Source organism: Toxotes jaculatrix, chromosome 11 (genome assembly GCF_017976425.1).
Source record: "Toxotes jaculatrix isolate fToxJac2 chromosome 11, fToxJac2.pri, whole genome shotgun sequence".
Lineage (NCBI taxonomy): Eukaryota > Metazoa > Chordata > Actinopteri > Toxotidae > Toxotes > Toxotes jaculatrix.
The window spans coordinates 13,216,431-13,358,587 of NC_054404.1; the positions used below are offsets into that span (position 1 = coordinate 13,216,431).

The following is a 142,157-nucleotide window of genomic DNA, read 5'->3' on the forward strand; positions in this document are numbered from 1 at the left end:
TGAACCAGGATTTTAGTGTATGGATTTGGCCTCCGAGATACAGTGTTTGTAGTGGAGAAGATGGTTGGAATACATATCTTTGTGAACAGTGAGACCAGTTTTCCTGTAGAGTCTTTCAAGTTGACGTCCTTTTGCTTTTAACTGTCTAAGAGTGGGAGTGAACCAAGGTGCAGTAAGGGTCAAGGAAACAGATCTGGTTTTGAGTGGAGCAAGACTATTCAGAAGGTTATGGAGGTTGTTGTTATAATGTGAGAGTAGTTCATCAGGGGTAGAAAAACTGTCAGCACTGGGGAGGCTATTGATACAAGAGGATAAATTGTCCAGGTTGATGTCCTTAATTTTCCGGAAGGTTATGATGCGTGGAGGGTTGGATTTGGAGAGCGAGAGACTGACATTGAAAGACAACAGCATATGGTCAGAGAAGGGAAGGGAGTCTGCTTTGAAGTCAGCAGGTGTAACACCTGAGCAGCAGATTAAATCCAGAATGTGTCCTTTAATATGCGTGTGCAGGTTAGTATATTGCTGTATTCCAAAACTGTCCAAACAGGATGTGAAGTCCTTGGTGAGAGTATTATTGGCATTGTCCATGTGAATGTTAAAATCTCCCAGAAATATTATATCTGGTGAGAGTGTGGAAAGGTGAGTCAGGAAAGCAGCAAAGTCAGTGATAAAATCCTTGTTAAGCTTCGGTGGGTGGTAAAGAGTGGTAACAACAGTGGGAATAGGCCCAGAGAGCTGACATACTGTGGCCTCAAATGAGTGATAGACAGGAGTATTCACAGGCGCTATCCTCCACTTCTCGCGGTAAATTATTGCGAGACCTCCCCCTCGGCCAGCATCACGAGGTTGAGAGATGTAAACAAACCCCGGAGGGGTAGCGTCATTAAGTGAAGTGAAGTCGTTAAACGACTTGACTCATTTAATCAACTGATCTCAGTCTTCAGACAGTTGATTGGTCAAACTGTGTGCTTTTCATTGGTTGGAACAAAAATCTGCAGCCACACCGGCCCTTTGTGGAACAGTTTGCCCACCCCTGCTCTAGAGGGAGTTTTTCCTTGCCACAGTTGCCAAAAATCATAAACGGCTTGCTCTCTGGGGAAACTTAGTGCACTGGAAATGGAGAGAGAGAGAGCGGAATGACACACAGCAAAGGGCCCGCTGCAAAGAGAACTATCGCCTCAGCTCATCTGGTGCCTGCTCTACATAAACCCAGCCTTTCATTTACATCATCATCATTCGCCCATGGTTTGAAAAAAAAAATCTGAAAAAGACTAAATAAAAAAAAAAAAAAAAAAAAAAGACTTTGTTTTTTGTATTTCATTTAGTCGCTGTGTTAGTATGAGTGTAGTTGGATATGTTATATATGAGATGTTATTGTACCTGCAGAGTCTGCAGTGTGACGGGTGAAAATGCAAGCTTAAATCTGTAAACTGTATTGGTTAAAAATGAAATTGATAAAAGTAAAAGTAGAATAATTCTTGGTATTGTTATCTTGAGTTTAAACATTACTATATCAAACAGTATGTATTCCAAATGTCTATAATAATGTTTTTTTTAAATAACTATGTTTATATTTGTTTAATTTCAAATGCGAGCGATCAAACATTCATTCAGTCTAGGTAAAGCTACTCTTTATATTGACTGAACTAATGTTTTAAAATCTCCAGCATAAGTTCCTTTGCACTGAGCCAGCACATAGACTGTGATTTTAAGTGTGAACAGTGGCGGTTCTACATTGAGTTACTCCCTGGGCGACACCCCCTCCAAGCAAGCCCCCCCCCCCCAAAAAGAAAAGACATTTAACACAAACAGCCATGTCTTAACAATATTTATATTATAACAATTTCCAGCTTCAACCTTTCTGGCCTTCCTTGATGCAAAGTCATCAATAAAGTTCGGTGGCGGTTTTTGGCACGGGCGAACCAGACAGCCGCCCGGGGCGGGGCATCACATGGGGCCCTTCGGTCGCGGTGTCCTATTGTACTACTGTATAAGGATAAACACTGCGACTGCCCGGTTCGCCCGTGCCAAAAAACGCCACTGAGTGTGAACATAAGCATTTTGCATATTTGGTATATTTCCACTTAATATGTCCAAAATAAACTCTTCCAGCAGTGTTTCCAGATTAGGTGTTTGTATAACACAGAGACAGTCACTAATGGTGCAAGCAGAAAAGAAGCTGAGCAGACAACGATAATGTGTGAGAAATACAAAAATGTATATTAACATGTGCAACAACCACGTCAAGTAGATGTGAAAACACAAATTCAAAATATAAATATAGAAGACAGAATAAAGATATAAATACCAAAATTATAGAGGATCATAAGGACTGCCTTGTCACATGAAACTCTCTTTTAGAAATTCAAGCACTATCACTTTGGACACTGACTCTAATTTTGTCATTTGCTTAAGCTTTGCAAAGGCATGAAAGGATGTCTCCGTGCATAAATGTTCAAGTTTTCTGCTATTTTTGTGTTATGCACAGTGAGGTAGCACACCAAGGCCAAGGTTTGCCCTTCATTGGGTGGGCGGTGTTTTAGAACCCAGTATGTGTGTGTGAGAGAGGCAGTAATGAAAAAGGTGTAAAAATACCATACCGCTCCAAGATAAACCCTGTCTCCCACGGTCTGACATTTACAGAGGCCTGGAGCGTGGGAGTATGTGAGGGGGTTGCCCTGCATCGTGTACCCTGTGTGTGTGTGTGTGTGAGAGGTTTCCCTCCACCTAAGAGAAAAGCTCCATTGATGTAAGATGGTGCTCCTGTCCCTGTATCAAGTGCAGACCAGGGTCAGAAGGAAACTCTGGGATTTTCCACAGGTATCCAGTTGTATGTGTGTGTGTGTGTGCGTGTGTGTGTGTTTGCATGTTTCCCATGTTTGCATAAAACAGTATGACGTTTTAAAGTGTGTGATTCATGCGTAATTGAGCGGGGAAATCTGTTTTCATGCAGAAGGTCTCCAGGAAGAGGACAGGTGCCCCTCTGGAGGCCCAGGGCTGTAGAAGGAGGTTTTAGAGTAACAATGGATCATAGTGAGCTGTTGCATACGTATGTACAATCTGAAACCCCTTAACATACAGCTTTTTAAGGGTTTATTGAAAAACATATATAATTGCAGCTGGAATCTCAACCAAACCAGTGTAAAAAAAATCAGATCAGATAACACTAAAGAAGTGAATAGTTTACAAATTTTGATTTTCATATCTGCTGGTGGTACTCTTCTATGGCTCATATCTGAGGGAAGGGACAAGCAACTTATATGCTTGACAAAAGCCTCAGGGGATTAAAAAAAAAAAACTTAATTATATAAAGAGAAATATGAGCTTTCTTCAAAATTACTCCCTCATTTACTCATTCACTTGTGTTGTAGAAAGTACTTTAGATGCCATGGACTTTTGCGTCCAGTTTTTTTAAGGCACTTCTCAGTGTATAGTTAAATTTTTGCTCTCAGCATTTGTGTACTAATTACAATGGTGGGTAATATTGTGCATTATGTGGTAATTATGAAGTGAATTTAGACATAGCCATGTGAAATCCAAAGTTTAATTTCCTTGTTTAAATATTTGCAACATCATTTAAGCAGATAAGGACCAAACGATTACTAAAATAGGAAATTTGCATGTGGCTTGAGTTCATAGAAAATACAGAAAAAAAAATCAAAGCTGTTCTTTCTTCTAAACTGCCATGTTTGACATTTTCATGTCCAACACAAACAGCCTTTAACCATCAGCTTTTTCTCTAGCCTTGTCATCCTTTCCAGCAGGCCCCCGCCAGAGACCTGTCAGGTCAATAAAATATGACCTTTGGCAGTGTACATCTGATAAAGTTCCTCACTTTATGTGGTGACAGCCTGTACTGGAGTAATTTACCGGGCTTCAATAAAGGAGCACTCAGCTCCTTTGCCTCCTCTGGCTCAGTGGTTTGTGACAGGCGGGCAAGTGGAGGAGCAGCCCAGTCACTGACCCGCCATGGTTGATGTTCATCACAATGACACTGACCTACTTAACTGCCATCGCCTCTTGGATGTCAAAGAAATCACAGCCTGACATTTGGAGAAAAGCCTGGTCAATATTAGTCAGGCATGACAAACAATAACCTGCACTCTGCCTGATAACAGCAACTACTGGCTAAATAAAAGAGAAAAGAGAAGAATGACTCTTAAGTGAGTAAAGCCCATTTCTTATCCTGCATCTCATTGGTATTGTCTTTCAGAAGGCTAATGTGCTTACTAGATGTGCTCAGAGCATATACAGGCGTGCAAGTAGAGGCCATCAAAGCTAATGTCTCAACTTGAATTAGACACAGATTGATGGTGGTGAGGCAAAGAAGGCTCCTTTGCCTCGTACTTAGTAAGAGGCAAATGTGGGAGGCAGTGACCCGGAGCAAAGGTCTCATCAGCGCCTGTCCCCGTCTGAGGCCCCTCTGCCTGTCAAAGTCACATTTTAATCGCAAACATAATTTGAATTTACACTAATGAATACAAATGACTCCCAGGACTCCACAAGCTGAGAGTAATAAATTATTATCGCTGCTAACAATCGCATTTCTGAAGCCCTTTTTCAATTAGCTGCCCCTGTGGAGATGATCATGGAGGGCCCGCTCAAATGAAGATAAACGACACCCCTCGCAACGCCATGCGTCTGCTTCTCTGATTTAATAGCTTTCTAATTCAGGAACATCTTCGACGTGACGAGGTGTGAGCCTTTTGTTTTTTTCTATCTCCAAGCTGAGCTTGATGAGAAAGTCACTAAATTGAAAGCAGGTGTTAATCAGCCCTGCTCTGATGTGGCACATGATTTAGGAGGGAGTTTGACAAAGAGAAGATCGTCCTTGCCACTCAGTGACACAGACCATTCAGTTCACAAAGAGGGCTTTTTGCTGCACTTAGCAGTTATTTTCTGTGGTATTATCCATTCTGCACCATTTAATCAAATACACCAAGACTTTTGACACATTCTTAAATTTCACAAATTGAACTAAAAGCTAACTTTTAGAGAAGAAGAATTCAGGTAGGTTTATATTTCCACCGTGTATCTATATCTTGCTAATTTTGAATTTCTTTATTTATTTTTGGTTACCAAAGTAGCCTCTAAAATAACAGTAAAATGTAATTTAGTTTTAATTTCTTGGAGCACGTATATACTGTTGCTCCCTCCTGTAAAGACCATCAGCAAACCCAAAGTTTATGCCCACTGACGGGTGCTCATTTACTCTGGTTCCTTGGAGAGGTCACGCAAAAATTACAGCAAATTGTGGTTGTGGAAAAGGCCTTTTCCTGTGTTCTACTGATGGACTAAGAGCTTGCGGCTCCAGAGCACACGAACCAAACACCTAAAAAACAATATTGCCCAACTTCTATGACAGTAATATTTTGAATGTTCACCTTAACATGGTATTTTTGTGCTTTTATGTAGTGTGTGACAGGGCAAGGTACCTTAGGTATCAATGCCACCAAAACTAGGTCTTTGGGTATTGATACTAACAGTAAATAAGATCAATACCAAAAATAATAAATCTCAGGATAGGCTGTGTTCTGAGCACATGAACATTTTTCTTAGTGCATGCACACAACAGTTCCCTTGTAAACCTTTGGTTATTTTCCATTTGGACTCCCCCCTCGGCAAATAAAGTGAGCTTGAACTTGAGGTGTTTGTTTATTTAACATTTCTTGTGTTTCCCTTTCAGTTGATTATTTGATAAAAGATCCAACAAACCTTTAGAAAATTCTCAGTCGGATTTACCTACTGGAAAGAAGATGGACATGTGAATTTCTAAAACATAACCAATATAGACTGAGCTATAATGTGTAGAAATGTGATGTGTATTTTGTTTTGTGTTCTATGTTTTACAGTTTTCAGATTTAGCCAAACACAACAGAACAGATCAGGAAATGGCACAAATTTACTGGATAACTAACAGTCGCAGAAAATTAAATCTGTTTCTCAAAGCACCGCTGGATGTAATTCCAGACCCTGCTTGTAGCTCACCACAGAAAACCCAGCTCGCCCTTTACATAACCAACTTAAGATAATTACATGTGAATATACAAGAGGAGACCATAATCATAATCGGCTTCCTTTGACAAGTCTGAGGTTTTTGAAAGTCTGGAAAAGCCACAAAAGTGACTTTCTGCACAGAGAGCGGATGAATGGCTCTCTGTGTCTCTGTCAGTGAGCTGTCATCATTGAGGAGCCTTTGGGGTCGACTTACAAAGGGCACGATCAACAACAACTCAGAAAAAACACATTCATGCTCATTTATTTTGCTGCTTGAAACTCAATCAAATACAACATTTTGGAATACCCAGACAGCTCAGTTCATTTCTTAGAAGACAAGTGCCCATGGTGTAATTCAATTGGTATCTGTAGCAAAGGGACACTTTAAGAGGCGTTTTAGGCTCTTTAACTGTGTTGATGACATTTCGGTATTTGCTGACTACCACGCGATGTAGTACACAGGTGGTTCAGCATGGCTTTTTCCACCATCATTCTCACCGCTCTCATAGCGTCATTTTTGGCTGCAGTGGGCAGCTGTTTTAAGCATAAAAAAAGCTCTAAAATACCAAGTGTCCATTTCCAGCCAAGCACCAAAACAGCAGACGATATGAGCAGAGTGCAGGGTGGCCATGATATGAGCAGAGCGTGTGTGTCACAGTGAAAGCAAAGCAGCACCACGACCGAGTGCAGGGCGGCCGTGATATGAGCAGAGCCTGTGTGTCACAGTGAAAGCAGCATGAGTGCCGCATGGCCACTCTGCACTCGGTCGTGGTGCTGCTTTTACTGTGACACACACACCAAGTATTGCCCACTGTTTTGTATGTTCATGTCAAATTAACATCACCAAGAAATAAAATAAATTATTTACACTTGGATATGAGAATATTCTAAAAAAAAAAAAAAACGTTTAGGTCTCTATGTATTTCACATTTCTTTTTTGTAAGATTTAACTTTGCGAGGCCTTTGCTCTGCGAAACCCTCATCTGGCCCACTTTATCTTCCAGCTTCCATGAATGCTCTGTGGTCTCTAATTGTTCTCTTTTATCAGCTCAAGTTTAATCTCGCTGGTTGATCAGCAAACACGAGCTGGAAGAATTCATCTGTGTTTTCCTGAGAATCCAAATGGTCTATGACGGGGCCTATTTTGCAAGCATCCTTCAGGGTAATAATTCTCAGCCCTCTTGAGCATAGCTGCAGTGGTAGGGTCATGCTTAACCTCTTCAACCCTAAAAGACCTTTCAGGGCGATCATTACAACAAATGTGTGGTGTGCACCCAAATCTTAATTAAACCCACAGAACTTTAATCTTAAATTCTAGTCAAGATCGCAAAGTCTGTATGATGCCAGGTTGAAATACAGGAAAATGTGCATTAAGTGATGCATAAAACCATCCAACATTTTCCATTTAATCTAATGTTTCAGCCATAAAATGTTTGGATTGGATTACTTCACTCTGCGTATGTTCAATGAGCCACTGAAACATGCAGATAAATATAGTCTTTATGTTAATGTCAAAATGTCGTAATGTGTGAGGAAAAACAATTTTGAGTAACTTTTAATCTATTCAAGATGGAAATTAAACAAAACACTGAGGTTTAAATGGAGACTTGGATGGACCTGCGTCAGTCACGCATTAAATACAGAAGTTCGACAAGACTTGCCTGTTAGTTGCCTGTTAGAAATTCAAGGTGAAATTTGACAGGAGGTGAAGGGGATGCAGTGAAGGAGGTGCTGGTGTGTGTGTGTGTGTGTGTTGAGGGAGTTTGTGGAGCACATAATTTGTGTGCTATTTTTAATCAGTATACAGAGAAATAGAAAACAGGCCTGTGTCTGTGCTACACTGCGGGCCCAGCAGAGAGCAAGAGGATTTACTGAGAGCACATGAGCTCATTTCTACACGTTCCTCTGGCCTTTAAATCACGTTCCTCTAATGCAGTCATTATCAGGTGACTCTGGGGCTCAGCAGATCTTCAGTGATTGCTTTCCTTACTTTTCAATATCACCTTTGAGTCAGTGAGCCAGTCAGTAATTCTTTCCCTGTCTTGTGGTCTGAAATTGAAGGACAAATTTTAAATTAAAATGATACAACTGTAAACTGGAATGGGCCTTGAATCACCAAGTTGCTGTCGTTCCTGTTGTAACTTACGGCAATAACAAGGTCTGAGTTGGGGAGCAAGAAGAAAGAGGAGGGTGGTTGAGTGGAGGTTTGTGTGTGTGTGTGTGATTAGGGCGGTTGCAGAGATAGTGCACAAGGGTGGTGGGAGTAGACAGAGTGAGGGAGTAAATCTGCTTCGTGGCTTCCCCCGGCATCAGGTTTATATGTGTGCGGAGCGTGCAGTGTGTTTCCAGGGGTTTCCATGCTGTCACAAAGACCCCTGTGAGACCAGCTTATTTACCCTGCAGTAAAACCCGAGAGGGAGTATACCCTGCAGTAAAAGTGGAGAGGGGGCTCAGTGGAATTAGATTTAGGGCCACCTCCGGCTCCCTGTTCTGTGTGTGCCGTCAGGGAAAACCTACTCTGCTGCTCTTGTTCCGTTGTTCAAGTTGATTTATGTTGTGATTCGAGTTGGGGGGGCGTAAAACGTGTTGTATAACACACAAACAACTTTCAGAATACTTTTTAATTAAAGAGAGAGGTATTACATTGTTCTCAGTTATTGGTTACATAGTGGCTGGTACAGTGACAAGATATTAATTTAGCATAAATAAGCGATTGTGCAATTAAGGGTTATTACATTTCACAATGCTATTGCATTTGCAAGCACTTGCTTGACTGTACAAGGTGCATTTTCACAGATGAATGCAAAATGTGCTTTTGTTTGTTCTTTCAAGAATAATAATTTTCCAAGATCCGAGGGAGAAAATGTAGCGACAGCATCTCAAAGAGAACACGAACTTGCACCTAGCAGAGGGCTACCTATCGCTGGGAACCAACCGACCAGCACTGAGTGAAAAGATGTTGCATACACAGCACAGAGGCTGATGGCTCTGCATAGCCATCCACATGGCAAAGATACAGTACTGCATATGTCTTACCAACATGCTCCAAACACTTTGGAAGATGTTATCGGGTAAGAGGTTGACATTCTGATCTCCCCTCCTCGTGGGGAGTATTGCTTTATTACATTCCACATCATGTTCAAGTCATTCAGCAGTCAAACCCCAGGCTCAGACATCTGTATTTAAAGTCTACATGCAATAAGAGAGCTGGTGTGTATGTATGTGTGTGTGTCATAGCAGCTAAAAGAACAAAGCTTACAAGCAGTTACATCCAAAGGTTGAGGTTGAAACCAGCAGCTATAAATCATCTTTGATCTGTGACTTGGAGATGCAGCTCTGTTGCTTTGTACATCATATACATCTAAAGTGGCAAAATGGGAAGTTTGTAAACCTTGGAATATTTTTTGCATTTTTGGCTGAGTTTGTATTAAAATAGCTATGGAATACAGATAAAGGATGTTGTCACATAACAAATTACACCAAAAAGCCCAGAAACTAATTATTTAAACGACATTTAAATCAGTTTCACACATTTTACAAAAAAATCGGAATACTTCGTGTTAACGCTTCATCCAAATTTTAGAAAAGAGGGAATTGAAAATTTATGAATTCATCCAAAAATTTGTTATGCTGAATCATTCTTTATCTGTATTAGGATGTGCAAGTTGTGATTATGTGTAGTAAGTCTTTTATTGTGATGCTGTTTTGTATAAAATGGGCCCAAAAACAAAACAAAACAAAAAAAGAAAAAGAAACAGGATTGACAGGCGGTGTGCAAACTTCACATTGTTTCAAAGCTGCACTTTAACTAAGTAAAAAGTGAGATGTAATCCTCTTCGGGTTTGGATCAACCAAACCATCCACCTCAAACCACAAACAGACTGAAAGCTGCACATTCAATCTAAAACACCAGCTGGTGCTCTCAAATCAGTGTCTTGCTCTCCGTCCCCCGAGCGCTTGTGACAAGTGGCTTGGGGTCAATATGGAGTAAGCAGTGTGAGTCATTCCAAGGCACTTAATTCTTTTCATTTCCTTAGATGATGAACTGAAAAATCAATAATGTTCTTTTGCTATTGCCCTTTTCTCCAGGGTAGAAATGCACTTAATGAAATGATAACACAATGCTTAATCAAATGCTACTCATCAATGTTTCAAACCAGAACTAACTTTGGTATGATGATCTTACATTTGTGCACTGATGACAATAGTGACTTTACTGCCAGATAAAAGATGTGGATATTACCAGGTTTTAAATTCCATGCAGAGTGACTGTTAAAAATAAAAGCAATATGCAAATTGAAGGGCATGGAGAAAAAAAAAAGGGATACATTCAAATAGTGACACAAAAATTAAGAAAGATGCTAAAGACAGAAGGCAAATCACTAAGCCTGAAAAGGCAAAAGAACTTCAGTGATCTAAATTAAAATGACATAACCACAGCACCGAGAGCACATATAAGGACAAAAAAAAAAAAAAATAAATTAAAGTTGAAGTCACTGTAACTAGCCAAGAGGCCTCAACACAAAGTATCAAAACGGAGAAGTACAGGTTTCATACTATAGCTAACTAAACTAACTACAGCCAAAAATAAAAACGTATCATCAAGTCTATGCTGTGATAGACTGCACATGGTTATACACACAGAGCCTGTGCTTCACAGGCAGGTGAAGTGAAAGTGGAAACATTCAAACTACTTTGTGGTCTCTGGGACTTTCCGGTTGCCATTGGTTGCCGTGAAGCTGTAAAATGCCCTGTAAAACCTCCAACCAGACTTTGTAGCAGAAGAGGTATTGTTCCTGAAACGAGACGGACAAAGGCAACGTCAAGCTTTTGGGGACTGTCTTTTTTTAAAGCTTGAACTTTGACCTTTGGCACTGACCTTGGTTTGAATCATCCCGTGCCGCTGAAGTCTCATCTCTTTTACAATGTCGCTCACATTAATCTGAAGACAGAGACAGAAGGTGGTTAGGCACAGCTACAACGTGTGTGAACTAGTCTGAGCTGAGTGAGGCTGTACTTTAGCACACCAACGCTTTGATTTAAATACTAACATCTCCATACCAACAATGACAATGCTAGTAAACCTAACAAACTGGCTTCTACTCACAGGTAAATCATTCTCAGTGAGACTGAGAATAATGTCAGTGCAGATAAGAACTCCTGTGCGCCCAATGCCAGCGCTGCAGTGAACGGTGACTGGCCCCTTGTGGTGCACCGCCCTCAGGTAGCGGATAAAGCGAACCAGCTGCTCAGAGCAGTGCGGCACACCGTGGTCAGGCCAGTGTGTGAACTTCAGGTGACGGACAAAATGTGTCTCACCAGTCTGGAATAACAATGAATTTCATTTCTGCATAAAAATCATTACATTTAAAGTTTAGAATAAACCATAATATTGCAGCAATATCAATTAACAGACAGGCAGGTACTCTTCTCTCACCTCAGTCTCTACCATGCGGATGACCTTAATTTGGAAGTACTCCAGGTACTGTTGGTTCTCCAGGTGAAGCTGGTACCTGCCAGTGTCCAGAGGCACGCTCAGCTTCTCTGGCCAGTACTTGTGACATTTGATCCTTCCCCGTTCCACTTCCTGGGTCATCATGGCGATGACGTCAGATTTGTTTTCCCAGATCATCTGCCAGAAGGCCGACACTGTGGAAGGCAGAGGGCCCTGGCAGGAGATGTAAAAGAACTCTTCATGGCCAACTTGCATGCGGATGTAGCTGGCGTTGATGTAGTCCTGGTTCTCTCCAATGGCAACGCGTGTTTTGTCATCTGTGTTTTTGAGTGTGAGAGTGCATCACTGCGTTAATTCATAATTGAAATAAACAAATTTCACCTACAGCTGCATCCTCCCACAAATTGAACGACGGACATTCCTAACGTTTTCTCAACGCTTGATAAATCCATTGATTTCTTGATCATAAACAACAAACACTGCCACCTTGTTGTTCTGCCTAAAGCACACACTCACAGAGTACAGTAAATAAAACCAAGTAAACAACTCTGAGGTCTGGAGTTAGGCTCAACAAACCAGCCCTGTGAAGGGGTTTGTTGGTGATGAGAGGGGTGATAGACTGAAGGCAGTTAGGAATGGTTTTTTTTTTTCTTTTTGGGCTACTCCCCCACCTCCTGCTTGTGAGGTCAAAAAAGCCACAGACTGGAAATCTGGGCCTTCTAAATAAAATAGTTAAAGGCTACAAGCAATGGTTTGGATCGGTACACACCAGGCCCTTTTTTCTGGACCATTTGCACAAGAGGCTGCAGGCAACAAGGCATATGGTGAGGTGCAGTGGTATTCCACTGGGGGTCACTATCCTTTTCATCACACTCATTCATCTCAACTCTGACTCCTTTCACCCCAATATCACTCTGGGGGCTGGAGACATAAAGGCTTCTGTTTCTGTGCATATGTGTGTGCTTTTGAGCTTAGTTTACATTAAGAACATCCCTCGTACTAAATGTTTCATAGAGTAACTTTCAGGAATTGTTTTCATATTCTTCAATATCATCAGTGTTAACCACAATTCAAGCATTGCACCCTATCATTTAACACATGCCTATCTTTTGTGGAGTTCATCCTCTCTCTTTGTATCTACCCCCTGAGATTCATAATGATAACAGCTTGTGAAATTATTTGCTCCTGCTTCATTTATTAAAAGTGTAAATCCTAGATAATTACAAGGTTTGTAACAGACGACAACTACTTCATCATCACATACTTGGCTGACTCCAAGCAAATTTTAAGAGCGGCACCAGTGAAATACTGATACTAATGTGGGAAGTGATTTGCTGCGCAGAAATTACTTAAGTGTTGTAAACAAATATCTCCACTCCCTTCAGTAAAGCCTGTACAGTTAAACTGAGCAGCTAAGAAAAGTACCAACAAACAGGCTCTCCTATAAACGTCTAGTTTGTGGGTACCCAGCTTTTACAAGCTTTAGGCCACCAATAAAAAACTCCAACAGGGGAACACAGAATGAAGCACAGGGGTTTGAACAAATGGAGAAAGTAATAGTATAGGTTCTGCCCGAAGAAAGAAAAAGTTAACAGGAAATCCTCTCTCAGACTTACAGGGAAGGATGTCTCTGTAGCGGTTCTTATCTCTGTTCTCAGGGGCTTTTCCCACCACACAGTTGTCAGAGGGTTTCAGATGCTCCAGAGCCTGAAATTATAATAACCTCATGTGTACAGGTCTTATATCAGGATCGATGTGGGAAACAGTTACATGGCACATTTATCATGTGTAATTTTACCCTTTGTTAAGACAATTTTATGACTATGAATTACACCAATCAGAAATTGTGTACATTAACTCTCTTGTCCATACACACCATGAACTCTTTGACCAGTTCCTGCTGGTCCAGTTGATGCTGCAGAATTTGGATGAGAGCTTTGACCCTGGAGCCTGAATACTGGCTGTTCTTAGCGGGGCTAATGAGAGCTAAACTGGCCAGTTCCTCCTCTGATACTATGGGTGGGCCTGAGGAAACAAAAGAAGAAAAGAGGAAGGTGATGGTTGTTTGTGGGTTGTTCAGCACAGATACAATTTTCACTCTGACATCAGCACAAGAGTCGTCAATTAGACACCTGTTTGGGGTGAGGTCATTTCCTGATTGGTGGCGTCAAATACATCATCATCTTCCTCTTCGCTGCTCCAGCCGTCTGACTGGGTTTTCCGGATGTCTTTGCAGGACTGGTCCAAAAGTTTGGTCACAATTTGTTTCCTGGGGGAGTCAGGGGGCAGGGGTGAGACCAGACCATTTTTATTCTTCGGTAGGAGGGGATGAAATCATGCAAGGCTGAGCTTCCTTTCCCTGCGACTTTTCCACCTAAAATACAGTATAGACAAGAGGCTAAAATATCTTTTTACTTCTGCCATAATTTTTTGTTTTGAGGCTACAGAGAATTGCACTATTACACTTCCTAACTGTTACACTATTTTTTCCTCTCATCAGGGTTCACAGTCCATAGGCAACAGCGTTTATACCAGGTTGATGTTTTATTTATTGCTCTCTGCTGCCTCCTTGTGGTTAAGTGTGGAGCTCTAGCAAACCAAAACAGAAGGAGAAGCACGAGGACAAGGTGGGGGAGAGAGGAGAGAAAAGTGGAGTACAAGAGAAGAGTAGTTTGGGATGTTACTACCTGTCAGAAGCTCCATGCAACATGTCAGTGACATTGAGGGATGGGCAGCAAGCTTGATGAGAAGGGGTGCTGTTACAGCTCTCCTGTTCCACAGACAAGCAGCCAGAGGAGGCAACAGACAGAGGGAGCAAGGTGTTAGTAGTAGAGGTTAGTAAAGAGGCACAGAGGGGTATGATTGAATTTAAACAAAGTAGTACATCATAATTACGGCACTATTTGTGTACTCGGGTGTGTGTGTGTGCTTGTTATTGTGCAGGCCACCTGTGTAATTGCAGTCTCATCTGTTACAACGGTCAGTCGGTGTGGTGTAGGTGGGGGTGAAGTTAGGACAACAACTGTTTCTTTAACCACTGGGTCTGAAGTCGCCTCTGAAACAGCAATTGTAGCACAAAATGTATGTTATGATATACATATATCCGGCCTTTAAATTCTGCAAAGTCATGACAATAGGAAAGACAGGAGATCGTACCTGGAGGGTGCTCAACTGGCCTATTCAGCATGATGTCAGGGGAGGTGCAGGTATCAGGAGCTGGCTGCTCAGCTAAAACAGCTTCAGGCTGAGCTGACATGTTGGGCGGTGTGGGTGATTCAGAGTAGGTCAGGGGCAGGATGTCTCTGCAGATGGTGAGCTGTACAGTGCCCTCAGCTTTACGCAGGATATCCACCACTTTACTGTGGCTCAGGCCGGACACAATCACACCGTTCACCTGGAACATACACCGTGAGGATCAGGGTTTTCCCCACACCACGACAGGGGTAATAAAACAGTCAAGAGTTATGATGGGTTGTTACCTCTAATAAAATATCTCCCACTCTCAGTCGACCGTCCTGCTCGGCTACTCCACCAGAGCAAATTTCCTTCACTCTGAGCATGCTACCATTGGTTCCTCCGACCAAAGCAAAGCCAAGGCCTCCTCCTTCTGGTTTTGTGAACTCCACCTGCATGATGCAACTCTGAAGGGACAGGGAACCAGAGGAGAAAAGGAGAAAGAAAATAAGCGGAAGGGGAAGAGTGACTGTCAGCATCTGTCAGTTTTAATCCAGAGTATTTACAAGACCACCTTGTGATCTTGAGGAAAAAATACCATTATGTTGTTGAAAAACAAATCAGGTGTAAAGAAGGTGCCTGAGAGACACACACTCGTGCAGACAGTGACCCCCCCCCCCTCCCCTAGCAGAGGATGCATTTGCAGATTGACACACAGTAGACTCATGTTACAGTGTGTTTCAATAGACACTTCAAAAGATGTGCAGTTAAAGAAAAAGAATAGATAGAGCTGGCAAGGGGTGACAAAAATGAGAGGGTGCACCAGAAGGAACGAGCTTCTGAACAAAGATAAATAATGTGTTCAAAAACGTACGTCTTGTTCTTGGGTGAGAGAGAGACATCGGAATTTCCCAGCAGTCCTACACACAGCTTCAGCTGAAAAAAACAGAAGAGTTTTCAGTGAATCAGCAGCCAGCGCAGACAAAACAACTCCAGTTATTGCACCCAATATTGTGTTTTCAAATCGATCGAGCTAGTAAAGGCGACGTAAAAGCTAAATCTGGGGAGACGCCTAGAATTTGGCCCTAAGCTAAAAATCCATTTTCAGCCAATGAAGTTTCCGAAACAGACACACAGGGGAAAAAAACAACACACACCAACCTCCCACCTCTTCGGCCATTTTGAAAGAGAAGTGTTGATGGGTCCGTCTCTTCTATGACAGGTGAACAAGGTTGGTCTTTTCAAAGTGACCCTCTCTACTGTCCCTTACCTCTGCATGCACTGTCACCAGGCAACTGAGCTACCTGCCCTATAGACCACTAACTGTATGGCACTGTGTGTGTGTGTGTGCGTGTGTGTATGACGCCTACGGCCTTGCAGTCCAATACTCCAGTGGAGGGCCAGAGGCTTGCTAATTATTAATCCTGCTGTGAGAGCCCAGGATCTGTCTGTCAGCATTCAGATCACACACACACACACAGATGCACAGAGAACTGTCTTTCAGCACGGAGCTCCGGCTTCACGCAGACAATAGGACAACAAGCAAAAGGCAGAAAGGGAACCAGTTATGGTGCTGATAGAACATGCTGATGGACAGAGTTCGGAGGAGACAGACAGAGGAATAAATGAGGGAAAGAAAGAAAAAAAAAACTTACCCTCTTCAGTAGGAGAGTTTTTCTCCGGAGAGACAGGCTCTTCAAAACGAGCAAAGGACTTCTTGTCCTTTTTCCAGTCAAACAGACCTACAAAAGAAAAAAATAGTTTAGAGATGTATAGGTTGTATAAGGGAAGGCTTCTTTGCATTACAGGGGCTACAACTAAAAAATGCACAGACAAGTAATTACCTGTCTTCCAAGAATTCTAACACTTTCTGGTAATGATTGAACTTCAGTCGATTGTTTAGTTGAGCACAAACATATCTGGTTTCTAGGCGATCCATCAGTGCATACAACAACCATTTTATGTGTCCTTGGGCTAACTCAAGCAGGTGAAACCATCCATAAATCCTTCAGAAGCCCTTACCGTTCCACTTAGCCTTGGGGGTCACTGGGTGGTCTTCTCTGTGACAGACACAAACAGTAGAGTCATTCAAAGAAACAAACACATAAACAACTATTTCTGTTTCTGTCTCTTTAACCATTGAGGGCACATACCTGATGATTTTAAGTTTAACTTTACGAGGGGCGATCTCACAGGCTTTGACTGCATCCTCTAGGGTCATACCCAGGGTGCACCTGCCACAGATGTAGAGGATCTTGTCATTGGGTTGGACACTCCCCTCCTCGCTGGCTGGGGAGCCTGGCACCACCTCCAGACAGTAGATGCCTTGCCATTTGCTTCCAATGCCTCCTGTCAGCTTTATACCTGGGGAGTGAACACACATAGACACAATCCAATACAGGTGGTTGACACAACAGCTTGATGTACAGTGTCCTCAAAATGTGAGGAAACATGTCAAGTGTCCCACCGAGCTGTCCTGAAGGTGTCTTGTACAGAACAACATCAGGTAGGCTGTCGCAGGCCGGCGGGGCTACCAGGTTGCTAACTGCTCTCCCTAGGGTCATACTCAGTCGTCTCGGAGATGACCTGAGAATCGTCATGGCAACATCATCTGCCACACTAGTAACATCATGCCCATTTACCTGGAGACAAATGAGAGAAAAGGAATTGCTCGCAGTCAACTAACCAAGCACGTAACAAAATGATGTTTTTAAATGTGCACAAATGTGCAGATGTTTGCATGTGTATGTTCACACGTACAATGATGAGCCTGTCTCCTGCCCTGAGTCGTCCATCTGCCTTGGCTGGGTTGTCTAGTATTTCCTGTATGTAGTAGCAGTTGTCCAGCTTGCTTCGAGTGATAGTGAAGCCAAAGCTCCCACTCCTGGACTTCGTCAGGACCACTGTCAGTTCAAACTCTTTTACCAGTCCCTGACAGGCAAGAAACAATGACGATTTAACAGACACAAAAATTCTTCAAATGACTATTACATTATTTTTATCATGTAATATTTAAAGTAAAACCAGGACAAGGGAGTTTTTTTTTTTTTTCTGTTAATTTTAGTGACCCCTGTGAACAATAGCCATAGTACCATGGTTTGATATCTGTCTGCCTCTATCCATATTACTGTTAGTTTCAAGTGAGACCAGAAGCTAAAAGCAAAAACATTCACCAAACTTCATGCCAATGTCTTAAAAAATTATATAACCTAACCTGCTAACAAACTGACACCAGTGAAAACATATCTTTCTTAGCAAACTAAAGGGAGCTAATAACTGGAAACGTCACAAACTTGCCTTTCTTCGACTCTCTTCCTCCTCCTCGTCAACCTCGTCGTCATCATCATCATCTTTGAATTCCCTTTCTTTCTTCTCTGGTTCTTCCCTCAGATGTGTGTGGCTCTGGACAGGAGGGGTTAGCACTGTGTTTGGCAGCGTCGGGGCAGACGTACTGACACAGGGAGGCACAGAAGAGATGATCTGGGCTGTAATGGGGGTCGGTGGTGGAGCAGGAGGCTGGGGTGGAGGTACCACAGGCCGGCTGTTCTTGGAAAAGCCTTTGTAGTGACTTGGAAGAAGCCCCTGCTGGATCGGGTGATGCTTGGCTTTCGGCGGCTGTGTTGTGAGTGGCTGAGATGGGTGGGCCAGGGAGCAAGAGGTCGGGGTGTCAGGCGGGAGGCTGTGGGGTGAGATGGTGGTAGTGGGGACGTGAGGGCTGAGGTTCGGATTCTGAGAGCCGAAACTAGAGGAGCTTTTGGAGGTTTGAGAGCCGAGGGATGTGAGGTTGGTTGTCGGGGTGTGAGCGGCCAGACCGGAGGGAAAGCTATGAGGATGCTCCAGGGTGGAGCTGATGGTCAGGTACTCTTCATCTGCCATGATAGTCAGTCCGTTTCCCATGAGGCAGTAGGTCACACTTCCATCTGCCTCTTCTCTGACTCCACTGCAGATACACAAACAGCACATACTATTTATAGTGTACTTCTAGTAATGCTTTCAAAATTTCCATCCTTTTTTTTAAATACACAATTTAAATGCTAACTTTATTCATCATCATCATTTTATAAATGCTTTTTCAAATGTATAAATTTCTCATTTGATTACAGTTAAACACTTGAAAGGTCCTAAATTACTTTGATGTCATACTGCACATTTCTAATTATAACTGGACATGGGAGACTTGGATACACCTACTGAGTAGTTTGAGAACTTTTCACACACATTTTGATACTGTTTTGCTGCCAAAGCAGTTTTCAGGTCAAATCCATTGCTGCTTCTCTGTGAAACATGTCAATACAAACTCCTTCATTTGGCATTCCAGGTTATAACAGAGGAATCATTGCTGAAATCATGTGTGTCTACATCTGATGCACTACCTGGCGTATACAGAGTTTGAAGCAGTCTTTGGACAGACATCCAAAAGCATCACAGTTGAACTTGATGTTGTTGCAGCCTCCTCTTTCCCATCCTTTTTCCTCTCCTTTGCTTCTCCTTCCTGTTGTTCCCCTGGATTCCCCGCGGTTGGTCGTGACTCTGGCAGAGCTGGTGAAGAGCCAGAGGCAGGTGAAGCAGGCGAGGCTGGTGATGCTGGTGAAGCGGGTGATGCTGGTGAGACTGGTGAGGGAGGTGACGTAGGTGATGTGGGTGAGGGGGGTGAGCGAGGAAGAGATGGAGGAGTCTGGTTGGCCTGCATTTCACCATCCAGACTCTCCTGGCTCTCCAGGAGTGCTGGAGCTGCAGGAGGTTCTGGGTTTTTCTCTGCTGGATTGGCCAGATCTTCCTCCTGAGTGGGGACTTGCTTCTGAGTCGATAAATTGACATCATATTGAAACTTAAGGAGCTGGCTGTAGTCGTCTCCTAGTCGGATGTCCAGAGACCGAGAACGAACTTCACGGATGGGTGCAGGACTCTACAGAGGTAAGAGGGTCTATCTGGATCAGTGGGTCTAACTTAGGTGTTTTTTTCTCTGTATGTGCATTTACAAAAGGTGTTTGTACTTGTGTGCATGTGAGCTCACCAGTGTGTTGTCATCTGTGTCATACAGTACTCCAGGACCTGGTCGGCAGATTAGCAGATGAACCTCAGACGGCGCTCCACGTAGCAGGAACAAAACCCTCTGGAACAACAACAAAGAAAGTGTGTGTGTGGTGAAGTTTGGGTACAGAGGGCCTGAGCTTGAAACAGACTCAAAATGTACAATTGTTGTATGTTTAAATGCTCCTGTGTGAACGACACCGTAACTCCTTGGCAGTACACAAAAGATCAAATGACACATCAGAAGCTATGACACAACCAGTTTGCTATTTCCAGCACTACGAGATTAAAGGATTAGTGAACCAATGACATGGCTTAAGAAACAACCAGGCCAAACTGCTGCTCAAACACAGACAGCCCATTCACAATTACTTATCTACAGATGAAATCACGTAGAGCTGTTGTCAGCACCTTGTAAATCAGTCTATTTCTTTTTAAATTTTTTTGACCAGTTTGTTTAACCAGTTTTTCAACCACAACAAAACTATTTATGAATGTGAAGATTCACATAAATATGTTAGCATTAATAATCATTTTAAATATCCCAAACCCTACCTGGTAAGAGAGGTCCTTGACAGGCTCTTTGTTGACGGACAGAATGATATCTCCCTCTCGCAGGAGGCCGCTTTCTAGTGCTGGCTGACCCGGGAACAGACGTTTAATGCGCACCACGCTGCCTCGGTCTGGCCCCGAGTGCAACTGTGAGATGTAAAAGCTGAAGCCAAGGCCGGACAAGCTCTTCTTTAGCACCACTTCATGTGTGTTTTCTAGGAAAGAGGAGAGATGGAGGGGAATCTTAGGACATCAATGTGTGTTCTGTAATCATTAATCTGTAATGTGAGTTCTGAAGTTCTGATTTGGTACATTGTGATTAAAAAAAAAATGTTTATCATTCATATCATCCAAGACATATCTTCTTATGAGAAGTATTAAATTTCTCCTTTTTCACATTTTGCCTTGCATTTCTTTTGCTCTGTTTCCAGTACAGATCTGAAGACTTTGCAGAGACAAGGAACTATCCCTTTAACTAAGCTCAGGAAGTGAACAGGCAGCTTCAAGGTTTCAGCACATGCTGTCTCGAGGGACTGAGGCAGTGTCAGCCCTGGATGACTCTGACAGCAACCACAATGTAGCTGTCAGATGACTCACAGTCACCTCTGGGCTATGTATTCCTTTTTTTTTGTGAGTGTATTTGCCCCATCCTCTCCCCTCTCACCATCAGTCACAAAGCTGTAGTCCTTGGATTGACCAGTCAAGGTCGTTTCTATGGAGACCTCAGTCCTGGGGGGCTGTGTGTGCGACGGACTGTGGACCAAGGGGGGGCAGGGTGAGTCTGGTCTAGGCTCCAAGATTACAGTGGGCTCCCTTTCCAGCAGCAGGTTCACCACCTATGGGGAACAGACGCATATACACACAAAACCCCTTCATGTGTTCAATAGCTTACACTTCAAGATGTTCTACCATAGTAGGTACAGAGAATAAAGCACAGTATCACCAGCTACTGAAATTTTTAAGCACTTATCAATAATCAGCTTTGAATGCAGAGAACTGCAAAAGCTTTTCTACATTGCTGTAGATAAGGTCCAAGGGTCTCCTGGGTCCAACAAGTCTTTGAATAAAATTGTGTGTTCCAAAAACAGCTGTATATGAGGGTTGTGTGATCTCACAGCCCTTTATGTTTCAGCTAATCCTTATCATATGCAATCACAAAGTAAAACGGCTTCAGTTACGGAAAGATTGAAAAAAATCTGCATTCACTGAGCATGGAAAATAGGACCTGAACCCTAGACTGTGGCAAAATGTGAGATTACTCTCTGTTTGATACCGAGCGTGAAAATATTGTATGTTGTTTAAACCTGTTTTTTTCTGGAGATGACAGACACAGTGTATTAATAATAATGCAATCAGCAAAAGATGTGCTTGTGTGTAATTGTGTTATACTGCATGTGCATGTTTGCCATGTGTTTGTGTGTGTGTGTGTGTGTGTGTGTGTGTGTGTGTGTGTGTGTGTGTGTGTGTGTGTGTGTGTGTGTACCTCCCCAGTCTTCTTCAGGCACTCGACAGCTTGTTGGTGAGTCACGCCCCTCAGGTTGGACCCATCAACCTCCAGCAGTCTGTCACCTGTCATACGCACAAACACAAATCTCATCATCATTAGCAACATCAGTACATAAACGGTTTGTGTGCATGTGTGCATGTGTGCGTGTGTGTGTGCATGTGTGTGTGTGTGTGTGTGTGTGCGTGTGTGTGTGTGTGTGTGTGTGTGTGTGTGTGTGTGTGTGTGTGTGTGTGTGGTTGATGGGCATGTCAACAAATTTAAGTCATTCCTGCTCACTGAAGCATGAACTGACACAGACACAACACAATGCTCCAGTATCATAATAAAAACCTTAAGAACAGATTGGCTACTCCAGGTTCAAGGAAGTCCAAAAATCGCCCCTAAATTAACAAAAAAGGTGAAGTATGTGAGGAATGTGCCATATATTTCACAATGTTTTCATCATATCCTTTGATGATGATGCAAAGGGGACCGGAGAACTGTCATTCAAGATAAAACAACACTGTGACACAACACAGCCAAAATCTCACAGATGAGAAACTGCAAATGAATGACAACGGGTTTTGCTTGTGCCCCCCACCTTCCACAAACTTAATTAGAAGTTGTACACAGAAACTTCTGTGTTTTTGGCAGCCTCCTGATCACAGACTGAACTGATAAAGAAAAAGATTACCGATCTGAATGCGGCCGTCTTGCTCTGCAGCACCTCCTGGCACCAGGCTCTTGATGTAGATTCCTCCATATCGCACATTAGTGTTTATTCCTCCCTTTTGGCAAGAAAGATTACGAAGAATTGATTAGTCATTGTCACAGGCCTCAAATGACCCTAACAACTCACACTGACTCAGCATATAGGGATCCAAGTTACTCTGCATGTTACCTATCAGGCTTTTCCATTTAATAAATCTGTTTGGTTGAGATGATGTAACATGAGGCAGCAATATCACTATGTTCTTGGCACAATTTATTAGCCAGTGTGGCATGAAGCCAGCACTTTAAACTCTAAACACAGCAGTAGTCTTTTAACTTCCCTGTTCCTGCTGATTTAGTCATAGTGAATTAATCAAAACTAACCTAAACTCCTACAGAGAGGGATAGCTGGAAAATATGAGGTAAATGTATAATCAAAAGGGGAACGATTCACTCACAGCAACACTGATGCCAAGACTACCACTGCTTTTCTTCAGCTCCACTATAAACCGCTCACTAGTTTTCAAACTTAAGATAGAGGGGGACCTGGAACACACATCCTGAAAAAGAACAAGAAAGAGGTAAACTGAAAAAAAAAAAAGATTTAGATTTAGAACAGGACACTTCTGACGCAGGTGAATGACAGCAACTCGCTTAATCCATTTAGCTAATAGTACTAGTTAAACTCTCTTCAACCTCATGTTGACAACTTTGCATCCATGGAAACAAAGCCACTTATCTCTAACCTGCTTCTGCCTCTGCTTCTAACCTGGGTGTCATGTATTCTCACAACAGGAATGTGAAGCCTCCTGTTCTGCTTTGGGGTTGCCATATTGGACAGAGTGATGGCCTCCTCTAGTTCCTCCATGGCAGGGCGGTACTCTGTGCCACTCAGGGTGGTCTGTGATCCAAAGCTCTTCTCCAACGCCAAACCCAGAGTACTTTGACTCAAGGAGCTCTTACTGTCCTTCAGAGAGTCTGATAAGACAACAACCCGGTGAGGTTAAGGACATCAGTACACACTGATTTAGGAATATTTGCATGACTGAACTGCTCAGACTGTGCATGCAGAGATGAAAGTGTTGAGCAGATCTTACATTTAGGCTGGGAAACAATGAGCTCCACCTCTTCAGGGCTGCTCTGTAAGATGGCAGCAGCATCACTGAACGTCACTCCCTCCAAACTAGTCTTGTTTAGGGAAATGAGACGTCCACCTGTAAAAAAACAACAAATCTTTACAAAATCCTTGTTACAGCTTGTCATGTGCAGCTAAGTTTGTTTCTGTCTCTTGCAATGTTACGTTGAATGTTAAGCTGTAAGCCAGTTCTCGTTTGTTGGTGCAGCTCCTCACCGGGTTTGATTCGTCCATCTCTGTCCGCAGGCCCATCAGGCACAATGGAAGCAATGAAGATCCCAAGGTCAAGTTTACCTGTATTGTCCTCTCCCACTATCACAAAGCCTGAAACAGGACCAGAGAGGAGGACAAAAGTCTCCTGTTAAAGAATCAGATACATGGCGCTCTGCTCATTAAATTTACATCAAGTTCACAACTAATCCCGCCTTAATAAACTCACCAAAGCCCAGTTTGGGATCTTTCTTCAGGGTCACACAGACTATCTCTCTCTCTGGCGGGGTCCTGGTTGGTGTATCAACTGCAAAGCACATGTTTTACATATGGTAAATGGGCCTCTGTAAATTAGTTTATATATTTTCTGTTGTTTTCAGGGTCACAAACACGCTCAGACTTTAATTCAGAATTTCCAAATCACCCAATCTGTATGTCTTTGGACAGTGGAATGAGTACATAATCAGTACATAAACAAGACTGAAACTCATGGGGAAAACATGCAAACTCCACACAGAAAGGCCCCTGCTGGAGAGATTGTGGTCAAAACAAAGACTATATTTTCATGCCACCCTAATTTGAACATACAGATGAGCCACAAATAGAAGAGCAAGCCTCAATTAACATAACAAATGCAGAAGGGACCTTAAATGGTTTAATTAATATGAAAATCACTTCTATGTCATTAAAGCTGCTCAGGATGCTTGGGGTAACCCAACACCTTACTGTTTGCAAAAAAAAAAAAGCTGAGTTTAAATAGTTGACGTACTCACCTCTTATGGATGAAGATGCATCAGAGTCCTGCTTCTGTAGTGAGACACTGGACATCATTCTGGGAATTGGCTCTTGAGTGCTACAACACATGCACAGTAGCATTTAGCTAGATCTTTCCAATTTTTCTGTGATAAGATTATGAATGTTATCATCATCGAGGGCTACCTCCAGCACTGTCGATCTTTAATGTCCCTGAGGTCTCCTGCTTCAGGGAGCTCCTTGTTCAGCTCTCTGCTTATCTCCCTCCTCATCTCTCTCTGCTGGCGAAGTCGAGCCTCCAGCTTGGCAGTCAGGTCGTCGCAGGACTTGGAGAGGGAGTCTGGTTGACCAGGTGTCAGACCCACATGGTTCAACATGCCCTCTGAGCAAGACATCCGCTTCAGGTTCAAGTTACGACCCCGGTACACAGACATGTACTTATCTATGTTTTCATCTGGAGAAACAGAAGAGAATCAGGTGTTTTTAATCCTTTGTCATTCTTGGCTATAAACTAATCAATCATTAAAACTTTCCCACCTGGTATCATCGTGTGGTTAAGTTGTCGTGACGTCATCTCGCTATGAAACTTGTGCTGTGCTGAGCAGAGGTTCAGGAGGTACTGTGCTATTTTGGAGCTTTCTGTTACAAAACTGTGCTTTCTCCCACTGGGTCCGCCACACTCTATAATCAGTTTACGCCGCTGAAAGACAGACACAAGTCATCGCACAATCAGTTGGAGCTTAAGAACAAAATAAACTGTCTGAAGTAATACCTTGTATAAAAAAATCTGACTTATTTTTCTACCCCAGTGGATATGGAATCTGTTTCCCTCCAGAGGAAGCGCCTGGTGACAGTCCGAAGGTGATTCTTCATCTCGTACACGATGATTCCTTTGACGCAAACTCCCAACACCAACTCTCCCACCACCGGCCTTTTCTCTCTCCCCACACGGTGGAACATAACCCCGTACTCAGGTAACTGCTGGGCAATCTGAGGGGCGCATATTTTTATGATTGTGTGTGCGTTATTGTGTGAGAGGACATATGTGTTCAGTTTTAAATTGTAGCCATTTACTTTAACACTCTTACTGTAAACTTAAGACTTACAGGAAGTATCAACAAATTAAAAGAAAATAATATTTAAATAGATAGAATATTTAAATAATAGTAGTAATAAAAAGTGCTCACAGCCTTATTCATTGAGTGAGCGTGTGAGTGGATTTATTAGTAATCTGGCTACCTTAAGGTACTCTGTTTCTGCCTCTTCAGGCAGCATCTGGGCGTGACTTGCATGTAGTCTTGGCAACTCTTCCTTGACATTGGGCAGCGCCAGCTTCTCTAGCATCCTCCTGGACACATAATGCTCTGGCTGGTAATAATTCTTGCCATACAACTAAAATGACACACAAAAGAACCAAATTTGCTGCTGTGACACACTCTGAAAGATGATGCTGGTATTTAAAGACATGAGGTGAATGTTTTTGGTTTTGTCCTTGGTACCTCTGGCATGTAATCACCAAACTCAGCCTGCAGAGCAAGAGCAGCTAGGAACAAGCCTGTCTCCTCATTACAGTAAAGCCTGTCCTCCAAGATATCCTTACGCAGCTGTAAGTAGTACTGATGACGAGTCAGTCTGTGCCTAGGAAACAAGAAAAAAAAGCAGCAACACTTTTGGAACTATGAATTTCTAGAAATGAATTTACAACATAATTAAAATACCAGTGCTGCACTTACAAAACGAAGGAGATGTCATCAACAAAAAATTTGACTCGAAGAAACACCAAAAAGGAGGATATCTGCCCTTTTTTCCAACTGTCAGGTGCAACTTTGGAGATTTTTGTTTCATGGTCCAAAAAGAAATATTCATCATCTACAGAATGAAAAAGAAAAACCTCTTTAACTTTTGACTTCTGAAGTGAAACAACAAAACAGGCATAAAGAAATAAACTGAACCTTACTTCAGAGTTTCTTGTCTTTGGTTTATAACTGAAATATTATCACCAGTTCACCACTCAGGCCAATTGTGAGGGTACAATATCACAAGTATGATTATGGATATTATCAAATAAATGTTTAATTTGATTGCATTAAATATAGGTTAGGTTCTATGCAATTGGTCCTCTTACCATCTAGGAAGGCAAGACCAAAGTAGAAGTGTTCCACCAAGTTTGCGTGAGCCACCACCATGTCAAACACGTCTCTTGCTCTGGACTTAATGTCACAGCGAACCACAATGTACTGTCCGTTAGGCAGCACCACAGTCACTTCTCTTTGAGATGAACACGAACGGCCCTTTCTGGACTGTGGTGTACACACACACATACACTCACAAACTTGGACATAAAAAAACAAAACAAAACTACAAACACTCACATACATGCACATACATATACAAATACTGTACATGCAATTGTGCAAACAGAACATAGTTTAGCATGCAAGAAAAGACAAGTTAAAACAGTGTGAAAAAAACAGCAGTTTACATTCAAATTGATTTGAATTAGATGGAAACAGAGGAGGTGGACAGAAATGATATATTTACCACAATAGATCCTGGAAGCTCGAGAACAATTTGTTGTTCGTCTGGCATTCTGATAAACTCAGGACCCAAAGCCTGACAAAATAAACATTTTCAATATAAACTCTTTAAGCAGCAACACATGCAATAGGCTTTTTTTTTGGTTAAAGTTTTTTGCCTTATTATTAGCATTTATAACACTGAATAAACACTCTTTTAAAAATCCCTAATCTTACCTTAGCTTTCCTCTGGCTGAGGCTGAGAGAGGACTCGCTGAAGGTGATGGAGGGACTGTGAGATCTGCCTGATGTTTTGGGAGAGATGTCGTGGTGGGGGCTCCTAACAAGCCAACTGCAGTTGCTGTCCCGGTGACGAACCCCACGAGGGAGTCTGAGGGGGAGAGAGAGGGGAGGCAGAGGACGGATTGTGTAATGGTTGTGCTGACAATTTTGTAAAAGTCAAACTCTGAGACAATGTCATGTCCCCTCAAAGTCAGTACAGACAATGAAGGAGGGGAAAATGAAAAATGGATGGATTTATTTATGTTGACATGCTCACACTTAGAGCTCTAACAGCTGAAGAATCCTCTTCTGACTACAGTATTGGTGGTAAAAGTGTGAATGGATGTGTGTATATAGTACATACCTGTCTAAAGAAGACTTGTACAGTGGTGTGGGAGAGCTCCTTGGTCTTTGTCTCCAAGGTCTCTGAGGTAAACTCCCTAGAAAACACAAATAAAAGCAGTTGCATTGTCAAAATAAGCCTCTTACTGCTGGAAGGCACACATTAAAGGAAAGCAACTGATTTTTCATTTAATAGGGATCACGTCCACAGACCATCGTGAAGGATTTTGTTAAGTGGATACAAGCACAAGAGTAAATCTTTTGGCACTACTGTCAAACATTTCACGGTCTCTTTTCAGTGTTGGTTTCCTCTGCATCACATGCATACCTGACTTTGAGTCAGAGTCCGTTGAGTATCTTCTCCCTTCAGCACTCCCCTCGCTGAAGTCTGAAAAAGGCCCTCTCTTTCCTGTCAGCCAGGTAAGAGATGAAAGATGACAGCAATGTTTGATTCCTGTCTGCGTCTGAGATCCCCAGAGACACTGAGATGTTTGGACAGAACTGAGGCTGGCAGAGGATTTAGCCTGGAGCATCCACACTCTCTGATTATTGGCTCTCGCAAGAACCTAATCCTGGGCTTGCTTTAGGTTAAGATTTTAATCCTGTTGACCTGCACACTATCTTGAGTCAAAAGAACAATGACTGCGACTATCTTCTGCAAATATGTAAACAATTTCTGAAAGGTCTGATTTGTTTATGATGCCAAAATGAACAGAAGCAATAAAGCAAAATAGGATGTTCAGGTTTTTAATTTTCATGTTGCCAAATATTACAGAATCAGAAATGAGGCAGCAGAAATTATACTGACAGTTGCGTCCCTGTTTATAGTAATTCTGAGTTTTGCGATCTTGCTTACTTGGGCTGGACTCACCATGAAGTCTCTCTCTGATCATCTGGCTTCTGCCACTCAAAGGGACGTTACTGTCTGGCAAAGAGCCATGGTCCATCTGGAAGAAAAGAAACCATTGCTATTTACATTTTTTTTTCTGTTATGACGCAGATTATTATGCAGTATACCTTTAAATTCTGACACATACACAGCGGCCTGCAGGGAAGCTGAAACGCTTGCAGACAGGAACATACTGTAGGTAGATAACTAGACTCACTGATTCATGAAAAACCTCCTCCACCAGCTGTCTGACGACTTTGGCGGGCGGTGGCAGGATGGAGGCTTTATGCTGAGACTCGCAGGCTTCCAGGATGGAGCTGAGATTTACCCTGCGGTGGGCCAGGTCCTCACACATGCTGAGGAGGAGGCTGTTTAGATGGTCACTCAACTGGACTGGCTGCGATGAATGAAAGTGGAAAATAATCATAGTAACTGAGGTGTGAGACTGTGATGGTACTGAATAAAATATGACAGCTTTGTTAAAGGGATTCCCACCTGATTTTGAGGTAGGTGAAAATCAACTGACCAGTAGAGAGTCATACCCAGTGAATACACCAGCATCTGTGTAACAAAATGAACTGATCAAGGACAAGACATATTGCTACTCTGTGTGTGGCAGATTAGTTAAAGGTGTGATGCAGATATTTGATTACTTTCCTGTTTGGACAATTATTCAAATTATTTTTAGGAGTTGCTTTTAGGAGTCTTCTCTACCCATTGTTTATAGACTGGGGGCTCTAAATTGCAGAATTCAGAGCAGAGGTTCCTCTGCTCAGCCACCAGATGGCGTGATTGCATCTCAGTTGTCCTTCAACTCCTGACATCCTGAGATTTTACACTCCAAGGAAAAAGACAAATCAGGATATGACAGCAGTGACTCGTAATCAGTTCAAGTCACTGCAGAGTTTACTGCTAAAACAAAACCAATATGGCATGATATTCTTTAGTGTTTGACAAGTCTGCCATCAACTTTCATGTGATGTATTAGGACAGAAATGAGGATGTATGCACACTGACCCTCTCTATGGCAGGTTTGGTTGAGCTGGCACGGCCCTGCAGCATTTCTGGAGCAGTGAAGGTGGATACCTCATCTGATAGGCCACAGTTCTTAAATGCTAAGGTACCAGTGGCTGACAGCAGCAAGGAGGTGGGGCTTATGATATAACACATATTGTTGTGACCTGAAAAAAAAAAAGAAAAGTAGGAAGGCCATAATATATAATGATGGTACTGATACAGTTCTACTTTAAAGTGACAGTGGATGACACAGAAACACTGCAAGAAATATTCAAATATTTATATTATGTTTACATTACAGTAGCATAATGGTATGTTCATAACATTAAGACATGATGTATGTAAACCTACAGTAAGACGGGTTATCCAAAGTGCTTTACCCTTATAGGAGACATCCACTAAAGACTCTGCAGTGCCCAGCAGCAGGGACCAGACCTCCTCCTCCAGCAGAGGTCCCCCTCGTGCCTCCAGTACTTCAGCTAATGTGACAAATGTGCTGCTCATCCTGCACTCATTCCTGCACGCAGAGAATGCATACATACATACATACATACATACATACATAAATACACACATTTATACACACATTTATACACACATGTTGCAAACCCAATCACTTTATAGAGTCCTTGTCCAAAGTAACATCCTGAAGAGAGCCTTCATTTTTTTCTGACTTTTGCTCTGTAATCAAACATCTACAGGAGCTGAATGACTGTCTTTGTGTCTTTCATTACTGTTGTTACAGCCTGTCGACAATATTTTGTCCTCAGGGACAGTTATGGGAGATAGTTCTGAGAATCGTCACAGAAAAAGATAGTTCTTTGCACTGGATTCTGATTAGATTATCTTAGTCAATTAGTCTCATTGCCTCTCGCTCTCTCTGCCCCACCCGTTTTGTAATAGGCTTTCTCCTGACCTGAGGGCGGTTCTGAGGGAGCTGTGCTTTTGGCACCGAAACAACTGTGTCATGATCCCATGTTTGTTGTCACATACTGTGTCGACATTACCACAAATATATATACAGCAAAAAATGCAAAGAGGAAAAACTGATGATGATATTGGAAAAGCAAAGATGAGCTTTATCTCTTTGAATATCATTAATAGTTTTGCTATGATTCAACTCTAAAACATATATATATATATATATATATATATATATATATATATATATATATATATATATAGTTTTTCCCAAAATATGAACAACAAATCTTAATCTTAAAATTAACTCACTGAGTTAATCTTAAATCATTAGACAGTCAATCAGGTTATATTGGACTATCAAAGCATGTTAGATAAGGTAGATACATACATTAAAACTAAATCAGTCACTCAGTAAAATGTCTCTCTGGTTGAGATCATTTCATTCTGTGAAAGCACATTCCCCCAGTGTTGTAAACCTGGGCAGATAATTATTTTATTTAAATGAACGCCCAATGAGACCTGAAAACAAATTGATTATAGTAAAAAGTAGCATTGAGACAGCTGTTTATGGAAGTTGGGTCTCAGAGGGCAGAAGTAACTGTAACACATTTATGTTTTTAAAATCTGAGAAAAACTTTACAGCATGTCCAGTCATAGATAAAAGTTTAATGTCATGGCAATAATGCTGTGAGTAGAAACTGATATGCTGTTTTCTTTTACTTTGAGTTGTTGAACTTACTTTTCTCAAACAATTCCAAAAGATAGAATTAGTTTTTTCCTGTAGGATGTTAAATGCTGTTAAACCCAACCATCATGATTTTTAGATCTGTTTTTTCCCCCGCTCCTCTAAATGTTTTCAGAACAGTAATAGGTTGCACACAGCCGACCACATATAATGAACGAAGCAACACACTCAAACCAATTACTTAGGGCCTGATTAAATCCTTCACTTAAACTGAATTTATCCTCAGCTCGTGACACCCAGATTGTCACATGAGCCCACGGAAAGCCTTGAGATTAAAAGTGTGGTGAACAAACAAAATCACCTTTGAAGCACTGAGGTTATGAGGTCTCCTAAAACCACACAAGGTTATTTAAAGCAGTGACTAAATCACTGGATTCATGAGTAAAATCACCCTACTGCATTGTGCTGGTTTGTTGTTATGATGCAGAAAGGAGTAAAGAAGAATGTAGAAATCCTGCCAGGTGCTCACACCCAAGCCACTCATGAGCAAAACTTTAGCAGCTGTAGTCCCTCACAGTGGTCTGTCTGCAGGTGTAAAGCTACTGGAGTAATGTTGTGAAGCCATGTGGTGCTGAGGGGGACCAACATGGAAACCCGGTTATTGGTTTCTTGTTACACTGACACCAGACTGTCATGTGCTGCTGAATTTCTCAAGGGAACAAATGTAAAGGACCTTTGTTGAGCATTTAAAAACATGGCTTTCACCTCTATATTTGGATGTGCTGATTGGCTAGACCAAATCTGACCTCTGGTGCTTTCAACATCAAACCTTTGCTTTCTACTACAGCATCTGTATTCCCTAAATCTCAACCTTCAAAACTTTATGGTTAAGATGGAATTAAAGACCATTAAAAAAAGAAATTCAAAGATCGCTCACGCAGTTGCAGGATGTCTTTTGCTATCTAGGACCAACTATTTTTAGTATCTACTAATCTGATGTCCATTGAACACACCAGTTGCCTCTGAACAGTATTTTTTTCTACTTGGCTCACCAGGTGTAAAAACATTGTTGATTCTCCTATTTCTTATGTTTGGTCTAAACTGCAAAACATGCGATGACTTTAATCCCTAGTCAACAACCAGTCTTTGTATACTGTTATAGACAAACTACCTTACTGATCCATTAAGCAGACAATCACATGACGCAGACAGACAAAGGAGAAGCAGTGCTGTATTATTGGGAATTTGGGACAACATGCTTCTTCAGGATCTAGGTCTCTGTCTTACAACCTTCTTTCTCACTACAAGGTGACAAGTCCCACATCCATGTACTGTGAAATGCAAAGTATGATAGTATGGACGTTACAAACTACTATAGTCAGAGTCCAGTTTGTGTAGCTACAGCATACTACAGCAGCCTCTAACAAACAGCACGTTTCAGGAAGATGATTTTTGTCCTCACAGGCCTGAATGTGAAGGATACAAATCTCATTACAATCCTGTGAATGTTTAGCTTGGGTTAGTGGTTAAAATGACTTAGTTTTCATTTGAAATCTACAGTTAATTGACATACCAAATTCATCTAAATAGGAAGACATTCACCTCAATTAATCAAACTGTCAAACAGGACTATGGGAGGAAGAATGATAAAGAATAGAAATATTACCTGGAACCATATGTAACCTATGTCAGCGGTCTAATCCTTTGTATTATCCTTTGCGCTCCCACCACAGATCCAAAATAATCCTTGTGATCATGGCATTGCTGTTTTGACGTCCTCTCACTGAAGGCTGCTCGGCTCTGGCAGGTAATTCATCAATGACATGAACTATACATGGTGCCCCATTCATTTGCTCTATTGCTACCAGCACCACGCTGAAGATCTGAAACTTTTTACTGTGATTGGCGCTATTCTTAGATTCTTAACACTTAATTGGATTACCCTCGGGGTTTGACAGCGACAGGTCAGAGCCACCAATAGCGGGTGGCGTGAGATCAGCTACACCGATTTAACTAATCCGTCTGACGCCCAAAGGTGCGGTGGATCCTCAGCGGTAGGTGCGCTACAGAGAAGCCTGGGAAGGGCGAACGACCTCGGCCAAACGAGTGGACTGTAGCCTGCTGCAGTAGGGCTGCTCCCCCACAATGATCATAACACTGCGGGCTCTCTTCGAACAAGGGGTAAGAAACCGTAGTAGCCTTGTCTTGCTGCGGGTGTCGATGCTGGGACGTTTATCCATGCCGCTTCCCAGGTCTACTGCGCGCAGCTTGTCTCTGCAGGCCCCGGGGTATCTGCGCAGGGATAAGAATAAATAACAACCATCCAGGGCTGTCGGGTGGGTGCAGGGAGAATTTAAACTACTCGGCGCTAAGTTAACGTAATTTTACCTAATGTCCTTATTCACAGTCACATGTCCTCGCAGAGCATGGCTCCGTGGATACCTTCGCTGTTGTAGCGTATAGGAACTGATGGGTGAACTCTAGATGGTACCCTAACTACTATGCTATGGATTTCTGCAGAGCCTATGCATGTCGTAGTCCACAAATGATTACACAGTTTAATCTGGGCTGGAGATATAAAGCTCCATGGGGCTAACAGAAGATGCCAGATATAGCCCCGATGACACTGATCATGCAATAATAGTCTAATCGTTCATTTAGAGCTATGTATCATCACTGCAGCATCACTGTTTACCCTGGAAACCGACAGAACTGTGCAGGCTTTCAATATGCCCAAAGGACCCTGTCTGAAAACTACATCCCTAACTAACTTAGAAAGAACATAGAAGTGTTAATGTTAAAGCTTGTCAAATGTCAGTCATTTTTCTTTTAACTATAAACTGTAACTCAAGAATTTTGGGGCTTTTGTCTGTTTACCAATAATGTAAGAAACACCTTCAGAAAACACTGATCATTTACATCTAGTTGTCTGTTTTGATCTGATTAAATTTGATAAAACCTATAAATCTATAAACAGACCTGTCAGTTAATAGTAATAGCAGGGTTACACTTCCAAGACTGCCTTTGTTTTTACTGTAAACAGACAGAAACTATATATTTTTTAAACTAACTGGGCTGATTTAAAATAAACAGACCTGATCAAGAAAGAGGGAAAAAAGACCAAGGACAAATTAAAAATTCTTGTACACACGAGTGTCAGATTTGTGCATTAATTCTTGACTATTGTGCTTGAAGCTGTGCATGTGCTTCACTATATGCCCTTTCTGTGGACATTCAGCTGTCCTTCCATTTCCCCCTGTGAAGGATTTTGCAGCAAGGACAGTTTGCGAGGGGGGAAGCAGGCATCAGTTTCCAGTGCATTTTGTTTTAGTTACAGAAAAGACATGAAAGACTTTTTGACCTGAGTGCTCACTGATCCATAAACCATACAGCCTGGCAACCCCCTGTCAGCCATCCTCTTTGTGCCACCAGAAAATACATTTTAGGAAATTATAAAACAAGAAAACACGCAGCCTCATCTTTTATCCTTCATCACATCATTACTGGAAATACTTATTACACTTAACACAACTTGTGTAATGCGTTATTGGAGAGAATGTGGCCAGTGTATCTGTCTGTGTGAGCTCTGGTTATATTTTCAGTGAGGCCAGTGTCAGCCATCTAAATTTAGTGGGGCCAAAAAAAGCAAATAATATATAATAATAATATCGAATTTATCATGTTTTGAAAAGAAGTGTGAACCCAAAACAAATCTGTTTCCTCAGATAGATAGAAAGATAGATAGATAGATAGATAGATAGATAGATAGATAGATAGATAGATAGATAGATAGAGACAGATAGGCGGAAGGAAGGATGGATGGAGGAGGTGGTGGGTGTGTCTCAGTGGATGAGTGACGTGCTGCTGGGACGCATGCCCCGTGCGCACTGCGCGTCCTGGCCTGTCAGTAGCAGCCAGATGGAAACGTAGGCAAGTGAATTTGGTGAGGTCATGTATTTTTTAAGCCGCACAACGGAATAAATCATCCTCCATCGGCGGCAGAAACAAATAGTCCGCGGCTCCCGGAACATTTCACCGCTGATCGGACCGCGGGGGGATCGATAGTTTGATTTGACGACAGAGGTAAGATGAGGATTCGCACCTCTGCTCCTCAGACGTGCTTATTGTTTGGCCGTGGGGGGAGGGTCGTATGTGGCTGTGTGCATGCTCCTTTACCGACGCGGCTGTTGTTTTAAGGGTGATACATTGTTGTTTCCCATGTTACTTACCTCTCAAATACACTCCCTAAGATTATCGTTTCAGTGTAGCACGTCCGTTCACGGCGTTCGCATGTTGGTTCAAACAGCAGCTAGTGTCACCACCGACTGCGCACTGTGTTTCACGAACAGGCCCTGTCATATCACGATATTGCCTGTCATTATCACCTTCAATAATGTCTTCTTGTGCAGTGTCCGGCGTATTCAGGCTGTAGAATGCATGGCTCTTCTCTGATGCAGCAGTCTACACAGTCGTTTACCTGCCGGCTACCGTTGCCGTCGACAAGACGAGAACCAGGGGTCGTGTGGCCAAGGTTAACACACTGACATCGAATGGAAATAGATAGCGGATCGATAGTGGTCCTCTGCTCAGTCTCTGCTGTTAATCTGTGATGTAGCAAGGCAATTTTCTTCTGTTTCTCTGCGTCTTTCTCCGCCCTGCGGGCTGTTTGCATGTGTTGCACTGGAACAAAAACGCCTTCCCAGCGTTGGTTTGGGTACACAGCGGGATAAATGAGGATAATGTGTGCCAGAAGTGATCTTGTTCGTGAGGTAGATTATGGTAAAAAATGGCTGAGATTTTCTTCTGTTTCCTGATCTGCTGATGAGAGATGCATGTAAATAACGAGGACATGAAATGGTATTTTGCCTATAGGCATGACATGATTCTGCCTTTTAGGCTGTTTCTGTTGTGTGTTACTAGTTATAATTTGGGTTTGTTTTATATTATGTGATTTTATAGAGAAGAACTCTATGATGTACTGTTTCATATTGTGTTAATATGTGGTAAAACAGTGACTCAGTTTTCCAAAACTGTCTATTTTTGGTTTTATAGAGTATAATATATGTTAACTACCATTGCCGGGATCTGAATTGTCCTTTGAGTATGTGCTTTGGAAGCCGTTCATTAAATTGTTAGGCTGAGGCAGCTTGTTCAGAGAAAACAAAGGTTAAGTCATTAGAAGGCAGCGCACTCTAGGAATGACCCTGCTGCATTTCCTGCTTTTGCAGAATACACAAAGCACCCAGAAGTATTGCAGCTCCCTGCCTTCGAATCCATTCACAAGATCCAGACGTCTTAGGTGCTGCATAAAACTACTGATGTGGCTGCTGCATTCCTTGTAAATACCGCAGCAGACACATAACCGCAATCTAATAGTGTATAATTGATTCAGAGGAATTTGTTGATGATGCATGTAGCTGGAAGCATCAATACCAGTTATTCCACAATGGGGACATTAATATTAACGCTGTGTGTGACTAAACAGGAATTTAAGGGATCAAAAGATATCGAGTGAGTTAAACTTTCAGCTTGTGATTGCCTCCATGCACTGACCTGACCTTTATTATCCTCACGGACAGCCATTATTTAAAAAAATAATCACCTTACAACAGAGCAACAGACAACTCTACTTACCACCGACAGTACTGCGCACTAACTGCAACGTCATTCGAGCCATCATAACTCAGACGAGCATAATTGTCTTCCTGTCGAAAATATAAAAAGAAGTGGCATGTCTATTTTCATGTTGTGAGGGAGGTGGATGTTATGTACGTGTTTGTGACGTTGGAGGAACAGAAGGAGAGCTGACTCATTTTATTCTGGCAATTATATCCCTCATATGGACAGTGTGTCGGGAGAGTGGAAGAACGGGGAGGGTGATTACGTTTCTTACATAAGGAGAGAATAAAAGGAAAGGAAGCCCATGTTAGTTTTCTCCTTTTTTTCCCTTAGATTTTAGGTGGTTTGGTTTTTAGTGCAATCAGGAACATCATGCTCACAAATTGGCATCTCTGTGTTGTGTCTTATCTGGGCTCACAGCCCCTCGGTGCAACATGACCCAGTTAACATGTGCCTGTGGAAGACCTGCTTGTAGAACTGGACTGGAGTCCTGGGCTAGGGTCCAGACTCAAAGGAATTATCACTGGGCTTGGTTTTCCAGTGTGACAGAGTCACTCTGAGAGTCATGTTTCATATGATGGAGTAGACCTCCCCGTGGCCTGCTGTTCTGCCACCCCTGCTGATGATATCAAATCTTCCATCCTGGTGTGTTTGCTGAGTTGCTGAGATAAGGAACTGCAGCGCTCGCCTCAAGTGTGAAATTCAGCAGTGTCTTTTCTCCTTTACTCCTAATCTGCTGTCTCGGGAGCAGGGATTTTCATTTGACTTTCTAATTTTCGCTCGGTCTGCTCAGCAGCTCTTTTGGTATCTGTGCTGTAGTCCCCGGCGCTACAAAATATTTAAACTGCGTGTGTCTGTCTTTGTGTACGCAGAGGACATTTTTGGATGCACAGAAAGCAGTAATTGAAGATTTCGCCATGAACAAAAACAAGAGAGAAAAGGAATTCTACAGCCTAGATGTTGGAGATTCGACGTTCACAGTACTGAAGCGATACCAGAATCTAAGGCCCATCGGCTCAGGAGCCCAGGGAATCGTCTGGTGAGTTTTTCATCCACATCCATATTCAGTCAGCAGCTGCTTGGTGAAATATGTGTCACTATTTCCAAACCGTCACCAGAACATTCACGAAAACCAAAGAACATTTTATTTAATATTTTCTTTCAAAATTACAGAGTAAATCCATGTACTTTTTGTACTTTTTACTTTTTTTATGACAAAAAGCAGAGATGTTTAGACTATTGAAGGGACATATCCTGTGATGTCTGTTGCCTGTTATGCTACATTTATGACCATATTTTAAAATTGTTTGCTTACTTTGTTCTTCAGCTCTGCTTATGACCAAATCCTTGAAAGAAATGTTGCCATCAAGAAGCTGAGTCGGCCGTTTCAAAATCAGACCCATGCCAAGAGGGCGTACAGAGAGCTAGTCCTAATGAAATGTGTCAATCACAAAAATGTAAGTTCACTAGCAGGAGACATGACATTTTCAGTTTACAGAATATTAATGGTATGTGATTGCTTAAATGTGATGATGATGCTTTAATGTAAATGACATGACGACATAATTCTGATTAATGTAATTTTATACCCACAGATCATTGGCCTATTAAATGTTTTTACACCACAAAAATCATTAGAAGAATTCCAAGATGTGTAAGTAACTAGATGTGTAGCTCTACCTGTGTCTTTGTATGTACCACTCATAAAACTGAATCACTCCCCATTGCGTCTTTGCTTAAATGCTCTTCTACCACTCACACGAACCGTTTCTGCTCTGTCAGATACTTGGTGATGGAGCTGATGGATGCCAACCTTTGCCAGGTCATTCAGATGGAGCTGGACCACGAGAGACTGTCTTATCTGCTCTATCAGATGTTGTGTGGTATCAAACACCTCCACGCTGCTGGCATCATTCACAGGGTGAGCATCAGCTGGCCAGGACTTCACAGACTAAAGCCAGCCCAGTGTTCTGAAGGGGAACTGTTAAACCTGCTGTGATACTTGACACTGACGCGCAAGGGCAAACGATTAACTGGGACACTATTAGATGATGAAAATAATCTTTTAATTACCAACAAAACCCTTTAAAAATAAATTGGAAATATTTCTGCTATAAACATTGGTGGAGAAACATTAACATTTTTGACTTTATAACCTAAATTCAAAGCGATCATTCTTAATGAGGTGTTCTTGAACAAAACACTGAATTTCAAGCAGTTTTTCTGAAGTCGATTTGAGCCAGTACAGACTTCTGACCTCTTTATAGAATGGGGCAGGTGAATCTATAATTTCCCCAAGTGGATCAATAGTAAGCAGGTGTGAAATGAATGCATGCAATTTTACTATTGCGCTTCACTGTGCAGAGACAAACTAACCCATTAGCAATCAAAACTCTTTAATAAATCATTGGTACTGCAGAGAAACATGACATAGACAGAAGTCATATTTAGAAAAGTAGCTGCAACAGGAGCTGGAACCTGCTGCCCATCAGCTGGATGTTAGTCCTGATGGGTAGCGTAGCACTCTATTATTGTATAACTTGTACCGACACTAGCAGAAAGCTCAATAAAAATCCTTGTTTGAACAATGCATCTGGTCAAGATGTTGTAATGTGAGGACCATTTTTCTGTGCTTTCCTCTGTAGGACCTGAAGCCCAGTAACATAGTCGTCAAGTCAGATTGTACGTTGAAGATTTTGGACTTCGGCTTGGCTCGGACGGCTGCCACAGGCCTCCTGATGACACCGTATGTGGTTACACGCTACTACAGAGCACCCGAGGTTATCCTGGGCATGGGCTATCAAGCTAACGGTTAGTGATTATCTGTGCACTCTACCTGTCAATCTACAGTGCCAACTCTTTTCGGTTTTCAGTTTGTAAAAATGACTTGCAGTTACACTATTAAGGTTAAAAGTCTTTTCTTTAAAGATTTTGTGTCCGATCTGTTATAACCTGTATACAGGCAGATGAAGATAAATCTTGCTGTTAACACTGTCAGCTGCTTCTGTACATAACAGGTGTAATTGTTGTAAGAAAATGGTCACTAACTAGCTTCCTACGTGTAAACTAACCTGTTGTTATGCATTCCTCTCACCTCTTATTGGCTTTGTTTGCCATGTTCCACTTCACTAGTGGACATATGGTCTGTGGGCTGCATACTGGCAGAAATGGTTCGCCATAAAATCCTCTTCCCAGGAAGGGACTGTATCCTTGGGTTTTTTAAAATCCATCTTCTTACTGTGAATCTGAACTGTCTTTGCAAAGTGTTTGTGCTTTCCCTGGTCAGTTTTCTGGCTTGAACATCATATTTTGTGCCAGGCTGGGGGGGAATTGTTATCATAGTCCAGTGTAACATGCCTTATTCAAAGTTTTCTGGCAGTCAAGGGCTGTAAAATTTCATCAACGTGTCACTTTTCATTTTTATCTGCTCAACACTGCATTGCTCCCTCTCATATATCTGGCTGATGCTGCATGGTCTCCATTTTCATTTCCACACATCGTCATACCACTGCCATTCTGTTTGCCTTCTCCTCAGTTTTTTTTTTTTTTTTTTTTTGCTCTCATCATTTTCTTTGCATGTCCACCTCCCTGTCATCTAAACGTCCACCTCCAGTGGACGTATGGTCAGTGGGCTGCATAGTGGCCGAGATGATCAGGGGAAGTGTGTTGTTCCCCGGCACTGATCGTATCCTTCCCCATCATCGATTGATCATCGTGTCATCGCTTCATTCTGTGTGAAGAGATCCAACACCATCCTGAGAGTTTCCCCTCTGTCACTTTGCTATCCATTTTCAAGTTTTCCACCCGACAAACATGACCTCCATAATTGCTCTGCTGCACCCACCTACTGTGAGACCTTAAAGTAAAATCAGACAATAAGGGGCAGTAGTTGTTAAAGAGTATGTACAAAAGTTGTGTATTAGGTGTGTAGGACAGGAGTGAGTGGTTGCAAAGCTAGAGATAATGTGATCTAGGTACGTGTGTGTGTGTGTAGACGGATGATGAAGTAGATCTGCTGGTGTGTGGACCTCAAAGAAAGTTAAATGTCACTGCCCTAATGGTGTGTTATAGTACGTGTGTGTGTGTGGCCTGTTTCCTTAACATTTACATTTCAGACATCGACCAGTGGAACAAAGTAATCGAGCAGCTAGGTACTCCATCTCAGGATTTCCTAATGAAGCTGAATCAGTCAGTAAGAACGTACGTAGAAAACAGGCCACGTTATGCTGGTTACAGCTTTGAGAAACTCTTTCCAGATGTGCTCTTCCCTGCCGACTCTGATCACAACAAACTGAAGGGTAATCACTTTTTTTTGGTTTGTTTTTATATCATAAACTAAACCATCAAGAACACGTTCATCAAACTGCATTTGTAGTCCTGTGATTAATAGCACAGTCTTTCATCTGATTGTTTCTTCTTCCCTCAGCAAGCCAAGCCAGAGATCTCTTATCCAAGATGTTAGTGATTGATGCCTCAAAGCGCATCTCTGTAGATGAGGCCCTGCAGCACCCCTATATTAATGTTTGGTACGACCCAGCAGAAGTGGAGGCAGTAAGTGGATCGCCAGCCGTGTGATCCTTAAATGGGTCACATGAGATTTTAATTACATCACTGGAAGTGGAAAGTTGGCGTCACTCTTGAACCACCGATGTGCCATTTAAGCCATTTTCTCTTTCTTAGCCCCCTCCGAAGATCCCAGACAAACAGTTGGATGAGAGGGAGCATACCGTGGAAGAGTGGAAAGGTTAGACAGCATACTAAGATTCTTAACACTGCACGTAACATTTCACTTTTAACTGTCAGTTTCAGTGTATTATTTACCCTCTGGCTCCGGAGACTAACCACACTGCTAGGATGTGTTGCACAAGGGGTTTCATTCACTGATTCAATACATTTATTATGAAGTTTACTTGTTTGTCCACATTGTTTTATCACTTCAAAACATGACGAGTTATTGGTTAAAAATTTAATGGATATAGCTGAATTTTGTTTTAAAGTGAACTACCAAACCAGCTCAGTCGTTTAGCAAAAATATTTAACATTTTATTATACAACTACTAGTCACTATTAGAGCTAAGGCATCCGATTTTGTGCAAATCAAATGGATTCACAGTGACATAGAAATAATCAGCTGGTCAGATTCTATGATAGGCAGTGGTGATGTGATTGTTTCCTTTATTACTCAGGTTTCTTGAAAAGAAGTTTTTTGAAAATGAGCTCTCAATCTCAGTGGGACTTACCTGATTAGATAAAGGTCTGATGATGCAAAGCACAAAAATAAACCATATGTGAAGAAATCCAGTGGGGCAGCAAGTGAATGTGTGGAAATGCAATCTTTTTTTTTTTTTTTTTTTACAGATGTTGTTGCTCGAGATATAGATATAGATACATCTCCCCTGTAGTTTCCAGAGGGTGTCTTTGCGTGACTTGAAATCCCCTTTTTAAAACCTCTCAGTTAATGTTTTCAACTGTGGGCAACCTGAGTCTGTGGAGCAGTGGAAGACTTAAGATTGTGAGTAAATATCACTTTCAGTCGTGCAGCACGATGAGCTCATGCTAAACCCTGCCAGGTGATTATGACCCCTCACTCATTTTTAGAAGGGTCACACCAGCACAGTCCGTCAGGATTAGAAACATGATGCTGTTTGGACTGTACAGTATGCAATACACCCTGACTGTACAGAAAAAGTGTATCACATACTGTGCTTACATGCATCAGTCATTTCTCTCTCTCTGTCACCTGCCCCACTTTCCCCTGTTTTGTTTTGTTTTTGTTTTGTTTTTTTCATTTGTAGAGCTAATTTATAAGGAAGTGAGTGAATGGGAGGAGTGGACAAAAAATGGAGTGATAAGAGGGCAGCCACCTCCTTTAGGTGAGTAATCATTATAACTTTGGGAGATAAGAGAAGGTGGAAAGAATGAATTACAGTGAATCAATACTGTATTTGTTTGCTAGAGGCACATGATGTGACCTTACCAGAGGCTGACACTCACTCAGTCTGTATGATTGAATAATCCAAAAATACTATTACTTTTTATTTTATTATATATTATTTTACTGAAGTTTAGTGTATATTTCCTATGTGCACACAACCCAGGAAGAACAAATTTGGTGATTTGCAGGTTTAACCAGGACATATAAGTTCAATTTGGGATGAATTTGGTTTAAAGGTTTCTTATAAGTTACATCTGCAGCCATTGTTTCAACAGCATTTCAGTATTTCACTGTCAAGTACAACAGTGTTTTAGTTCCATGATCAGAGATTTTGTGAATGAAGATGAAATATTTCAATGAAAATAAAGTTGTAATATTTCAAGAATAAAGTTGAAGTTCTTTTAAACAAAGTCAGAAGGACACAGAGGTGACTGTAGACACAGACCAGCATTAGTGTACCGGTCATAGGGTAGTGACAAAAACAGAAATGCACACAAACACAAAGTGTTTTGCAAGGAAAAATAGTGACTGTACGGTGCGTAAGTGTGTTGTCAGAGTAAGTAAAATACAGTCCCGCAGTTCAATCAAAACATACATTTAGTTTTTGACTCCACAAAATATAAAACTGACATATCATATTTCGTGTATTTTGATCTTTCAAACGGATTTAGCCCAGTTTTAACCTGTACATCTTTTTAACCTGCAAATGACCAAATCAGTGCTTACTGGAAATTTAAACCTTGAGGCAACTGTTCACATGTGCGTTTGTGACTCATCAGATAATGGCAGAATCCGGTGTATTTCAATGAAACCTATGCGTTGACGTGTTTTTTTCGCAGCACAGGTGCAGCAGTGATTGACAGCCCCCCTCAGCCCACGTCCTCCTCCTCTTCGGCCAACGATGTCTCGTCCATGTCCACGGAGCCCACTGATCCGAGCAGTGACCCCACCATGACCTCTGAAACAGACAGCAGCTTGGACAGCCATACCTCTCTGGGTGCACTGGCCTGCTGCAGATAACGGACACATACGATACACATACACAAACACACACCTACACACAAAGCAAACACTTTCCTTCGTTGGTGTGTGTGATGGGAAAGGGTTTAGGCCAATGGAACGACTCATGTTAGTTTGTAGAGCTGCGCTTTTAATGTACAGTTTGTTTTTATTTCCCCTCCCTCTAAACTGCTGTAAATGATTGTGGTTTGAAATTGTATCATTATTACTGTATTTTTGCTGCGAAGAATCAAGAGTATGTTTTGATGTGAACCTGTGATGTATGTTATGAAAGAGAGGGATTTGAGTGTACTTCACTCTTTGCTGTTTTTTTTTTTAGGTACTGCTACACAGTAGACTATCATACTGTTAGCACTGCAATATTATGTTAAGTATATTTTTGAATTGTTCGTTTGGCATTTTTGTATTATTTTTGAGACATTTGAATGAAACTACACCAATTCTCTCTTTACAGGTAGACTAGAGCACATTTCATCTTGGATCCTGATGCAAATGGATGGATTTTATTTTGACACTGTTCCTCATCTTTCTTGTAGAAAGCATCCCGAGTTACCTTGTTTCTTATCACCTCTGATTGTGTGTATCTTGACAAGCAGTCAAATGGCCTGTTGCCCTGACACTGAATTTCTCTTTCTTTTTTTTTTTTTTACTATAGCATACTGTAAACCGACTGCATTTTAACTTGTGTATTTACATAGGTGTAATTTGTAGGTGAAGGTCTGTTCGATGAGGAAGAACAGGGTGAATGTAAGTGAATAGAAATGTGGCATTGTAAGGAGCCAATGATTACTGTTAGCGCTGTAAGAAGTTAATTTAGGCCACTCCACTGGCTAGAATGAGTGAGTTGTATTTGGTGACTGTCACCAGAGACCAGGTCTAAATTAGTCACTTTACCATTTTGGCAGGTTCTTTCAGACATTATTCACAGCTGTCTGATGTTTGAGATGTTTCGTTTAAGTGCCCTTACTCAGTTCAGTGATTTTCAGTCCTCTCCGTGGCAGATGCTCCTCTCTTCTGCGCTGCGTCTTTCTGAGTTCTACCTCACACGTGCACAGACACACACTCAAACACACGTTGTATATCATGGCACACCATTCGAAAGAAATGCGAAAAAAAAAGATCAAGTTTTTTTTTCTGCATTTGTGTTATTTATTTATTTATTTATTTCAAGCTAGGAGGTGGCTATTGTATGTAATGTACATTTCATTCAGAAGTACTATTTATATGTATTTTGTTTCTTTTTTTTGTTTTCTGTGCAATATAATTCATAGATTAGTATACTTAGTAACTGATCTGTACATTTTAATGTAGATGTATGTATGTTTCTGAGAGTCAGGAAACAGGCATTTGCTACCTGCCATGGTAACCTTTGGATATAATTGATGGCTCAAATTCCCAACCTGTCCCTTTGCCCGTTTCATGGTTGGGCACTCTAGGCAGTAACCTCTAGCATCAGCTCCCAGAATGCACTTTGGGGATTGTGACGCATGTCCTGACCCTTTCTGGGCCACATTTCAAATGACTGTAGTGGCTTCCTCTTTTTGTGTTTTTTTTCCCCCTCCCCTCCATCTTCTCAAAAATAAAAAAGTTAGAATAGACTACGCATGAGTTTTCTCTGAGCAAATCTGGTTTTAGTGCAGGTACATTTAGAGGAAACAAAGGAAAGCCATTCAGCGCTACTGGGATGATGCTGCAGTCTTTGATGGTTTTGCCATATACTGACAGCAAAGAATAAACCTGTTGTGGTGTGTTATGGTAAGGCCAGATGTGTGAAATTTAGCCTTTGGATCTGATATTGCCTCACTAACAGACCAATTATATACATCAGAAATGGAAACTGTCTACGGTACCTTCAACTCCAGCAAATAAAAGAGTTGAATTTTAATGTCTCACATTATCCTTTCTTTTCTTTCAAGAATATCCTAAGTCCTAAGGGGAAATTAACAGAATGTTTATAGGAAGACTGTACCTCATATTATTAGTAGAGACTTTTTTGTCTCCTACAGAGGAATTTAGTCAATAAATAATCAGCTACATGACCTGTGGAGTATAATAGTAAGGAAGTTAGTGGAATGGTAAAATGAGAGGTGCTTGGTCCAGAGGAGTTCTCGTTTGGCACCGGCACTGGTCAGTGTAGGCACAAGACGGCCATACTAAAGAGGATACAATGGCAAGTAGTACTGCACTAGAGGTATTTGGTCTTCAAAGCTTTGGGGCTGGCTGGTCTTCCCAGTAATCAAGCTCCTCCTCCTCTGATGGACCAGATGAAGGCTGGTTGGTCTGGTCTAGTTGGTCCGTGTTGCTCCTGTGGTCAGATCTCCAAGTGTTTTGAAGAACTCCTCCATCTCCTGCTGGAGGAGATTGTTTCGGTTTTCTGCGTCTTGATGTGCCCTCTCCGAGTTCCTGAGTCGGATCTCCAGCATGTGAAACTTCTTCTTCTCCTGGTCCAGCTCCTCCTCAAGGCGGTTCACCTGGGACTGGTAGTTAGAACAGGACTCCTCCAACCTCAAAGAAAAGAAGAAGACATTATAAAATACACTGATGTAAATTAGTTATTTGACAGGAAATGACAAGTGACTCATTCTTACTTGCGAATGCGGGCTTCATAGCTCGTCCTCTGTTTCTTTAGCTCCTGCTTGAGCTGGGCAAGATCATCCTCAGTGCAACTTGCACTGGGATCCAGAGTATTTGTAATGTCCTTCACCTCTGTGGGCCCCTCCTGACCCTGTCCTGCTTTGAGTGCCTTATCACTTCCCTCTGGTTCAGCCAATGAGATCTCAAAGGACGCCCAGATTGAGGAGGTGTCAGCAGGCAGACTTAGACTGGAGGGGGCGACATTGTCGTAAGCGGACAGTCTGTGGGATTGGTGGAGAGCTCTGTGAGACAGGGACGCTCGTGAGGAGTCCTCTTCAGAGTCTCTCTGTGAGTCCTTAAGTGAAAGAGCAGTCTCCTTCAGAGACAGAGTAGAGTCTTTCAGTCTTTCACCAGACGAAGTGGTGCGTCTGTGAGCTCGGAGAGACGACAGGCCATTCATCAGCCAGTTGCTCCCACCAGCTGCTGACACATCCCCCGCTGACCCCCCAATTTTCCCCCTCTGCCCCCCAGAAGCTGCACTGCCCTTGAAGGAGCTCCTCCAGGAGGGAAGGGCTTTAGACTGTTTACTGGGGCTAACAGCTACTTCGCTTTCACTTTTCCCTTCAGTTTTGATGTCTGCTTTTCCGTCCACTTTTTCCTCTGTCTTACTTTTGCCCTTTCCTTCAATTTGGCCATCGCCACCCTTCTCCAGAGTTGTAATGGGGCTTGGTCCAGACAGCTTACTGTCTGAAGAAGGAGTGGAAGATTGGGGATCCTCTTTGGGGTTTTTGGAGTCTGTGCCTGAGGTGGGTGGGGGCTCACCATCTTCTTGTGAGAACCATTCCACTTTGCACCGTTGGAGAGAATTCAGCTGTTGCTGTGGGGGGATCTTGGTCTCTGCCTCTGGCTCCTCACTTTGGTAAAGGCGGGAGTGTTCACTGATCAGCACAGTCATCAGGTGCTGCACCTGTGAACTTCCTGTTTATAATGACAAACATACATACACATGCAGTAAATATGCATGCTAGAACTGTTTCAGGGCTTTGTACATATTTATTGGAAAACAAGTTTTTGTCCCAAATTTTGCTGCAGATTAACACATGTTGACATTATCACCAACCCTCCATCATGGTAACTGGATCCTCCACTCTGGGCCGAAGGATATTGGGTCCAAACACAGTGGCCAAATTCTGAACACTCATCTTATTCTCATTGGAGTGAGACTGAACCTCATCCAGAAACCTGAGCAGGCAGAGAGCAGCATGTGAGCATGACATACTGTGTTTCTACATAAAATCTGCATTTCTGAAAAAAACGTTTAAAACTCCTTATTTTCTATTCAGTAAAATTCAAAGTCATGAAAAGGGGGGACTGAGTCATGATCCTGGCCAGTGTGTGGGCTCAGCTGACGGTGTTTATGTAGCTGCAGAAGGCAGAGAAGATGTGCAATTATGCACATTCAGAGTCAATCAATGTGATGTCACATTGCTGACGATGAGGATGGGGCGTAGCAAATGCTATTTCTCTTGTATGACAGGGTGACAAAGCCTCAATCATCATCAGCAGCAACAATGAGACCCATCACAGTCACATAAGTGAGCTTAACAACTATTTATACATACAGGAAGGAACAAGACAGTGGTTACATACCTGCAGATGTATTTAAGGAGATTGTAGTTGACCTGAGGAAGGGATTTCACCTGTTTGCCTAGCTCTATGATACCCTTGAAGAAGAAAAAAACGTGTTAACCATCAAGGTAAAAGCTTTAAAATATATCTGAAATGCAATTTCATTACCATTTCTTTATCCTTGGTTAGTAGCTGAGCACAAGAGAGAAACTGGGTGTATTTGGAGAATGGGATTATAGGCTCTGGCAGCTCCCGTATGTACAGCTTTAGCAGCGACGCCACTGTGTGGACATCTGTGGTACTGTAAGAGACAGAGAGTGCACCTAAAGAATAATACCCAGCACTGATTATAGCTTGGCATGCTGCTACAGACAAAATTCCCCCTCACACTGGCTCACCTGTCAAACACCGGCTTCTCGCCACGGTCAAACGCGTCCTGAAGCTCTCGAACGTGATTGGTCTGTCCAGGGGCCCTGAAAAGACCCTCCTCCTGGAGCCCGTGTTCACGTATAAAACACACGCACTGTTCAACCAGCACAGGGACCAGTCTCTGGGGGCCACACTGGGCCTCGTACAACATTGTCTCCTCCAGGTGCTGCCCAAACACACCTGCAGACACACAACAAAGAAAACGAACCCCAATCAGGCATTAACAGTACAAAATGTTTCTTTATGTGTTCCAAAAACACTATACAAAAAATAAACAGTGCTGTGTGTAGATGTTTGTGCGTGGGAGGCTGTGTGTGTGTGCATTTCTGTAAGAATCACACCTCCTCCAAGCGGAGCCCATATAACTCTTCGTATGGCTCTGACCCATTCCTCCATGTCACTCTGAGAGTTGGCCATCAGCAGGAATGATTCATGGCTTATACCTGTTCGATCCTTTTCTCCAGCCCCCCCTGAAAACAGAGCCATATGTTATTGCTTTCTGGATCAATAGAGACTAAGTGACTAACACATCTCAAAACCAGTGTGATATATACAATATAAGATTCACACATAGAATAAATACCACTTTTGCACGAGGACCAGTCGCTGATCACAAGTTACTTTGCTGATCATATAAACGGTATCACCTGTAAACAAGTGGGTTCTACCAGACAGAAATATCAGTCTGTTCAAGAACCTTATTAGCTCAAGCGCCCCTGTAAAGTACAAAGACACAGACATGCAACTCTGCCTCTCCTTCCTCTGGGTACACGCAGCTTGATACCACCCGGTTTGACATTTTAGTTTGACATTTTAGTTTATTTTAGTTTAGCTTTGATTACACTTTGAATCCACTCCCTTATGTGACTTTGCTTTTGAAGAGGTGCAAGCACTTCTCAGTTTCTGAAAGCATCCTTTGCTATTCATAAATCTTTTTTTTATTATTTTTACTGACAGAAACCTTTTAAAGGCAGTCGAAAAGACAAAAGCTTTTGCAAGTGGATTAGGTAGGGGTTGCATGTGCCTTGCTGTGTAGGATATATATCAATATCTGCATTCATTACTAAGTCCTGCAATGTGGTGCATAGTGTGTTTTGTGTGAGAGAAATGACCCAGAAAGTGTAGTGTTCCCTGTGGACACCAGTAAGTGCGTCGTGCCTCTCGCTTAGTCTCTTTCCTTTTTCTGTCCAGGAGCTTTTCCTCTGAGTCTGTTTTCACACAGTCATTTCAACTAACTTTCTCTACGACACTGGACAACATTTTACATGTTAAAAGAACACATTGGTGTATTTACATGTTTTACCCAACTTACTACAAATTGCATACAGTTGCATGACAGCCAAACATTTTCCAAATCAGTCAAATCTGCTGATATTGATCTAATTCTGAACACAGGTAATGTGTGAATGGGTGCGTGTGTATGTGTACGTTTCATTTATCGCAACAAAGTTGTCTGCAGCAGAATAGAGACAACCGATGCGCCAGCTTTGTCATAACCAGACACTGAAAATGTCATAGCTGTTCCTGTGTGAAGCAGAACCTGATGTAATACTGTCTGTTTACTCAAAGTCTGCCAATTTACTCGCTCTTGCAAAAGTGAAATTATACAGTAAGATCTTGTCAATCCTGGCAGCACAGAAAGCCATGAGGGACATATAAACAGTACCTTTCACCAATTCAATCTGCTTTCAAAAATATTCCAATACAGACGTGTAACATTATTTCTGTAATACAGCTTCCTCTTTGATAATCAAAGCTGAGAAAAATTTGCTTAAGGTTTTCATTAATGGGAACCTTACCCTCAGGATGAACTGTCAGGATGCCAGTCAACCTGCTGCAGTAATGCCCCATGTTGAACCTGTACTGCCAGGAGAAAATACGGGCTACAGCTGTGCAGTGGCAGCCCTTATGAAGAACGTATGCTGGCACAACTTCTGTGAAGTGCTGCCATTACAGCCAGTAACAGCCATTAACTACACAAACCGTCACATATCCTTTCTTTCATTAAAAGCATCCCCTCTGATCGTCTGTGCTGTACATTGTGTTATCATGCCAACCCCGCAATGTCAAGAGCAGAAATGCAGAAATGAAGTCATTGTTGAATCCTCAGACACACGGCTGTGGTAATCATATCCTTTTTGCTGTGGCTTGTGACTCATTTGTCACTGTTGATACACTTCTATTTTTTGCATTTATCACAATACGGTCTACAAAGAGGACATGAGCTTTGGTTATTTACAGCAAGCCTGGCATATACTACTTGTGGTACATGCACCGATGTTGCAATATTTGGGATTTCATTACTGTCTGAGCACCAAAAGCTTCTGAATGTCAGGCAATGCTAGTTGTAGCGCTCCTAGCCTCAGTCCAGCTTTGATCTTGATGTCTTTTTCTACAAAAAAACCTTTAAGATTTGGTATTGGTGGGAAATTATATTAGATGTGAGCCCAGTATTTTACACTCAGCATCACTTGAATAAGAACTTACTTAGAACTTACTCGTTGACTTCCTTGCATGGCTTACATGGAGCTGTCACCACGCCAACTCACCTGGAACAATTTCAAAAAGGTGGCGACCAGGCTCGTCCTGATTGGCAGGCAGCTCGTTGACCTGACTGCCCTGAAGAGGAATGCAACCCTGTAGGAGAAAGGATTGGAAGGCGTGAGAAAGACAGATAGAAAGACAGACTGACAGACAGAAAGGCAAGAGGAAAATACCCCTATCAACTGTATCCAAGGGACAAACAAAAAATCACTTAGTGTTTTCTGGACTTGGACGTGTAGTGCATGCTAAACATTATAGAGTTCTTAGCACTCTGGGCTCTGGGCATCTGTCCAGCAGAGGGAGGTAATGATGATGGACGGAGGGATGACTCAGGCAAACATCTCTTCATCTTTTTATCCCTCTGCTGCTTCCTGATGTACTTGCATTCCTGATCCAGCATAGAGAGGGTCAAAGGTCACCTTCTAAGTGCTTACAGCAGAACCACAGGGCAGCTAGTTACCACATTATCAGCGTGTGTGTCAGGGCAATAACAACTCACCAAGACTTTAATGGAGATTGTGGGGATGGATGATTTTTGTGGGGAAGATTAATGAATATTTATCCAGCTACAATGTAGCAACAAAAAATAAAGATAAGTTTGTGTTTGTAACTTTAAAAATCACGGTCACATAATACATTTTGTTGCCCTTTTCTCCAGAATGGGTCATTGATTTAAAAGAATCAATAAGCTATTGTCAAAGTTGGAGAACACAAATTGGATCAACTGGTCCTGCTTCAGCCACTTGCTACTAACTGTGCCTGAGTAGCCACAGGCTGAAATTAGTTGAGTTGATTTTGTTGATCAAAGTCTCAACAGTTACTGTAAACTGACTGAGGCAGTCACTTCCTTGCCTTCAGACCAAACCTGATCTGAGTGCCGTTGTTTTCCTGTGGAAAAAGGACACACTGACTTGTTCGAGTGTAATGTGTCATTTTTCTGTCAGTAGTCAATATTTTTATTTATTGTATTTGCTGTGTTTAAAGGTTCTTGTTTTAGCCCATTTTTCTTTGTTTCAGTTCCATTGCTGAAGCATTACACTGATCAGGTAAATTCATGGAGCTTGAATATTTATCAGGGTTTGAACCATAATGAATCCAAACCTGTGGCAGTGCAAACTCCTGAGGGCAACAGGTGACACCAGGTAACATACAGTATGTAAATGTGTTATTTTGTGAGCATCACCTGTGCCTTGGTTTCATCCTGGTCCTTGTAGAAATACAGCGCTTCAGTCCTCAGGACAAACCAGCGCAGCTGCCAGTTTTTCATGATACTACGCTGTCTCTTCAGCCAGCCTGTCTTCAGTGCTTTTTCCTGATCCAGAGGCGAGCAGGGCCTGGACACCCGAGACAGCTCTCCAAGCACCATACTCTTGGACCGTGCTGCGTGGACATGCACATAGAGATAAAATGAGCAAAAAGTCGCCTTCAAGAGTGAGACAGAGAGAGATAAAGAATTAGAGAGTTACGTAGAGACAGAGGATGCATGTTATTTTGAGATTTTCTTTCTTTTTTCGTTTTGCTATTATTCTAAAAAATCACCCAGAGACAATCCACCATCATTATTCACAGATATCTCCCTTGGGTGTGGCTAAGCCCACAGGCTTCACCATGCATCCAGATTTCCTATTAAGTCAATTTACCAAGACATAGCCTTCATTTTGTTGCAAAGACATCCTGCTTAACGATGAAATCCACCTATCTATTCCAGTGCATTTTATAATGTTTCAGATATTAATAAGGGAATGTACTATTTCCAATTTCATTACTGTACCGAGAAGAATTTTGCTTTGGATCAAGTTGCGCTTTATCTGCTACAGACCAATTACAAGCATGGATTATATATTAGCATCTGCATGCCAAAGGTATAAAGCAAAAACAGAAACAGTAGAGTGATCCCTAGGGAGTCAGGGAGAGAGAGAAAGAGAAAGAGGGAGTGAGATAAACAGAAGGCAGAGGGAGAAGAGAGAGAAATCAATGGCGTCTTTTTTCCTGTTAATTGCATCTCGCTTTCTGCTGAGGACAGCAGGGAAGGTATCTGTAAGGGGCCTGGACTGAAATCTCTGTTTCTCTCTGCTGTTATCTCTCTCTCTCTTTCTCTCTCTCTCTCTCTCTCTCTCTCTCTCTCTCTCTCTCTCTCTCTCTCTCTCTCTCTTTCACTTATCATTTCTCTGTCTGGACTCCTCAATTTATTTCTCCCCTTTCTGGATGCCCTTTATTTGCAGAGTCATGATTGCTGGGAAGAGAGAAGCCTAAAAACCATGTGAAGCAGTCATTAACAAATCTGTATGCTGACAGCAGAAGCAGACAGAGCAGGGTCTATAAATACAGCAGACATGGCCACGTTGTGCACATCTTTAAAAAAAGAGGCAAGAACTCTCAGAGAGGAACTTCATCTCATATCTCTTGACAGCAAAGAATCAAGACAAGACAAGAATCAAATTACTGTTTTCTTTTCAGGAAGTAATGTTACTCATACGCTAAGTACTTTTATGTTACTAATGAGCTGTTTTATGATCTCATTAGTGATAATCTATGGTATTTAAATCCTTTACTTAAGTTAAAGTAGCAATACCACAGTGTAAAACAGTGGATACCTCAAATTTGTACTTAAGCACAGTACTTGAGCAAATATATTTCTTTATATTCCACCATTGGTGTTTAAGGACTCATTATGTATGAAAATGGCCCAAGTGTTAAATTATATTAAAATGACATTGATTATTATTGATGCAGCATTGATGTAACATTGTGCATTTTGGTGTTATTTTTGATGGAATTTGTATTTGTATTTTTTTTTTTGGGGGGGGGGGGGGGGGGGGGGGGGCAATTTTTCCATTAAAATGCGTCACATTTTAAGCCCATTATAATTTTTGTATATTTTTTATATCAAGTAACTTTGAAATGTAGAGACATAGAATGTCTGAAGTAACATGAAATGAAAATATTTTTTATTTATAGTACAAGTCCCTGTACCTATGTACAGTACTTGAGGAAATATATTGAGGTAACTTCTATTACTTTTGGATGTTTATTAACCTAAATGAGACCATAATAACATTTTGTAATGATTATAGTTATAATGGTGTGGCATCAGAACTTCTGACATTGTCCTATGAATGAAATCTTGAGGAAATGATAACAGCCCATTATTATTATTATTACTATTGATTCAAATGTCCCCATGTTTCCACCGGCCCATGTTGAGAATTATTCCAACAAACAGATAATGGAGAGAAGCCTCAACCACATCTGATTGCACAGAGTTTTACCAATAACATCTTCCTGTAAGACTCCACACTCCACTTAACTGCTTAAGATTCTGGTCTGATATCTAAGCTTCTGAGTGCAGATCCAGCTCTGTGATGCTGCCTGAATTTGCCCTGAATGATGTTGCATAAAAGGGTCAAAGGAGACCAGAGCTGGGAATCTAATCAAAGGAGAATACCATTACAGCAAATGAGAGATGGCAAGTGCACAAAACGTGGCAAGCAAACTGAAGTGGCTACTGCACTCTCCGACCGTGTCCATGAGGCACTTCTCCTTCCCATCATGTTTTATGGTCCTATTTTTACGGCTGGTCTAGAATAAGACAGCCAGGGGAGAAATGAAGCCCAACCTAAACACATGCACACAAAAGTAAGGGTTCTTGAAGCTACTACGAGGCAATAGTTCACTCTGTTGTGGCTATTTTCTCGCAAGAATGTGAAATAAATTAGAGGAGAACAGAAATCTTTTATTTCCACTCAGGGTGGCAATTCCTCTGAAACATCACGTGGATACCCTCCTATAAAACCCAACATAGGTTAATTTCCTTGAGATAATTTGGCACTGTCACAAGTGCCCCAGCCACCTGAACCAGTGTGCGTCGGTTGTCTATAGCAACCACCTGCTATGAAGAGCACAGCAGGCACTTACGCTCTGCATCATGATAATCTTAGTGCCAGGAGTTTTTGCGGTGGTGGTTTACAGCTTCCATATTCATCTTCACACAGTCATGTGAGAGGCATGCATATGCGGTGTCCTGACTTCAGTGGTCACAAGTGGATTTTACCCTGCGTTAGAGGAACTATGTTTGACAGTCAGCTGTTGTGATTTAGTAGCAGGGAGCCGTGCATTCCCCCCTCTCATCTCGCATCACCTGCTCAAAAAAATCACAACCCAATGGTTGGTGTAAACCCTGAACAAACAAAGATATGGTCATATGTTCAGGTGTGAACATGTCAGGACACAGAGCCTTTTTCTAGGAGGAACTGTTCCTCCAGCAGCCATGTTTTCAAGAGACAAGAGGGATTACATCACCCCATAGTAGTGCCTGTTATTTCTCAATGAGCACAGCAGATAAAACCTCAATGCTTCAGATCAAGCAAGAAAACTCAGCTGATGGCAATAGTCAGTGGGATGCAGAATGACACTAGCATGCAGACTCTGCCCAAGTCTGGCATTGTTACACCTTTTGAGGCCATTATCAATGAACGACTGACAACAATATTTGATGTTATCATTATTGCAAAGACAGCAGATGCCAGATGGAGCTCTGCAGAGACAACGAGAAAGGCAGGGAAAGACAAGGACTGCAGAGAAGACAGTAAGAAGTAAAGGAGCAAAGACATTGAGAGAAAAGAGATGGAGCGTAAAGCAGGGATGGAGAATGGGGAGGAGGGACTGTGCTTACCCCGGCGTGCCTGTTTTATCTTGGGGCTCAGCATGGTTACCGTTGCTGTGCTGCTCCCTCTCACAGAGACATGACTGCATCCCTCTGTTCACACACTATTCCTCAACCACACACACTCAGCGCCTCACGCTGCTGCCTCGCCCTGTTACTCCTCATCCTCCTCGAGCATCTCTCTCCACTGCCTCAATGTCTCGCACTTGGACACTGTCTCCATCTGATTTCACACACACGCACACATACACACTTGCATGCACTTAACCACACACTCTCCTCTTCTTCCTCTCCTTCCTTTCGTCTCACTTCCCCTCTCTGTCCCACTGGCCAGGCGTGCTGTTGTTCTCACATACCTAGAGCCCTGCCCTCTCTCTCTCTCTCTCTCTCTCTCTCTCTCTCTCTCTCTCTCCCTCTCTCTCCTTTGCTATCTGTCTCTCTGCCTTCTGCTGCACACTTGTATCAGTTTCTCACCGTCTATAAATATGTCTGGCTGTATGTCCTCTGTCTTGTCACCCATTTCTTTACAATGGCTCCCCCATCACTCCATAGTCTTCACAATCCCTCCAGTTGTTTGCTCATGGAGATTTGATTATGGTCTTGAAGTGCAACCTGAAGTACAACCTCAAATCAATACATTTGATACAATTCTCACCATTAACTGTCTGATGCAGAGCAAGTGGACATGTCATTGTATTGTCTGTACCTATAAACAATTGCAGATGTATGGCAGGGTTGATAATTTTGGGTGGACATGTGTTTAAAACTGACAAAACTCGACTTGATTGTGACTCATTCGGGATAAGATTTATAGTCTGAGGGGAAATGCCACACCACTCAGTCACTCAGCAATCTGTACGGTGAAAGCCACAGCACTCAAGGGTGTGATGTTCTTGTTCCTATTCTGTCTGGAAGTGATCCGATAAAGCCGATAAATGCTGCAGTTGAAGAGGCTGGATGAGACTCAAATTCAGTACAGAGTCACTGCTAGAAGGGTGAGCTGACTGAGGCTTCTCTCAGGAAAAAATAACCTACTCAGCTCACACATAACAATCAATCAATGACAGATGGTTCACACTACACTGCCTGTATCATAAAGGCTTTATAAGGCGGTAGCAGCACATTAGTAAAACAGCTTTGGCAAGTTAATTCTTTACATGTTCATGAAAACAGCTCATACCCTGACAGACTCAGAAGAGCACATACAGAGAGATATGATAAAGAAATGGTGTGGAGCAACAAATCACATAAACAAGATAAATGTCTGAAAATCAGAGCTTTACTTTTATACACGAGCTCAGATGTAGCTCAGCCAGCTGAATTGTAAGCAACAAGATAGATCATTGCTGTGCTTGATACAATGATCACCTATGCAAAACAAACTGAAAACAGAGCTTTACCTGATAGCTCCTTTGGTTTGTCACTGGTCAGAGAAGTCCTGGAGGATTTCATGGCAGTGAACCCGTCCACACAGTGTATCCTTCTCCACTGGGTCCATTTCTAGAGCAACAACAACAACAACAACAACACACACACACACACACACACACACACACACACACACACACACACACACACACACACACACACACACACACAAACACAAACACTCAGGGTTTAAACAATGGCAACACTGAAATCTCAGTCATCTATTCAATGGATAATCGCTAAGATACAAATCCAATGACATTCACATACCCAGAGAGAAGAGGCTACTATACTTGTCATCAACACACCCATGACGTGTGCCTGAAGAATGCTGATCTGAACAGATTCTGACAGAAGGCAGGAAATAAAGACAGTCATGAGAGTATTACTTGCCATGTCATCTCAGATGGGCAGACCGGACGACTCTCAGCCTGGAGCCAGACTTTCTGTGCTGCACATGAAAGCATCACATAGTCCCAAGCAGTTGCTGTGACTGGTACTTCTTTACAGAGAACTGAAACACAGCGGTATGAGGCCTGACTGCTGTGCGATGTTCTCTTTATCTGAATGTTAGTTTGTCTGTCCCTCAGGAAGTAAGCTGCCTTGATAGAGAAGTGAAAACTGCTGACCACTGTGTAAAAAATATTATGAGTTTCTCCTTTGAATGTTATTACTGTACATTTTCTCTGCTCTCACCAGAGTAAAATTCAGTGCTCTGGCTATTAGTGATTGGCTTATGTAAGTTGAGAGACAACGTCATTGCTTTGAATCTGAAAAGATCTAAAAAGCCTGTTTCACTCAACCACATAGTGATACTATGATACAAGAGAGAAAGTTTATTTATTTATTTATTTTATAAAAGACAGATTTCAGAACATATTTTTCCTACAGCATAAAAATCACATCATGGCACAAATGAGGTATCATCTTGGAAACCAAAAATAGACTAAATCACACAGATAAAATGATTCAGTACATAGAAAATTTACTGGGTTATTGACAAGTGGCAGTCAGTTGAATACAATAACACTGATTCAGGGATGGAGACTTACAGTAAAAGCACTCACTTTCACAGGCTTACATGCACTCATCTTAACCACTCCATATGCATAACGGGCGGAACAGAAGACACTAAATTGTATCACATGACATATTCGCTCACATTGTCCAGACACACCAGCCTCTGAGGGGTGTGGGGAACATCATCTATAATCTAGAAATATGGTCCTGAGGGACACATAGGAAATGAGTGTGTATAATTGAAGGCAAGAAAAGAGCATGTCCCATTAGCGGGAGCAGAGGAAGTGTCGTGGCACAAATGACTGGGAGCAGGTCAGCAAGGTAATGACATTATGTTAGGAACAAAGTCTTTCACTGCACCTGCTATTACCATTATCACTAGCTTATCACAGAACTTGCTAATGCTTTGAGTACATAGATTTTCACGACCTTGATCTACAGTATGCTTTAAATTTTTATTCAAAGCAACAATAATGATGTTAAAAAAGTATGATGATGTGGAATAGGAAACACTGTTGTGAATGTGAGCTTACCAGAGAATTTCCCTGTTAAAACACAGTTTTGGAAATATCCACTACTTCACAGAGAACAATGTTAACCAACAAGTTAATCAAAAACACTGTTATCTTAAAAGTGTTCAGTTAGGTCTCTAAAAACTAGGTAAATGACTAAACTCTTAGTGGTCCTGCTTGCTACAAATCTGCTGATGAATCTACTGTATAATCTACTGCATATTAAAATAGAATATGAAGATATGATTAGAATTTACATTCAAGTACAACATGTTCTGTGGCATTAGAGAGTTACTGAATCCAAAGAGGACATTATCACAAAGTTAAGTGCACAAGAAAGACTCTGTAAACTGAGAATGTATATTTGTAAGTGAGCAATGACAAAACAGCTGCTTACAGGAAAAACCTCTAATTTTAAATGTCTATGGCAGTTTTGCCCTCTCTTGTTTGTCCGCTGCCCACCCGTCTTCGACCCTCCAGCAGATACGACAGCACTATAACCCAGCGCTGTCCTAGTGACCTCTGTCGTAGTGAGCTTTCACGCTGCCTGAAGTAGGTCGTCGTTCCCGTGGCGATGGCATCGAATTGCTCGGCCAGTAGCCACACCTCCCACAAAAGTGTCAGTGCATTCATAACCATCATGACCACAACCCAAAACTCCTCCCCTAACAATGAGAGCCACGACGACAAGCTGTGATTGCCTGCGGGCATCTTGTTGTACAGGTAACTTGTTGCTGTGGCAACAAGAAGAAGGTGGCCAATCACCATGGAGAGGATGAAGAAGAGGAAGAGGCGGTGGTTACCCCGGCCGACGCACCGGTTGAGGAAAAGGCAGTGATGGTCATAGTCTTTAATGCACACCTCACACAGCTTGCAGTGTTTAGTGTAGTCAGGCTGAAACAACTATGAGACAAGAAAAGACAATGGGAAGGACACATGAATGCAAACCATAGTCAGTGCTCTCTGAACCATGACCAGTGTGAATGTCTTACCTCACAGTATGGACAGAACCTGTGAGGGCTCTGGTTGTTCTCCACCAGGTCAGCGATACAGGAGAATCGAGGATCTGCATCCGCTCTATCCAGAGTCCCAGGGTCCTGTGTCAGAACCCTACAGAATAAACCCAGGACTAGAGAGACGTGGACCATTGATACCTGGACCAGAGAACTGTTTGGCCACACACATTCAAAAGGTCAAGGATGAACCCTTGTCATGTTTATATACAAAAATAAATTACATCTGTTGTGCTGTTTAAGTTTAAAACAATTTTGAATAGAAAAAAGCTTGTAGGAGTGTCGAAAATTCAACAGATTTATTCTTTGGTGACTATGGATGTGATTAGTAAATGTAACTGCAATACGTTCATTCGGTTTTGATATTCCCTGAGTACAAGTAGAGACATCGGTTTAGTGGCAGTACATGAAACGAGACCCACAGACCAGCAAATGCTTAACGTGTGCTACCTTTGTTAAGGATATTAGGCATTATTTTTCCATAGAAGCAGAGGAGGGAATGGAACAAGCCAGCTATGAGGGTTCCCAAGTAGATCGGGTTGGGTAACCTGGAATGTAGACAGATGCTGTCTGAACAAAGAGGTAACACAAACACTAAAACACACTGGCTTACTGATAAACATTTCACAGGTTCTATAGTTTTTGTCAAACCTTTGGTATGTGGTCATGCGGTGGTACTGTGTGAAGATGCTCCTGGCCAGCCAGGGGAAGAGTAAGCCGCAGACTAGGCCCCCATAGCCTCCCAACATGGCTGCTATTAGCAGGATGGCAGCTCCACTCAGAGTTGGAAAAAACAATGTCCAGTAGTATAAAACTGATGAGAAAAGACACATAATGCAAATGTACCAACGCATTTACTCAACATATAAACACACACACAACACTTTTAATGCTACAGTGTCACCACCATCATCATCATCATCATCATCGTTGTTTTTTACTTCAAAGAAAATGATGAAAACCACAGAGAAATATTTACCACGAGACTCTCTGGGCTTGTGGTGTAATGGCTCATTAATATGTTGACTCAGTAGTTTGGTGAGTTGCTGATTTCTAAGAGAAAAATAGACAGTATAGCCATGTATTAATCAGCATCAGGACCCCAAGAGAAAAAGGTAATCTGGAAAACAAACATACTGTATATTTTAAAGGTGCTGAGGGGTGTTACAATTCCATGCAGTAGCCTGCTAGTCAGTGATTTTCCACATATTTCTAGAGACAGCAGATTCACCTAAATGTTTTCCCCTGTTTGCTGAGATCCAGTGGTGTGAGGCCGCTGTGGCTCTTCTGATGGAGCATCCTGCATCCTGTACTCTGCAGCAGTGTCCAGCACACCTCCACTCCACCCCTCTCTGCTGCAACGTGAAGCGCTGTCGCTCCCTGCTGGTCAACTGCATCCACGGAGCATCTCTGAGACACAAACAGAGGGTTGAGGTATAAGATAATGACATCTGCACTGGGTCCTGCTTCACAAAATTATCTCAAGATTTAACTGAACTTTGTCCCATTTCTGAACACTATATCATACCTGGTCTCTGAGCAAATATCGGATCATCTCTGTGTTGCCTGTGGATGCAGCCAGGTGTAGGGGAGTCACCTGGTACATGTCTGTGTCTGAGAACCGGAACATCCCTGTTTCCCACAAATAGTGCACTGCAACACTGGGAACGGTAACTAACAGTTAGTGTGTGCATAATATACTTGTGTGTGACTGTGTAGTCACACAATGACAAAAGACAAAAACAACTAAGTGATGTGTTGTTTCCTCCACTCACATGTTGCCCCCAGTGACTGCATGATGCAGCGATGTTTTCCCCTGCAAGTCTATGAGGCGTAAATCAGCTCCATACTGCATCATTTGGTGTATGATATAGATGTTCCCTTGCCTGTGGAGAGTTAAAAGTACTAACTGATAATTACATAGGATCAAGTAAAGAACATAAAAACATCATCACCTCGAGAATCAAGGCATGTTTTTTTTTTTTAACACGAGAGAGCATCTGCTCACCTGCAGGCAAAATGAAAGGCTGTCTGTCCTGCATCACATGTCAGGTTAGGGTCAGCCCCATTACTGAGGAAAAGGTCGACCAAGACACGGTTACCATGGAGAGCAGCGTAGTGGAGCGGGGTGAAACCACCCCAGCCTGGATGAAGGCAGACACATTCACATCACAGTCAGGTTTGAAGATGCTGACCTTCAAATTTGATGTGCAGTTTCTGTGACTAACAAATGCCTGGTGTGTAAGCCTGTTGATTGTTAAAACCCTCTGGAGTTAGGGTTAGAGTTCCCTTTGGCACAATGTGACTTTGTGCTGTGTTGTCATAGGATCTGTCCATCTAGATCTGTGCCAGACCATCTCACAGAAGAGATGCAGCAAGGTTAGGTTTCCTTGGCATAAGGTCAAAATCACATCAGGAGACACTGAAGCATGATAAAGTTTAAAGTGGTCCACTGAAAATAATATATAAAAATTATACTTGTTCAAGGCTATAATAATTGCACATAATTACTTCATGTAATTCTATGTTGCAGGTTCTTAAACAGTTTTCTGGGTTTATAATGATCAGATCAGGAAATAACACCACTCACAGTTAAAAGCTAAAAACTATGCATATGCGGAACACAGTAGGAAGTAGTAGCCTGTAGTTTCACAAATATTAAAAAAAAAAAAAACATAAAAAAAAAGCGACACAGACAAGATCAAGATGTGATAACTGTCGTGTCTCTCTCATTCTACCTTACCTTTTTGTTTGAGGACTGATCGATCATTTTGAACGAAGTGTACACACTGTTCAACATTTCCTCTCTGTATACAGTCAAATATGTCTCCACCGCTAACGGAGCACACAGGCATTGGATGCATTATGATGAGTGCTCAGAAGCGGCCTGCTGTTATTTCCACAGACTGCAAACTGCAACGGAAAACCAAATCAGCTCCGCGGACGAAGCGCTACAACATCATAATGTAAAGTGAGAGGGGAGATCATCTTTCGCAGCACAGTGACGGGGATCTTTCATTGTGATAAACTGATTGAGGCAGACCACGCCCTGGACCCCTCAGTGGTTAGAAGCGACCACGTGACCATAAACGTCAACACGTAAACAAAACACGTGGTCTCTATAAATATGATGACGCCTAGCAAGCCAATTAGCAGTGTGTCACACTAAACGTGGTCTTTCCGGGGCCTGGAGACTAAATATGCTATATTTCCGTCAAGTATTCACACAACGTTTCAGAAGCAAAGACATGAAGAATGTGAAGTCATGAAATATTATTTATTATTTGAAGGAAAAGGCATAATCTTTGATTATTTGCCTTTTATGACCCCACCTTGTAGGTTCGCCAACGCTGCAGGGGATAAACGTCGGTGTATCCATGGCATATGCTAACAAAGGTTAGTTCGCACCCCCGACAACAATGCCACAGTTTGAGTTTAGTAAAAGTTCTTTCAAAGCACTGGTGTGGAAAGTAAGGTTGTGGGTTGGAGGGAACTCTGAGCAGGCTGGCACAGGGAATAAAATGGCTTGAAAATGGGGAGTAGCGCGCCATGAAGCTCGCCAGAATCCAGAGAGAGCAGCGTTGACTAAAGCAGGTGATAGTATTTATTATGGCTGTTAGGTGGCTATGTGACGACGCTATTTTTGTTCGCTTTCTGTCCGTAAAATCTGCATATTCCTTTCACTGCAGACATTCTGACTGAATGTCCTCCACTTAGGTGAAGGTTTGATTCACCGCATTAATGATGGCTTCATTCAGTTGGATGTCCATTTACTTTGGGACAGTTTTTCCTGTCGATGTCGGTTTATTTCAGTATCATTAAACCCCACAAGATGGAGCTGTTTAGCTAAGTTATGTCAGGATTTTCATAGATTTTTCTCTGTCACCAATACAAACAGTGGTTTCCCAGTCTAAGTTTGCACTGATTCAAACTACACTGATACACTCCTCATGATTGAAGATCCAATCTATCAATCAAATGTAAAGCAAAACTCTAAACTGGACCCTATTTTTTCTACTAGATGGATTGTTTTTTTTTATTGCAAGATCTAACAGTCTGTTATGATATATTCATGTTTTATTAAACCTTTTGAAGATTGTTAAGCACAATAAAACACACCAGTATCTCCAATTGTTATCAACAGACAAACAGTTCCTAATTATTCACCTTTAAGTCAAAGCCTTAAAATTTTTTCCACATAAACCTGTGGTTACAAGCAGCGTTTGCTGGTGAATCATGGGGTCCTGTGCCTAGGATTCATTTTATGCCAGCCCTATGTGACACATCTATTAAAAGCAAAGGAACTCATCTGAGCTGCAGTGGGAGGGCCCCATCAGACCAGCTGAACAACAGTTTTTCACTTCTGCTTTTATAAGGAAGTAAGAAAGCACATGACCTGGGCCAGCTGATGTGAGCCGCTCTGCTTGTTCAAAGTTCAGTCTGCTTGGTGCAGATTAGTAAGGGGCGGGTAGTTTTTACAGAAGGGTCTGCACAGTAGGCGCTAGTCATGCATTAGCAGGTCTCTGCTTGTCTTTTTCTCCTGACATGGGAACAGAGACAGACCACTCACTCAGCTGGAATAACACAACACAGATGACAATCTCTTCCCAGAACTAGGAAACTCCCAGATGGCTCTCACACAAGTACAGGTAAGGTATGAGGGCTTAACTGTGAATTGCATGAATTATTTCCCTTTTGAAAAGCAGACTGAAGGTGTCAGAAGCGTTACTGTATCTGTGATCATGTATACATTTTCCACTTTGATATACTTGACTGTATGGCACTATGAAACACAATAGAGATATGTGCTCCTTTTCCAGCAAGGGGTGACTTTGGATGCTTTTGTGCTTTCTTGCTGTCGTTCTCTCACATTCACTCATTTGACACACAACATTCTCATACAAGGGAACTTCAAAGTGTTCTTAAATTTCTATGGAATGTGAACTGACTCTCCCTGTACTTACTGTACCATCACAAATGAATCTACTGGCTCTTACTTATCAGCCTAGCTGTCTGTCTCTAACAATTTACCTATATTCACGGTTCACTGTGGGTGTCTCAAAACAGAAAGTGCCCAAAATAATAACACTGTAATGAGGAAACAATCCTCTAGTCAAGCCTCAGTCAAACAGAAACATGTCTGCCTGGGACCAGGACTTCTACACCTGGTATGACAGAAAAGTGTATAACTTACTTTAGCAGCTTTCTGTGTGAAAGACTTCAAACTATAGAGGAGTTATGTCAGTATTAGGGGCAATATTAAGTGGGTATGAACATTGTAGGATTTAATCAGTGTCACGTGTTTGATTTTATAAGAACAGAACAACCTGATTTACCATCTTTTGCATATATCTTATTTGTCCAAAATGTCTTCCACTTGTAAGTGACATGACTGTTTAGGTATTACTAAGAAAATGAAATAATATAACTACATGGTATGAAAACAGGAGGGGATAAATTTAGTCCGTGGAGTGGGGGATTTGAATCTTGAAAAGCTTTCAACATTAAGGATTTCAACTGTGAAAGGAAACTTTCAACTTCCGTTGGCCATTAGTTACACTATATGGATCCTTCACAGTGTTTGAGAACTTGTTAATGACCACTGCCAGTCTGTCTGGTGGTTTCTCAATGCAGACAGTGTTCAAGGGGTAGGGGAGGAAGGGAGACAAATTAGTCTGAGGAAATGGAACAGACTGAGGAGACATAATGAAAAGATATTTTGGATATCACATTAAGCATATCTCAGCATATCTAAAAAAGATGGAACAGCCTGAGAATTTCTCATTTTTGGTGCTTTTTATCCCCCCATTCCAGGACCAGACTGCTAAAGGGGAGAGGATCAATAAAGAAACGGGAGAGCTGAGTGCTTCAGGGGAATTATCCGTCTCTGTGGAGCTGAAAGTAGAGGACTCTTGTAGGAACCCTCAGCTCACACAAGAGCTCAGAGAACAACTACAGGAGCTGGCAATTCACACATGCTCAAACCCTGACCACAGAACTGACCGTGTTCCTTTAGAGCAGAGACAGGAGCAACTAGTCAAAGTCCTACCTCTCTACATACAGGTATGGACCACCGGGACAAGAATGTGTGCCTATTTATCTGTCAGTGTTCATCCATTCATCATTTTCAGAATTATATTTTGCAGTTCATCAGTCAACCATTGGAGTTATTTATTTTCTATTCTAAATGAAGTGGAAGTTTTTCCTAATGTAAAACTCTTTTAACAAATAAATGGAGACAGTCAACTGGAGACTCATTAATGGATCATGGCTGGAGAATTCAAAGTGGAGCCACAGTTCTAATTAATACCCAACCTTGAAAAGGTTAAATAGATGCCTCAGGGTAGTGTGATTTCAAAGACTGTTCCAGACTGCTTAAATGAACAATTAGAACAATATGAGTCAGCAGTCAGATGTTTGGGCCTCAGCTGATCCCATCACTGCACTGTCCCTTGAATGAATATGTAGGTGGTCTCTCAGTAAATCTATACAGTTTCCTGGACTATCACATGAAATACAAAAGGACTTCAGATCTGTAGCTTCAGGCCTCACTTTGAAAAAGAGGAGTTTCTCATTCTCTGTGCCTGAACTGTGTCACAGTTCTGAAAATAACTTTTTTATTTTTTGCCCGTGCACACAGACTTTGTGAATTCCACCACTGATCTGTGTGTGTGTGTGTGTGTGTATATATCGCACCATTGATCAGGCTTACAGCTGCAGACGTAATCGCTCTTTGGTTTGTGCGTGGTTCTGTGTGTGTGTGTGTGTACGGATAAGCCTCATGACCAGAGATTTGACCAGAACGTAGGGCCTCGCTTAAGAATAGCAAACTCAGTGAAATGCGATATCCTCTTATGGAATTGAAAAGTGCATATAGTACCCATGGATGTCTATTATTTATAGTGTAGTGCATTAGCAAAAGCACTTGAGTTCCAACTATAATGTGGTTGCATCGCTTTACTGATCATAATGTACAGACACAGTACATATTGGGTAAAAATTCTAAAAACCTCACATCAGGTATAGATGAAATGGTCTAACACATTAAACCAAAAAAATGACATTTTATTCCAATAATATATTATATTACTGTAAAATTCACTCTCAGTTGCCAGTTTATTGATAAATCCTATTTTAATGAAAGTTATAATATCCTGTAATACTCTCAGTGATGTAGGTTAACAGGTTAGACAAAAATGACTCTCAATATAACGCAAATATATTTGTAAATATATTTACAAATTTTCAGCATAGGTATCAACATCTGTGTTATCTAAAACTTTCAGAACTGTTTTTTTCTACTCTTCAGTATCTTTGTATGACGGACACTATCCCCTCTGATCCCAGGTTTGTGAGGATGGTGGTAGACTTGAAGGTTTGGACATAAAAGGGCTTGCAGCTCTCACTGCTGACACTGTCATCCGTAACATCCACAACAGACTGGCGGAAAGGCCTGCAGGTACTAACAACGGCTCATATCAAACCATACAACTTTTTTTCTAAAGGTAGAGGGACTTTCTACCTACTCTGTGTGCTTCTGCTTTTTCAGGTTTCTGTATGTTTTTTTTTGTCACGTTGTTAAAGTCATCTCAGTGAAAACAGAAAGCCAAAACACATGCAGTCTGGTAACATGTAATAGTACATCAGGTAGTTCATTTCTAAGGGTGGGATGCTTCAAGAGGCCGTGTGTCAAACTGTCTCTGTCCCATCTCACTTCTTGCTATATGCTGCTGTTTGTTGATGTGCAATAGTGTTTTATTGGAGATTGCAAGAAACCTACTTCCTTTGGAGGGAAATTGACACTTCTGTTTTTTGATGGCGTTCTGGTCTGGATCCATGTTTGATAAAGCGTTAAAGTAAAGTTTCACAAAGTGTTAACATGGTGCTTGGGGTAGCTATTTCAACTATTTTACAAATAAACAAACGCGCGACTTTTCTTTCTCGCTTCTGTCATATTAACATACTTTACTGTTTAGGAATAGTTGAGAAGCCTGGAAACTTACACCTGCCAAATTAGAAACAGTGAAAATGTTCACTTCTGGAAATGGAAATGAAACTCATTAGAATACTTAGCCACCCACATTCTTTTCAGATATGCATGTTGCTTTCATATTTCAATAATTTCTGTGGCAGTACATGGTGAGGAGAAGCAGCTATAGTATGTAGCAGTATTGCTTTCTTATTGTCTTTGTTTTTGACCCTTAGTCTCCTGCAGTCATGGCTGAGTAAATGTTGAGTCTTTTGTGTTTTGTGTTTTCAGAGGGGGCGCGTGAAGAGGTGGTGCGGTTCTTCCAAAGACTGGATGAGGACACAAAGTGTGAAACAGGAGAAAGTCCTGGATGGCTGCTGTTAAAGTCCCTGTTGCTGCTGACAGCTGACAGCTCAGTGGGTGATAATTAACAGTCTTAAAATGACGTGAATGTTAGGTTATTATAATTATATATCATATTGATAAATACCACACATAATCTCCTAATGCATTAAAATTCCCAAAACTAGGACATTGTATATATTAGTATTATACACACACACGCACACACACACACATATATATATATATATATATATATATATATATATATATATATATATATATATATATATATATATATATATATATATATATATATATATATTAGTATTTGTTCATCATTAAGGTCAGTTGCCCTTTGTTTTTAGGTAATGCTTCAAAATGTGAAGACAGTTTTTTTTGTGTGTATGTGTATTTGCAGGATATATTGTCCTGTATAAACCCAGGACTCCCTTCTGCTTTGGTGAAATGTCTGTACCTGCTAGTATGCCTTCCAGCTAAAAAGGAGAGCACAGCCATAGAAGAAACCTTTCAGGAGCCACTGACACAGGTCGGTTGAGGCAATGGCCTCATTTTACAATTTTGTTTACTCTTTGCATTTTTCCTCTTCGTCATGCAAGATCTAACTGTGTGTCCTCTGTGCTGTTTGTATTGTTTTTCATTGAATTTTGGATTCCCTCTCCATTCCCCCCCCCTCACTCTTTTTCAGGTTCTCCTCCAGCTCTGTAGGCAGCCAGTCAATGTGGAGAGACTTGTGGAAACTCAGGAATTGCAATGTCTTATCATTGGCCTCACATCACTGTGGGATCAGACCAGTGCCTCATGGAGGCACCAGGCGTCCCGTGTCATCAAGGCAGTCTCTGCTGTGGTGACAAGCAACACTGTCTCATGCTTGCTAGGTGAAGTAACTCATAAATATTAAGATAAGTAATATTTCTGTGAAACTCATAGTCATTCAGTGGCTCTGCCTCCTATAATAGATTCAATTCCAGCAATGAGACTGAACACGTAAGGAAACGTCTTAAAACAGGCAGAACAGGAAGTGAATAATTAGATTTTATAAGGAAAAGTGCAGACAGATATTTTTATTCTAGTAATGAGTTGATTATATAGAGACACATGACCACGCACTCCAGCAGCAGATATACTGCAAATATGTTTCACATGATCCGTCCGTCAGCACAGATGATTCACTCAAATGCTCTTGTGCACAAGTTTACTGGGATTTGTTTCGGATATCAAGAAATTATCAGAATTTTCCAGCATGATATTTTGCTCACATGACTGTAGCTCTTTGGTGTGTTGTTCATCTTGAAAACTTCTTGAAAAAAAAATACCCAAAAACTCATATATGTATATGAGTGTGCTGCCTGTGCTCTCTCATCAGAGCAATTACAACTTCACTTACCAAGAACACTGCCTTTTCTTCATTAGGCAAGAACTGTGTCCGTATCTGCATCCAGAACCTGTTGCACATCAGTGCTGACGTATCAGGACCGCTGCTCGCTGAGGTGGCTGTGGCTGTGTTCAGCTTTGTTAGAGACACCTATCCCCTCAATTCAGCCCTCTTCATTGAGTTTGACACCAATGACGGCTACCGGGCCCTTGACAACATCCTAAAACGGTGAGATAAAAGGACAAGAACAGAAAATGAATGAAGCAAATTTATGATTTCAGGATTAATTTGATTAAATGAATCCACTTTTGAAAATCATCCAAAGAATTAGTAAGAAGGCATTCTGAGCAATGGAAATGAATTTCACGGTGTAAGTATACAGCCCCTTTAAAGAATAATGAATTCAAGAATGTGTCATTTTTCTCCTTTTAGAGTCAGAACAGAGAAATCTTAATTTCTCTCTGCTACTCATTTACCTTTACTTTTTTTGTCTCTTATTATTATTCCATCATAAGCTGTGAGGAAGGTGTGTCTGTGGATGAGTTTCAGCCTGTGGAGGAGTTGCTGGCTCTCATTGCGTCTTTCACGATGTTTGGAAAAACTGAACTGAAAGTGGTTCTTTGTGTCACCAACCCCCAGCCGCCAAGCTTTAAGTTTGATCCACCACTCACCAAAGGTAGGTCAAGTCTTCAACATACAGTGGGCTTCAAAAGATGCATGGCTTTCTGTGCCCCAATATATGTTCAGTGGAGTTGAGGTCAGGTGACAGTGGAGGACAGTCCAAGGCAGCCAGGACTGCTTTGGTCTTCTTTGGTCTTCAAGTAGTAGTTGCAAAGCTTTGAGGTGTGTTTGGGGTCATTATCCAGCTGCAGTGTGAATCCTTTTTCACAAAGATGCAAACCAGAGGGCACAGCGTGTCTCTGAAGACTGAAGTGATACTTCCCCCTCGGTCAGGGGTAGTGAGTTTGGTGCAGGTGCGCAACTCAAAAGTGAAAGGCGAAAACTTGAATAGTCCCACCACCTCATTTCATTGTGGGTTTTGATAGACTGTGGTATCATTCTCTCTCCTGTTCGTCTCCTTACATATGCCTTTCTATTACTGCCATAAATCTCATTCCATCAATAGATGTTTTTTTCCAGTCATCTACTTTGAGATGCTGGTATTTCTTAGCCAACCCCAAAGTTTGGCCTGGTTTACCCTCCTGAGAAGTGGTTTAGAAACCGCTACTTGTCCTCTGAGACCAATACAAGACGACCTTCTTTTGATAGTACATTTTCTTGATGTATTGATCTTCTGATGGTGTGGTCACCTTTGGTCTGCTCGACTGTGCTTTGGTTACAGCTGATTCTGCTTCTGTAAAGCATTTTAGACTTTTGTGTGCTACCCCTTAGAAACCTTTAGAGCCATTATCTATGATTTGACACTGAGAAAGCTCTTCTTTGCTTAGAATAACGATTTGACGTCTGACACTTTGACTTAGTTCTGTTGCCATTTTTCCCACTGTCGCAGTCCTACTTAGTAAGCAATTAAATTTGAGGCACAGTCTTATTTATAACAGGTGAACACTGGCTGCAAGTGTCATCTAAACACATGCTTCAATGGAAAAATGTAACACACAGCAATTTGACATTTTGTAAAATGGAGTTAAGGTTGTCAGTGCCTCAGATTTGCTGAAATTAGATTGCTGACCTAGAAATAGTGCAGAATCTTAATTATTTCTTCATTTTACATGACATAACTTCCTGTGTTTTGAAATGTGTCTGAGTGAATCCTCAAACTTTCTGATCATTTCCTCATTTACGTGAAAATATTAGAGATTTACAATGTGGTCTCAGACCTTTGGATCCCACTGTAAGTTCTGCATTGTTATTCTCTGGCCACCACTCCCTAATTATCTCTAAGAGTTGATTGTACCATGAGGATAAACTCTGAACCGTCCCTTCCAAATGCACTATCCAAACCATCTAATTATTATCACTTGCATGGCTCAGCAAAGATAGGCAGAGGGAGGAGAATGGGCCTCCCCAGATGACCACACAGTTCAAACCTCCTTAGCACTTTTGCCCTCATATAACCAACCCAAACTGCACCACCCCTTTCCCTGATTTCCCACACACCCTGACTCCCCACTCCCCTACCGCTACCCTGCTGCAGTGCACAACACCCCTCAGGTTAACGGGAAGCTGAGGTGATTATGTCTGGGATGATGAAGTGGAGGCTTCCCCTCTAACTCTGTTAGGATGCCCCACATCCATTCACCACTGGCCTACAGCAACCAGCCATCTATCATAGATGCACACACACCTCCATCCAACACTCATAAATAGAGTGTCCATAATAAACACACACATACCCATTCAAACGTACACACAGACACACACACTCAGCACCCATCTATCACATCAAGGAGTACATCCCTTTCCAGCAGAGGGTCCGGGGAATGTTTTGTGCTGATCTTATTTGATTCTGATGCAATTTTGATTAAGTGTGAAAACGAATCCTATTACTAACCAGGTATATATTTATTCACAACAAACACAAGTGTGTTTTGGCTCCGAAATCTAAGGCCTTCTCTGAATATTTTGACAATACAGCAAACAAACTCTATCAAGGCACATTATGCTGCTTTTCTTTTGTCTTCATGCATGTTATATTGTTTGTTCAATCTATCTATGTATGTATAACTCAATTGGCTTATGGGATTCAGCATGTGCTGTGTGTTAAAGGTTATTTGTAATTTGTTGGGTTTTCTTTTTCTATGAAATTGACTGATTGACCTTGCTAGAGCAAAATCAGATAAATCGAGTTTTACATTCAAAACATCTTTTGGCTAAATTGACCTCAGGCTGATATTGTTTCGCAGTGTTGTATGTGATAAACTAGTACCAGAACACATTCTCTCCCACTTCAGAAAGTTTAGATGAACAAACATGCCCACCATTTTCTATTCAGCCTGACCTGTTTTAAAGGACTGAGACCCCCTTGACAAATTTAGTGTGCTGACATTTTTTTCTTCATCTTCTAATGCGCCCTTGTCTTCAGGCTCAGCAGTGAAGAACCTGCAGGCCTTCCACCTGCTGCAGGCCTCCCTACTTCGCTCCCAGGATTCTCTGCTGTGCTGCCAGCTTCTCCGAACACTGCAGACAATATGGGAGAGGGATCTGGCCAATTTCTTCCTCTTGGAGTGGACTGTCCAGACAGTGGCCCAAGTGGCTGCTTGTGTGTGGCGTAAACCAGCACCTGTCCAAAAGCTGTTCTTTTCATTGCTAGAGATGGTATGACTTCTAATGTTGACTGTAAAGTCCCTGTGCTTGTTTTTTTTTTTCTTCTTTTCAGCATACAAGGTTGGATTAAATGCTGGCTTTCCTACAGGTGGTATTTAAGTTGAACTACATCCCCCATGAGACTTTGCGTGCACTGCTGGGTGTGCTGAAGCAGATTTGGGCTGGGACACTGTCTGGCGGGGTAGCGGGGATAGAGTTTGGAGTGGCCGCTCTTAAGTGTTTTCACAGGTGAGCAGTGATAGCTGGTAACATATTACTCAGAACTGTTCAGCATACTCCTGCTTTATCCAAAATGTATCCTCTGATAGTTAGAATTTAATGTTCTCCTCTCAGTTGACAATCTCACTCACAAACCTAGTTTATATAGGAATTATCAAAAACATAACCGTCTCCCAGTGGTACTAAAACATCTTGGTTAGTCTGGTAATCATGACATATGTACACAGGAAATCTAAGACTGGATAAAGTTGTCAGTTTTAAGCATAAATACTGTACATTTCTATTTGAATTAATAACCAACACCACATGTGGTATCTGCTAGAAGGGTGCTTTGCTTGTGTCTGCTTCTTTCCTTGTTGTATGCTGAATAAGATCCATCGCCTGTGCTCTGTAGGATGATAGTGCACAGTGGTATGCTGTCTGAGGTGTTCAGCGACGGAGGTCTGCTGGAGCTGCTGCTTGGGGAACTTCGTAGGAGAGCTAAGATCCTCAGGAAGGCTGGAGTTGTCTCTTCCTCTCAGATTAGTATGAGCCAACATACTTATTTCTTCAGCTTGTGATGTAATCACGATTGTACAGCTGCTAAGAACAGGCAGTGATTGTTTGCTAAGCGTCATTGCAACAAATGTGAAACTGACACACACCCTGTTATGATTCAGTACTTTTGATTTCAGAGTGACTCATTTTTACATAAAATTCATGGACATTTATCCTCATCTGCACATGTGGTTCAGTAGCTGAATTTCACATGCAGAAGTACTTCTCATGTTGTATGTTTACTGTGTAATTTGCATCTGAAGTTCTTGTGCTCTTTAGATCCCCAGCACCTGCCATGTGTGGAAGACAGTGAGAAACTTCTCACTACCTGCATGCTTGAAGTTGTGTCAGCCCTTATGTTGCGTTCAATCAAAAACACAGGTACACACATCCACTTCTTTTCATGTCCAGTTTTTTGTTAAATTCCTTACTATAGAAGCTACTGTTGTACACTCAAGGTTTGCATGTGTATTCCAGTTTCAGTGCGAGACCTTGGTATGGTTCCCTACATAAAGATCTTCTTGGATGAGGATCAGTATCGAGGTCCCTCTCTGAGCATTTTGGAGCAGCTAGCTGAGATTAACCCTGAGATGTTCATGAGCACAGCCATAGGAGCCCTCTGCTCTTCGACACAACATGAACTTGGATTGAAGTGGGACCTTTTGCAGGTACTTAGATTTTGCATGCAGACAACAGCATACACACACATCCAGAAACACTCAGATATACAGTGATCTCAGCTGAACTGAGAATGTAGTCTCCACTCTGTATCAAATCATAACAAATTGTAATGCACTTAAAACATAATAAGCTAGTGAATTTATTTTCTTAGCATGTGGGACCCCGATTACATTATAGACAAATGCAGATTGATTTGCTAAAACAGGTTTAGCTGTTAACTCAGGACCAATTTGATTAGGCCAGCAGCCTTGTGCTGTGGCACTATGAAGATTACCACCTCTATCAGATCACTGAATGGGACAGAGATCTGATTAAGCTTAACTAAGTTACACACCTACTGTATGTGTCCGTTTTTATAGATGGCAGTGAGAAGAGCACTTACTTGCAGATATTGTGTGTATTCAATGTGTGTGAGTGTTTGAAAGTGTTTGTTTGTGCGTGCATGCATGCAGGAACGTGTGTGTGTGCGCGCGTGCGTCTGTGTGCGTGCTCTTTGTGCTAACATGGTTAAAGCAAGTGGCAATCAGATTGGGTACGACCTGGGTTGGCAAGTGTTGAGAGCCATTGTGATTACTCCGGTTTCAGTTAATCACATTTCCCTCTGCGTTCTGCCTCACACATTACCTACCTGATGGATTAGCTCTTTAAATTGAATAAACCTAATGTGATTTTGTTCACCTCCAAAAACTAGTTACCAGAAATGATTTATGATATATCTATATGTTTCATCTATTTTTCATGACATTGTTTTAATTGACTAGGGAGATGTTTTTAAAGGCCGAGACTGAGCAAAGCTGAGTGTCTATCAAAATACATTCTCTCTAAAGTGTAGTAAACACAGTCTGCTTTGTCACATGAATAATTTGGCTTAACTGTGTGGAGTGATTCGACATGCTCACTGTCCAAATGGTCTGTATGATTCCTCTCTTGTTTATTTCAGTCTGTGCTGAAGGTGCTGGAAAGCCCCAACAGCTGGGACGCCTTCAGGAGAGCAGGAGGCTTCACCGGCCTGCTGTCTCTGGTGATCGACATGGAAGGAGCTCTGTCTGACCCTCCACAGGGAGAAGTGTGGAAGTCCTTGGGGCATCAACCGCTGCTGGACCTCCTCCTCCTCACTCTCCACATCATGGCCTTGGCTGTGCATCTTCACCCAGTAAATGCACACCATTTTGAGACTGGCGGCTATTACGAAAGGCTGGCAGAGGCTCTGCTCCAGCTGGGCTGCTTCCACACTGAACGCCCTAAGTGGGAAGGAGAGGAGGGCTCCTGTCCCCAGACTGCAGTGGACAACCAGTATCCTGGAAAGAGCTTCCACCAGTTTGTTGAGTCAGCAGAGTCTGCTGAAGCTCCCTCCACCACACCGCTGCCCAACCTGCCTGTCACTCTTCGGACATGTATAAGGCTGCTGTCCTATCTTGACCAGTTCGCCACAGGGACCTACTCTCCTCAGGAGTTAAACTTGGGACTAGAGCCTGAGGATGGGTGTGATGCAGATAAAGAGAAACTAAATGGACCAGCAGGGCATGAAGGAGCGTATTCAGGTTCCCCTCCTGACCTCTTCGGATCAGGCCCACCGTCAGTGGCAGAAACACAGGGAAGATCCAGAAGCACAACACCCAGTGTTTCTACAGTCTGCACACAGTCTCAGTACAGGTGGATATTTCTAACCATTTGGAGGTGGTGGAAGACTCTGACATATTCCTATTAGATGAATTTTCTCTACATTCAAATCTAAATTGCAATGATCATGGGGGGGGTCTATATTTTATCTCATATCAACCTATCCTTTCTCTTTCCCTCTTGGCCCACAGTAGGTTCACCTGTGACCATATTATTCTTCATCCTGGAGCAATCCGAGTTATAATGACTCTCCTTCCAGCAGTGTTCACTCCCAAGGATCCAGAGGTACATTTTTATACTGAACATGTTATTGTTCCTAATTTTGCATACTGTTTAATACACAATGGGACCCCCAGTATGAGACATATTTCTTTCTATCTATCCCAGCTCTCTATGGAGGTTCAGTTCTCGCTGGCATACCATGTCCAGGCCATGGTCAAACCTGAGCGAAACCGCCAGATAATGTGCGAGGGGGGGCTGGTCTCCACACTCCTGGCCCACTGTCAGAGCATTCTGCTGGCTCCAAACCACCCGTTACATCTACCTATTACACGTATCTTGGAAAAGCTCTCCTCCCAAGCCATCACACCTTCAGACTTCAGGTCAGACATACTCACTCTTTGAGGGTCAGACACGTGCATTTATTTAGCACAATGCAGGTGAAGAAACATTTTTATTTGTTATTTGTTTGCATTTAAAATCTTTTCTCGTGTTTGTAGAAAACAAGATGCAGCATCTGATGTGTTTCCTTTTTTATTCCTCAGAAAGTACCTGTGTTTAGGAGACCCTCTTATGTGCTTGGCAGACAAAACAGCAATGCAATCACAGCCAGCTCCTGTATCAGATGGTATATTTTTAATATTTGCTTTGTGGCAGTGACTGTCTTTATGTTGTTTCCTCCGTGCTTTTTCCTGAATACACTTGATGTTTAATTTGGTCTTTCAAACACAAACATGAAGCAGATCACACATTGAATTTTGGTTGTGTTTTCTAAACCAGTTCCCAGAACAGAGTCTGACGCCTCATCGGAATCTTCTGGAAGGCCACTGAAGCGAACCTTCAGCTTGTTACAGTCCACAACTCGCAGTGAATCCTCTGCTGGTTCTGCAATCCCTGTCCACCAGATCATCAGTCTGGTGTCCATGACTTCACCACGCACCTTCAGACCACACCGGGTCTCCTCCTCACCTGCCTTTGTAGAGTTTGACATGAGTGAGAGTGGATATGGGTGAGTCTTTTTTTTTTTTTTACCGGGTTTCTGATGACTTTTAGCAGTATCAAGTGGAAAAGAAAAAAATCAAGCAATAGAGAAAAAAAGATGTTTATGAAGAGTATTACTATGAATATAATGTCAGAAGACCAGTTATTCACTGATTTTTTGGCATGTGACTTTATGCTTTGCAGCTGCCTTTTCCTGCCCTCTCTGGCTACAGTGAAAGGAGTGACTGCAGATTCAATCTCAACAGGTGGAATTGGAGGAGGTAAGCGATTAATCTAAATGTTTGATACTCACGTATTTGTCAACAAATCTGAATAAAATGTCTAATCTTCTCCCTTTTCCTGTTTTAGACTGCCGGGGTTTTCCCCCTGCAGCTGGTCTCTCATTTTCCTGCTGGTTCCAGATCAACAGGTTCAGTTCAGCCTGTGACTCCCACCCCATCCGTTTACTGACTGTGGTTCGACACATGTCCCGGACTGAACAACAGTACATTTGTCTGTCAATCTCCTTCTCAGCCTATGACGGCTGTCTGGTCATCTCCACAGAGGAGGAGGCATTTGCGTACCTGGGTAAGAGTGATAAAATTGCATACTGCATACTGCATACTGACTGACTGAACGTCTTTCTTCATGTCTGCTTCACAGATATGATGGAGCCAGAAGTTTGCACTCCCACTTCTCTGCCCACATCACTGAGGCTCCGCTGCTCCAGCATGCTGGTCCCAGGTCAGTGGCACCATCTGGCTGTGGTCATGGCCAAAGACGTGAAAAAGAGCTGTCTGACTTCAGCCTACTTCAACGGCAAGCCACTGGGGTCAGGAAAGGTAAGAGAGACACTGAGAAGCTGATGATTTAACATGTTCTAAGTCTAATGTGGCATTTATGTATTCATGTATCATAGACACTCTCATAAACAGAAAAAGTAATGTCTATGCATTTTCTGCCAGATGAGGTATATTCAGCCGTTCCCTGGTCAGTACGTCTCCATGGACCCCACAGCTGTGATTGATGTTTACGGAGTGATAGGAACACCGGCTCTCTGGAAGGAACATGCTGCTCTAGTCTGGCGAGTGGGTCCTTCTTACCTTTTTGAAGAGGCTTTGAGCCTCGAGGCAGTGAGTGTCATATACACACAGGGCACTGCCTATCTAGGCAACTTCCTGGCTCTGCGCAACACAGGTGAGTCACAGGATCTTATGCAAGAATTTCTACAGAACGTTTTTTGTTTACCTCCAGTAAGTCATCCCTGACACGAGGCTTTAATGCATCTGAATGTGAATCTATTGTGGTTTTAAGTAATGTGATTACTGTCTTTATATAATTAATGCATTAGTTTGGAGCATAGAATTTTTTTTGGAGTAGAGGATTTTTTTTTTTTATGCCTTTCCCTCCTACATTGGGATGCAGGACATTATGTTGACATGGTGCTCATTACACACATGCATGATTTTCTCAGCACAACAGATAAAGTGCTTCAATATAGTATATACTGATGCAGAGCAACTATAACGACTTTAACGCCAGATTTTTACAGCTCCTATGTCATGTGATGACAAATATACCGACACAGAAATGTTTTCTAATAAATACATTCATTACATGATTATGGTGACACATCACATGGATCCAAGTCCTTCTTGTTTAGCTTTATTCTTCTAACTTTTGTGAGTTCTACTTTACTGACCTGTGTCTTCTCACCTCTCTGTTTGTGTCCAGGCCAAAATCCAGATGCTGAGTCTGCCCCTCTCAGGCTGGTTCCTGAGGAGAGGATCTCATTTGGCATCAACCCAGCAATTTCTACATTAACAACTGTTGTGCAGATCAGAGAAGATTACAATGAGGTTGACTGCAGACTGATTGCTAAAGAGGTAAGGTGACACCTTGAACCCATGTGTTTGCTGTTTTGATACAGAGTAGCTAATCATGGTTTCTACTTACAGATGGGGATAACATCTCGGGATCATTCCACTCCCGTGTTCCTTGCTCGAAACATCAGCCAGCACCTGAGTGGTACAGCTCGCTCCATAGGCGCAGCACTGGTTGGGCGATTTGGTAAATAAAGTATTATTTTGAAAAGCATATTTTTGCTTTAGCTGATTCTTGCAGGCACATTTGCTAAGCTCATGGCCTTTTCCTTTTAGGTGTGCGTACGTTCACTCCCAGTAGTGCGTCCAATGGTTTCCTGTATGTTGGTGGCCCTGCAGTTGTTCTCAGCTTGGTTGCAATGGCTCCAGATGACAGCTCTCTGTATGCAGCTGTTAAAGTTCTTCTTTCTGTGCTGGAGACCAACTCTGCCATGCAGCAGGAAATGAACCGCATTGGTGGTTACAAGGTCTGTTGAATTATGTGTAAAATCACTGAAGTAGATACAAAATTTTGTGTAAACAAAAGCTGTTACCTTACTGTTGTGACCTGTTCTTGCATATAATTTGCTCCCCTTGTAGCTGCTAGCTTTCCTGCTGAAGATGAAGAGAAGTCTGGTTAGTTACAGGACCCTTCAGTTGGTTCTGTCTCTCTCCAGTTCAGTGGAGCTGAGCTCTGGGTCTTGTTACCTACAAAACACGCCTGCTTTCCAGGCTCTGCTGTGTGACCTGGAGGTGAGCATCAAAATTTTAGCATAAAAGTTCAGGAGACCTGGAGAATGGAGAATTTTTTATGTCCATTTGTATTTCATCTCATTGTACCACGTTTTCAGGTGTGGCAGAACACATCAGATAATCTGGACCTTTCAGTTCTGAACCACTTTGCTGAAATCCTGAAATCCTCAAGGTAAGTTCCACAGCCATCAGCGTGTGACCAGACTCCACAGATAATATGCTGCAGCTTTAATCTAATTTGTCATTAACTCATATGCCCAACAAATTACGTAACACAATAAAGAGGCTCTTGTTCAGGCTTGAGGACAGACTTTATCAGCCGTTCTGTCAACATCTACAGCAGCCTGTCATCAACATCACAGGAATGCACAACAGAACCAGTCACTGAGGCTGAAGAGAAGAGCATGACTGAACATGTGCATGGATTGTTGAATTAGATTATCTGTCTGTGGGAACAGATTGTAATTGATATTAATGCTCTGTCTGGTTTGCTCTCTGTATACTCAACAGTGACAGCAGGAATGCAGCGGTCATGCACACTGTAGGGCTTCTACCAATGCTGCTGTTTGAGCTTTCTGATCCTGCTGTGACCTTTCAGAAGGCTAAGATCATTTCCTGTGTCATCACATCCCTTGTAAAAGCTCATCTCACTGATCTGGACATGAGAAGGTACTGTCGGGGAATACACACTGTGTGTGTGCAAGTGCTCCTCTTATACAGTTTTTACATAAAGTTATCAAATTAAATAATTGTTGAGGAATAGCTCAGTGTTTAAAATGTGTCCTTTTCTTTGGTCAGACTTGGGCTCTTTCTGGTCTACACACTCCCTCCTCTTAGTGACATGACTGAAAGCAAGGAGATGTCTGACAGTGATCTGTCACAGGATACACCAGGTATTCCATGTAACACACAACCACAACTTAAACAGGGTTTGTGGATGACAAAAGTTTTTACTGGTACTGACCCAGACATGTCCTCTCTGAACTGTAGCTCAGAGTTCTGGTCCAGCAAACATCATATGGATCCGCAACCAGCTGTTGCTAGCACTTTGTGAGATCCTCAACTCAGACAGTCCCCTGATCAAAGAGTGAGTGGCATCTGTTATTGTTTAGCTAAACCAAAACTGGAACACAAACATATTTTCCCAATATTTCATGGGTCATAATGTCATGGCAGAAACATTAACTGAATCAGTTTGTCACGTTCTTGTTCCCACTAGTCAGCAGAAGACAGTGTTTGATTCCCTGGGCAGTGATTGGTTCCTGCTCTTCCTGCAACCCCACCTTTACCCTTCTACCTTGAAACTGGGTCTCGTCCTGCTCACACTCTTTCTGTCCAGTCCGGACCAGCAGAGCAGCTTCAGAGAGCGCGTGATCCCAGGAACTCTCATTGAAGGCATGGAGGAGCCCATCGCTGTCATGGGTAAAGTTGAATAATTTCTCACAGTGAAGCACGGAAATAATTGCCTCTTCCAGTGAAATCAAATTGCAACGAGATGAAGTTATTTTTATAATTTAATACACAATTCTGATGTGTGAATTGATTAAACTTAAAAAAAAATGATCCTGCCTCTGGTGTTTCCTCATTGCAAATTTATGAGATTTGTGATAGCTTTTCCTTAGATTTTATTGTGTAGTTTTTATTGAGTTTGTTTTTAAATTGGGGAGGGATTTTTTTTTGTGTAAAGCGCTTTGTCACATTGTGTTTGTATAAAAAAGTGCTATGTAAATAAAGTCTGACTGATTGAAACTAGATGGAATGATATTAAATTGTATTTTAAGTGTGTTTAAGTAATAATTAAGGTATTTTATAAAATGTAAAAAATATTTATTATCACTTCTATGCGTTAGTTAACATGCAGTTAGATTCACTGAACATAATTTTGCATACATCGCGTGAATTTTGAAATTATAGTTTTAGTTATTGATTGAAAACATACTGGGCATTGTAAATTCCCAGTCAGTTAACACTGTTAGAATATTTTGAATGTCTTGAGTGACTTTCATCCAAAATCAACCTCTATCGTTTTCTTGCCTTGTCACCAGACAACCTGCGAGCCCATTCTTGGTCTTATGAGTGCAACACCACCACGTGTCGGGGCTTCGACGTTCTGCAGGGGCTGCTGATCAGACACGCTCACCTGCCTCAGGTGTATGAAGCCCTGGCTGCTCTGCTGCTGGGGAAGAAAACCTGTCACACTGTAGAGGAAAAGGTTTGTAATTTTTAAATTTTATTCTAAATCATCTTCTGCATCATCCCAGTCTTAATGTTCTTATTTTGTGTCATCTATAGGTGCATTTGGATGATATCCTACAGTCGCTGATTGACAGCCAAGCAAACACTTCTGCTCAGCATCTCTGTGTTGAAGCTGCTATAATTTTGGTGGAATTAGTCAAAGTCGACATTACTCAAGTAAGGATGTAATACTAAATAATAAGAATAATAAAAATAACAATAACCTTGTATCTTCTCAGTATTTTTTGCCACAAATTGATAATGTGTTACGCATTTTTCTTTTGTGTTTTAACAGGCTGTTCCTCCAACAAACCACATGTCCAGCACTGATGCACCATGGGAGATGCAACTCCCTGCCAGTGTGATGCAGTTCTTTTGTCTTCTCCATAGCCTTCGGCCAAGAGACCCACTGTGGTCATCTCCAGAGTTCCTCCATGCGCTGGCTAGAGTTGTGTACCCTTGGGACAGTCCAGAGGTTTGTGTATTACTCTGGATTCATGAAACCCTTACAGTTCTAATCTCTCTGGTCTCATTCACTGCTGTGGTCACTTCTGTCAGGGTGTCGATCAGCCTTGTGTAATGAGTGAAGGTGAGGACACATTCAAGAGTTATCAAACCAGGAAGCCTGTGAGCGACTTCATCCGAATACTGCTAATGGACAGTCTTCTGAATGTTTCTGCCAACACCAGCACATATCCTCTCGCTTTGCTGCTGGAGGTGAATGCACACACATTAACACAAGCAGTCATTTATGTTGTGTGGCTCACACATATCACTCACACATGTCTGCATACATATACATAAATACTCGAGACAGTATTGCCAGTAGTACATTCCCACAGAAAAGACTTGTCAGTACACTTTAATACTGCAAAACTCTCATTTCTCCAGAAGGTGCCGCTCTTTGCTCAGTTACAGAATAAGGCAGAGCCAAGGTACTGTTCATAGAAGCATTCACCATTAGCATGGAGAGACCACCAACAGGCCAAGCATTACAGAAATATTTCTGTAGTGGTGTTTTCCAATCTTTGTGCATGCACCACCACCAACACTTTCACTTGAGACAACATTTTCCTTCAGTATCAGGTGTAACAGAAGAAAGAGTAATCACATATAAAAACCTCCATATATTTGTCATTCATCAGTTCCAAATCAGCATTGCATTTCCTCACTAATAAACTACGTAAATGTCGCAGTTTTCCCCTGATGGTGCCTCGCTGGAACAGAAGCAGACCTTTGAGACTGAGGTGCTGGAGTTGATGATGGACATCATCCACATGCTCAGCCATGAGGGAGATAACAACACTCACCTCAACTCACAAGGTAGAATTGCCATGCATGGTTTCCTCATAGCTCAAACTGACCTGACCAGGTCCATGCAGAAAATTCTCTCATCTGAATGCATGACTTTTCACCGTATCTCTCAGACTCGAATCAGAGGCCTGAAGCACAGATGGGCACGTTGATGGAGAACGTGGTGATCTTTAGTAAGACTCTGCTGCAGAAACTTTACCGTGGAACATTCTTGGGAGACTCTGAGAGTTTGCTCAACTTCCTCGCAGACCAGATTGTGGTGGTGAGATGAACACAGACACCTCATATAGATACTTAATATGGGAAAAACATGTTTTCACCACAAATCTCGAAAATGTAAATGAAAATGTCAAATCTGCCCACAGGTCACTAATAATTAATTTAAACTTTATACCAGCTCATAACGGATACATTGCCATATTTCTAGGCTCTGGAGAAAGGCCAAACTCAGAAGGAGAAGACAGTGTCAGCCCTCTATTCGTGCACCAATAAAGTCCTGCTTTATTTCTTGTCTCAACCGCGTCATTCCCAAGAAGAAAAGGAAGGGGTCATCAGGGCGTTACAGGCCGTCATGGAACGCTGGGACGTTGTCATGGCAACTTACAATTCAAACGTGCACTTCATCACATGCCTTCTTCATTGTCTGTTACTGATACGATCTGACAGGTAATAGCAAAACCAGGACCTGACATACACAAACATGTAGTTGAAAGCGGGATTCACTTTTAATTCACACAATCACGTTTTTCTTTTTTGTAGCTACCCTGAAGGTTTTGGATGTCTGGTGCAAAAAGTGCACAAGAGGAAAGCTTCATCCCACCTGTTTGCCACCAAAGCCAGACATTCTGCATGCCTCAGCAACACAGCAGACGGTACCGCAGGTATGAGGGGCCAGTATGTTTGAGTTTATTTACATTCATCATGTTACCCTGCTGTTTTTGTGGGTTTTCCAAGTCCATGGAGGCTTACTGGGTCACTAGAGAGTTCAGGGCAAATGTGTGTTCGTGTGCTTGTGTTCCAGATGACAGAGAACTAGTGTCCTTAGCGGAGGCCTGCTGGTCAAAGGTCATGACGGAGAGGCAACACACACTTGAAGAAGCGTATAAGATAGAGATCTCAGCGACACACACAACGGAGAAAGGGTCTGTCAGCATGACGGATATCAGCCCTCTCTGGGAGGAGACAGCACACAAAACCTGGCTGCTACACACAGGTTAGCTCTCACTATACGAATACCAGGAGTAGGACACGATGCCTGAATGTTAGGTCCTTGACATAAATTTTTTTTTTGTCTTTAAAATATCTTCTCAGAGTCTCAGAGGAAGAAGTTAGCCAGGAGCTCTCAGAAGAAGTTTGAAGTGATCAGCAGTGCTGTTCGCTCAGCTTTCGGCAGACTAGGCAAAGAGTCCGTAACAGTAGAGGTAAATTCAACATTCACATTACCTCAGAGTTTGGTTCTTTTGCTCATTACACAGACATGTGTATACTTGTGAGGGTTTTTCCCTTTGAGGAGTGTGGGGGGTCACCTTTTCCCAGGTACCTCTGCATCCCAGAGCGCTGTATCCAAACACTCATCCCAAAGTCACTGCTGTGTTTGTGCTGTGGTCCATCCAGCCCTGTGGGGGTGTTTGATTATTTCTTTAAATGGATTTGGATTATCACAGCTGATTGCCCCTGAGTGGGCATAGTAATTGATATCTGTTAGGCCTATCCATGGGAACACTCAGTATAGCACACTGTTTGCTGCTGAAGGTTAAAGACGCGTTTATTGTTGTTTTTCCCCCCGAAACACGTGGCCCACATCATTAGTTCCCCCACAACGCTTAAGACGTTGAGCCATCTGGAGCAGGGAGCGGGGACATATTACTCAGGCACACAGGCATGAAATTACCGCGTCTGTGTGTCTGTCTCACCCCCACAAAGTATATGTGTGTGTGTGTGTGTTCTTGTTTTTGCACGTCTCTTGCCCACAGAAATCAGGTTGGCAATTATAGTGGTACCAATCTGATGAAAACATTATTCATTTGATGTTATTCTTTATCATATCAGTCTTTGACAGGCTATCAGAGAGGGTGATGAATTGTTTCTCCATCTGAGAGGTAGGGAAGAAGAGGGAGGGACTTTTGCCTTCTCCCTCTCTGCAGTGCGTTGCACCACTTCACTCTTGAGTAAGTTGCAGCATGCAGCGAGTGTTCAAAAAATTATATTCAAATCTTCAGTAATGGTCAGCCGGTCTGCTCATTTTCCATTCATCCTCATGAAGAAACAAGTGAGTCATTAATTAATTTCTGGATCATCAACTTATGACCTTTATTTGGCAAGTCATGAGCTTATGGGGAGTCTCTCTTCAGTCACTGGATCCATAGTGATGCATTTCTACAGAGTACTGAGCATAGTTTCGGGGTCTCTGATATCTACTTTTACTGAACAAAAAAAGAATTTTAAAACCTACTGTAGGTAATGAATGAGAATATAGAGACTGATAGGCAGACTGTGTCCTCAGTCAAGCTTCAGTGCAATCCTTCTAGAGATTTATTTCATCAGCGAATGCAGTTTCCATAATCATATCTGTGTCCTCATATTAGAAAGATAATTAACAGCACTAATGATCACGTTAAGTTCATTACACATTCACTGCCAGCCCAGAATGAAGTTGACATTATGTTGCCTTATCATCAAAGGTGGCGTATTGTTGGGAAGTCATTAAAATGGAAATGAGTGTGATGTTCTGATGTTAATTGCAGAGGGAAGAGATGAGTTATGTATTTAATGCAACATTTAAAAAGCCAATGAGGTTCCTATCTGCTAAATAGGGTAATTAATGCTATATATTACTTATGTTTGTCCAAATGAAGGAATGAAATTAGGAGATGATGACGCCGACTTGCTGTTTATCTGTCACAACACGGCTCTAGTTCGCAAACTTCATTATTACTCTCTTTTCTGTCTGTAATATTTCTATAATCTCCCCTCAAATTACTCCTTTATGTCTTTCTCTGCACAACTTCTCATTTGGATAGGCAGTCAGTCATTTAGAGAAACAGTTTTCATTCTCCAGAGGGCTTGTCAAAGTTTGTTGTCAACTTTTATGCATGGGTTTATTCTGAAATTATGTCGAATTTTTACATCTCTTGTATTACAGAAGTAGTTGTTTTCTTTTTATTGCACTTGAAATCAATTACTGCATTCATGATGTTATACTGCAAAACACAGAATTAACATCTGTAAATAAGACTCGATATAAAGAGTTACTACATGTTCATTCAGTCAATTAAATAGCTTTCCTGGGTCAGCTGTGAGGATGGACACATGTTGTTTCACTAGTCTCTCAGCGAGCACTGCTGTGATGATGGGTTTAATGAAGCAGTTAACAGTCAGAATATGATCCCAGTGTGTCTGCTGAACATGAGCATCCTGCAGTGTCAACACAGCCCTGTTTTGGGTTTTTCTATTTTTTTTCTTTTCCTTTTAATCGACGCATACACACTCACTCACTCACACACACACACACACACACACACACACACACAATAAAGGCGTACGCACACTTACCTTTCCCTTGACTGTGGTGTGGCTCAGTGATATTAATGTTTATGTTAATCAGATCACACCAACAAATGATTACATTTCCAGACAGGGTTATTGTAACACTGTAGCCACTAGCTTATTTTGCCCAGTGAATGCAATTTAGAACAGATGTAATTGTATGAATGCATTGTAATTGCATGAGGAAACAACAATACCATTATGAATATACAATCTCTGTGAACATAATGTGTGTTGTGTGTGCACATTATGAGCTAGAGGAAGAGCGATTGTGCAACCCGCTCTTTTCATTTGCACCCATCAGGTTACTCTCCTTTCTTTGTAGGAGTTTCTGTCCTGCATGGAGTCACATCGACAAAGAGGCCACAGCATGTTTGAGAATACGAGGACAAACCACTTACAGGTGTGACAGAACTGTTTCTGTGAAATAAATGTTGTTAAAAAGCCAAAATTAGATTTGTAATAATGTTCATCTCCGTTTCGTCTGTTCCCTCCATCCCGGGCCTGTTTCTGCGTCCCAGTTACAAGCCACTGAGTGGGAGCGAGTGAGCTCCAAGTGGCTGTGTGTAGAGGCCGAGCTGCTGAGGGAGAGAGCTGTGTTCGGCCCTGGGCCCGGGGTGCTGCTGAGCAGGGACTGGGTGCAAGATGCTGCCGAAGGACCCAACCGGACCAGATCACGCATCCGGAGGAAGGCTCTGAGGCAATTCAGACGGGTATGGCCTTTTAGATTAGAGCATGGTTCTATTTACTGTTCGTGTAGTATGCAGTCTAACCTTTAACAGTGCCACATGTTGTTACAACAGGTGCTAGGAACGCTGTGTCTGGGTTTAAGGACAGGCACGTCTGAGGAGAGCAAAAATAGAACAGAAGGTGACACAGGTTAAGAAAATTACTCCTTGCTTTTTTTTTTTTTTTTTTTTTTTTTTTTTTGTAAAATTTACTCTTACCAGTCTTACCATGTGGCTATTGGATGTAAACTCAGGGAAAAAAATGTTTCCTTTGTAACAGAGCCCAAGATCTTGTTTGAAGTTGGCTCAGAGGCAAAAGAGGATGAAGAGGAGGGAGGACAGGACTGTGAACGTCTGACCTTCTTCCCCGTGTTGAACGAGACAACAGCTGTCAGCGAGAGCCCACCTGACCCCTTAACCCCAGAACCCTGCTCCCACACACAAGACTGCCCTAACATACGCATCATCCTGCAGGAGCTTCACCCTGGAGAGGAGGTACTGTAGCACAGAAGGGTTTGTTGGTTTGCTGGGCTAAAAACAAAATGCCTAAACACAAGCACAACTGCTTCCCACCCTACTAATATTCACAATCATAATTATCTGATGTAGACTGAGGGATTCCAATAGCCCAGCGCTGCTATCAGAATTTCATCTTTCCTCATTAGTGTAATGTTTTAATGTCGAGGCCCAGCTCAGCTCTTCTCATTCTTCCACTGAGTTAGAAACCAAAGCACATGTTGACAGGGACTCTCATCGCTCCGGCAACCAGCCGCGGCTTTTAATGTTTCTGACAGAAGTATTAATAAAAACAGTAGGAGGTGATGCAAGCTGTCTTACATCCGCTTAGTAAGTGTGTGTGATGTGTGCTTGTGTGTCCTGTTGTCTTGCAGTGGTTCATTGTGTGAGTCCTGCTGAGCTTCCTGTCAAATGAACACAGTCATTAGCTCTGAAAAATGCGCACACACACGCAGACTAACACACACACATATAGTTACACACAAAGGAAGACCCACTCATAATTAGCTTGCCAGCGCCAATAGTGTGATTATGACAGTAATGTGTATGGGGAGAAATCAATGGTCTGACATTAGGCTCTCAGTCAATAAAAGTCCTCCTTTTCTCGCCTTCTTCCCATCATCAGCTAAATCACCCTCAGACTGATAACGCATATCTGTCCAGAGCACAGTGAGGAGATAAGGAAATAAGTTTATTGTTATGTATTTAATCTTTGATAACAATAAATTTAACTATTTTTTTTTTCTGAAATCTAGTCATTGTTAGGGACAGTAGGCCTGATGCCAGTTTATGTTCACTGATGGAAACTGCCACAAAATCTGACCATGATATAGCTCAGTGTAAGATTTCTGTGCCGTGTGGCTCAGACTCACTCACCTTGACTCTTCTTAAACGCTTTCACATGACAAGTGATATTATCCATCATAGCCTGTCTCTATGTGTGCATTCAGACAAGAGGTTCTGATCACTTAGCAGGTTTCCTATTGTGTGTGTGGCAGTGATTAATTCTCCTAATAATGGCCAGGCAGGGCCTGCTCCTCCACCAAGTGTGTGACTCCGTGTCTGGGGGTAGGGAGGCTGATTTGATTAGTATAAATTGTGAGGGGCCTGCGGGTATGTTGGGGCCCCATATGGTTTTTGGGCGCTCTTTCCCAGGGGGCCTGCAAAGGGGCCAACACAGAGAGACAGCCAGGTGCACACACTCACTGTGAAATGAGGGGAGACAATAGAATTAGCCACACATTATCACAATGCAGTTAGCATTAGCTACAACCAGCGCTGAAAGCAGCATGTGGGTCCACTTTGGCGCTGGATGAAGCACACAGTCGCACTGCTGAAAAAGGGGGCTGGGTCTTCTCCTCCCCATCAATCAGCTCTGATAATGAAGTGTTCAACTGTGTCTTTTTAATAATGATTAAAATATGTGATTAAAATGATCAATCAAGTAAAGCCTGAAGTGCCTGCTTTGCTGCCATGTCATGTCCCGGGAGAGGAATGTGCTGATGTGTATTATGCCTCTCACATGGGGCTTAATGTATCTCTCTCTCTCTCTCTCTCTCTCTCTCTCTCTCTCTCTCTCTCTCTCTCTCTCTCTCTCTCTCTCTCTCTGTGTAGGTAAAGGCTAAGATGTGTGTAGTGATGGTGAGTGGCCTCAGAGTGACAGAGGGGGTGCTGCTGTTTGGGAAGGAGAGCCTGCTCTTGTGTGACGGGTTCACTCTCAGTCCCACTGGAGATGTTTGTTGCAGGAAACACCATCCCAGCAGGTACACCTGTGTGTGCCGTACAGTTGTGTGCAGTTGCGGAAAAATACATGAGCGTGATGTCCACTCATATGGGACAATTGATCAGCCGTCATCCTCTTTGTCCCTTTCTTGCTCTGCCAGTGTGAGGGATTCCTTCATTTCCACCATGCTGAGTAAAGAGCTGCCATCAGCCAGCTGCAGATGCTGGCTCTATGAGGAAATCAAGGAGGCCCGCTTCATGCGTTTCCTTTTGGAGGTCAGACATCCAAATGCTCCCACAGATGCCTTGAATTAACATGCATCTTATATCCAGATTGTGCCTGTACAGGTTTTAGTTTGAATAGATCTCAGATTTTTAAAATTGTCTCCGAGCACAAATAGAAATTAGATTTGTTGTGCGTTTTAAGAATCAGTCAAGATGCATGTTAAGTCTTGGTTTAAATAGGTTTTATAGATAAAAGTATCAACTACACATAAATGTCATTGCTTCTGAATAACTAAAGAGCCACTGTGTCTGTCAGGACAATGCCATCGAGGTCTTTATGAAAAACGGACACTCAGCCTTCCTGGTATTCCTGAATAAAGACCATGTCTCTGCATATAAAAGGTACCACACTGATACAGACTGGATCTTGAAGTGTTTATTTTCAGCAATCTTACTCTGGTCCTTAATCTTCCCTCTGTCCCTGCAGGCTGTGCACCGTAGTGTCATCATTAAAAGGCAGAGGGGTTGCTGAGGTCATTGCTAATGCCAGGTACGTCTCAATCAGCAGCAGCAATGTTTCTAGGCTGTGACATGTAATCTTTCTTTTTATTCCATATATTGAAATGGAAGATACATCTAAATACAGCTTGATATTATGCACATATAATTAAAATTAAATTTGTGTGGCTACCTCTTCCATTTGTTCTATAGTTTTTTAAGATAATGTTAGTAGCTCTTTGGTCATTTGACTGTCTCTTGTCCCCCCTGTCTGATTCTCCACACATCCTGATTGAGTCTAGCCACCGAGTTTGGCACTATCAGCCCTGCATAAGTCCTTATCCTTTTCTCCTCAAACATATCATCTCCTCCTCCTTCTCCTCCTGCTCCGCTCGTAAACTTTTTCTTCTGCTCTTTACATCTTTTAAGACATGTCCTACACAGGCTGCTCTCATGTACCAGGTATACATCTTCCTGTGGTTCTGATTTTTCCTTCAGCATTCCCTCGCCATCTCCCTGAACATACGATAGGGGATTTCGTTTTATGTTCACCTTAGTGAGGTTTTGTAGGACATTCAGAAATTCTGGTAGGTTAATGAAGAGGTTATCAAACAGACCTAACTCTTGGAGACTGCCCAGAGCCACCATAGTAGGAGGCAGGGTGTCCAGCTGGTTCATCCCCAGATTGAGACACTTCAGACTAGTGAGAAAACCCAGTGTGGAGGGTAAACCCGCAGAGGTTAGGTGGTTGTTGGAGAGGTTGAGGTAGGTCAGTCCCACCAGGTTCCCGATGGACTCTGGCACAAACTCCAGCTTGTTGCTGTGTAGATCTAGCCACCTGAGTGACGAGAAGTTCCCAATGTTTTCTGGGAGTTTCTGTATCAGGTTGCGGCTGAGGTCCAACTCATCCACATTGGTCAGTTTGAGGAGACACTTTGGGAAGATGGTTATACCCATGTTGCTAAGGGTGAGTCTCCGCCGTCCATCTGGTGTCATCCGTATTGCCTTTTTGGCAATCTTGAGGGTCACCTTTGTCCCTTTGGCTCCCTTTCCTTTGGGCATGGTACTGCAAGACATAAGATGGTTTCTGAACAGTTCAATTTAAAATTTCTCAGCTCAGTTTCATATCTAATCTACAACACCTCACAGTACTATAGCAAATGAATGTGTTGTATGTTTACGTTTAAGTATGTGTGTGTAAGGCTGATGTGATTTATTCAGATACAAGGGCTTATGTATGGCCCAGGGCAGTAGGGAAAGCATGCTCTCTGAGGAATGAGAGTCTGAGCGGTGTGTGTGTGTGTCTCTGTGAGTGCACGTGTGTGTCTGTGTGTGTGTCGCAGTGTTATGTCTGCACTAGTGCGTGCTCACCCAGTGTTGCCCATGGGGGTATTTAAGAGCACGACTCTCTAATTAAGGCTAATGCTGGGGAACAATAGGAGAGAGGCGACACTGGATAATACAGCAAAAACAAATGAGTGCTGATGCTCCCTCACCATTCAACTGATTGAGCTGTTTAGCTCTTTTCAGGCAAGGAAGGTGTGTGTGTGTAGGCCATCCACATGCAAGTGTGCTGACAGACGTAGATGTACTATAGTAGTGTACGTGTGCTTGCGCACAAAGAGTCAAATCGGGACTTTGATAAATGATAGTTAGGGAGTGTTGCGAGTGTGATGAAGGCTTCGCTCTTGTCCCCTCCCTGTCTAAAAGAGCAAGGTGTGTGTCTGTTTGTGTCTGTGTTACACCCCAAGGCCCTCTCTCGCCTCATTCATCATCCTCAGGATGAGAGAGGTTATCCACTGGTGCTTGTTCCCATTATAACCTCCTATAGAAAACTATTGCATGAAATTATTGCCTGCAATTAGATAACACATTCTGGGCCAAATGCAATGATTGATTTAGTGTAGTTTTACAAAAATAATTTGGTCCGGAGTTATTGGACAAGGGGAGGACGAGTTGTTGGTCTTAGAAATTGGATGCACTTCAAGTAGCCCGTTGATCTGTAAACCCATTTACTATATGCATAAAAATGTAATAATATATTATTCTTTAAAATGTTTATCTACATTTTCCCACGTAAATTAAAATATGTACTCACCATATTTTATCTTCTTTTTTTCTGATTTGGCGTTAATCAAGTGATGATGCTGTTAGACCCATACCAGTAGCTCTGGTTCCTGTGAACCGGCCAGTCAGCTCGAAGCCTTTCACCCCTGTAGAAAGAAACACTCCACAACTGTAGTCATAATGTTACAGCACAGTAACAGAACACCATTCCCAATTTGATCAGCATGTTGAAGTTGTATTAATATTACCTGGCAATCCTTTCTCACAAAATGTGGCCGTGAAGTTGAGAGGATAGGTCAGGAATGCGCCGTTTGTGTATTTCAACATTTCCCTAGCCTCCCTGCACCAAACAGAGAAAGTCAAGGTTCCTCTTGTTTAAGAGCGTTACTTAGCAACTGGGGTGCTTGGCGCCAGGACTTTATTGCCATGTTACTGGCCCACAGAGGGAAAAGAGATTTCAGGAGCAGTTGAATGCTTTGCCAATTTAGATTAAACAAGTTTAGGTAGGTGTTCCACGAGTAAAATACTTAATGAAATGTTCAGCAACATTGTCATTTAGCATAGATGTTTTGTTTAGCTAAATACATGCTCTGGTAGATTAATTGGAAACAAGGTATTTTGAATGAGAGGTTTTTGTACTCAGCAGTTTGTTATAGAGCAACTTTTAAGTGTGTCTATTAAAATACCACCTTAAAGTAGTCTTTGAACAAACACCAAATTAAATAAACAGTTGGATAATAAACTATTGTTTGTCTTAGCTGTGAAAACAGGAAGTCATTTATTTTTCTTGGAAATCAGTGAAGTGTTCTGTAACAGAAATTTGAAGGAAAGTTATTGTTCCTGTTTGACCAGTAATCATTAACCTCTGCATATCAAAGAATGTCATTTAAAAACTCACTATACAAGGAAAATAGTACTTCCTCTTTTAAACACCTCACTTTGCTGATGGAGACTAGTCAGACAACTTACCGTGCTGCTGAAAGTATATTTCCTCTCAGCCTACAGATGGCACCATGTGCTACATCCCACACAGCTCTACTCGCTATTTATGCTACATACTGTAGCTCTCCTCAATCCCACAACTGCTCCTACAGCTGTGTACACACAGTTTATGTTTCCTGAATCACTCACTCACCTCCACTCTGCTGCCTCTCAACTCTGCTGTGTTACATTTCAACACTGGTTGCTAGGCAACAGAGCAAGCAAAAAAAACACAACTTTGTGTTGGTAGGCAGTGATCAGCCTCTGATGCTAATTCAAGGTATCTGTCTTTATTGTGTTTTTAGAAAGACTCCTGTGATTGAAAAGACAGCCCTTGTGAAATGGCAGGTAAAGCAATAAACACGGCTCTTCATGCATTTTGTTTTGTCTGAGTTGTTTGTGTTTACAGATTCACTTACATACACTTACGCTAAAGTGTTGTATAGGTATGACATTAAGAATAATCCAGTTCTAGATTTGTTTATAATTTTTATCCTGTGCTTAGAGAGGTGTTTTTATTGTACTTGTCTTTCTAGAAAGGGGAGATAAGTAACTTTGAGTACTTGATGCATTTGAACACCATCGCTGGGAGGACATACAATGACCTGATGCAGTATCCAGTGTTCCCCTGGGTCCTAGCTGACTACCAGTCAGAGGTAGAATCTCACACACACAACTTTGTCTTCAGCAAAGGAAATAACATGTATATTGGAGTCCAGGCACCGTGGTAATAAAAGTGTAAGGGGTTTGGTTACACTAAGCTATTGTAAAATATATGTGTAAATGTCTTAATGTCTCATATCTCCAGTCATAGTCTCTAATATCAATAATAATCTATAATCTCTAATATCCAATATTATATGCCACATGTATATTTTCACCTCACCCTTATTCCACCCTATTTTATCCTCAACAGACACTTGATCTGTCAAATCCTGCAACTTTCCGTGATCTTTCCAAGCCAATGGGAGCTCAGACAGAGAAAAGGAAACAGATGTTTATCCAGAGATATGAAGAAGTGGAGAACAGCGGGGGTGAAGGTATCTGTTCAGCTTGTCACTTTTCATTCTTCTCACCTTTCCTATTCGCTGTACTTTATATTCAACACACTGTGTGTGTGTCCTTTTAAAATGGTTTGCTTTGTAGAAGATTTGTCTGCACGATGCCACTACTGTACGCACTACTCCTCAGCCATCATCGTGGCCTCCTTCCTTGTCAGGATAGAGCCGTTTTCTCACACCTTCCAGGCGCTGCAGGTGAGATCAAATTAGATTAAATTAGATCAAATGTGGTGCTTGTGACTGAGGAGGCTGGGGAAAAATGGAATTGAATGAATCAGTTGTCTCACTGACCCATTTCCCCAGAAAATTAAAAAAGAGTTAAGAATTGCATTCAATAGAAAATGGAATAATCGTTTTTATGTGTGAACGCACTTTATTGGCTTGTATCCTAACAATAGAAAACATCCCTCACATGTCAAAGTCTAATACGTCATAAACACTACATTCCCGTCAATTAGGGCGCATAAACTCACATTCTAATATGATTATACCACAGCAAACATTTTATCAGCACATCAACAGGTCAGTAATAAAAGCTTAGATTGATAGAAATTAATACAGTAAGTTTACTGAATGATGGCAGGATGAAGTGTTTGTGAATCTTTGACAGCTACAGCACAAGATTTTCAGTGCCAGTGTGACTTTTATGCATGGATTCAAGGCTCATCTGACTCTGACTGAAGATCTGCATAAGTCTTGACTTTCTCACACCTGAATACAAATCTATGTGCAAACACATGTTGTGGTAAATGATAAATGTATAACATATATAAAGGTATAATGTGGGTCACATTCTGAATTTTATCACTGCTAATTGAATGGAAGTGTATCAGTCTGTACAGTCTGTTCACTAACTTACAGGCCCCTCTGCTCCACATGCCCACTGACATTCATCACTTTGTCATTTTTTATTTTCTAACATAATCTTGCTAATAATATGACTCTAATATGAGCTATTTTCAGCACTCCAGATCCTGTTTCAGTGCTGCTTCTGTTATGAAAGCAGATTATAGGGAGATTTCAATATATATGCAAATAATTATAGAAAAGCATCTAAAAGAAGCCAACGCAAATAGCCACAGATGTTACCAATTTACATTGCAGCATCCAATTGATTAGAATGAAAAGGCACGCATTTGATAGTCAGAATAAAGCAATAAAGATGTTGGTCTGGTGAATTACGGTGCCTTTTTGTCTTCTGAAGCGTGTAACGGGTGTGTAGTAATATCCATAACTGGATTTACATCTCTAACCAAGTTTACCAGTATATATGTTATTTTCATTCATTGAGGTAATTGTTTTACTCTAAATTACATTCTCTCTCATGAGATTTCCATCATAGATTACGGAATTTCACAGAAAGATGAAAAGCTTCCCTCAAATAGTGGCAAATATTTCCTGCTTACATAATACAATGTAGAAAATAAAATATGGTTCACTAGCCTGAATTAAGCAGACTACTGCATTAATATGCCTGTTGCAAAGTTTGGTTCAACAGTGACACTGACAGTGTTGTGCCTCATCTCCCACAGGGAGGGTTTGATATCCCAGAGCGGATGTTTTACAGTGTAAAGAAGGAGTGGGAGTCAGCCTCCAGAGACAACATGGGGGATGTCAGAGAGCTGACACCGGAGTTCTTCTACCTGTCTGACTTCCTGGTTAACTCCAACCACATCCAGCTGGGTCAGTCTCAGAAATCATCCTCTGTGTGTCTAAATGAATGACTTAAAGTATGAATTTCCTGTTGAGATATTTGCTTCATACACACCATTTTATTAGTTATGTGCTTCAAGGATTAGACTGGCATTATTGTATATTTTTCTTAGTTATTGGATAACAATGCAGGAGTGTGCCACATGGGAATTAACTGTATTCATTTAAGGCGACACAGACAATACTTTTTAGTACAGTTTTGGTCTTTCCATGGAATGGCTTTAAAAAATATACGATATTACCAGCCTTTATTCTCTAAAGGTGTTGCATAATATGGATGCTAATGCACGCGCAGTACATGTTTCCTCATGTGTGTGTGCTAGTTGAGCACACAAATGACAAGCAAAAAAAATAGGTAACTACTCATCACAACATTGCTCCAAACTGAAAAAAACAAAAAGCAAAACAAAACTCCAGAGTCCTTAAATTGAAAAGATGAACCAGTGATGTGATGCGACTCAAAAGGCTGTATGCACTGTATGTCTATGTATATCTGTATAGGCTGTATGGAGGACGGTACTGCTCTGGAAGATGTGGAGCTGCCTCCATGGGCGAAAGGTGACCCTCAGGAGTTCATTAGAATCCATCGAGAGGTCAGTGACCCCCGACCTCAACACGCCTGTCTGTTAGAATTGGCCAGTCTGGCCTGTTACATACAGGAACCTTTCCCATAAGACCTAATAATGTTTGTCAATAGCAGCTGATGTATGTACACAGAAAATGCACTGTTTTTGTATCTAAAACAAGTATCCACTGTAACAGCTGCAATTTAGTGGTATTGGTTGCTGTCATTTTGTTTGTCGCCATTCTTTCTGCCACAGTACAAGAGACAGATCTTATTCACAACAGCCACTGTCTCGTTGAGTTGGGTTCAGCTAAATTCTTTTTGTACTGACTGTTTTCAAATATAAGGAGCTGTTGTTTTTCTTATCAAGAAAATGCATGAAAAAGCGAAGATGTTTAGATGACAGACGTTGAAGGACAACAAGCCCATTTAACACTATTCAGGGCAGGCACAAGAAGACTCTCTTTTTCCTAATGCCATTATTTCTGCCAGCTGTTTATGGGCTGAATATTCTCTCTCTTTTCTCAGCTCTTTCTTCTCTTTCTCTGTGTGGGGTTATTGTATAACTCTGCTCTTTTTTCTCTGTTGGTCTGATTTCCTCTGTGTGACCCTCCCTTTTTCCATTCCTGGGGCAACTATGATGGTTATCACTCTGTAATCTACTGAACTACTCATATTGCCCAGCATTCTCATAAAATTAGTGACTTTAGAAGATTGTTTTTTTTCTTCCATAGACAAATTAACTCAGGACAATATGTCCTTGTTATGATGTTTTGTTTTGTTTTTCATTTTTTTTTTGCGGTTTTCGGTTATTCCAGGATGGGTTTATTAAGATCGGGTGCAAGGATATGGCTGGTCATAATGCCCTCTTTTCCTTATTAACTCTTCAAAGCCAATCTCTGGATAATTCCACTGAAACCATTCTTTAATTCTAACATGAAGATACGCTCATAACACAGCTGTGCAGCTTCCTGCTGTTCTAGACTTCTAAATTGACTTTTGGAAGAAATCACACAGTACCTGAATAATTTACTTGGTTGTGCTTTCTCCTAGAAGTTTTTTGTGTTTCTGAACTCTCATATTAACAGTTTGAGTGATGGTTTTGGTCTCGCTGTAATAACACTGAGCACTACATACCTCTGTATTGTCCCATTGTACTGCTGCATAACGCATGTACAGTAGTTTTGTAATGTTACTTGACTAGGTGATCTTAGTTTGTGCAACAATCTCCTGCACTGTTTCCCTTAGGCCTTGGAAAGCGACTATGTGAGTTCCCACCTCCACCTGTGGATCGACCTCATTTTTGGGTATCGGCAACAAGGTCCAGCTGCTGTAGAAAGTGTCAACACGTTCCATCCTTACTTCTACGCCCAGAGAGGCTGGCAGAATGCAAAGGACCCCCTCATAAGGAGCACAATCTTGGGATACGTAAGCAATTTTGGACAAGTTCCCAAACAGGTAAAAAAGAAAAAGTGTGTGCTGGGGGGCTGAGGCAGAAAAATACATGGTTGCCTACATGTAGGTGTATCATTGTTTTTAAAAATAATCCTTTGCATATTTTCCACAGCTTTTCACCAAACCACATCCGCCTCGCAGTGGCTCTAAGAAAGAAGGATCATCACCACCTCATCCAACTCCATTTTTCTTCAAACTGGATAAACTGAAGACCACTGCGCAGCCGTTCAGAGGTACGGTCAGACAATAAAAGAGAAGCTCAGACAGAAAATAATCGATCTTAATCCTAAAGGATTTGTTCGACATTTTGGAAAATACTCTTTTTTGCTTCTTGCCAAAACTTAGATGAAAAGCTTGATAACACTCCAGTGTCTGTGCACTAAATATGAAGCTACAGCCTGTGGTCAATTAGCTTAGCTCAATACATAACATATTATTAGCTTTAGAAGTGCCGGGAGGCATTTTTCTTTACCTTCAGACAGAGCCAGGCTAGCTGTGTTCCCCTGTGTCCAGTCTTTATGCTATGCTAAGCTAAACTAATCTGCTGCTGGCTGTATCTTCATATTTAGCATATTCTCAGCCAAAATGTCAAACTCTTCCTTTAAATGAAAGCATAAAATTAAAGCATCATAATATAACCTCATATACAACAGATATTTTCAAACAACCGAATCAACAAAGCAATTTTCTGCTGAGTAAACCAAATTCAATCAATTATAGTCATCTGCATTTTGCATTATTGTGTATTGTTCTTCCTTTATTTTATTTCACAACATTTGATGTCAATTAAGATGTGCCCAGGTCTCAAGGGAATCATTGAAACAGAGCGAGAATGTCCATAGATTAATTTACACTATGGAAGGGTAGAAGGAGCTATCTGTTAGAGCTACAATATGGAGATGACTCTTCCGCTGAGCCCTACTTAATAATCTGAATATCCCTACAGGCCCACTGAGGGAGAGGAGATGAATCTGCGAATGCTCAGGGAGAGATTCCTGCATATTACATTTCATATTAAATCTTAGCGTGTCTGATCTGATCAATAAGCAGATAGAGATGAATAGGAGGAGGAACACTAAGACTAATGCAGACACAAGATCTTTCTGGGGATTTTAGAAGCAGAACTGGTGAAAGGATATAATGATTTCTGCCTGTTCCTGCATGTACAGGTCAATTATAGGCACAATTACAGCCTCTTTCTCACTGCCTCACCCACATACACGCACGTACATAAACTTATACTGTCCATGATCCAGGTGTCCCCCTAGCACAGAGGCTTGCTCAGCTTGTTGTAACTTGGGAATAGCTGTTTTAATTGCCCAGTTTTCTGTGGTCAATTTAATGAAATTCTTTGCAAGTTTACTGAGCAACCAAACTCTTTAATATGATGTTTTTGAAAAGCCATTACCTTCATTTGGTCAGGTAAGTTTATTCAGGTACACAAAAGGCAGAATGGGGTCATTTTTTCTATCTTTTGCACCATTATTTTTTTTATGGGTGCCTATGGTTTAAGTGACATTTTTTTTAAAGCACTCCCTTACTTTCTTTCATAACTTTTTTTTTTTTTACTCATGGTGTCCCACTCTCAATAACACTTTAAACCCCTCTGTAGAGCTGCCGAGAGGCCCAGTAGGTCAAATTGTGTGTCTGGAAAAAGAGGTGTTGGTCCTGGAGGGAAACCGGCTCCTCTTGTCGCCTCTGTCAACCTGCTTCTTCAGCTGGGGCTTCCCTGACAACAGCTGTGCCTTTGGAAACTATGCCACAGAGAAGGTATGCATGTGGGGTTATACAGTAGATCAATTTTGCATTCAATTTCACACAACCCTCCAGGTTTACCCAGCTGCATGAATCAAATTGAAATGAGACAATTGCAAATCTTATGCAGGCCCCACGTTACACAGCCATGAAGCATAGGCTTGTTTTTAAATGAGAGAATTGGATTGATAAAATTTTACTCCCTTTTATATTAATTAGTGCTCAATATCAGTCTTACAGACATTTACAGAAACTGAATTTTAAACAGTTTAATCACATACAGATGAAGGATCTCACTGAGTCTGGGTCAAGCCACACACACCATCAGCTAATCAGTATCATATCCACAAACTCACTCCATCATAAACAGTATACTTAATACAGACATAAATAATCTGTGTTATGGTGGTCTACTCGTGTACATCCATCTCTAGATCTTTGCTGTGTGTGAGAGTCTATGTGACTGGGGCGCGACGCTGTGCGCAGTCTGTCCCAACCCGACGACAGTCATCACTGCAGGAACCAGCGCAGTGGTGTGTGTGTGGGATGTAGCAGTCAGCAAGGACAAACTCACTCACATGAAACTCAGACAGGTTAGTGTATCTGCATATTTGTGTGCTCCATAGATAGGCAGACACTCATATACATACATAACTCCCATTTTTTTTCACAGCCATTATACGGTCACACAGATTCGGTAACATGTCTGGCAGTGTCAGATGTCCACAGCATGATAGTAAGTGGCTCCCGTGACCTCACCTGCATCCTGTGGGATATGGAGGAGCTAAGCTACATCACCCAGTTAGCGGGACACACAGCCAGCATCACTGCACTGGCTATAAATGAACTCACCGTAAGTCCACCTTTTTGATTGTTTTCTCAGTAATTCTCTACCTACCCTCCCCTTAAAATCTCTTTCCTCTCTTTCTTCTGTTCTTTGTAATTTTTGGCACGCTGTTGTCATGTTGTTCCTCTTTCATTTAGCCAGCAGTGTGAGGAAGGGAGGGTTCTCATTGTTGACAGCATGCATATCCTCTTTGTGTGTGTTTTGCTTCTTTGTGCATCTCTGTGTATATGTGTATATCTGTGTGCACATGGGTGTCAACACCATATTGCTCTGTCCAAGGGTGAGATTGCGTCATGCGCGGGACCTCTGCTCTACCTGTGGAACATGAAGGGTCAGCTGCTGTCCTGCACCGACGCTTCCTGCGGGCCTCGGGCAGACATCCTGTGTGTTAGCTTCACTCAGCGACAAGAGTGGGACACCAGGAATGTCATTGTCACTGGCTGTGCAGATGGCATCATACAGGTGAGGTTTTTTTTTTTTTTTTTTTTTTTGTGACTGTAATGAGCGGTAGTTGATACATGTATAAGAGAGACTGGCAGTTCTTTGTAGGACTAATAGATAAGCAGGAGAGGTTGTTTTGTATTGATACAGTCACTACTTTGGCATTAGGTTCACAGGTAGCAGCTTGGATGTCCATCAAGGTCTTAATACAAGCATATGGGTTGTGTGCGTGTGTGTGTGTGTGTGTGTGTGACTGCTTTTGTTTAGGATTAATATAAGGCTTTGCGGCCCCTTCTGCAATCAGAGCTGCAAACTCTAAATTAGGCTTTCACTTGGGAGTGGGTGTCCATGCCACATGCACAACACACACACAAACGGTGTTATTACTTTATTATTTCCTCGACTTATAGGGTGCGTGCGCGTACTGGTGCGTATGTGAGCGTGTTTTGTTATTATGTTGAATTATGTCTGATTTTGCTACTCGTTATGTGTCTCTCATACAGATATGGAAGACAGAGTACACCAGAACACAATTACCTGGCCCTCCAGAAGAGCCTGTGTCCCCAGGGCAAGACCGAACAGAGAGAGACGGTAATGTTACTGGCACTAGGATCGGATATGCATGTAGGTGTTGTATTTATAACAACACAGATGATGGGAGTGGCTGACAGTAGCACAACTGTGAGATCGACTTAAGATGCAACTGCACAAAGAGTTTCATGTTTCAAAAAGAAACCACACGCTATCTAATTAGATAAATCCTGAAGTATGAGATGATTATTTTTAACCACTCATCTCAGAGCTAGACAGCGTGGTTTCCAGATGAGAGATTGTAATGCTTACCCCCATCCCTCACTAGCGTTAGGGCTAGCTGGAATTATGTTGTTATAAAGTTATTAAACATAGAGGCAGTAAACACTGATGAGTAATTCTGCTGACGTGTGTGTGCGTGTATAATTTAGAAAGCAATAATACCCAGATCCAATTTGGCATACGTTGGTTACAGCCTCGCGTCACCTCATAGGAGTATTATGCTTTGCAAATTACATTGAGACAAGTCTTTACGTAACATTGAAGCATTTATATTCGAGGGATTTTTTTTTTCTCCCTTTAACAGCCTGCTGACCGCAGATAAGCACAGTGTTAATGCACAGGTACTTTTTGTTTGTGGGGACCACTGGGTCAGAGTTACAGACAGGGTGGGAACCTTCTCTGTGATGCAGTAATAAACAGAGGTTGATGTGAACGTATGATGTATCCACAGTGAGTAGCTCGTGCCAGGTTAAAGGCTGGGAGAGACATCTGGTGTTGTGTCAAGAACTAAACAGAAATCAGCCTGTGTCACAACGCCGCTACAAGAATATTCCAGCCATCACAGCTCTGGCCATGTCCAGGTACAGTAAATATCACGCACCGACTCACAGCAAAGAGAGCTGGGATTTAGTCGCTGTTTTATCACTTCAAACTTCATTTAACTGTATTTAAAGATAATAAAAATGTTATTTTTAAGTTTATTTGCCAAGTATTTTAATATTAATAATGTAAACTTAAGTAATCAACAGTATTTTGACTGAATTCTCACCCACTCAGCTTCACATACTCTGCATTGCGTGTGTATTATTGCATGCTTTACAACAGAATACATATGCATTACTCTCTCCTGTGTAGGAGCCATGCTACTCTGTTGGCGGGTGATGCCTGGGGCAGAGTTTTCACCTGGACCTGTGAGTGAGAGGTGGCAATGTTTGAGCACAATCACTCCTCCAGCCACCATTTCTATAAACCCTCTACCCTCTCAGAGACTCTGACACTGTGAATTCATCAGTGTGTCAGGTCTGACACCAGCTGTGAACGAGGACTGCTGTAAATGTTGTGTTTGCATTCAGGGAGAACAATGTTACCATATTTGATACATTCAATATTTTACCTCCTACATAATTATTTAACTCTATATTTTTCCGTGTAAATACTGAATTTCAACTAATTTGAATAAAATGCTGATGGCCATTTGTCTAAATCTTCTCATGTGAGTCTGTGGTTTTTAATACTGACTGAAATCAGGACTTCATTTTATTTCATTTTATTTTACTTTACATGTGGGATTCATAAAGGTGAAACTGGAAGGACAAATTCTCCAGAACTGCTGGGTGGATTTGCATGAGGGAAATAATGGAAAACACTATACCTTAGCCTGAAAACAATTTTTTAGGGTAAATTTTTTTTAGGTCTGCCACTCCAGCTGTGTTAACTAGGGGCCACAGCAGAATCGTGTGATTGAACTGGGAAGGTTTATGCTGAACGCAAGAGGAATTGTGTGAATGATGAACAAGAGCATGCAGGCTCAGCCAGCTTTCCCTGAGAAAGGAAGCTTCCTAATAGTGCTGTAAAGCTGGAGCAGTTCCTTTTCTCACAGATTGCACATCAAGCATCCAGTGTCATAAAAACTATTGCACAGACACATATTGGCATTTTATGCCATGAGAGTTCCAGTGTGTTTGCTTTGGTGAATGTTTGTGGTATGAACAATTCAGGATGTTTAGTCAGTTGTGGATAGTTTCCTGGGCTTCCTTTGTTGTTTTTCACATGTTTTCAATTTGCTTTGTAATGTGGCTTTTATGAGACTGTTCTTTTAAAATCTGCTTATACCATTATCCTCCACAGCTTTACTGTGATCATGTCAAGTGTGTGTGTGTGTGTGTGTGTGTGTGTGTGTTGTAGATCCTGTAAAATGGTTTTACGTCTTGTTGGGGTATCCTTTGTGCTTGTTACAGCTTTGTGTGTGCATGTTCATGGTTAACCATGGACAGATATGCCTTTTTAGCCACATCAGACTGTTTAATCTCTGTAATCATTGCGGGAGCCACACACTGTTGGGTAAATCTGACCCATTTGAAAAGAAACAGTATGAAACCTTCTAAACATTGATCTTAATCTTTCTGTGGAAAAGTACAATGCTGACACTCACCACATCAGTTCGCTGATGTTCCAATGAATAAGTTACCCCTTTTAAATGATGTTAGATTGTTGAGCTCACGGGGGCTCATTCTCTTTCTGTGTCTCTCATTTGCTCCCTCGTGCGCATGCACTACTGTTCTCTATCATAAAGGAAGAGGTCTCTCTCTTTAACCTTTGTGTGTGTGGCTAATTGTGCTAAGTGGAGTAGCTTAATAGAGTGGAAAATAGTCCTCATAATTTTCCCAGAGAGCGAGCAATGACCTTCTCTAAAGACAACGGCCATCTCCATTCTCTCTACACCGCTGGTTTTATGATATGAAATGTCAAACCATTGGGTTCCTCAGAATAATTAAATCAAATAAATTATTGCACCTAGGCAGAACCATCTTGTAGCCTAACCCAATTATAATGCACTGTAAAGCTAATTATTAACCATGATTACAATTAGTCTAATTTGAATAAATGTAGTCATTAGTGGGTTCATCCTCTTCAGTGAGTCTGAACTGTGGGGGATGATGGTCTCTCTCGATGTCGATGTCTCTCGCTCACAGAGAGAAGGGTGTGGAGGTGCATCATTCTCTTTCTCCAAGCACCTCTATCTTCATCCCATTTTTTTTTTTTCCACACACTGACCTTCACAAAATGGCCTACACCCTTCACCTTTCCTGGGTACTTGAGCGTAATGCCTGCTGCTTCCCAGATTCATATTTGCTGTTTATGTCTGTGCCACTGAGACATCGAAATCAGAAGCAGAAGACTCTCCTTGCTGTTTCTGTCCCTTATTGTCTTATTGTTATAGATTAAACAGATGAGATAACGTGTTCATTAGTGGAAGTGGAAGCTTTGGAAGTGCTGGTTGGAGCATCTTGTTACCTTTGGACAAAGCAAGGCTAGTTGCTCTCCTCTGTTATCAGTCTTTATGCTAAGCTAAGCTAATGACTGCTGGCTGTAGCCCTACATTTATGCGAGTGATCCTCTCAGCTGACTCTCAGCCAAAGAAAAAACGTGTTTTCACAAAATGTTCTGTTCCTTTAACAGATTACCCAACTCATTTCTCACTTTTCAGTCTGTTCTGCTGCGTGTGTAAGGCGCTGAATGTGCTGCAGCTGTTTGTAATATTGTGTTGTTGTTTTTCTTTTGTCGTCTAAAGCACTTGTGACCCCAGTCAAGTGATAGAAGAATCTGACAAAGTCCAATTTGATCCACTTTAAACTGATAATTAAAAACAGCATTTAGATGAATTAAAGGCTGCACTCTTTTAACGTCAGACCCAGAGATATATTTATTAATTTTGTTTACTAGAACTGTAATTATAAATGCATTTAAAAAGCTTAGAGTTGCAGTGCCTTATGACACTGCGGTGAGAGAGCCTGGACAACAGTTTCTTTCCACACAGTCTCCTGAGTTTATACAGAATAGTTACCAGTAAGAGCTTTCTTATAAACATCTGGCTCACAGGCCAGCGATGCCAACTAACAAAACAACAGAATTATAAGACCCAAAAACTGCTGTGCTGGAATGAAACTGCACTGAGGAAACACAAAAGGCTCATTTACCAACAGTTGTAGCGTAGATACAGCCAAAAAAACAATTGCTAAATACCATACTGATAGTTCATAAATATAGTCCTTTTTGATGGCACCCAGTTCAGTTTGGAGAGCTGAATCTCTGCCCTCATTATAGGAGGTACCAAGCTGCTGTGTTTACAGCTGTTTCTCCTGGAAGAGAATCTGAGCATACACAGTGTCCGGGCTTGATGGTGTGGGGTCTGGGCTGGAGGAAGCTTGGGGCTCCGGCTTCGGTCTGACCAGCTCCAGTTCTGCATATGTCAGGCTATCCTCCTGTGATACTCGAGGCTAAAGGAGGGAGGGAAAGGATGAGAGGAACTTGAAGGAATTTAGCCCAGAGATAACGCAAAACAGCCAAGTTATGCCATTTATATGGCAAATATAAACATCAGATTTTCCCATTGGAAAAAAAGTGTATGTAGGGAGTGTATGCATGTTGTCTGCATTTGATCTCTCTCAGCAAACAGTAGTATCGTTCCACTTCCCGTGGTAAATATCTCCTTAGTGCCTCTTAGCAGCAGAAAGTATGTGTTTACAGGGTTTGCAGGACCACTTGGAACATTCAGTTTACTCGAAGAACATTTGGTACAAGAGGAGTCTTATCCAACATCCCCAGATCCTTCTAGTTGCACTAATTCAATCAGTGTGTTCGTGCAAAATAAAATGCTCACGTCTCCGGAGCTTCATTTCACTACAAAATCACAAGAACGGCATCAGTAGAAGTACTTATGATCCTTAGTTTGAGTAGTTTTCTTCTGTATATACTAGTTTGACACTTTTATTGTAGATATAAAACCAATGAAGCACTCTAAATAAATAATTGTGTTTGAGAAGCAATAAAGCTAAATAGAATTATCAAGCTCATAACTGAATGAAGACACGGCAATAAACTCCTGTAGACAATCATGCAGTCATGAGACAAATTCCCTCTTGTACATATCTCAATATCAACTCAGGAAAAAAAACATCTTTTCAAAATTTTAATAAATACATTTTGACAAATACACTGAGTGCATATGTTTCAGAAATGGTGTCATGGCATTAGAGGGCATAGGAATAACGGAGGTTGACTGATGGGTGACAACGAGGAGACTTACAGCAGCAGATCTCCTTGGCGGAGCCTTTAACCTTCTGGGCTTTTGAGGTCTCTTTGCAGCGACAGGCACTGAAAAACAGAGACAACCTTAATTGACTCAAAACAACAGCCAGGAGGAATGAATTCACAAATATGACTGTGTGATTGAAGTCAAAATCATCCTTCACAACCACTTTGTATTAAACATAACAAAGGTGTAATTTACAGCAGGAGTTAGTGCTTTTTTTTTTACTCTACCATTTTCATTGTCAGTATTGAAGACAAAACACTCAGCAGGATTTTACCCAAATACAGTATAAAGTTTCATTCTCAGTCTGTTTTCCGCTCGTCCCTCAGTCTTTCTTCTGCTGTTTTTGTCATGGGAATCGAATTATGCTGGAGATATCGTTTTCTGCTTTTGTACTTGCTGGATACCTTTGTTTAATGTTGTTTATTCATTCTTTACCCGCTAATTCCTTTCCTTAGCATCACAGGGGGCTGGAGCCTCTCTTTGCCCCCTGTGACTCTAATGCCTCCAATGTTTTTGGAATTCAAGAGGAAACACAAAGTCCATGCAGAAATACAAAGACTGGGAATTGAACCAGGCTCCTATGCAGAGTGAGGTGACACCAGTGAGGTGACAACACCGAACCACTATGTTCCCGCCTTGAACCAAAGGATTTGACAGTGAAAACACCTAATCTTGGATGTTTATATTAGAATTCAGTCCATTCTAGTTTGCTGCATAAAATATATTTACACCCTAATGCAGAGGTTCCCAACTTGGATCTGAGGTAGTTGTTTTTTTCTGGCTTTTCTCAAATGGTTTTGTGAAATACTGGACACTTTTGGTACTCTAGGGCTATACAAAACCATAAAATCCTTTAAATGAAACAATCTGAGAAGAGAAAACACTCCATATGTCTCGTAACTCATGTCCAGACTGAGACCAAAGCATATGGGGGTCTCAGGGTCAGGAAACACTAGCCTAATGGTCCTTTTAAAGAATGAAAAGGTCACATCCTGCTCTCAAAATGTCACTTTACCTTTAGCTGGTATGTGCGGTGGTGGCTCTTCAGGTAGTTTAGGTGGAGTTACTGTGACTCTTCTGTCTGTTTTCTGTTTTATGTCTTTCCTTTGAGCTCTTGGGGAGGAACTGGAGGAACTGCTGGAGCTGGTTACAGTCTCTCCTGAGCTGTATGGAGCAGAGGAGATTAAGTTTTGATTAGGGTGGCAACTAGCACTTTCATTATCAATGAATCAGCTATGCAAAAATATAGGTAATATTGCAAGACTGAAGAAATAATTTAAGAAACAAGTGAAATTTGTGGTGCCTTTAGGAGACATTTTTTAATTAGTCTTTTGACTGTTTCCTACCAGAAAAGCAAAATTCTTCAATGGACAATGATAAAAAAAATAATGAAAAGTAGAAAAATGTCACATTTGAATCATCACAATTGTTGCTGATTCATATTCTGTTCATTGTTCATTTTTATAAACAGCATACTGTACCTGCTTTCTGGACACTTCACCAGAAGGTAACTGGCTGCAGAGAAAACAACAGAAAAAGTCATGTTGGCTGAATCTCAAAGGTGTCCGCATATTGTTTTGAATGTGAAGTTACAGTAGGAACACAAATGATGGCTTTTACCTTTAAGCCTGTGTCTTCTGTGAAAGAACTGGCAAGTGAGAACCAGAGTGAACAGGAAGATGGACAACAGGCCCAGTGAGCAGATCAGCACAGCGCACATATACACATCTTCAAAACAGAGACACATAATCATTTTGAGGAAAGGCATCAGGACAGGTGCATCATCAAACTTGTATATGGTAAAGTGAAACAGAAGTAAGGCCAGAGATGAAAACAGTACCTGCAAATAAACGCCACAGTCCTTCGCTGCTACCATCCTCAAGAGTAAAGTGCACTGGGGGAACAATTGTTTAAAAAATGTCAGCAAAAACAGCTTGTTGAGGACAGAAAACTGTGCCCAGGCAAGAAAATCTCTGTAAATTGCTGTTGTCTGAGGGCACTGACCCAATACAGCAAACAGACTCAGTGGTTTCCAGAAATATCAAAACCTCTGTCATGAAGGGAGAGTCTGCTGCAGCACCAGCCAAGGCCACTACACACTCACAAACACACACACGCCTATGTGTGGGCGTTGCTGTTCTTGGACAGTATTTGGGGGGTTCCCTGTTGCTCTGCATCTCCACTTTCTTATGTTGGTCACTTAACAGTTATTTAATGTTGCAGTTTTCTCTGTCAGTGTGACAAGAGAACAAATCAGGAAGTCATCAGTGCTTGTACAAATGAATGATGGGCTGTGTGTAGGTCAGGGGTATTTAACAAGGAGAGTGAACAGAGGCTATGTACATAAATTACTTCTCTCTCTCTCTCTGCTTCCCCATAATGAGATTTTAATATGTCTTTTAAACACAGGTTGATAAACATATTCATAAGAAATGATATGATATCAACTAATTGACTTCTAGCCTGTTTCCAGGTTGCCATTCAGTCTGAATATCATGTTAATTAATGTCAGGGAGCAAAACAGTGGCTTTTGTACTGTGACCAAACATCAAAAACAATAATTATAGAGGGCCAGTCCGTGGTGTTTTATTATTTTGTCCACTGGCACAGTTTTCCATGAAAGGAAAAGACTTGCAAAACAGACAAACTGTAGCTGAGTCTTCCTCATATGATGAGGTGACAGGTTCTGTGTTAAGGCATCTCTTGACAATGTGAGCTGTTAACAGTTACTGCAAGTAAACCACATATTTGACCTTCACACTGTAGTTAACCACATGCTGAAGCCCTCATCTGATCAGTGCACACAGCCCGAGGTTCACAGGTTAGTTAGGGAGGTGTCATGGTACACACTATATAGATGTGTCTACACAAGAGGTTGCATTCCTGAAAGAGTTTATGAAAAAGAAACTCAGCACAGGTTTTCATGAAGAGCCAAAAACCATCAGGCACAGATTTAGGTTCATCTGCTTTCCCTCAGTCCAGCTGTGAAGCCTGGATGCAAAAACGCAAACCATCCGCTGAAAGTTGCAGAGTTGGAAACCTGAAGCCAGAGAGAGCACTGAGATTTGATTTAACAGTGCAGATTGTCTGCTCATTTTACCAGTTTAAAAGCAGCAGACAATGTTCAACCATTAAGTCTGAAGGTCTGAAGTTGGGATTTAGAGATGTGGGAGAGGTCAAACCATCTTCCCACTGTGCAAAAATCTTTTGAGTAAGAGTAATCCAGTGATCTCAAGTGGGTGTAGCCATTGCTCTGAGCTCTGCAGACTGAAATCTTCAGACTGAAATCTGCAGACTGAGGGGTTCCCTGATTACAGTTACAGTAAAACTTAGTTTTCTCTTTGTTTACTCTTATAATGTCTGCTCTTGTGTTTCTGGTTCTGTGGTCAATGCATGTCGGAGATGCCTGAGGTTGTGTGGCTTCCTTAGTGGGACATTGCCCTGAATATAGGGCAGGGCGTTGTCACATGGCTCTGTTTGACTTAAACTTCTCGGCAGACATCTAGTAAAAGGTCAACTGTGCAACTGAATCAGGTGGGGCTGCATACCAGCACCTTAAATCTCTACTGAACCCCTTTATACAGTATATACCACATTAACAGATGGCATCCCTGAAATCAGTCCTGCTAAATCAGCTAAAAGATTGTACTGTATAAAGAAATATTTATTGCTCCATGTGATTTGCATTAGTTCTTAACCAGATTTGTTCAGGTTGTTTATTGTTGATTTTTGGGGGAACCTTGGCACAGACTAAATAAGTTCCACTGCAACTGAATTCTCCAGTAAAATTTCTCCTGAGGCTTGCATAAAAGTAAACCCAGAATGCTGACGTCATGTGTTTCAGAGTTTTTGAACGTAGCCAGCTCAGCAACACTCTACCTTTTACTCCTCGCGCTCATACACAGAGAGTGATATTGTTGAGTGTGGTTTGGCTGTGTGAGCTCATTGTTTTGAGATGGAAATGCCAGAGGATTGGGGTCACACTCAAACACATATAGGCACTACTTACAGCAAATAGCACAGCCAGTCAGAGTCAAAGAACACATGCTGCACATTTCTGTCTACGCTTTGGCCTTTAATAAAAAAAATTTAAAAAAAACAGTTGCTTTTCCTTTATTCAGTCATTTCCATTGCCAGATAACATGGACAGTGTGCCTCCACTGAATGTGTGCGGCTGTAAGGGAATTCCTTGGAAAGGAGTTTTCCATGGAAAACATTTTCAAAGTAATAACATCAGAAATTCCCTATGTGTTTGACCCTTTCTTGTCAGTGACCAGGGTTGTGCAAAAGTATAAATGTAGTAGATGACACAATGGACTGCCTTGATTTCTTCTCTGCTCGCCTGTCTGAACCAAGTGAAGGTTAAATCAATGTTTGTATGTGATCTGATAAAAGGCTAAAATGTTACTGCAATCTGACTCCCAACTCTGCTAGAAATAGTTCCATACTAATACTAATGTTTCACTGTCTAATTCACTTTTGATTTGCCCTCCACCAGGGCACATAGCCCCAGCAGTATGGAGCTGCAACATCTTGCTCAAGGACACTTAGACAGAGAGGATGCTTGCTGAGACACTTGGCTGATTTGCTTAATTTAAAAAAATAGGACAACAGCAGCTGACAGCTGACAAAACTCAAGCCCTCCATCTCTCAACTTTCACCCCATCATCAGCCAAAATGTGGCCCTGGGTTTTTCCACAAACAAATGAGACATGAAGAGAAGAACACCTTTAGTTACCTGTGAGCTGTGTGGTGCTGGTACCATTGGACGATGCTCTCCACGTGTTTCTGTGTTTGCGGATCTCCTGAACTTTACAGGTGTAGAAACCCTGGTCCGTCCCTGTTACACTGAAAATCCGCAACCTGAACTGCTCTCCCTCTGTTTCCTCGTACAGACGGAACTTCGGCTGGGGGAAACGACGGGTGTAGTTCCCATACAGCTTCATTTTCTTTATGCCCATCTTCACAATCAGAAACTGAGACGGCTCAACTGCAGGAGGAGAGGGGGCTGGAGAGGAGGGAGGTGGCACGAGAGTGGGAGCAGTAAGAGGAGAGAAGAACCAGCGAATGATGAGGACACTGCTGCTCCTCTTCCTCTGAGATACCAGGCAGGACAGTGTCAAGTTGTCTTTCTCTGTTACCATGATGACAGGTCCAGGGGTCACTGTCACATTCAGGGCGTGACATACCTCTGTTGACGAAAGGCACAAACAATACAGGTGGGATGTACAGCTGACTTTTTTCTTTTTGAGTGTGTGTTTTGGAAACACAAATCCTATACTCTGTTCATGTATAGGATTTATACAACTATATATATATATATATATATATGTACTGTTTTATAACAGAGTAAAATCAAACCAAACCATGAAATGTTTTTTTTCTCTAAACAAGAGTGCAATGATCTGGTGGCTTGAGTGACTCCTCCCTGCTTTTTAAATTAGTCATTAACTGGAGTTGGTAATGTGCCCCACATGGAAAAAGTCTGAGTTCATTTTTGCAAGATGTTTGATTTCCTCCCAATTGAACATAATTGTGGCATTTAGACAAAGTGCGTTTATAAGCACACCCACAGTGGCCACTTGGATTTATGGTGTTAGAGCTCACAATATCACTGGTTCTACTAGCAAATGTCATTCCATCACTGGATGGGAATTTGGTTTGTAAAAGGTAGAAAGCATAGGAGGAACCTGAAAGTGCGCATGTTTTATTCTGCTGCCAGCTGGGTCAGGTTTGTCTTGAAGAGACATGGGGTCTGGACACAAGATGTGTGATCAGACAGGCAAAGAGAATCCACAGGTGGGAAACATTCATCTTCAGTTCGGTTCACTCCGAAACAGGCTTAGAGAAACACGACAAGATAACAGGGACTTTCTGTTTTGTTTGTTTTTTTTTGTTTGTTTGTTTTGTTTTGTTTTGTTTTGTTTTGTTTTGTTTTTTTTCTGTTGCTGTGTGAGTTGAGGAATCTCCCTCGGGGTCTGTCCTACACCGTTTAATGTGACAACAAAAGCAGCAACAGGGACTGAAACCAGTGTAACACAAAACTGAACATAACCAAACGATTATAGGGCAAGAAGTAGGTGTTGTGAGTCCGCTTTATGGCAGTTTATAGAATGCAAATTATACTGAGGTTTTCTCTGATCACAGAGACGAACTTGCTTTACTCTACAAGCGGTGTCATTCTAAACAAAGCTGCATTTGGTGAGTTTGCAAAAGACCTTTTGCTATGTCAATATTGCCAATATTATAATAATGATGAACACGCTTGCAACTTTTGTTTGTTGTAGAAACTATTAAGAGGTGTTTTTCTTGCATGTTTGACATTATTTTCATGCCAAAGTTTTATTGTAAACTCAAAATTTATGGTTTCACAATGGTTTATGTTAGATCAAGGATCACATTTTTCTGTCTGTCTTTCTTTTTCTTTCTTTCTTGCTCGCTTGCATTCTTACTGGTTTATATTGCTGTAAACAAGGCAAACTTACCTGTGACCAGAGCCTTAGTCAGGACAAGGACCACTATAGAGAAGTACATTTTCCACAGTCAGCGAATCCATAAACCCAGAGCACTTACACAAGCAGCTACATTCACAACAGAGTCTGACTACATGACCCACCAGAGCCCTTACCCACCATTAACTCTTCTCCTCTTTCTCCTCTTTTCTGTGTAATATGAAACAGTAAAAGTTCTGTTCCCACTTAGAAACTCCCACTCACTCTCCCAGTACTCACTCTCTCTCTCTCTCTCTCTCTCTCTCTCTCTCTCTCTCTGACTGTCTCTCCCTGTCTCTCTCCCCCTCTCGTTCTCTGTGTGTCCTGCAAAACGTAGGAAATGTCATTTCCTGTGTTTCTGTGTGAGGAGTCTTGGACCATGGCCCAAAACCCCAGAACTCTAAAGAGATGGTCAAGTCTCGTGGTTTGTCTGTGTGCAACGCCTGTCACACTGCGTGTCGTTTTGAGATGCATACACAACAAAGCGCTGAACATGCATTTCCATTACCCAAGTTACTCTCGAAGTCAAGGGGTAATGCACATCTTGCATCTCCCATTAAAGTCTACAAAGAGGAAACATATTCGTGTGTGAGCTGTTTTTGTGCCTGCTCGCATATGTTCATGCATTTCTGTGGATGTTGCATGCTTGTCTGTGTGTGTGTGTGTGTGCTGGGACCTCTCCCTGTCTGGCTGCTGGACAGAGTGGCATGGGCTTGTCTCTGGCTGTGGTTGTCAGACTGTCCCAGTGGTATGAAGCCTGCTGCTTTATTGGGCAGGCTAAACTGCTGAGGCAGGGCTTCTGCTGGCGCTTTGAGCTCTGCCAAAGCCAAATGGAATTAAAGCTGCAAGCAGCGATGGGCGGGCCCTTGCACCCCTTGCGAGCCGCGGGAGTCGCAGCCAGCGCAGCCACGCACAAGAGTCCTCCTATGTCCTCCCCTCTCTCTTGCTCTTCTCCCCAGAGAAGCACAGCAGTATACAGCAACAGAAAAGACATGACCCCCTTCCAGCAGGGGGCGCAATGAGTGTTTCATCATATGAGCATATAAATGAGTTGAGAGTATGAAGGTCATCCTGATTATCTGTGCAGAGCAAACATGTAATTTGGTTTGTGTTTATAATATATATATATATATATATATATATATATATATATATATATTTATATTTATATATATATATATATATATATATATATATAAAACACTAAAGTATACTAAATATATATTATATAACACTAAAATGTGTGTATATATATTTACTTTATTGATCCCTCCTGGGGAAATTACTTTCTGCATTTTGCCCACACCAAGTGAACACACACAAACAAGCATGCACATGCACTAGAGACGCTTTTGCACTTGGTCGAGGGATTGAACCCACAACCCTCCGATCTCAGGCTGGTCCAAAGTCCAAAGACGCACTCTTAACTTGCTGCGCCACGGCTGCCCCTTTTATTTTTGATATATATATGAAAAAGTTAGCTTTAATGGACATTTGTACTTTGAGCGAGTTGTGTTTATGTGACTACATGTGTAATGTGGTTACAAGAAAGTTGCACATGTTAAGAAAAAGTATCATGAAGTTTGTCAGAGGATAACTCACACAGTGTTCAGTTTGAGAGATGTTGATGAAGCAGGTTAATGGAGCCTGTTGTTAAAAGTTAGACATTGTTTTTCCAAGCATTGTATAATTTGTATTTTAACTATACACATTTCATGATTAAATGTAGGGTGGTGGGACTTTAGTTGAGTGGGACTAGTTGTTTGGTTCAGTGGTGTCTTATGATTGATGAATGATGTCTTATATTCTTATTTTGACTGTGTTTCTATTGGTGATGCAGAACAGAGATATGTTGCCATCTTTTTTACCTGTTTTTCTGAACTTATATTTTTATATATACTGTGCTTTTTTGCTGGAGCACAAATGAGCTCTGGTGCATTTTCTACATTTCTGTGTGTTTGTGTGCTCTTTACATGTCCAAATCCTTTGCTTTCTCTACTTTCTCAACAATTAAGAACTATTTCAAATCATATACAATCATGCACATCACCACTTACCCACAGACGTAATGCAAAAATACATAACACATTATAGATTATATGTCATAAATCCATGCTTTGATACCTACACATATGTCATATACATTATTCAAAGTAAGGTTTTCTTTCCTACATTACAACAGCATTTCCACGAATGCCATATCTCATTCTAACTAGATATGTTGATAACAATATTTAATAAATGCTGTTGAAATATAGGTTTTACTTTACCTTTACATCATATCAAAAAGCAAAAGGCACTGGTTATGGTACACCTAGTACACTAGGGTGGGGTTCAGTTCCCTGCAGTGCCCTGCAAATAGATTGATGATGTAAGATCCACACAAAATCCTAAATATACACAGCTTGTCATGACAACTCCATGTTTACACATCTATGTAGAATGTATTTCCAATATATAGCTCACATGGCACACTGGCATAAAAAGACATTTATGGCTCCAAGAAAAAGGAGCTCAACTGCACTTCTCTTCTCTTCATTCCAACAGCCCTAATCTCAACTACTCTCCATATATACAGAGACATACACAAGTACAGAAAACATGTTTTCTCCCCCAGTAGGTGCTATATGTTGAATTTTCCTCCAATAAACTTTTTTTCTCGTACGGACGTGATGCACCTGTGGCCAAAAAAAGTCATACTTCAGTATTGGCTCAAAAAAAAAGTCAAAAAATTTTTTGACCTCAAAATGTCATAAAAAACGTCATAGTATAGTATGGCGTCAAAATGTGACAAAAAAAGTCAAAAAAATTTTTTTGACCTCAAAATGTCATAAAAAACGTCATAGTATAGTAAGGCGTCAAAATCGGCCAAAAAAATTCAAAAAATTTTTTGACCTCAAAATGTCATAAAAAACGTCATAGTATAGTATGGCGTCAAAATGTGACAAAAAGAGTCAAAAAAATTTTTAACCTCAAAATGTCATAAAAAACGTCATAGTATAGTATGGCGTCAAAATCGGCCAAAAAAAGTCAAAAAATTTTTTAACCTAAAAATGTCATAAAAAACGTCATAGTATAGTATGGCGTCAAAATCGGCCAAAATGAGTCAAAAAATTTTTTGACCTCAAAATGTCATTAAAAACGTCATAGTATAGTATGGCGTCAAAATGTGACAAAAAAAGTCAAAAAAATTTTTGACCTCAAAATGTCATAAAAAAACATCATAGTATGGTATGGCGTCAAAATGTGACAAAAAAAGTCAAAAATTTTTTTGACCTCAAAATGCCATAAAAAACGTCAGTATAGTATGGCGTTTTTTTCGGGCAAAAAAAGTCAAACATTTTTTTGACCTCAAAATGTCATAAAAAACGTCATAATATAGTATGGCGTCAAAATGTGACAAAAAGAGTCAAAAAAATTTTTAACCTCAAAATGTCATAAAAAACGTCATAGTATAGTATGGCGTCAAAATCGGACAAAAAAAGTCAAAAAAATTTTTGACCTCAAAATGTCATAAAAAACGTCATAGTATAGTATGGCGTCAAAATCAGCCAAAAAAAGTCAAAAAATTTTTTGACCTCAAAATGTCATAAAAAACGTCATAGTATAGTATGGCGTTTTTTTCGTGCAAAAAAAGTCAAAAATTTTTTTGACCTCAAAATGTCATAAAAAACGTCATAGTATAGTATGGCGTCAAAATCGGCCAAAAAAAGTCAAATTTTTTTTTAACGTCAAAATGTCATAAAAAACGTCATAGTATAGTATGGCGTCAAAATGTGACAAAAAAGTCAAAAATTTTTTTGACCTCAAAATTTCATAAAAAACGTCATAGTATAGTATGGCGTTTTTTTCGGGCAAAAAAAGTCCAAAAAAATTTTTGACCTCAAAATGTCATAAAAAACGTCATAGTATAGTAAGGCTTCAAAATCGGACAAAAAAAGTCAAAAATTTTTTTGACCTCCAAAAGTCATAAAAAACGTCATAGTATAGTAAGGCGTTTTTTTCAGGCAAAAAAAGTCAAAAATGTTTTTTACCTCAAAATGTCATAAAAAACGTCATAGTATAGTAAGGCGTCAAAAATCGGCCCAAAAAAGTCAAATTTTTTTTTTACCTCAAAATGTCATAAAAAACGTCATAGTATAGTAAGGCGTTTTTTTCGGGCAAAAAAAGTCAAAAATTTTTTTGACCTCCAAATGTCATAAAAAACGTCATAGTATAGTATGGCGTCAAAATGTGACAAAAAAAGTCAAAAAATTTTTTTGACCTCAAAATGTCATAAAAAACATCATAGTATAGTATGGCGTCAAAATGTGACAAAAAAAAGTCAAAAAATTTTTTGACCTCAAAATGTCATAAAAAATGTCATAGTATAGTATGGCGTCAAAATGTGACAAAAAAAGTCCAAAATTTTTTTGACCTCAAAATGTCATAAAAAACGTCATAGTATAGTAAGGCGTCAAAATCGGCCAAAAAAAAGTCAATTTTTTTTTTTACCTCAAAATGTCCAAAAAAAACGTCATAGTATAGTATGGCGTTTTTTTCAGGCAAAAAAAGTCAAACTTTTTTTTGTCCTCAAAATGTCATAAAAAACGTCATAGTTTAGTATGGCGTCAAAATCAGCCAAAAAAAGTCAAAAAAATTTTTGACCTCAAAATGTCATAAAAAACGTCATAGTATAGTATGGCGTCAAAATCGGCCAAAAAAAGTCAAATTTTTTTTTAACGTCAAAATGTCATAAAAAACGTCATAGTATAGTATGGCGTCAAAATGTGACAAAAAAAGTCAAAAAATTTTTTGACCTCAAAATTTCATAAAAAACGTCATAGTATACTATGGCGTTTTTTTCTGGCAAAAAAAGTCAAAAAAAATTTTTGACCTCAAAATGTCATAAAAAACGTCATAGTATAGTATGGCGTCAAAATCGGACAAAAAAGTCAAAAAAATGTTTGACCTCAAAATGTCATAAAAAACGTCATAGTATAGTATGGCGTCAAAATGTGACAAAAAAAGTCCAAAATTTTTTTGACCTCAAAATGTCATAAAAAACGTCATAGTATAGTAAGGCGTCAAAATCGGCCAAAAAAAAGTCAATTTTTTTTTTTACCTCAAAATGTCAAAAAAAAACGTCATAGTATAGTATGGCGTTTTTTTCAGGCAAAAAAAGTCAAAATTTTTTTTGACCTCAAAATGTCATAAAAAACGTCATAGTATAGTATGGCGTCAAAATCAGCCAAAAAAAGTCAAAAAATTTTTTGACCTCAAAATGTCATAAAAAACGTCATAGTATAGTAAGGCGTTTTTTTCGTGCAAAAAAAGTCAAAAATTTTTTTGACCTCAAAATGTCATAAAAAACGTCATAGTATAGTATGGCGTCAAAATCGGCCAAAAAAAGTCAAATTTTTTTTTAACGTCAAAATGTCATAAAAAACGTCATAGTATAGTATGGCGTCAAAATGTGACAAAAAAAGTCAAAAAATTTTTTGACCTCAAAATTTCATAAAAAACGTCATAGTATACTATGGCGTTTTTTTCTGGCAAAAAAAGTCAAAAAAAATTTTTGACCTCAAAATGTCATAAAAAACGTCATAGTATAGTATGGCGTCAAAATCGGACAAAAAAAGTCAAAAAAATTTTTGACCTCAAAATGTCATAAAAAACGTCATAGTATAGTATGGTGTCAAAATCGGCCAAAAAAAGTCAAATTTTTTTTTAACGTCAAAATGTCATAAAAAACGTCATAGTATAGTATGGCGTTTTTTTCGGGCAAAAAAAGTCAAAAAAAATTTTTGACCTCAAAATGTCATAAAAAACGTCATAGTATAGTATGGCGTCAAAATGTGACAAAAAAAGTCAACATTTTTTTTGACCTCAAAATGTCATAAAAAACGTCATAGTATAGTATGGCGTCAAAATCGGCCAAAAAAAGTCAAAAAATTTTTTGACCTCAAAATGTCATAAAAAACGTCATAGTATAGTATGGCGTCAAAATCGGCCAAAAAAAGTCAAAAATTTTTTTGACCTCAAAATGTCATAAAAAACGTCATAGTATAGTATGGCGTCAAAATGTGACAAAAAAAGTCAAAAAAAATTTTGACCTCAAAATGTCATAAAAAAACATCATAGTATAGTATGGTGTCAAAATGTGACAAAAAAAGTCAAAAAATTTTTTGACCTCAAAATGTCATAAAAAACATCATAGTATAGTATGGCGTTTTTTTCGGGCAAAAAAAGTCAAAAAAATTTTTGACCTCAAAATGTCATAAAAAACGTCATAATATAGTATGGCGTCAAAATGTGACAAAAAGAGTCAAAAAATTTTTTAACCTCAAAATGTCATAAAAAACGTCATAGTATAGTATGGCGTCAAAATCGGACAAAAAAAGTCAAAAAAATTTTTGACCTCAAAATGTCATAAAAAACGTCATAGTATAGTATGGCGTCAAAATCTGCCAAAAAAAGTCAAAAAATTTTTTGACCTCAAAATGTCATAAAAAACGTCATAGTATAGTATGGCGTCAAAATCGGCCAAAAAAAGTCAAATTTTTTTTTAACGTCAAAATGTCATAAAAAACGTCATAGTATAGTATGGCGTCAAAATCGGCCAAAAAAAGTCAAATTTTTTTTTAACGTCAAAATGTCATAAAAAACGTCATAGTATAGTATGGCGTCAAAATGTGACAAAAAAAGTCAAAAATTTTTTTGACCTCAAAATTTCATAAAAAACGTCATAGTATAGTATGGCGTTTTTTTCGGGCAAAAAAAGTCAAAAAAAATTTTTGACCTCAAAATGTCATAAAAAACGTCATAGTATAGTATGGCGTCAAAATGTGACAAAAAAGTCAAAATTTTTTTTGACCTCAAAATGTCATAAAAAACGTCATAGTATAGTATGGCGTCAAAATCTGACAAAAAAAGTCAACATTTTTTTGGACCTCAAAATGTCATAAAAACGTCATAGTATAGTATGGCGTCAAAATCGGCCAAAAAAAGTCAAAAAAAATTTTGACCTCAAAATGTCATAAAAAACGTCATAGTATAGTATGGCGTCAAAATGTGACAAAAAAAGTCAAAAATTTTTTTGACCTCAAAATGTCATAAAAAACGTCATAGTATAGTATGGCGTCAAAATCGGCCAAAAAAAGTCAAAAATTTTTTTGACCTCAAAATGTTGTAAAAAACGTCATAATATAGTAAGGCGTCAAAATCGGCCAAAAAAAAGTCAATTTTTTTTTTTACCTCAAAATGTCAAAAAAAAAAACGTCATAGTATAGTATGGCGTTTTTTTCAGGCAAAAAAAGTCAAAATTTTTTTTGACCTCAAAATGTCATAAAAAACGTCATAGTATAGTATGGCGTCAAAATGTGACAAAAAAAGTCAAAAAAAATTTTGACCTCAAAATGTCATAAAAAAACATCATAGTATAGTATGGCGTCAAAATGTGACAAAAAAAGTCAAAAATTTTTTTGACCTCAAAATGTCATAAAAAACGTCATAGTATAGTATGGCGTTTTTTTCAGGCAAAAAAAGTCAAAATTTTTTTTGACCTCAAAATGTCATAAAAAACGTCATAGTATAGTATGGCGTTTTTTTCGGGCAAAAAAAGTCAAAAAAAATTTTTGACCTCAAAATGTCATAAAAAACGTCATAGAATAGTATGGCGTCAAAATGTGACAAAAAAGTCAAAAATTTTTTTGACCTCAAAATGTCATAAAAAACGTCATAGTATAGTATGGCGTTTTTTTCGGGCAAAAAAAGTCAAAAAAAATTTTTGACCTCAAAATGTCATAAAAAACGTCATAGTATAGTATGGCGTCAAAATGTGACAAAAAGAGTCAAAAAATTTTTTAACCTCAAAATGTCATAAAAAACGTCATAGTATAGTATGGCGTCAAAATCGGACAAAAAAAGTCAAAAAAATTTTGGACCTCAAAATGTCATAAAAAACGTCATAGTATAGTATGGCGTCAAAATCAGCCAAAAAAAGTCAAAAAATTTTTTGACCTCAAAATGTCATAAAAAACGTCATAGTATAGTATGGCGTATTTTTCGTGCAAAAAAAGTCAAAAATTTTTTTGACCTCAAAATGTCATAAAAAACGTCATAGTATAGTATGGCGTCAAAATCGGCCAAAAAAAGTCAAATTTTTTTTTGACGTCAAAATGTCATAAAAAACGTCATAGTATAGTATGGCGTTTTTTTCGGGCAAAAAAAGTCAAAAAATTTTTTGACCTCAAAATGTCATAAAAAACGTCATAATATAGTATGGCGTCAAAATGTGACAAAAAGAGTCAAAAAATTTTTTAACCTCAAAATGTCATAAAAAACGTCATAGTATAGTATGGCGTCAAAATCGGCCAAAAAAAGTCAAAAAATTTTTTGACCTCAAAATGTCATAAAAAACGTCATAGTATAGTATGGCGTATTTTTCGTGCAAAAAAAGTCAAAAATTTTTTTGACCTCAAAATGTCATAAGAAACGTCATAGTATAGTATGGCGTCAAAATCGGCCAAAAAAAGTCAAATTTTTTTTTAACGTCAAAATGTCATAAAAAACGTCATAGTATAGTATGGCGTCAAAATGTGACAAAAAAAGTCAAAAATTTTTTTGACCTCAAAATGTCATAAAAAACGTCATAGTATAGTATGGCGTTTTTTTCGGGCAAAAAAAGTCAAAAAAAATTTTTGACCTCAAAATGTCATAAAAAACGTCATAGTATAGTATGGCGTCAAAATGTGACAAAAAAGTCAAAATTTTTTTTGACCTCAAAATGTCATAAAAAACGTCATAGTATAGTATGGCGTCAAAATCGGACAAAAAAAGTCAACATTTTTTTGGACCTCAAAATGTCATAAAAACGTCATAGTATAGTATGGCGTCAAAATCGGCCAAAAAAAGTCAAAAAAAATTTTGACCTCAAAATGTCATAAAAAACGTCATAGTATAGTATGGCGTCAAAATGTGACAAAAAAAGTCAAAAAAAATTTTGACCTCAAAATGTCATAAAAAACATCATAGTATAGTATGGCGTCAAAATGTGACAAAAAAAGTCAAAAATTTTTTTGACCTCAAAATGTCATAAAAAACGTCATAGCATAGTATGGCGTTTTTTTCGGGCAAAAAAAGTCAAAAATTTTTTTGACCTCAAAATGTCATAAAAAACGTCATAATATAGTATGGCGTCAAAATGTGACAAAAAGAGTCAAAAAATTTTTTAACCTCAAAATGTCATAAAAAACGTCATAGTATAGTATGGCGTCAAAATCGGCCAAAAAAAGTCAAAAAATTTTTTGACCTCAAAATGTCATAAAAAACGTCATAGTATAGTAAGGCGTCAAAATCGGCCAAAAAAAGTCAATTTTTTTTTTTACCTCAAAATGTCAAAAAAAAAAACGTCATAGTATAGTATGGCGTTTTTTTCAGGCAAAAAAAGTCAAAAAATTTTTTGACCTCAAAATGTCATAAAAAACGTCATAGTATAGTATGGCGTCAAAATGTGACAAAAAAAGTCAAAAATTTTTTTGACCTCAAAATTTCATAAAAAACGTCATAGTATAGTATGGCCTTTTTTTCGGGCAAAAAAAGTCAAAAAAAATTTTTGACCTCAAAATGTCATAAAAAACGTCATAGTATAGTATGGCGTCAAAATGTGACAAAAAAGTCAAAATTTTTTTTGACCTCAAAATGTCATAAAAAAACGTCATAGTATAGTATGGCGTCAAAATGTGACCAAAAAAGTCAACATTTTTTTTGACCTCAAAATGTCATAAAAAACGTCATAGTATAGTATGGCGTCAAAATCGGACAAAAAAAGTCAAAAATTTTTTTGACTTCAAAATGTCATAAAAAACGTCATAGTATAGTATGGCGTCAAAATGTGACAAAAAAAAGTCAAAAAAAATTTTGACCTCAAAATGTCATAAAAAAACATCATAGTATAGTATGGCGTCAAAATGTGACAAAAAAAGTCAAAAATTTTTTTGACCTCAAAATGTCATAAAAAACGTCATAGTATAGTATGGCGTTTTTTTTGGGCAAAAAAAGTCAAAAAAATTTTTGACCTCAAAATGTCATAAAAAAACGTCATAATATAGTATGGCGTCAAAATGTGACAAAAAGAGTCAAAAAATTTTTTAACCTCAAAATGTCATAAAAAACGTCATAGTATAGTATGGCGTCAAAATCGGCCAAAAAAAATAAAAAATTGTTTTGACCTCAAAATGTCATAACAAACGTCATAGTGTAGTAAGGCGTCAAAATCGGCCAAAAAAAAGTCAATTTTTTTTTTAACCTCAAAATGTCAAAAAAAAACGTCATAGTATAGTATGGCGTCAAAATCGGCCAAAAAAAGTCAAAAATTTTTTTGACCTCAAAATGTCATAAAAAACGTCATAGTATAGTATGGCGTCAAAATGTGACAAAAAAAGTCAAAAAAAAATTTGACCTCAAAATGTCATAAAAAAACATCATAGTATAGTATGGCGTCAAAATGTGACAAAAAAAGTCAAAAATTTTTTTGACCTCAAAATGTCATAAAAAACGTCATAGTATAGTATGGCGTTTTTTTCGTGCAAAAAAAGTCAAAAATTTTTTTGACCTCAAAATGTCATAAAAAACGTCATAGTATAGTATGGCGTCAAAATCGGCCAAAAAAAGTCAAATTTTTTTTTAACCTCAAAATGTCATAAAAAACGTCATAGTATAGTATGGCGGCAAAATCGGCCAAAAAAAGTCAAAAATTTTTTTGACCTCAAAATGTCATAAAAAACGTCATAGTATAGTATGGCGTCAAAATGTGACAAAAAAAGTCAAAAAAAATTTTGACCTCAAAATGTCATAAAAAAACATCATAGTATAGTATGGCGTCAAAATGTGACAAAAAAAGTCAAAAATTTTTTTGACCTCAAAATGTCATAAAAAACGTCATAGTATAGTATGGCGTTTTTTTCGTGCAAAAAAAGTCAAAAATTTTTTTGACCTCAAAATGTCATAAAACACGTCATAGTATAGTATGGCGTTTTTTTCGGGCAAAAAAAGTCAAAAAAAATTTTTGACCTCAAAATGTCATAAAAAACGTCATAGTATAGTATGGCGTCAAAATGTGACAAAAAAGTCAAAAATTTTTTTGACCTCAAAATGTCATAAAAAACGTCATAGTATAGTATGGCGTTTTTTTCGTGCAAAAAAAGTCAAAAATTTTTTGACCTCAAAATGTCATAAAAAACGTCATAGTATAGTAAGGCGTCAAAATCGGCCAAAAAAAGTCAATTTTTTTTTTTACCTCAAAATGTCAAAAAAAAAAACGTCATAGTATAGTATGGCGTTTTTTTTGGGCAAAAAAAGTCAAAAAAATTTTTGACCTCAAAATGTCATAAAAAACGTCATAATATAGTATGGCGTCAAAATGTGACAAAAAGAGTCAAAAAATTTTTTAACCTCAAAATGTCATAAAAAACGTCATAGTATAGTATGGCGTCAAAATCGGCCAAAAAAAATAAAAAATTTTTTTGACCTCAAAATGTCATAACAAACGTCATAGTGTAGTAAGGCGTCAAAATCGGCCAAAAAAAAGTCAATTTTTTTTTTAACCTCAAAATGTCAAAAAAAAACGTCATAGTATAGTATGGCGTTTTTTTCAGGCAAAAAAAGTCAAAATTTTTTTTGACCTCAAAATGTCATAAAAAACGTCATAGTATAGTATGGCGTCAAAATCAGCCAAAAAAAGTCAAAAATTTTTTTGACCTCAAAATGTCATAAAAAACGTCATAGTATAGTATGGCGTTTTTTTCGTGCAAAAAAGTCAAAAATTTTTTTGACCTCAAAATGTCATAAAAAACGTCATAGTATAGTATGGCGTCAAAATCGGCCAAAAAAAGTCAAATTTTTTTTTAACGTCAAAATGTCATAAAAAACGTCATAGTATAGTATGGCGTCAAAATGTGACAAAAAAAGTCAAAAATTTTTTTGACCTCAAAATGTCATAAAAAACGTCATAGTATAGTATGGCGTCAAAATGTGACAAAAAAAGTCCAAAATTTTTTTGACCTCAAAATTTCATAAAAAACGTCATAGTATAGTATGGCCTTTTTTTCGGGCAAAAAAAGTCAAAAAAAATTTTTGACCTCAAAATGTCATAAAAAACGTCATAGTATAGTATGGCGTCAAAATGTGACAAAAAAGTCAAAATTTTTTTTGACCTCAAAATGTCATAAAAAAACGTCATAGTATAGTATGGCGTCAAAATGTGACCAAAAAAGTCAACATTTTTTTTGACCTCAAAATGTCATAAAAAACGTCATAGTATAGTATGGCGTAAAAATCGGACAAAAAAAGTCAAAAATTTTTTTGACTTCAAAATGTCATAAAAAACGTCATAGTATAGTGTGGCGTCAAAATGTGACAAAAAAAAGTCAAAAAAAATTTTGACCTCAAAATGTCATAAAAAAACATCATAGTATAGTATGGCGTCAAAATGTGACAAAAAAAGTCAAAAATTTTTTTGACCTCAAAATGTCATAAAAAACGTCATAGTATAGTATGGCGTTTTTTTTGGGCAAAAAAAGTCAAAAAAATTTTTGACCTCAAAATGTCATAAAAAACGTCATAATATAGTATGGCGTCAAAATGTGACAAAAAGAGTCAAAAAATTTTTTAACCTCAAAATGTCATAAAAAACGTCATAGTATAGTATGGCGTCAAAATCGGCCAAAAAAAATAAAAATTTTTTTTGACCTCAAAATGTCATAACAAACGTCATAGTGTAGTAAGGCGTCAAAATCGGCCAAAAAAAAGTCAATTTTTTTTTTAACCTCAAAATGTCAAAAAAAAACGTCATAGTATAGTATGGCGTTTTTTTCAGGCAAAAAAAGTCAAAATTTTTTTTGACCTCAAAATGTCATAAAAAACGTCATAGTATAGTATGGCGTCAAAATCGGCCAAAAAAAGTCAAATTTTTTTTTAACCTCAAAATGTCATAAAAAACGTCATAGTATAGTATGGCGTCAAAATCGGCCAAAAAAAGTCAAAAATTTTTTTGACCTCAAAATGTCATAAAAAACGTCATAGTATAGTATGGCGTCAAAATGTGACAAAAAAAGTCAAAAAAAATTTTGACCTCAAAATGTCATAAAAAAACATCATAGTATAGTATGGCGTCAAAATGTGACAAAAAAAGTCAAAAATTTTTTTGACCTCAAAATGTCATAAAAAACGTCATAGTATAGTATGGCGTTTTTTTCGTGCAAAAAAAGTCAAAAATTTTTTTGACCTCAAAATGTCATAAAAAACGTCATAGTATAGTATGGCGTCAAAATCGGCCAAAAAAAGTCAAATTTTTTTTTAACCTCAAAATGTCATAAAAAACGTCATAGTATAGTATGGCGTCAAAATCGGCCAAAAAAAGTCAAAAATTTTTTTGACCTCAAAATGTCATAAAAAACGTCATAGTATAGTATGGCGTCAAAATGTGACAAAAAAAGTCAAAAAAAATTTTGACCTCAAAATGTCATAAAAAAACATCATAGTATAGTATGGCGTCAAAATGTGACAAAAAAAGTCAAAAATTTTTTTGACCTCAAAATGTCATAAAAAACGTCATAGTATAGTATGGCGTTTTTTTCGTGCAAAAAAAGTCAAAAATTTTTTTGACCTCAAAATGTCATAAAAAAGTCATAGTATAGTATGGCGTTTTTTTCGGGCAAAAAAAGTCAAAAAAATTTTTGACCTCAAAATGTCATAAAAAACGTCATAGTATAGTATGGCGTTTTTTTCGGGCAAAAAAAGTCAAAAATTTTTTTGACCTCAAAATGTCATAAAAAACGTCATAATATAGTATGGCATCAAAATGTGACAAAAAAAGTCAAATTTCTTTTTTAACCTCAAAATTTTTGACTTTTTTTGTCACATTTTGACGCCATACTATACTATGACGTTTTTTATGACATTTTGAGGTCAAATTTTTTTTTGACTTTTTTTGTCACATTTTGACGCCATACTATACTATGACGTTTTTTATGACTTTTGGGGGTTAAAAAAATTTTTGACTTTTTTTGTCCGAAAAAAACGCCTTACTATACTATGACGTTTTTTATGACTTTTGGAGGTCAAAAAATTTTTTTGACTTTTTTTGTCCGAAAAAAACACCTTACTATACGATGATGTTTTTTATGACTTTTGGATGTCAAAAAAAATTTTGACTTTTTTTGTCCGAAAAAAACGCCTTACTATACTATGACGTTTTTCATGACTTTTGGGGGTCAAAAAAATTTTTGACTTTTTTTGTACGATTTTGACGCCATACTATACTATGACGTTTTTCATGACTTTTGGAGGTCAAAAAAATTTTTGACTTTTTTTGTCCGAAAAAAACGCCTTACTATACTATGATGTTTTTTATGACATTTTGAGTTCAAAAAAATTTATGACTTTTTTTGTCACATTTTGACGCCTTACTATACTATGACGTTTTTTATGACTTTTGGGGGTCAAAAAAATTTTTGACTTTTTTTGTCCGAAAAAAACGCCTTACTATACTATGACGTTTTTTATGACTTTTGGGGGTCAAAAAAAATTTTGACTTTTTTTGTCTGAAAAAAACGCCTTACTATACTATGACGTTTTTTATGACTTTTGGGGGTCAAAAAATTTTTTGACTTTTTTTGTACGATTTTGACGCCATACTATACTATGACGTTTTTCATGACTTTTGGAGGTCAAAAAAATTTTTGACCTTTTTTGTCCGAAAAAAACGCCTTACTATACTATGACGTTTTATATGACTTTTGGGGGTCAAAAAAATTTTTGACTTTTTTTGTCCGAAAAAAACGCCTTACTATACTATGACGTTTTTTATGACTTTTGGGGGTCAAAAAAAATTTTGACTTTTTTTGTCTGAAAAAAAACGCCTTACTATACTATGACGTTTTTTATGACTTTTGGAGGTCAAAAAAATTTTTCGATTTTTTTGTCTGAAAAAAACGCCTTACTATACTATGACGTTTTTTATGACTTTTTGAGGTGAAAAAGAACTTTGACTTTTTTTGCCCGAAAAAAACGCCATACTATACTATGACGTTTTTTATGACATTTTGAGGTTAAAAAAAAATGTTGACTTTTTTTGGCCGATTTTGACGCCATACTATACTATGACGTTTTTCATGACTTTTGGAGGTCAAAAAAATTTTTGACTTTTTTTGTCCGAAAAAAACGCCTTACTATACTATGACGTTTTTTATGACTTTTGGGGGTCAAAAAAAATGTTGACTTTTTTTGTCCGAAAAAAACGCCTTACTATACTATGACGTTTTTTATGACTTTTGGGGGTCAAAAAAAATTTTGACTTTTTTTGTCCGAAAAAAACGTCTTACTATACTATGACGTTTTTTATGACTTTTGGGGGTCAAAAAAATTTTTGACTTTTTTTGTCCGATTTTGACGCCATACTATACTATGACGTTTTTCATGACTTTTGGAGGTCAAAAAATTTTTTGACTTTTTTTGTCCGAAAAAAAAAACGCCTTACTATACTATGACGTTTTTTATGACTTTTGGAGGTCAAAAAATTTTTTGACTTTTTTTGTCAGATTTTGACGCCATACTATACTATGACGTTTTTCATGACTTTTGGAGGTCAAAAAAATTTTTGACTTTTTTTGTCCGAAAAAAACGCCTTACTATACTATGACGTTTTTTATGACTTTTGGAGGTCAAAAAAATTTTTGACTTTTTTTGTCCGATTTTGAAGCCTTACTATAATATGACGTTTTCTATGACTTTTGGAGGTCAAAAAAAATTTTGACTTTTTTTGTCCGAAAAAAACGCCTTACTATACTATGACGTTTTTTATGACTTTTGGAGGTCAAAAAAATTTTTCGATTTTTTTGTCTGAAAAAAAAGCCTTACTATACTATGACGTTTTTTATGACTTTTAGGGGTCAAAAAAAATTTTGACTTTTTTTGTCCGAAAAAAAACGCCTTACTATACTATGACGTTTTTTATGACTTTTGGGGGTCAAAAAAAATTTTGACTTTTTTTGTCCGAAAAAAAAAACGCCTTACTATACTATGACGTTTTTTATGACTTTTGGAGGTCAAAAAATTTTTTGACTTTTTTTGTCAGATTTTGACGCCATACTATACTATGACGTTTTTCATGACTTTTGGAGGTCAAAAAAATTTTTGACTTTTTTTGTCCGAAAAAAACGCCTTACTATACTATGACGTTTTTTATGACTTTTGGAGGTCAAAAAAATTTTTGACTTTTTTTGTCCGAAAAAAACGCCTTACTATACTATGACGTTTTTTATGACTTTTGGGGGTCAAAAAAAATTTTGACTTTTTTTGTCCGATTTTGACGCCATACTATACTATGACGTTTTTTATGACTTTTGGAGGTCAAAAAAAAATTTGACTTTTTTTGTCCGAAAAAAACGCCTTACTATACTATGACGTTTTTTATGACTTTTGGAGGTCAAAAAAAATTTTGACTTTTTTTGTCCGATTTTGACGCCATACTATACTATGAAGTTTTTTATGACATTTTGAGGTCAAAAAAATTTTGACTTTTTTTGCACGAAAAAATCGCCATACTATACTAGGACGTTTTTTATGACATTTTGAGGTCAAAAAAATTTTTGACTTTTTTTGCTCGAAAAAAACACCATACTATACTGACGTTTTTTATGACATTTTGAGGTCAAAAAAATTTTGACTTTTTTTGTCCGATTTTGACGCCATACTATACTATGACGTTTTTTATCACATTTTGAGGTCAAAAATTTTTTTGACTTTTTTGATCACATTTTGACGCCATACTATACTATGACGTTTTTTATGACATTTTGAGGTCAAAAAAATTTTTGACTTTTTTTGCTCGAAAAAAACACCATACTATACTATGACGTTTTTTATGACATTTTGAGGTCAAAAAAATTTTGACTTTTTTTGTCCGATTTTGACGCCTTACTATACTATGACGTTTTTTATCACATTTTGAGGTCAAAAAAAATTTTGACTTTTTTTGTCACATTTTGACGCCATACTATACTATGACGTTTTTTATGACATTTTGAGGTCAAAAAAATTTTTGACTTTTTTTGTCCGAAAAAAACGCCATACTATACTATGACGTTTTTTATGACTTTTAGGGGTCAAAAAAAATTTTGACTTTTTTTGTCCGAAAAAAACGCCTTACTATACTATGACGTTTTTTATGACTTTTGGGGGTCAAAAAAAATTTTGACTTTTTTTGTCCGAAAAAAAAAACGCCTTACTATACTATGACGTTTTTTATGACTTTTGGAGGTCAAAAAATTTTTTGACTTTTTTTGTCAGATTTTGACGCCATACTATACTATGACGTTTTTCATGACTTTTGGAGGTCAAAAAAATTTTTGACTTTTTTTGTCCGAAAAAAACGCCTTACTATACTATGACGTTTTTTATGACTTTTGGAGGTCAAAAAAATTTTTGACTTTTTTTGTCCGAAAAAAACGCCTTACTATACTATGACGTTTTTTATGACTTTTGGGGGTCAAAAAAAATTTTGACTTTTTTTGTCCGATTTTGACGCCATACTATACTATGACGTTTTTTATGACTTTTGGAGGTCAAAAAAAAATTTGACTTTTTTTGTCCGAAAAAAACGCCTTACTATACTATGACGTTTTTTATGACTTTTGGAGGTCAAAAAAAATTTTGACTTTTTTTGTCCGATTTTGACGCCATACTATACTATGAAGTTTTTTATGACATTTTGAGGTCAAAAAAATTTTGACTTTTTTTGCACGAAAAAATCGCCATACTATACTAGGACGTTTTTTATGACATTTTGAGGTCAAAAAAATTTTTGACTTTTTTTGCTCGAAAAAAACACCATACTATACTGACGTTTTTTATGACATTTTGAGGTCAAAAAAATTTTGACTTTTTTTGTCCGATTTTGACGCCATACTATACTATGACGTTTTTTATGACATTTTGAGGTCAAAAATTTTTTTGACTTTTTTGATCACATTTTGACGCCATACTATACTATGACGTTTTTTATGACATTTTGAGGTCAAAAAAATTTTTGACTTTTTTTGCTCGAAAAAAACACCATACTATACTATGACGTTTTTTATGACATTTTGAGGTCAAAAAAATTTTGACTTTTTTTGTCCGATTTTGACGCCTTACTATACTATGACGTTTTTTATCACATTTTGAGGTCAAAAAAAATTTTGACTTTTTTTGTCACATTTTGACGCCATACTATACTATGACGTTTTTTATGACATTTTGAGGTCAAAAAAATTTTTGACTTTTTTTGTCCGAAAAAAACGCCATACTATACTATGACGTTTTTTATGACTTTTGGAGGTCAAAAAAATTTTTGACCTTTTTTGTCACATTTTGACGCCATACTATACTATGACGTTTTTTATGACTTTTGGAGGTCAAAAAAAATGTTGACTTTTTTTGTCCGAAAAATACGCCTTACTATACTATGACGTTTTTTATGACTTTTGGGGGTCAAAAAAAATTTTGACTTTTTTTGTCCGAAAAAAACGCCTTACTACACTATGACGTTTTTTATGACTTTTGGGGGTCAAAAAAAAATTTGACTTTTTTTGTCCGATTTTGACGCCATACTATACTATGACGTTTTTCATGACTTTTGGAGGTCAAAAAAATTTTTGACTTTTTTTGTCCGAAAAAAACGCCTTACTATACTATGACGTTTTTTATGACTTTTGGAGGTCAAAAAAAATTTTGACTTTTTTTGTCCGATTTTGACGCCATACTATACTATGAAGTTTTTTATGACATTTTGAGGTCAAAAAAATTTTGACTTTTTTTGCACGAAAAAATCGCCATACTATACTAGGACGTTTTTTATGACATTTTGAGGTCAAAAAAATTTTTGACTTTTTTTGCTCGAAAAAAACACCATACTATACTGACGTTTTTTATGACATTTTGAGGTCAAAAAAATTTTGACTTTTTTTGTCCGATTTTGACGCCATACTATACTATGACGTTTTTTATGACATTTTGAGGTCAAAAATTTTTTTGACTTTTTTGATCACATTTTGACGCCATACTATACTATGACGTTTTTTATGACATTTTGAGGTCAAAAAAATTTTTGACTTTTTTTGCTCGAAAAAAACACCATACTATACTATGACGTTTTTTATGACATTTTGAGGTCAAAAAAATTTTGACTTTTTTTGTCCGATTTTGACGCCATACTATACTATGACGTTTTTCATGACTTTTGGAGGTCAAAAAAATTTTTGACTTTTTTTGTCCGAAAAAAACGCCTTACTATACTATGACGTTTTTTATGACTTTTGGAGGTCAAAAAAAATTTTGACTTTTTTTGTCCGATTTTGACGCCATACTATACTATGAAGTTTTTTATGACATTTTGAGGTCAAAAAAATTTTGACTTTTTTTGCACGAAAAAATCGCCATACTATACTAGGACGTTTTTTATGACATTTTGAGGTCAAAAAAATTTTTGACTTTTTTTGCTCGAAAAAAAACACCATACTATACTGACGTTTTTTATGACATTTTGAGGTCAAAAAAATTTTGACTTTTTTTGTCCGATTTTGACGCCATACTATACTATGACGTTTTTTATCACATTTTGAGGTCAAAAATTTTTTTGACTTTTTTGATCACATTTTGACGCCATACTATACTATGACGTTTTTTATGACATTTTGAGGTCAAAAAAATTTTTGACTTTTTTTGCTCGAAAAAAACACCATACTATACTATGACGTTTTTTATGACATTTTGAGGTCAAAAAAATTTTGACTTTTTTTGTCCGATTTTGACGCCTTACTATACTATGACGTTTTTTATCACATTTTGAGGTCAAAAAAAATTTTGACTTTTTTTGTCACATTTTGACGCCATACTATACTATGACGTTTTTTATGACATTTTGAGGTCAAAAAAATTTTTGACTTTTTTTGTCCGAAAAAAACGCCATACTATACTATGACGTTTTTTATGACTTTTAGGGGTCAAAAAAAATTTTGACTTTTTTTGTCCGAAAAAAACGCCTTACTATACTATGACGTTTTTTATGACTTTTGGGGGTCAAAAAAAATTTTGACTTTTTTTGTCCGAAAAAAAAAAACGCCTTACTATACTATGACGTTTTTTATGACTTTTGGAGGTCAAAAAATTTTTTGACTTTTTTTGTCAGATTTTGACGCCATACTATACTATGACGTTTTTCATGACTTTTGGAGGTCAAAAAAATTTTTGACTTTTTTTGTCCGAAAAAAACGCCTTACTATACTATGACGTTTTTTATGACTTTTGGAGGTCAAAAAAATTTTTGACTTTTTTTGTCCGAAAAAAACGCCTTACTATACTATGACGTTTTTTATGACTTTTGGGGGTCAAAAAAAATTTTGACTTTTTTTGTCCGATTTTGACGCCATACTATACTATGACGTTTTTTATGACTTTTGGAGGTCAAAAAAAAATTTGACTTTTTTTGTCCGAAAAAAACGCCTTACTATACTATGACGTTTTTTATGACTTTTGGAGGTCAAAAAAAATTTTGACTTTTTTTGTCCGATTTTGACGCCATACTATACTATGAAGTTTTTTATGACATTTTGAGGTCAAAAAAATTTTGACTTTTTTTGCACGAAAAAATCGCCATACTATACTAGGACGTTTTTTATGACATTTTGAGGTCAAAAAAATTTTTGACTTTTTTTGCTCGAAAAAAACACCATACTATACTGACGTTTTTTATGACATTTTGAGGTCAAAAAAATTTTGACTTTTTTTGTCCGATTTTGACGCCATACTATACTATGACGTTTTTTATGACATTTTGAGGTCAAAAATTTTTTTGACTTTTTTGATCACATTTTGACGCCATACTATACTATGACGTTTTTTATGACATTTTGAGGTCAAAAAAATTTTTGACTTTTTTTGCTCGAAAAAAACACCATACTATACTATGACGTTTTTTATGACATTTTGAGGTCAAAAAAATTTTGACTTTTTTTGTCCGATTTTGACGCCTTACTATACTATGACGTTTTTTATCACATTTTGAGGTCAAAAAAAATTTTGACTTTTTTTGTCACATTTTGACGCCATACTATACTATGACGTTTTTTATGACATTTTGAGGTCAAAAAAATTTTTGACTTTTTTTGTCCGAAAAAAACGCCATACTATACTATGACGTTTTTTATGACTTTTGGAGGTCAAAAAAATTTTTGACCTTTTTTGTCACATTTTGACGCCATACTATACTATGACGTTTTTTATGACTTTTGGAGGTCAAAAAAAATGTTGACTTTTTTTGTCCGAAAAATACGCCTTACTATACTATGACGTTTTTTATGACTTTTGGGGGTCAAAAAAAATTTTGACTTTTTTTGTCCGAAAAAAACGCCTTACTACACTATGACGTTTTTTATGACTTTTGGGGGTCAAAAAAAAATTTGACTTTTTTTGTCCGATTTTGACGCCATACTATACTATGACGTTTTTCATGACTTTTGGAGGTCAAAAAAATTTTTGACTTTTTTTGTCCGAAAAAAACGCCTTACTATACTATGACGTTTTTTATGACTTTTGGAGGTCAAAAAAAATTTTGACTTTTTTTGTCCGATTTTGACGCCATACTATACTATGAAGTTTTTTATGACATTTTGAGGTCAAAAAAATTTTGACTTTTTTTGCACGAAAAAATCGCCATACTATACTAGGACGTTTTTTATGACATTTTGAGGTCAAAAAAATTTTTGACTTTTTTTGCTCGAAAAAAACACCATACTATACTGACGTTTTTTATGACATTTTGAGGTCAAAAAAATTTTGACTTTTTTTGTCCGATTTTGACGCCATACTATACTATGACGTTTTTTATGACATTTTGAGGTCAAAAATTTTTTTGACTTTTTTGATCACATTTTGACGCCATACTATACTATGACGTTTTTTATGACATTTTGAGGTCAAAAAAATTTTTGACTTTTTTTGCTCGAAAAAAACACCATACTATACTATGACGTTTTTTATGACATTTTGAGGTCAAAAAAATTTTGACTTTTTTTGTCCGATTTTGACGCCTTACTATACTATGACGTTTTTTATCACATTTTGAGGTCAAAAAAAATTTTGACTTTTTTTGTCACATTTTGACGCCATACTATACTATGACGTTTTTTATGACATTTTGAGGTCAAAAAAATTTTTGACTTTTTTTGTCCGAAAAAAACGCCATACTATACTATGACGTTTTTTATGACTTTTAGGGGTCAAAAAAAATTTTGACTTTTTTTGTCCGAAAAAAACGCCTTACTATACTATGACGTTTTTTATGACTTTTGGGGGTCAAAAAAAATTTTGACTTTTTTTGTCCGAAAAAAAAAACGCCTTACTATACTATGACGTTTTTTATGACTTTTGGAGGTCAAAAAATTTTTTGACTTTTTTTGTCAGATTTTGACGCCATACTATACTATGACGTTTTTCATGACTTTTGGAGGTCAAAAAAATTTTTGACTTTTTTTGTCCGAAAAAAACGCCTTACTATACTATGACGTTTTTTATGACTTTTGGAGGTCAAAAAAATTTTTGACTTTTTTTGTCCGAAAAAAACGCCTTACTATAGTATGACGTTTTTTATGACTTTTGGGGGTCAAAAAAAATTTTGACTTTTTTTGTCCGATTTTGACGCCATACTATACTATGACGTTTTTTATGACTTTTGGAGGTCAAAAAAAAATTTGACTTTTTTTGTCCGAAAAAAACGCCTTACTATACTATGACGTTTTTTATGACTTTTGGAGGTCAAAAAAAATTTTGACTTTTTTTGTCCGATTTTGACGCCATACTATACTATGAAGTTTTTTATGACATTTTGAGGTCAAAAAAATTTTGACTTTTTTTGCACGAAAAAATCGCCATACTATACTAGGACGTTTTTTATGACATTTTGAGGTCAAAAAAATTTTTGACTTTTTTTGCTCGAAAAAAACACCATACTATACTGACGTTTTTTATGACATTTTGAGGTCAAAAAAATTTTGACTTTTTTTGTCCGATTTTGACGCCATACTATACTATGACGTTTTTTATGACATTTTGAGGTCAAAAATTTTTTTGACTTTTTTGATCACATTTTGACGCCATACTATACTATGACGTTTTTTATGACATTTTGAGGTCAAAAAAATTTTTGACTTTTTTTGCTCGAAAAAAACACCATACTATACTATGACGTTTTTTATGACATTTTGAGGTCAAAAAAATTTTGACTTTTTTTGTCCGATTTTGACGCCTTACTATACTATGACGTTTTTTATCACATTTTGAGGTCAAAAAAAATTTTGACTTTTTTTGTCACATTTTGACGCCATACTATACTATGACGTTTTTTATGACATTTTGAGGTCAAAAAAATTTTTGACTTTTTTTGTCCGAAAAAAACGCCATACTATACTATGACGTTTTTTATGACTTTTGGAGGTCAAAAAAATTTTTGACCTTTTTTGTCACATTTTGACGCCATACTATACTATGACGTTTTTTATGACTTTTGGAGGTCAAAAAAAATGTTGACTTTTTTTGTCCGAAAAATACGCCTTACTATACTATGACGTTTTTTATGACTTTTGGGGGTCAAAAAAAATTTTGACTTTTTTTGTCCGAAAAAAACGCCTTACTACACTATGACGTTTTTTATGACTTTTGGGGGTCAAAAAAAAATTTGACTTTTTTTGTCCGATTTTGACGCCATACTATACTATGACGTTTTTCATGACTTTTGGAGGTCAAAAAAATTTTTGACTTTTTTTGTCCGAAAAAAACGCCTTACTATACTATGACGTTTTTTATGACTTTTGGAGGTCAAAAAAATTTTTGACTTTTTTTGTCAGATTTTGACGCCATACTATACTATGACGTTTTTCATGACTTTTGGAGGTCAAAAATTTTTTTGACTTTTTTTGTCCGAAAAAAAAACGCCTTACTATACTATGACGTTTTTTATGACTTTTGGAGGTCAAAAAAAATTTTGACTTTTTTTGCACGAAAAAATCGCCATACTATACTATGACGTTTTTTATGACATTTTGAGGTCAAAAAAATTTTTGACTTTTTTTGCCCGAAAAAAATGCCATACTATACTATTACATTTTGAGGTAAAAAAAAATTTGTGACTTTTTTTTGTCACATTTTGACGCCATACTATACTATGACGTTTTTTATGACATTTTGAGGTCAAAAAAAATTTTGACCTTTTTTGTCACATTTTGACACCATACTATACTATGACGTTTTTTATGACATTTTGAGGTCAAAAAAATTTTTGACTTTTTTTGCTCGAAAAAAACACCATACTATACTATGACGTTTTTTATGACATTTTGAGGTCAAAAAAATTTTGACTTTTTTTGTCCGATTTTGACGCCATACTATACTATGACGTTTTTTATGACTTTTGGAGGTCAAAAAAATTTTTGACTTTTTTTGTCCGAAAAAAACGCCTTACTATACTATGACTTTTTTTATGACTTTTGGGGGTCAAAAATTTTTTTGACTTTTTTAGTCCGATTTTGACACCATACTATACTATGACGTTTTTCATGACTTTTGGAGGTCAAAAAAATTTTTGACCTTTTTTGTCACATTTTGACGCCATACTATACTATGACGTTTTTTATGACTTTTGGAGGTCAAAAAAAATGTTGACTTTTTTTGTCCGAAAAATACGCCTTACTATACTATGACGTTTTTTATGACTTTTGGGGGTCAAAAAAAATTTTGACTTTTTTTGTCCGAAAAAAAACGCCTTACTATACTATGACGTTTTTTATGACTTTTGGGGGTCAAAAAAAATTTTGACTTTTTTTGTCCGATTTTGACGCCATACTATACTATGACGTTTTTCATGACTTTTGGAGGTCAAAAAAATTTTTGACTTTTTTTGTCCGAAAAAAACGCCTTACTATACTATGACGTTTTTTATGACTTTTGGAGGTCAAAAAAATTTTTGACTTTTTTTTGTCAGATTTTGACGCCATACTATACTATGACGTTTTTCATGACTTTTGGAGGTCAAAAAATTTTTGGACTTTTTTTGTCCGAAAAAAACGCCTTACTATACTATGACGTTTTTTATGACATTTTGAGGTCAAAAATTTTTTTGACTTTTTGGTCACATTTTGACGCCATACTATACTATGACGTTTTTTTATGACATTTTGAGTTCAAAAATTTTTTTTGACTTTTTTGATCACATTTTGACGCCATACTATACTATGACGTTTTTTATGACATTTTGAGGTCAAAAAAATTTTGACTTTTTTTGTCCGATTTTGACGCCTTACTATACTATGACGTTTTTTATGACATTTTGAGGTCTAAAAAAATTTTGACTTTTTTTGTCACATTTTGACGCCATACTATACTATGACGTTTTTTATGACTTTTGGAGGTCAAAAAAAATGTTGACTTTTTTTGTCCGAAAAAAACGCCTTACTATACTACGACGTTTTTTATGACTTTTGGGGGTCAAAAAAAATGTTTACTTTTTTTGTCCGAAAAAACGCCTTACTATACTATGACGTTTTTTATGACATTTTGAGGTCAAAATTTTTTTTGACTTTTTTGGTCACATTTTGACGCCATACTATACTATGAGGTTTTTTATGACATTTTGAGGTCAAAAAAAATTTTGACTTTTTTTTTGTCACATTTTGACGCCATACTATACTATGACGTTTTTTATGACATTTTGAGGTCAAAAAGAACTTTGACTTTTTTTGCCCGAAAAAAACGCCATACTATACTATGACGTTTTTTATGACATTTTGAGGTAAAAAAAAATTTGTGACTTTTTTTTGTCACATTTTGACGCCATACTATACTATGACGTTTTTTTCCAAAAGTCATAAAAAAAGTCATAAAAAACGTCATAGTATAGTAAGACTTTTTTGGTCACATTTTGACGCCATACTATACTATGACGTTTTTTATGACATTTTGAGGTCAAAAAAAATTTTGACTTTTTTTGCTCGAAAAAAACACCATACTATACTATGACGTTTTTTATGACTTTTGGGGGTCAAAAAATTTTTTGACTTTTTTAGTCCGATTTTGACGCCATACTATACTATGACGTTTTTCATGACTTTTGGAGGTCAAAAATTTTTTTGACTTTTTTGGACACATTTTGACGCCATGAGGTTTTTTATGACATTTTGAGGTCAAAAAATTTTTTGACTTTTTTTGCCTGAAAAAAACGCCATACTATACTATGACGTTTTTTATGACATTTTGAGATCAAAAAAAATTTTGACGCCTTATTATATGACGTTTTTTATGACATTTTGAGTTCAAAAAAAATGTTGACTTTTTTTGTCACATTTTGACGCCATACTATACTACGACGTTTTTTATGACTTTTGGGGGTCAAAAAAAATTTTGACTTTTTTTGTCCGATTTTGACGCCTTACTATACTATGACGTTTTTTATGACTTTTGGAGGTCAAAAAAAATTTTGACTTTTTTTGTCCGATTTTGACGCCTTACTATACTATGACGTTTTTTATGACTTTTGGAGGTCAAAAAAAATTTTGACTTTTTTTGACCGAAAAAAAGGCCTTACTATACTATGACTTTTTTTTATGACTTTTGGGGGTCAAAAATTTTTTTGACTTTTTTAGTCCGATTTTGACGCCATACTATACTATGACGTTTTATCATGACTTTTGGAGGTCAAAAAATTTTTTGACCTTTTTTTTCACATTTTGACGCCATACTATACTATGACGTTTTTTATGACTTTTTGAGGTGAAAAAGAACTTTGACTTTTTTTGCCCGAAAAAAAACGCCATACTATACTATGACGTTTTTTATGACTTTTGGAGGTCAAAAAAAATTTTGACTTTTTTTGTCCGAAAAAAAACGCCTTACTATACTATGACGTTTTTTATGACTTTTGGAGGTCAAAAAAAATTTTGACTTTTTTTGTCCGATTTTGACGCCATACTATACTATGAAGTTTTTTATGACATTTTGAGGTCAAAAAAATTTTGACTTTTTTTGCACGAAAAAATCGCCATACTATACTAGGACGTTTTTTATGACATTTTGAGGTCAAAAAAATTTTTGACTTTTTTTGCTCGAAAAAAACACCATACTATACTGACGTTTTTTATGACATTTTGAGGTCAAAAAAATTTTGACTTTTTTTGTCCGATTTTGACGCCATACTATACTATGACGTTTTTTATGACATTTTGAGGTCAAAAATTTTTTTGACTTTTTTGATCACATTTTGACGCCATACTATACTATGACGTTTTTTATGACATTTTGAGGTCAAAAAAATTTTTGACTTTTTTTGCTCGAAAAAAACACCATACTATACTATGACGTTTTTTATGACATTTTGAGGTCAAAAAAATTTTGACTTTTTTTGTCCGATTTTGACGCCTTACTATACTATGACGTTTTTTATCACATTTTGAGGTCAAAAAAAATTTTGACTTTTTTTGTCACATTTTGACGCCATACTATACTATGACGTTTTTCATGACTTTTGGAGGTCAAAAAAATTTTTGACTTTTTTTGTCCGAAAAAAAACGCCTTACTATACTATGACGTTTTTTATGACTTTTGGAGGTCAAAAAAATTTTTGACTTTTTTTGTCCGAAAAAAAACGCCTTACTATACTATGACGTTTTTTATGACTTTTGGGGGTCAAAAAAATTTTTGACTTTTTTTGTCCGATTTTGACGCCATACTATACTATGACGTTTTTTATGACTTTTGGAGGTCAAAAAAAATTTTGACTTTTTTTGTCCGAAAAAAACGCCTTACTATACTATGACGTTTTTTATGACTTTTGGAGGTCAAAAAAAATTTTGACTTTTTTTGTCCGATTTTGACGCCATACTATACTATGAAGTTTTTTATGACATTTTGAGGTCAAAAAAATTTTGACTTTTTTTGCACGAAAAAATCGCCATACTATACTAGGACGTTTTTTATGACATTTTGAGGTCAAAAAAATTTGTGACTTTTTTTGCTCGAAAAAAACACCATACTATACTGACGTTTTTTATGACATTTTGAGGTCAAAAAAAATTTTGACTTTTTTTGTCCGATTTTGACGCCATACTATACTATGACGTTTTTCATGACTTTTGGAGGTCAAAAAAATTTTTGACTTTTTTTGTCCGAAAAAAACGCCTTACTATACTATGACGTTTTTTATGACTTTTGGAGGTCAAAAAATTTTTTGACTTTTTTTGTCAGATTTTGACGCCATACTATACTATGACGTTTTTCATGACTTTTGGAGGTCAAAAATTTTTTTGACTTTTTTTGTCCGAAAAAAAAAACGCCTTACTATACTATGACGTTTTTTATGACTTTTGGAGGTCAAAAAAAATTTTGACTTTTTTTGCACGAAAAAATCGCCATACTATACTATGACGTTTTTTATGACATTTTGAGGTCAAAAAAATTTTTGACTTTTTTTGCCCGAAAAAAATGCCATACTATACTATTACATTTTGAGGTAAAAAAAAATTTGTGACTTTTTTTTGTCACATTTTGACGCCATACTATACTATGACGTTTTTTATGACATTTTGAGGTCAAAAAAAATTTTGACCTTTTTTGTCACATTTTGACACCATACTATACTATGACGTTTTTTATGACATTTTGAGGTCAAAAAAATTTTTGACTTTTTTTGCTCGAAAAAAACACCATACTATACTATGACGTTTTTTATGACATTTTGAGGTCAAAAAAATTTTGACTTTTTTTGTCCGATTTTGACGCCATACTATACTATGACGTTTTTTATGACTTTTGGAGGTCAAAAAAATTTTTGACTTTTTTTGTCCGAAAAAAACGCCTTACTATACTATGACTTTTTTTATGACTTTTGGGGGTCAAAAA

General features: G+C 39.3%; 7 protein-coding genes across 15 annotated transcripts; 2 read left to right on the forward strand and 5 right to left on the reverse strand.

Moving 5' to 3' along the window:
* Positions 1 to 10,682: 10,682 nt before the first annotated feature.
* On the reverse strand, positions 10,683 to 30,060 carry ptpn20 (protein tyrosine phosphatase non-receptor type 20). Its single transcript, XM_041049932.1, has 46 exons — positions 29,931 to 30,060; positions 29,551 to 29,714; positions 29,029 to 29,094; positions 28,751 to 28,930; positions 28,516 to 28,591; positions 27,973 to 28,053; positions 27,667 to 27,742; positions 27,258 to 27,411; positions 27,046 to 27,117; positions 26,630 to 26,804; positions 26,238 to 26,373; positions 26,004 to 26,142; positions 25,744 to 25,896; positions 25,309 to 25,494; positions 25,042 to 25,204; positions 24,691 to 24,958; positions 24,525 to 24,604; positions 23,981 to 24,058; positions 23,758 to 23,865; positions 23,504 to 23,620; positions 23,176 to 23,384; positions 22,865 to 22,966; positions 22,390 to 22,483; positions 21,693 to 21,778; positions 20,874 to 21,045; positions 20,213 to 20,424; positions 19,641 to 19,739; positions 19,000 to 19,532; positions 17,924 to 18,566; positions 17,387 to 17,557; positions 17,094 to 17,268; positions 16,780 to 16,990; positions 16,649 to 16,686; positions 16,282 to 16,368; positions 15,501 to 15,562; positions 14,932 to 15,093; positions 14,609 to 14,846; positions 14,401 to 14,507; positions 14,140 to 14,222; positions 13,585 to 13,721; positions 13,329 to 13,477; positions 13,069 to 13,159; positions 11,435 to 11,769; positions 11,105 to 11,320; positions 10,877 to 10,939; positions 10,683 to 10,793 (listed from the first exon to the last, which is right to left on the reverse strand). Exons 1-46 carry the CDS (start codon positions 30,052 to 30,054, stop codon positions 10,683 to 10,685), a joined length of 7,182 nt encoding a protein of 2,393 aa, XP_040905866.1. The 5' UTR covers positions 30,055 to 30,060.
* A 5,004-nt stretch (positions 30,061 to 35,064) lies between these two features.
* Positions 35,065 to 44,182, forward strand: mapk8a (mitogen-activated protein kinase 8a). Of its 4 annotated transcripts, none has more exons than XR_005894850.1 (12): positions 35,065 to 35,242; positions 37,651 to 37,817; positions 38,106 to 38,235; positions 38,374 to 38,432; positions 38,561 to 38,699; positions 39,424 to 39,589; positions 40,392 to 40,463; positions 40,894 to 41,076; positions 41,205 to 41,329; positions 41,459 to 41,522; positions 42,137 to 42,290; positions 42,574 to 42,621. XR_005894850.1 is itself a non-coding variant. In XM_041049128.1 (12 exons), exons 2-12 carry the CDS (start codon positions 37,696 to 37,698, stop codon positions 43,731 to 43,733), a joined length of 1,314 nt encoding a protein of 437 aa, XP_040905062.1. In that variant the 5' UTR covers positions 35,065 to 35,242; positions 37,651 to 37,695; the 3' UTR covers positions 43,734 to 44,182. The 4 variants fall into 4 exon arrangements, 3 of the variants coding, with proteins under 3 accessions (XP_040905062.1, XP_040905061.1, XP_040905063.1); XM_041049128.1 differs by lacking the exons at positions 40,392 to 40,463; positions 42,137 to 42,290 and adding exons at positions 39,911 to 39,982; positions 43,558 to 44,182 and having other exon boundaries at positions 42,574 to 42,651; XM_041049127.1 differs by lacking the exon at positions 42,137 to 42,290 and adding an exon at positions 43,558 to 44,182 and having other exon boundaries at positions 42,574 to 42,651.
* Positions 44,183 to 44,316: 134 nt separating this feature from the next.
* On the reverse strand, positions 44,317 to 57,527 carry arhgap22 (Rho GTPase activating protein 22). 3 transcript variants are annotated; one of them, XM_041049124.1, is made up of 11 exons: positions 57,394 to 57,527; positions 56,973 to 57,072; positions 52,093 to 52,289; positions 50,915 to 51,002; positions 48,707 to 48,835; positions 48,335 to 48,545; positions 48,105 to 48,237; positions 47,958 to 48,031; positions 47,428 to 47,549; positions 46,322 to 47,285; positions 44,317 to 46,238 (listed from the first exon to the last, which is right to left on the reverse strand). In XM_041049124.1, the coding sequence occupies exons 1-11, from the start codon at positions 57,394 to 57,396 to the stop codon at positions 46,019 to 46,021; spliced, it is 2,241 nt and encodes a 746-aa protein (XP_040905058.1). In that variant the 5' UTR covers positions 57,397 to 57,527; the 3' UTR covers positions 44,317 to 46,018. The 3 variants fall into 3 exon arrangements, with proteins under 3 accessions (XP_040905058.1, XP_040905059.1, XP_040905060.1); XM_041049125.1 differs by lacking the exon at positions 57,394 to 57,527 and adding an exon at positions 56,047 to 56,184 and having other exon boundaries at positions 56,973 to 57,073; XM_041049126.1 differs by lacking the exons at positions 56,973 to 57,072; positions 57,394 to 57,527 and adding an exon at positions 55,582 to 55,986.
* Positions 57,528 to 57,836: 309 nt separating this feature from the next.
* Positions 57,837 to 62,549, reverse strand: si:ch211-223a10.1 (palmitoyltransferase akr1). Of its 2 annotated transcripts, none has more exons than XM_041049121.1 (10): positions 62,289 to 62,549; positions 61,554 to 61,689; positions 61,321 to 61,431; positions 61,074 to 61,206; positions 60,777 to 60,955; positions 60,525 to 60,598; positions 60,197 to 60,359; positions 60,011 to 60,093; positions 59,525 to 59,715; positions 57,837 to 59,435 (listed from the first exon to the last, which is right to left on the reverse strand). In XM_041049121.1, the coding sequence occupies exons 1-10, from the start codon at positions 62,407 to 62,409 to the stop codon at positions 58,947 to 58,949; spliced, it is 1,680 nt and encodes a 559-aa protein (XP_040905055.1). In that variant the 5' UTR covers positions 62,410 to 62,549; the 3' UTR covers positions 57,837 to 58,946. The 2 variants fall into 2 exon arrangements, with proteins under 2 accessions (XP_040905055.1, XP_040905056.1); XM_041049122.1 differs by having other exon boundaries at positions 61,554 to 61,616; positions 62,289 to 62,402.
* A 1,450-nt stretch (positions 62,550 to 63,999) lies between these two features.
* wdfy4 (WDFY family member 4) lies at positions 64,000 to 103,094 on the forward strand. Of its 3 annotated transcripts, none has more exons than XM_041049773.1 (64): positions 64,000 to 64,194; positions 65,360 to 65,608; positions 66,893 to 67,004; positions 67,806 to 67,930; positions 68,278 to 68,406; positions 68,566 to 68,755; positions 69,291 to 69,480; positions 69,768 to 69,928; positions 72,296 to 72,528; positions 72,626 to 72,765; positions 73,151 to 73,281; positions 73,573 to 73,674; positions 73,771 to 73,961; positions 74,915 to 75,627; positions 75,786 to 75,879; positions 75,982 to 76,196; positions 76,359 to 76,441; positions 76,594 to 76,822; positions 76,999 to 77,075; positions 77,164 to 77,382; positions 77,458 to 77,636; positions 77,760 to 77,991; positions 78,529 to 78,680; positions 78,753 to 78,864; positions 78,954 to 79,144; positions 79,257 to 79,409; positions 79,508 to 79,581; positions 79,920 to 80,078; positions 80,208 to 80,302; positions 80,400 to 80,496; positions 80,629 to 80,831; positions 81,455 to 81,621; positions 81,702 to 81,821; positions 81,940 to 82,119; positions 82,203 to 82,361; positions 82,841 to 82,967; positions 83,072 to 83,220; positions 83,386 to 83,624; positions 83,718 to 83,839; positions 83,980 to 84,171; positions 84,270 to 84,379; positions 86,830 to 86,907; positions 87,026 to 87,217; positions 87,308 to 87,383; positions 87,513 to 87,727; positions 89,363 to 89,511; positions 89,632 to 89,746; positions 90,012 to 90,097; positions 90,183 to 90,245; positions 93,547 to 93,589; positions 93,778 to 93,897; positions 94,158 to 94,281; positions 94,388 to 94,497; positions 95,835 to 95,985; positions 96,517 to 96,608; positions 97,829 to 98,038; positions 98,148 to 98,268; positions 99,648 to 99,805; positions 100,225 to 100,383; positions 100,464 to 100,643; positions 100,917 to 101,099; positions 101,582 to 101,669; positions 102,343 to 102,472; positions 102,747 to 103,094. In XM_041049773.1, exons 1-64 carry the CDS (start codon positions 64,174 to 64,176, stop codon positions 102,808 to 102,810), a joined length of 9,723 nt encoding a protein of 3,240 aa, XP_040905707.1. In that variant the 5' UTR covers positions 64,000 to 64,173; the 3' UTR covers positions 102,811 to 103,094. The 3 variants fall into 3 exon arrangements, with proteins under 3 accessions (XP_040905707.1, XP_040905709.1, XP_040905708.1); XM_041049775.1 differs by having other exon boundaries at positions 87,308 to 87,374; XM_041049774.1 differs by having other exon boundaries at positions 75,789 to 75,879.
* lrrc18a (leucine rich repeat containing 18a) lies at positions 90,437 to 92,407 on the reverse strand. Its single transcript, XM_041049776.1, has 2 exons — positions 92,292 to 92,407; positions 90,437 to 91,259 (listed from the first exon to the last, which is right to left on the reverse strand). The coding sequence occupies exon 2, from the start codon at positions 91,253 to 91,255 to the stop codon at positions 90,437 to 90,439; it is 819 nt and encodes a 272-aa protein (XP_040905710.1). The 5' UTR covers positions 91,256 to 91,259; positions 92,292 to 92,407.
* A 2,214-nt stretch (positions 103,095 to 105,308) lies between the features above and the next one.
* Positions 105,309 to 113,356, reverse strand: vstm4a (V-set and transmembrane domain containing 4a). The gene is made up of 8 exons (XM_041049102.1): positions 113,193 to 113,356; positions 111,446 to 111,898; positions 108,548 to 108,601; positions 108,328 to 108,435; positions 108,189 to 108,222; positions 107,723 to 107,871; positions 106,699 to 106,766; positions 105,309 to 105,889 (listed from the first exon to the last, which is right to left on the reverse strand). Exons 1-8 carry the CDS (start codon positions 113,239 to 113,241, stop codon positions 105,737 to 105,739), a joined length of 1,068 nt encoding a protein of 355 aa, XP_040905036.1. The 5' UTR covers positions 113,242 to 113,356; the 3' UTR covers positions 105,309 to 105,736.
* Between the last annotated feature and the right edge of the window lie 28,801 nt (positions 113,357 to 142,157).

Excerpts from the sequence above, each read along its gene's own strand:
- wdfy4 (XM_041049773.1), top strand. The coding sequence starts at position 64,174 with ATGGCTCTCACACAAGTACAG. Across the intron at positions 67,005-67,805 it reads ACTGGCGGAAAGGCCTGCAG|AGGGGGCGCGTGAAGAGGTG; the intron begins GTACTAACAACG and ends TTGTGTTTTCAG. Across the intron at positions 67,931-68,277 it reads TGCTGACAGCTGACAGCTCA|GATATATTGTCCTGTATAAA; the intron begins GTGGGTGATAAT and ends GTGTATTTGCAG.
- ptpn20 (XM_041049932.1), bottom strand. The coding sequence starts at position 30,054 with ATGAGCAGCACATTTGTCACATTAGCTGAAGTACTGGAGGCACGAGGG. Across the intron at positions 24,605-24,690 it reads AAAGATCGACAGTGCTGGAG|CACTCAAGAGCCAATTCCCA; the intron begins GTAGCCCTCGAT and ends CATGTGTTGTAG. Across the intron at positions 10,940-11,104 it reads TCACTGAGAATGATTTACCT|ATTAATGTGAGCGACATTGT; the intron begins GTGAGTAGAAGC and ends CTCTGTCTTCAG.
- si:ch211-223a10.1 (XM_041049121.1), bottom strand. The coding sequence starts at position 62,409 with ATGCATCCAATGCCTGTGTGCTCCGTTAGCGGTGGAGACATATTTGAC. Across the intron at positions 61,432-61,553 it reads GCCTTTCATTTTGCCTGCAG|GCAAGGGAACATCTATATCA; the intron begins GTGAGCAGATGC and ends AACTCTCCACAG. Across the intron at positions 59,716-60,010 it reads CTATGGAAAAATAATGCCTA|GTGTGTGGCCAAACAGTTCT; the intron begins ATATCCTTAACA and ends GACCTTTTGAAT.
- arhgap22 (XM_041049124.1), bottom strand. Across the intron at positions 48,836-50,914 it reads CCTTTTTGAAATTGTTCCAG|GGGGGGCTGGAGAAAAGGAT; the intron begins GTGAGTTGGCGT and ends CTCTGTTTTCAG. Across the intron at positions 48,238-48,334 it reads GAGAAGCCGGTGTTTGACAG|TACCACAGATGTCCACACAG; the intron begins GTGAGCCAGTGT and ends TGTCTCTTACAG.
- lrrc18a (XM_041049776.1), bottom strand. The coding sequence starts at position 91,255 with ATGCCCAAAGGAAAGGGAGCCAAAGGGACAAAGGTGACCCTCAAGATT.
- mapk8a (XM_041049128.1), top strand. The coding sequence starts at position 37,696 with ATGAACAAAAACAAGAGAGAAAAGGAATTCTACAGCCTAGATGTTGGA. Across the intron at positions 38,433-38,560 it reads TTAGAAGAATTCCAAGATGT|ATACTTGGTGATGGAGCTGA; the intron begins GTAAGTAACTAG and ends CTGCTCTGTCAG. Across the intron at positions 39,590-39,910 it reads CATGGGCTATCAAGCTAACG|TGGACATATGGTCTGTGGGC; the intron begins GTTAGTGATTAT and ends CCACTTCACTAG.
- vstm4a (XM_041049102.1), bottom strand. The coding sequence starts at position 113,241 with ATGTACTTCTCTATAGTGGTCCTTGTCCTGACTAAGGCTCTGGTCACA. Across the intron at positions 111,899-113,192 it reads GACTAAGGCTCTGGTCACAG|AGGTATGTCACGCCCTGAAT; the intron begins GTAAGTTTGCCT and ends TTTCGTCAACAG. Across the intron at positions 105,890-106,698 it reads CGCCAAGGAGATCTGCTGCT|CCTCGAGTATCACAGGAGGA; the intron begins GTAAGTCTCCTC and ends TCCCTCCTTTAG.